General features: G+C 38.9%; 2 protein-coding genes across 2 annotated transcripts in view; both read left to right on the forward strand.

Annotated features, from left to right (window-relative positions):
- The window catches only part of LOC139720996 (uncharacterized), a 25,368-nt gene extending 20,570 nt beyond the window's left edge, over window positions 1–4,798 (forward strand). Inside the window, exons 4-8 of the mRNA XM_071632327.1 lie at window positions 1,474–1,700; window positions 2,081–2,143; window positions 3,497–3,733; window positions 4,218–4,487; window positions 4,668–4,798. Coding sequence (XP_071488428.1) covers window positions 1,474–1,700; window positions 2,081–2,143; window positions 3,497–3,733; window positions 4,218–4,487; window positions 4,668–4,798 — 928 coding nt within the window. The remainder of the gene's footprint in view (window positions 1–1,473; window positions 1,701–2,080; window positions 2,144–3,496; window positions 3,734–4,217; window positions 4,488–4,667) is intronic.
- A 3,150-nt stretch (window positions 4,799–7,948) lies between these two features.
- Window positions 7,949–113,427, forward strand: LOC139720997 (ABC transporter G family member 23-like). Its single transcript, XM_071632328.1, has 23 exons — window positions 7,949–8,053; window positions 8,446–8,942; window positions 14,378–14,541; window positions 42,925–43,108; window positions 44,848–45,007; window positions 48,107–48,261; window positions 50,716–50,823; window positions 51,157–51,250; window positions 51,864–51,938; window positions 53,705–53,764; window positions 54,398–54,596; window positions 61,075–61,171; window positions 63,209–63,374; window positions 64,801–64,904; window positions 70,508–70,578; window positions 79,543–79,592; window positions 80,862–80,927; window positions 83,017–83,084; window positions 105,255–105,343; window positions 107,903–108,006; window positions 109,399–109,558; window positions 109,817–109,921; window positions 113,321–113,427. The coding sequence occupies exons 1-23, from the start codon at window positions 7,949–7,951 to the stop codon at window positions 113,425–113,427; spliced, it is 2,988 nt and encodes a 995-aa protein (XP_071488429.1).
- The last annotated feature ends 30,752 nt before the right edge of the window (window positions 113,428–144,179 follow it).

The following is a 144,179-nucleotide window of genomic DNA, read 5'->3' on the forward strand; positions in this document are numbered from 1 at the left end:
AGTTTTCATAGAAGTCCTGCCCCCTTTTCTTATTGGTTGGCGTTTTCTGTCTGTCAAAACTTTCCTGAGTATCTCATTTTGCATTGGTCAAGCCTCTGCTTGACGTCATCACTTCCTGTCCACGGAAACAAAAATTCTTTGAAGTGGTCCTGTTTTGACCTAGCTAGAAACTTGTGTCTGACGTCGTAAATGACGTCCACATACCAGATAGTATGAGGCATACTACCAGGGATACCCTTTCCTCGTATTTTGACGTCATGTAGGGTTTACTCATCCCCAAAACATTTAAGTCCAAATCACTCTCTTTTACTTTGATTGTGCATCGCAACATCTCCTTATATGGTTATTTTGATGCAAGCTTTTGTCTTTAAAGCTGCACTTCTTTTGTAACCATTGCGATAACATCAATTTCTTACATGAGCTACCTAATAAACAGTAGTACAATGAGACAAATTATTACGTGACAAATACAAAATATGTCATATCCTGACACTTACAATGACCCTGAACAATGGACCTGGATACCACCTGTTCAGAGCTCTGCTCCAAGGCACATGAATGCTTTATTAATCATTCATGATGGATTGCCTGGGCACTGCTAGTCTGAATTCCTAGCAAAGGGTGAAATGCATGCACATGAAAAAAGTAAGCACATTTTTCACGTGCTTGCATACATCACATTTCAGAATGAATAAAGAGTAGCTGTGATAGTGGAATTTCTCATGAATAAATAATGAGCATTCAAATCTTGGGCATTGTCCAGGACCATTGTCTGGGTGTCAACTACACACTCCCATTACATACACACCAATTGACTTCTGTGCAAATTTAAAGTTCTGTACAGAGGGTTGAAAATAGAGCAAAATCTGAAACCTAACTGAAAAATGTATGTTTGATTTAATGAAAATGAATCATGCTGTCATTTTGAAATTGCCTCCAACAAAATTGTACACTATTCAGCTATTGCTCATAGCAATGTCAGTGATATTTGATATATTGTTTTTGAAACATTAAGGATCAAAAGTGGGAAATATTTTTTGTAACACATAGTACATAGCAATATTTTGTGAGACCCTGAAGAGGTAGCTATCATTCAGTAAAAGCGCGCCATCAGTGCGCACGACAGGGAATTCGCTTTAAACACAGGTGATCATCAAACCTTCGGTGCTCTTGTTTTGACGATGGTTAATTTCTAAACACTGATTAGATGTGTGGAAAAAAAAAGAAATTGATTTCAAACAGTTTAAATGATGGATATCATGCATTAAAGAATAAGAGTGATCACAGATATTATTCGTTTACCTGATATAGGGAAAATGCTATCTGACAATGGATAGTTTAGAAAAATGATTGTCTTCGATCATTGGAAAACCCTTTCAGGACCATACACTATTTCAAACTTGGGTAGTTCTCCCCGTTAAGCTTTTGTTCTCTTGATAAAGTCCATCCTCGCCTTCCTTTCCTTGTGAACAGTGCGGGTAGTGTGATTGTTTTATTCACCGTTCGGCTCATCTCTTTACCTGTGGTTCCAACCTCACTAACTGGGATTTCTCCGACCCCAGCGGGTTCTATAGAAGACCGTATCAAAGAAGCCGAGACGATGGTGGAGATGGCTGTGACGGATGTCATTGAAGACGCCGCAGGCTCCGGCTCCCTGGACGAACTCGGCGTTGATGCAAACTCGTTCACCGTCACAAATGGTAACTTGGCAAGATTATCATCTGAATTGACTGAACAGTGTCAAACGACGTGTAGAAAAACAGGTGCATTACCTGAATTCGTACGAGACATTGGTAGACGTTGATCACTATCATTAAATTTAGCACTGAAGCATTACGTGAAGATAAATGTAAAAGATGAGGATTCTCACACCTTAGCACGTGTAAATGTTGTATTTTCAGTCTCTCTTCGTATTGTTGTTTTCTCGTATATCACATCATTTACATGAAATACGTAAAGTTCCTTTTCTTTTTCAGTCTTAAACTGACATAATTATAGTGTTCGAAAGAAAATAATTATTTACTAATAGTTCCCCAAAGATTTTCGATGTTAATTGGATCTCTTCATTCTCTTACTGCAGTGGGTGTGGATGTTCGAGTAGTAACCGTTGCTCCCACAACGATACCGCCAACCAAGGGATCAGGTATGTAATCACGGGATTGTGTGTTTGCATTTTTCCCTTCTTTATTTATTTTTTTTTTTAGGTGGGGGGGGGAGGGGTATTTTATGTATTGGTTTCAGCTTGCCTTAGCCTTGCGATTATTCATCGTCTGGTGTCCTTCTAACTTTTTCCCGTGCGTGTAAAAAAGGTAAAATTTCAGCTTCTTATTGAAAACCAATGACGGATTTTCACAAACTTTTCTAGGTAATATCCCCTGTGTATTATAAGATCTAATTTTGGTCATAATGTGCACCCCCCCCCCCCCCCCAATTAAGGAATAGTTGATAAATCTTCTTCTCGATAACCAGCAGTGAAAGAGCTAAAGTATAGTGCTGAGTAAGTACATCAATCAGTGTAGTTTCATGGCGCGAATCCGGGGCATGCAGGAGGGAGACTAAATTTCAGATTTCCAGCTTCTTGAAAATCTCACGACAAATTTTCACCGACCTTGGCAACGTAGCTACTCTGAGGTAATAATATCTCAGTTTGTACACATGGGCACCATATCATCTTCTTGATACCGCATGGTCAAATTTGTCACCAAACTCGGTAGGTATTTATCGATTAGGGTGACAGAATTTTTAGTCATTTGTACAAATGAATGGGAACAACGCCCCCAGGGGGCCTTCGGGATCCCCAGAGTCTGCAAATCAGAAAATCTTTTTTTTAACGAAAAATCTTCTTTGAACCCAGAAATGTTCTAAATGAATACAGTAAGGCCTACGTTATAATGTGCTTCTAAGTTTGTTTATGCTATACCGAAAGGTTTCCCAATTTAAGCCCGGACCAAAGTGGGGCCAGTTTTCACATTTTGATCTTCTTTTGAAACAGATGTTTGTTTTGTTTTGGTTTTTTTGGTTTTTTTTTTTTTTGTTTTTTACAAAGTCGGCTGGTTGGCAAATTGGGAAGTTGAATGTGATGGGATATACAAATGGACATGATGCCCCAAGAGGCCACCAAAGTCCCTAATTGCTTCTTACATTATAGTCTGATATACAAAATGGACACCATGTCCCCTAGAAACCCCAAAGTCCCTGATTACATCTTTTGTAGTCTACAAGAATGCGTGGAAGGTAAACTTGCGATACTCCGATGAGCGATGGACTCACTTTTTCTCTTGGTCTCTTGTTTCATTTTGTTAGGCTTTTTTTTCCTTCTCTCTCTCTTGCAGGTGTGTAAAGTGTTTTCTAAATGATAAGTTGTTATAACAGTGCATGGGTATACATCTTGTTTTTACGTGAATGCACTGCATATCACACTACTATCTATTCCTGCACCTTTCGGTACTATACCCTCTTTCATTCACGCAGGTTTTTCCTCTTCATGTTTTTACAGACTTCACTCCTCCAAGTATCACGTGTCCAGAAGACATTGTGTTTTTCCTTGAAGACAGCGCTGATACCGCGGCCGTCTCGTGGCCACCCATAAACGCTACCGACGAGTCGGGCCAGGTCACCGTAACAACGGATCAGACTGCCGGTGAATGGGCTGCGGGACAGTACACCGTGGTTGTATCGGCTAGTGACAGCTCGGGAAACATTGCTCAGTGCTCATTCAACGTTACTGTTAGAGGTACTGCACACGACTTCGATGTATACTTTTAAGTTTTATCTTTTGCAGTACAATTCATAACGCCGTGTTTAGGTGTCAGTGTCAGGTCCAAGCTTTGTTTGGGAAATGCTTTCCAAAACTTACCCTGATCAGGGAGGCACCACACCGCCCTGCCCTGATGAGGTGGTTGGAGATAACGAATCAAATCTTGTAACTAGACAGGGAACCGCCATCATTGAATTCCTTTTCACGACAACTCTGGACAAGCTGCGTAATCAACTATAAAAACTTTGTAGGGCGTATTATGTTTCGTATTAAAGTAGCCTACTTTGAAAAGAAGATGTATGAAAGTGATACTCATAATCGAATCGAATTATCTTAAACGTCGCTCTACAACTTCTGCTTCTTTTTCTTTAAAGAACAAAGAATACTGCCGTTAAGATTCCATTATTATTGTCATCATCAAGTCAACGTTTTCATCATCATTGTCAATATTGTTGTGCAGAACCGTATTGCGAGAATGGATGGTGGCGAAAGGGAGATAGGTGCTACAAAGTGGTTTCATCGGGAGGAGTGAGCTACTCTAGATGTCAGGAGCTCTGCGCCATGGAAGAGGCGACGCCCTACGTGGCCTCGACACAAAGTGAATACACGGATGTCGGGCGCTTCCTCACTAGGCAGGGAGGACTGACTTACGTGTGGATGGGGTGTGATGACGAGGAAATAGAACGGACATTCGACTGCTTCGGGGGTACACAGATATTGGAGTCAAGCCGTAAGACAACAGCTTTCTTTCCTTTCATCTCCAGCTCTCGTTTGTTTGTTTGTTTGTTTTTGGTTGTTTGTTTTGGGGGTGGTCCAGCTAGTCCACATCAAAAGTGTTTTCAGGTAGACCGCTTATACAATCGTCGCTGTAAATAAGTTTGTTTGCTTTTTTTCCTAACTCTTCATATAGCTTGGTGGGCACCTGGCCAACCGAATCAATACGGAGCCGAGAATTGTGTGGTGTACGTTGTCAACGCGAAAAACCTTCATGATTGGTATTGTACGTTTGCAGGACCTCACGCCGTCTGCGAAAAAAGGTGAAGATAAGTTGTTCTGTTTCAATTGACTCGTTATTTTATGCCATGACAGCGTTTCCCTCTCATAATTATATGTCTAATGTGCTTTCATCTCAGTCTTCATATCTTATCTACAACAGACTTTACAGCCTTCTGTTTTTAAAATAAATTGGCAGTACAGAAATATATCCAACCAGATAACATCATTCGAATTAATGAATTAATGAATATAGCGAAGAAAAAAAAAAGAACCTGAGGCTTTATTATTATCATTAACACGAAGTTGCTTTTAGTCTATTTGTAAAACTTGACAGAAATGCATTTGTTAATTGCCATTCATTTACTCGCAGATCGCTTCGGATATTCACCGTGCGATAATTTTATAACCTATGTATTTAATCTTTCTGTTTTCTCTACAGTGTACAGTAAATATCATGGCTCCATGTGGCTGCGAAAGGAAATCGTAACGTTAAATCGGGTCAAAATGTGTAAACGATAAGGATAGAGACAATGGCCCTAATTCACAAAGGTGGTACAATTGAAACCATGGTTTAAAACTATGGACAATTTCTATGGAACGCCACGTGTCGCATGGCCTTTTTTGTTACGAAATCAGTCATTTCGTCGACGAAATGATCATTTCATATGGTTTAAACCATGGTTTCAATTGTTCCACCTTCGTAAATTCGGGCCAATAACTATGACAATGATTATCTTTCATGGCATTAAGAGCAAAGATGTCAAAAAAGATGGATCGAGGAGAGGTGGATGTCATCATTGGCATGGACAAGATTAACAGAAAGAGCAACCTTTTAATGAAGTGTATTATAATCATTCACCCGTGATCTGTTCTCTGCATAATCATAATGCTTTTCTCGCGTCCTGCTGGCTTTATATCGAGAGAGTCTTTGTTTTACATTTATGGTTTTAGTCACATTCAGTTTAGATGAGTTAAAGAGTCAGAACTGTTATAATGATTCAGTAGATCTGTGAAAGTAAAATAATTGACAGCCTTTCACACCATATAATTTAAGGGTTCAAAGAATAACATCTGAAACATAATTGGCGAGATATATGTGGTATAAAATCTTTCCACTCAAAAATGTAACCTTTTATTTGAATATAGTAAAATATTCGATTTTTAAATAGCCATAGCATGGTAACAATATATCATTAGATATTTTACTTTTAGGGTATTCCATATTGGAATAGGAAACAAGACTTGTGGTAATTTCTTATCATATTAAAAAAATATATGAATTAATTTGACTTTATTGAAGGCTGTTAGATGCTACTATACGTACTGATTATTATGATACTAATTAACAGTTTTTATGTAATTTCAACTTATTCCATCCAGTCATTGCTCGTTCACCGATTATGATAGAAAATCAATATTAAACACAGGTTCGTAGTTGCCACCTTTATTCAAACATTGGCGATAACCACCCCTCACAAGCACAGTTGAAGTTGGCATGTGGACTGGAATTTGCCATTCATTTTGTTGCAAGCTCCTGAAGTCCACAAAATATTACAATGATAATAGAGATTTAAGTGCATACCTTTTTAATTTGAAAATTAAACACGCATCAAAGTCATCAGGTGACATTACTGATGAATGGCATCTGTTATGAATTCATCACATAAGCAAGGAGTAATTTTTTGAGGATTGCCGATATTTGTTTATGCATTAAGACAAATTGAGACACACTTTTTTATTTCAATATTCCATTCACAATTTACATGTTTTTGTACATATTACGTTCACTCTTATGACAGTGCAAAATGCGCTGAATCGTTTGATATTTGGAAAATCATTATTTTACCTGAAAAAAAAAAATATATATATGACAAAGTTTTAGACAACGTTTTAAGACTGGAATAATCAATTTCATGATACCTTTATAGGCACTGCTTTCATATTGTATAATTTCGACGAACAGCTACTGATGAAGGTGTATTGTACATTGTGCAGTAAATGTTTTCAGTCATGAAACGTTATGTTCATACGTAATGATCAGGAAGCCAACAGTTGCAGTGTGAAAAGAATATGTCAACAAATCTAACTGATTAAGTCATGGAATACGACAGGATTAGAGTTATAAGCGTTTTTCATAACATCACCATTTTATACATTTATCAGGGTGTCCTCAAATTCAAAGACAAATCAACACTTTTTGTTCATGATTTTTTTGTCGATCTTCCACCCCTCTTTGATTAAAATCTTGTCAATGAATATAAAATTATCCAGGGATATAATGGAAGATGTCGCAATTTATATAACTAGAGTATCAATAAATGTATACAATACAATGCATACAACTTGATGTATGGGTTGGCCCCCTTTTTGAATATTGATTTTGTCGTCTGTCGAGGTGCTCCTGTTTGATGTCGACCTTCAGATTAGAGCTAAAACATAGTGTTTGGAAGAGCTCAAAATTTATCTTCTACTACTGGACAATTATTGGAGAAAATCAATATGTGTTCACATATATTTAGGGACATATGATGAAAATAATAAATGTGGACACAACAGATAGTAATATCAACTTAAAATTTAGATACAAAATTGCTTGGAAAGATGGCAGTTCTACGGGAGGAGTAGAAAATAATGTTTTGAGAAACTTACGTCAAAGGAGACACGCCCATACACACAACTTCATACATTACTGTCATAAGTTAATTCTGACGTTTTCCGCGTTTTAATTAAATTTTTATTAATTAAGTGGGCGTGTCTCCCAGACTACAGTTCAAAGCGCGTAGGTGTTGCTAGGTAACGTTACCTTCGTTGTCTTCTCTGCTCTGGGCATCACGCATTCTGTAGTAATGCCAGGGTGCGTGCATATGTGCTTCTTCTTATGACATCACAAAAGAAGTTTGCTAAAGCTGTCATCCCCCTCAGCCGAATTATGAGCCGAACTGTGATCGGGGGCCCGTTTCATAAAACTTGTTGTCAGTGACAACTGCCACATTTCTATGACAAATTTGCTCTCAGCCAATCAGATGCAAGGATTTCAGTAGCTTGTCACATCTATGACAACTTGTCACTGATGACAAGTTTTATGAAACGGGCCCCTGATCACTGACTACAGTGCTGTTTGCATGCAACAGTAAGCACGTGAGGGATACCGATGGGTCTCAAACTCGCGGAGAAATAAGGCTTGTCTACCTAAGCATGCGAAGACTGAATCCGGCTAACCACGCGGAGGAAACTACCAGATTGGATCAACGGGCTGGAAGGCGGATACAGAGATGCGTTGTGGAGCGCAACAAGGGCACAGTGAGACACGTAAGACACTGATGGCCATCCACTGCACATCCTGACTTAACTCCAGCCGTCTTGATTAAGTCTTGCCGCTAGAAATAGATGGGCCAGGACGAGAGAGTGAGGCTGACGACCCTGCGCAACTCTTCCTCACTTTAATACAATTCACGCGCAAGTCACAACTTCCCTCATTTCACTCACAGAATATAGTGTTACTAGAAGTTGTGGTCGTCTTCGCCAGCGAAGGACGAACATCATCATCATCATCATCACAGTGCTTCGGACTTCTTCGGACTCGGGGAAGTGGGTCACAGCAGGGGGGTTTACACGTACACCAATTAGCGGGATACAAATCTCGAGATTTGCAATCGAGATCGGTATCTCGAGTTTTTTGCACGTGTGGACAGAAAAAACCCGAAAATAAGCATCGCGATAAGCCTTACGTGTCTCACTGTGCCCTATTTCTCGTGCCAGAAGAAAAGGGTGAAAACCCAGAAAAGATCGTCTTAAAGATTGCTCAGAAAATCACCGAAGATGTGAGCGCTGGCGACATCGACATTGCTCATCGAATAGGAAAAGAGGATGATCAGCGGGGGCCACTGCCGATAATCGTGAGATTCACCAACCGACGCTCGCGAAACATGATCTACGACGGCCGAAGAAAGCTACAGCACTTCACCACGAAAGATCTCGGGCTCCACAGCAACTCTAAGGGCAACGGAAGGATCTATGTCAACGAAAAGCTTGTTGCGTCCACCAGGGAGGTGCTGAAGGAAATAAACAGAGCAAGGAGGCTGGCCGGATACAAATACCTGTGGACCCACAACGGGCGAATCTACGTGAAGAAAAACGACGGAGGCGCCATCAGTGTCATCAACAGGAAAGAGGACTTTTCAAAGCTACAGTAAATATACGTATTACCTTTGTTTGTTGTCTACCACTATGATCCTTCCTCTAGGCCTAAATGCTGGATAACAATATTTTTCCTTTTAATCTCTTAACAGATGATGACTTTGTTACTTTATTTCAAAAAGACCAAAATGTACCTGCTAGAAACACCAAGTTTGATAGGACTGCAACTAGAATCTTAGCCGACAATCTAGACGAACTTAACATTGAGTTTAACAGCCACGATGAAGCGTGTCAACTTGCTCGATCGCCATACTTTACAGAAGCTACCCTTAGAGAATATGTACGAACGCTAGAACGAGCTGAATTATTTTGTTTCCATTTGAATATAAGAAGTGCTAATCGAAACTTTGAAAAGCTTCGCTTATTTCTTGATAATATTGATTTGCCCATGTTGCCTATCATAGGCCTCTCTGAAACGTGGTCTGCTGAAACTCCAGCGTCAGGTCCAATTAATGTTCTTGCTGGTTATGATATTGTCATTAACAACAGATCAAATAGACCAGGTGGTGGAGTGGCTATATATGTTCCCCGAATATATGATTACGCTATAAAGGAAGAACTGAAATATATGAATGATGTAATAGAATCATTATTTATTGAAATTTCTGTCTGTAAGGGCAAAAACATTCTGCTTGGAGTTATATACAGACCTCCTCAATCTAATTATGATGATTTTATGAATATCATGAACGATATTTGTCGAAACGGTGCATTCCACAACAAGGATTGCATCATCATGGGTGATTTCAATATAAATTTTTTGTCAAGCAGTAATGCTGCCTGTGATAACTTCCTTGATAACATTTTACAAGCCTCATTTCTGCCTCTTATTTTACACCAACAAGAATTACTGGTCATTCTGCTACTCTTATTGATAACATTTTTGCGAACCTAAAACCTTTTCCAAAATCTGGCATAGTGGTGAGCGATATATCAGACCATTTTATGATATTTTGTCACTTTGATATTGGACCAAGGAGTCATAGTACAATTCGAAGGCATGTATTTCGTCGTAAATTCACCCCTGAAAATATCGCTCTCGTTCAAGAAAAACTTCAATCTGTGGATTGGTCAATTGTGTATGACGCAAATGAAAATATTGACCAAGCATATGATAACTTTCTTTATCTTTTGAATAATTGCCTAGATGCATGCATTCCCTTAAGGAAATGTCGTACACAGGAGTACGAATCCCCAAGCAACCATGGGTTTCCAAAACACTCTTACGCTCAATAAATCGCAAGAGTACTTTATATGTTAATTTTATCAAAAACCGTGACGAAACCTCTCGAATGAAATATATTTCATACAAAAATATTCTTACCAATACACTCAGATTAGCTAAAAAGAAATATTTTGCGGACTAATTTAGTCAATTCAAATGTGATATCAAGAACACTTGGAAAGTAATAAATACCGTTTTGAATAGAGGGAAGGCTGTAAATCCCATTTCTAAAGTTCAAGTTGATAATATTATCATTGAGGACAAGTCTGAAATTGCCGAGATTTTTAACTCATACTTTTCAAAAATAGGTTCAAACTTAGCACAAACTATTACTCCAAGTGATAAATCATTTTACGAATTTCTTTCCTCACCAAACGACCACTCAATTTTTTTCAAGCCAATTGACTGGCAAGAATTAATCAAAATTGTACTTCAGCTCAAAGCAAACAAAGCCCCTGGCTATGATGACATTGGCAATGTCCTTATCAAAGACATTATACATTGTATAGCAGATCCTTTATTGTTTTTATATAACCTTTCACTACAATCTGGTCAAGTACCATCTAAAATGAAACTCGCAAAGGTGACTCCAATATTCAAGAAAGGAGACAAATTATGTATCAGCAACTATCGCCCAATATCTTTGTTAACTTCGTTATCAAAAATCTTAGAGAAAATTGTTCATTCAAGGACAACTACCTTCCTTGAATCTCACAACATCATATCTGACTCCCAATTTGGCTTTAGAGAAAAACATAACACAACTCATGCCATTCCAAGTTTAATAAATACCATATCAGCTTCAATCGAAAAATCCTGTCATACTATCGGTTTGTTCTTAGATTTTTCTAAAGCATTCGATACTATAAATCACGACATTCTGTTATACAAACTTGCGCACTATGGTATTAGAGGTAAGGCTCTGGAATGGTTCGAAAGTTATCTTTCTGGAAGAAAGCAATTTGTTACCATTGATGGATATAATTCGTCTACGGTACCAATCACGTGTGGAGTTCCCCAAGGAAGCCTTCTTGGTCCACTGCTATTCTCTATTTATGTAAATGACATTCGATGTTCTTCGAGTGTTCTCTCTTTTATCATTTTTGCTGATGATTCAAACGTATTCTATACTCACAATGATCCTAATAAGTTAGTAGAAGTTTTAAATGTAGAACTTACACATGTAACAAATTGGATAAAAGCAAATAAATTATCTTTAAATAAACAAAAAACTAATTACATGTTATTCAGTAACTCTGTTAAACAACTTCCTGACCAAGTGATATTTGAAAATTCTGTCATTAAAGAAGTCAAGACTACAAAATTTCTCGGTATTACAATTGACAATAAGCTAACTTGGAATTGTCATATTGATAATATCTGTAAGATACTTTCAAGAAATATTGGCATCATTAATCACGTTAAACGGATTCTCCCCAAGTCAGTGCTTCTTATGTTATATTCAACTCTTATTCTTCCTTACCTTAATTATGGCGTAATGGCATGGGGAAATGCAATACAAACTAAAATGGACAGGGTGCTTCTCTTGCAGAAAAGAGCGATGCGTTTGATATGCAATACCGCTCACACACTGATGTTTTGTTTAAAGAAAACCGTATTCTTAAGATTACCGATTTATATCGTCCTCAGCTGGGTTGTTTTATGTACAATGTAGAAAATAACGCTACTCCTGCTGTATTTAAGGAAATGTTTCGAAAAAATAATGTTATTCATAATTACTCAACAAGATATGCGAATGATTATCATCTTCCTAAAAATAGAACTAGTTTTGCTAACAGAAATTTCATGTTTACTGGTCCTAAGCTTTGGAATTCCTTTGATCGTTCACTAAAACAAGCTCAGAGCTTGAATAGCTTTAAGTATAAGCTCAAAAATGTGTTTCTTGATAAGTATTAATAAACAGCTTTATGGTAATAAAACGTATGTATATTTAAATCAATGTTTTCTAGAAGTACTTTCATTAAGTATACTCGGAAGGTTATCTTCTGTTTCATTCATTATTCTAATGGTACACTGTATATAATGTACACTGTAAACACTTTATACATAAACTTGTGCTTTGTAACATATACATGACTTGTTTGTATATCCACAGTACGGTTCATGTGCCCTTGTAAATAGTGTATATATGGTGTTTTTGTTATTTCACTCAGCCTTATCTTTGATATAATTTTGTCTATAATCTGTAGGGGGACTACATTTAACAAGCAGTGCTTCTAAGTAGTCCCCTCCACATTTGTATATGGTGTTATTCTATCTCAGAATATCACTATATTTTGTATATACATGTAATATACTCTGTATAGTTTTGATATAATGTCCACTATGTGTTATACCCTGTATATTTTATCATATAATGTCCACCATGTGGAATATGAATAAAAATTTCATTTCATTTCGATGCTAATCCCAAGAACTCTTGCGCTAGTTCCTCAATTAACGGGATAAGTACGTTACTGTTGTAGCGTGACACAATATGTACTCTGTTCTATAGCGCCTTGAGTATCTTTTTTTAGGTAGAAATGTGAGCTTTATAAGAGTCTCACTATTCAAATTCGCCCCGCACCGGTACGTGTGAACGGTTGGGATTAGAATCTCGAGTTTTTATATCCCATCATACAATGCGCACATCACAACAGCGAGGCCTCTGCGAAGAGTTCCTTCACCTCTTCAGCCGGGTTCACACGTACAAAATAGCGGGATGACGATCGCGCTCCATATCTCTCGATTGTTTGCAACCGTTCACACGCTCCAAATTAGCGGGATAGCGATCGCGCTCGGAATCTCGAGTTTTTTGCAACCGTTCACACGTACAAAATTATCCCGCTAATTGCCGATCGAGATAACAGCCAAACCTGCAAACTGGGTCACACAGCGCCCTTCTCTATCACTGCCTGCGCGCACTTCCCTTTGTCCATTGTTTTTTGAGCGTCAGTGGTGTGGTTCGCGCGCAGTTGTTGTGGTGCGCCAAAGAGGTGAAAGAGGTGAAGTATGATGGGATATAAAAACTTGAGATTCTAATCTTGACCGTTCACACTTACCGGTGCGGGGCAAATTATCCCGTTAACTGAGGAACTAGCGCAAGATTTCTTGGGATTATCATCGCGATGCCTATCGCGCTAATTTTCGGGTTTTTCTGTCCACACGTGCAAAAAACTCGAGACACCGATCGCGATGCAAATCTCGAGATTTACATCCCGCTAATTGGTGTACGTGTGAACCCCCCTTTTGGCGCACCACAACAACAGCGCGCGAACCACACCACTGACGCGCATAAAAAACAATGGACAAAGGGAAGTGCGCGTGCAGTGATAGAGAAGGGCGCTGTGTGACCCAGTTTACCAGGCTTTGCTGTTATCTCGATCGGCAATTAGCGGGATAATTCTGTACGTGTGGACGCTTGCAAAAAGTCTCGAGATATGGAGCGCGATCGTCATCCCGCTATTTTGTACGTGTGAACCCGGCTAACGTAGGTCTCTATTTGACTAAACCACCGGGACCATGTGCCGTCAAAGCTCCACGTTCTCCACACTAGAATATTAAGATTTTCAAATAATTAGTAATTAAGAAAAGCACAAAACAACTAATAAAAAGTCTATTGTGTGTGATATCTGTCACCTCTTCTTCACTGCCATTTATTTTGTCGTTACCGATGAGTGGTATGCACCTTCATAGACTTAGTAAACAGTAAATGCACACACGCTGAACGAGACGTGACTGGTACCCGGATTTAGCCGTTTAGATTCCCCTCTATCTTGATTTTTTGTTACTTTTTTTATTGAAAATTTTCTTAGAATGCCACTGGAAGTGAGCACCATATCTTTGAATTTCAATTCTAAAAATGAAAAAGCTCCTTCATGTGGCAGCTCCCTCATGTGGCCACTCCCTCATGTGGCCATACCCTCTCCCGTTTTCCACAGTGGTACAGACAAAACGGACCAGCAGAAAAGGAGGTGACAGAATGGCAATTTAGCCGACACATTGTCCTTCATAATTTATTTTTCTTTAAAATGTTTAAACATTTGCATCAAATCATTGAATTTTTAAAGATAAATAAATAGATAAACAAGGAAACAATATAAGATCTCCCTTGTATGGGAGGGGATACCTCCTCACTATGAGTTGGAATAGGGGTTGTCCAAGGTGTTGATTTGTGACCACATCTCTAAATCCATACACAGGACGCAATCCACCTATGTGGACGATACGTTTGTCATCCTGGAAAAAGAGAGTACTCCCTTCAGCTACATCAGCTCCTGGGATCATGCACATTTCTTCACGCAAGAAACATGCAAGGATGAGAAACTATCATTCGTAAATGTGGAAGTCAACGTCGAAGCTGATGGTGCCCTCTCCACTTCAGTTCACAGAAAGCCAACCCTAAATTTCCAATCATATCACCCCTTGGTTCATAAATTTGTTGTCATCAGAACCCTCTTCCACAGGGCAGACACAATAGTCCACTGTTTTTCAGAGGTCACAAAGAAGAAGACTAATATCAAAAACGCATTGGCCGGATGTGAGTAGTCTGAGTAGGTATACGATTCTCGAAGGCTGATACCTCCGAGGCAACCTAGCAAAAGAAAAAATAGAAATGTCCCCATGGCAACTGGTATGCCTCCGCCATAATGCATGGTTCTCCCAGTAGGTCTATAGTACGTCTTGAATGTGAGTGACAACAGTTTCACATATAATTGGCAAGAAATTATGTTTATCACTAATGTGTTGAGTGCTCACTTTCCTTGAATTAGGTTTCATTGGATGAATGGCTATATTGTTTAAGAGAACAGGTTTTGGGGGGTTTAGGCCCCATAAGGATTTTTACTTGACCTTTGTCCCTTTTATAAGTTCATGCAAACCGTAATCTCCAAGGTATGGAGAAAAGGTGTAATTTTGGCATTAAATAGTAAAATTTTAGCATCTAAACCTGGCCTTTGACCCTTTACCTTTGATCCATCACCCTAAAATTCCCAAGAGAATCACTGTCAGGCAGTACATGCTTAAACATATAATACTAAGTGTCGTGATGATATCTTGAGCCACTTCCAAGATATGGAGGAACTAAGACAAATTTAGCATTTTCTTATGACCTTCGCGACCTTCTGGCTAAAACATTCCCAGAGAATCTCTATTGGCTAATACATAATTGTATACACTAAATTTCAAGAAAATACCTTTAGGCATTGCATAGATATGAGGGAAATCATGAAATTTTGAGGAGTTGACCTTAACCATTGATCCATGATCCCAAAATTCTCAAGGTAATCACTGTCAGGCAGTACATGCATAAAATATACTGAGTTCCATGGAGATACCTTGAACCATTTCCGAGACATGAAGAAAAAAGTAAAATTTTAGTTTTTTCACTTGACCTTTGACTTTTGAACTTTGGCCTCATGACCCGAAACTTTCACGAGAGAATCTTTATCAGATAATACATGTATACACTAAGTTTCAAGAAAATACCTGTAGGCATTGCTTAGATATGGGGTAAATAGTGAAATATTGAGCATTTGACCCGTGACCTTTGGCCTTAAGCATGTGCACCAAAAGTTGATAGGCACAACTTCGTCCACTCATACATATACATACCGAGTTTCATTGGGATATCTCAAACGATTGCTTCGTTACGCTGTCCACAAAATTGATTACGGACGGAATTAGAAAGGACGGACGGACAACCCGAAAATATTGCCTCCGGCGACACTTCATGGCGGAGGCATAAAAAAAAAACACGCATAAAACACACGGTGTATGGGGACAAAAAGTCACCATCACCATCCTGTATGTGTAGGCCCTACGATCTATCAAACAAGATCAAGAGATTATTCCAGAAACGGGGCATCACCAGTGCCTTCAAACCGTACAACACATTGGGACAGAAATTGGTACATGTCAAGGACCGAGTCCCAAAAGAAAAGCAGAGGAATCTGGTCTTCCGCATTCGATGTTCCCAGTAGGTGGGACTGCAACGATTTCTGTATGGGGGAGACTCAACAATCACTGCGAGCCCGCATGAACAAACATCGAAGGCCCAGCAGTTCTGACAGTATCCCGGATTAATCAGCGGTCTACACGCATATCAACTCAAGCAAACACGCTTTCAACACCAAAGAGGAGATCATTCTGGATAAAGAATCCAAATGGTTTGAAAGGAAGCTATCTGGGCCGGGTATCTGGGAACGAGTGGAGAGACCCGCACTCAACAAGAAAGGAGGTCTCTTCTTCAATTTGTCACATACGTGGGACCGGGCAATTCGCAGGACTCCAAAGCCGTGTTTCGCACGTGTCCAGCGAGCCCCAGCTCTGCACAATCTTGCACGACATAAGGGCTGTTTTATCATTCGCCCGAAGAAGTAAATTGATAATTAGCGAAACATCGCAACAAGTAAGTTTAATCCCAGTTTCTTGATTCAAATAATTATTGATGTTTTGCCAGTGTGGCCGCGGCTTATGTGCCATGTATTCGGTGTTACAAAAACATTTCCCACTTTTGATCCTTAACCCTTTCTGTGCCAATTAGTCAAGTGTGCACAAATTTGACACAGACCTATAATGAGCAGGTAATATGATGTGGCACGCATAGAGTTAATACTTTGAAATGTGTATATCAGACATTTACATTGAAATGAGCAATAGCTGAATGGTGTACAATTTTGTTGGAGGTAATTTAAAAATAAAAGCATGATTCAGTTTCATTCAATTCAAGATTGATTATTAAGTTAGGGTTCAGATTTTGCTCTATTTCCAACCCTCTGTATAAAACTTTAACTTTGCACAGGGGGTCAGTTGATGTTTATTGGAGTGTGTGGTTAACACCCATACAAAGATCCTAGACAATGGTCGGGGTTTGAATGCTTTATTTTATTTATAGGAATTCCACTATCACAGCTAGTCTTTATTTGGTTAACCTGATCGATGAAGTGTATGTAAGCACATGAAAACATGTGCTTACTTATTTCAGGTACATGCATTTCACCCTTTATTACCATGAATTCAGGCTACCAGCGCCCAGGGCAATAATGTAACCATTAATAAAGCATTGAATGTGCCTTGGACCAACAGACCAGAAACCTAGACCCCGTTTACAGTGAGCAAAAAGGCCGGGCTCGCCTTCATTTCAGTGTAAACGCGCAAAAGGCCAAATGCGGGGCCAAAATTGGCCGCGCATAGTGCTTGGCAACAATCTGGAGGTGGTCTCGGCCGCGGACGGGCCGCGGCCGAGCACGGCCTTTTCTCAGTGTATACGCAAACTGGGCCAAATGCGGTACCAAATTTAGTCTGGCTTCCAGACCCTCTGCCCGTACTATTTCGCTATTCAGGATATTAACCCTTTCAACGTCGAAAACTAGTATAGTTGAAGGTGGTTTTGTCCTGCAAAGGATTTTTCCTTCGGCAAAGGCCTTTGCCGAACGGCGACTTCGTCGCCACGGAATCCAGTTGGCAAAGGGTCTGGAAACCAGACTATACCAAACAGTGCGTTTGTTTACAAGCAGAGCGCCACTACGACAAAATATTGAAAGGTTTGAATTAAAAGCCCGGGCCGCGCAGCCCGGCATAGTCTAGCCGGCGACGTATTTTTAGCCTGAAACAGTCCTTGATCGCCAGTTAATGGAGGGCGCGACTTCGGAGAGCTGCCAGCCGGTGTGGTTGTCGACTAAAAATACGTCTATTAAGAAACCTCCGGCTAAAGGCGTGGAACCGGGCGTGGCAAGACAGTTGTCAGTCTTCAATATCTAAGTTTCATTGGCTGAGCACCAATGTCAATCAAAATACATTGCAGAGTCCAACGGAACTCTGTAGTCTACTCTCCTAGGTATGATACAGATTGTCTTTCAGTGAAAAAAGTGAGAAATGTTTTTTTGTAATACCTTGTATTTTATACCATGACTATATCTAAAAGAATTCTAAATTTTTTTCTTAAAATTACTCAGATACGTCTACACACACACAAAGAAAAAATCAAAGCAAAGGTTCTGCCAGTGACAAATCTTTCATTTCTGTAGGCCTGCTGGTAAAGTGCTTGTAGCTGTGTTCAGACGGAGGCAGTTTTGATCGGAGTAACTTCGAAGGAAGGGTCGGAGGAAGCTTGGTCGGAGTAACTTCGGAGGAAAGGTCGGAGTAGTGCCCGTCTGAACATGGTCGTGGTAACTTCCTCCGATTGGAGGAACTTACCACGACCTCTTCCTCCGAACGAGATACTCCTGAGTTTTCTCAGGAGTATCTCGCTACCACGACTAGCCGGTCGGAGTAAATTGCCCGTGCGGACAAGCCTTCGGAGTATCTATGAACTTACATGCCGTACGACCTAGGTAAAACTTCCTGGGTCACATCGCAATGTTGACATTTTGCGACTACACGTGTGGGTGTAGTGCAATTCTAACGTAGTCGATCGCGACGAAGAAGCTAGCGCTCATGCAGAAATTTCCATCAACAAGAATGGAGAAGACAAATGCCACTGGTAAAAAACAATCGCATGGTCGACGTGCGCGGCGCTACCACTTCCGGAAGTTACACCGACCCTCGCACATAAATTGGTCGGAGTTTCTTCCCACGACCGTCGTGTGGACACAAGAGTCGTGGTAAGATGTGCATTAATTTTAATTTTAATTGCCGTGCCATAAATTTTTACTCTGACTAGAAATACGTCTGAACATGGCTTCCGCCACTCAAAAATTGGCATTATTTGAAGCATGTGCCAAACTGGATCTGCCGTGCAGATAGGAAGACAATTGACTCTTGTCTCATTGCATAATCACCAGCCATTTTCTAAGGAAGATATGTCTTTATGATGATAATTACATTTCGCTATCCCTTCTTACAAAAGATAGGTTATATAGCCATGTTCAGACATATTTCTAGTCGGAGTAAAATTTTTTGGCGCGGCAATCAAAATTTGTTCTTATCTTACCACAACCCTGTGTCCACACGACGGTCGTGGGAAGAAACTCCGACCAATAATTAATTTACCACGGCCTTCGCGGGGATCACCGTGGAGGGTTCACACCTGTAAATAAAATGGAATGTCCCAGACCCCTTCACAAATTCGTGCTAAAGACACCAAAATAAATGAAGAAAAAAATTAATTAAAAAATATTAATGCAGTTTGGCAAAAAAATAAATAGCTGCAGATATTGAGCATGAATTCCTCTATTTTGGTTTGAAGATAAAAGCTGTTCTCTTGGAATTTGAAGGGACTATATTTCATTGGGTGCATGTGCGGAAAATAGGTGATTTTTTTTTAGTGAAAAGAACTCGTAGTCTAGCTTTGCGGACCCTTGGACAGAGTTTGAGCTGAAGAACCTGCCTTGGAAAGTTGATGGATGACAGGGTATAGCTCACTTATCCAGGTTAGTGAAGATGAAACACCTCATTTCTTCCAGCTATTTTACAGAACTTTTTGAAATTTGAATTTTAACACACGTCTCTATGGGGAATTATTTACCCGTGTGAGCCCTGGAGGGTCAGTGTAACTTCCGGAAGTGGTAGCGCCGCGCACGTCGACCGTACGATTGTTTTTTTTTTTAACCAGCGGCATTTGTCTTCGCCATACTTGTTGATGAGAATTTCTGAGCGCTATAATACTTGTATTCCATAGCTTCTTCGTCGCGATCGGCTAGGTTAGAATTGTACTGCACGTGTACTCGCAAAATGTCAACATTGCGATTTGACCCCGGAAGTTTTATCTAGTGTCGCAAGGTATGTAAGTTCATAGATACTCCGAGGGCTTGTCCACACGGGCAAGTTACTCCGACCGGCTAGTCGTGGTAGCGAGATAGTCCTGAGAAAACTCAGGAGTCAGGGTCGGAGGAAGAGGTCGTGGTAAGTTCCTCCGAGCGGAGGAAGTTACCACGACCTTGTTCAGACGGGCACTACTCCGACCTTCCCTCCGAAGTTACTCCAACCAAGCTTCCTCCGACCCTTCCTCCGAAGTTACTCCGACCAAAACCGCCCTCGTCTGAACACAGCTATATAATGGTAAACGGGGATACGCCAACAGAAATTGGACCCCCCAAAAAATTATGAAAATAAAAATGAAAATATCTCGACTGGGGATGCCCGGGCACTAATCTGATTATCTATCAATAAAGAATTACATATACGCTTGGAGATTATTCCATATCACTTTTATTTGTGGGAATGAAGTGGAAAAGTGATAAAACCGGCTTTCCAGGATGGAACAGTTTTAAGCACTTTCACATGATACAGCTCTGATTTACACTTTTGCAAGAATTTCTGGACGGGATTGACTTTTTTCATATGCTTTATCATTAAGTGAGATTTCATTTCATTTAACGAATAAACTAGCAAAAAAAAATCTTCAGATTGCTTAGCAAGACGACGGTATCGAACATCGATCATCAAAGGCACAATACACCTGTGGAATTCTTTTGTACATCAATAGAAAAGTGACGACTGTTTGAATAATTACAGCCAGTTGGAACTCCAACTCTTAAACCTCCTTGGAATAACGCAACGGACGTCATTCAACAGTCATTTTGCTCGCTGTTTTGCTATGAAAGCGAAGGTACAAGTAGGCAGCCAGAGGAGCTACCAGATTCAGAACTTCGAGATTTTTCACGTGGGAGGTTTGACTACTAGCTGGTAATGGGTACTACTGTAGTAGCAAGTCTTCGGCTAGTGGGTGCTGAGCTCACAGAACTCGAGCTCCACGACCTAATATTGCAGCTAATTCCGTACAGGCGCCCTCTTTTGGGGCAATTATTGGGCAAAAAGCCATACACGCTAGCAACAAAATATCAGTGCACATTATCAGTTTGGAGTATTTTTAAGATGTTCAAGCACTTTGACTGGCGTCAGGCGATATCAAATAAGTGCTATGTTTCAACATATACCACGAACTAATTACATGTAGTCGGTAAAGTGTTAAGATTTGTCGTTTGTTTTTACATAGTGTTTCTATAAAAAAAAAACCAAGGCTGTTAACAGATTAGTCGGTTAGTCTTGGGACAGTTTCGTCGACTGAAATTCAACACTTGGTCTTATTACCAAGGGGTAGTTTATGTGTGATCTGTTTTCAGTCAAATGTCACTTTATTTCACCTTTAGTCTTTATTCAATAAAACATAACATGCGTAACCATAGATATGTTTCTAAAACACTGAACATGCTACGTCATGTCACATCTGCTTGGCACAGATTTAGGGCAATGGAAGATACATATAGTTCATAAAACAGATATTTCCTAATGACCAGGAATTGCAACAAATATGTTTCAAGTTAAAAGGGATGGTACAGTATTGGTGGAGATGAGGATCGGGCCTATAACTTTTTTGCGAGATACCAAGAAACCACTTAGGAAATGAGAGCATACCATTGTAAGAGGAATTCAAAGTTTATTAGATGAAAATCGGTTTTGGAATGGCTAAGACATGCAAAAGCAAAGTAAATCAAAGCGATTCTTATTAAAGGTGGGTCCCGCATTTTATCAAAATTACTCTGTGTTGGATATTTCAGCCATTTCAAAACCAATTTTCATCAAAAAATAATCGAATCCCTCTTGGAATTACATGCCCTTCTTATTTCATAAGAGGTTTCTCATTACCTCACCAGAAAATGTTAGAAATCTGAAGTTAGGTCTCAACCAAAACTGTACGATCCCTTTAATTGAATCTTACAATCTGAATACACAATACATTGGTATCGTAATCATGTTCATTAAAACTAAATGTGAAAGGAACTGTAGACTAGTACCAACCAAATCACAAATTGTTCAGGCAGGAATGCGGCCTTGCTCAAGTCATTCAACGTTTCCTGAGTTATTTTTTTTTTCTCTCTCTCTTCCTCTCTCTGGCATTCACGTTATGCGGGGAATTGTGTGTAACCACATTTCATTTTCTCCATCTATCAAACCATGGAGCTACATTTTGTCCGGCCTTATGTCAAGCCATATTACTTTTAAAAAAAGATTTTCTGATATCACGAATTCCCTTTCGTGATATCAAAAATTCGAATTTCTGATATCACAAATTCAATTTTTGATATCACAAATACCCATTGGTTTATCACGTAAAACCAATTTTTGATATCACGAAATCGAATTAGTGATATCACAAATTCAATTCGTGATATCACGAATTCAATTAGAGATATCACGAATTCACATTCTTGATATCAAGAAATACATTTTGTGATATCACTAATTCCAATTTGTGATATCATTAATTTACATGGAATTTCAGCACATATCTTTCGCAAAGAAATAATCTGATTTCGAGCATTAGATTTGCGCTGAAATTCAACCGTAAATTCTAGCGTTAGTTGAGGGCAGAAATACACAGGGAATTCGAGCTTTAGTTCAGTGCAGAAAACCAACTTGAATTTGAGCGTTAGTTGAGCGCAGAAATACAAAGTGAATTCGAGCATTAGTTTTGCGCTGAAATTCAACTGTGAATTCGAGCGTTAGTTGAGCGCAGAAATACACAGGGAATTCGAGCATTAGTTTTGCGCTGAAATTCAGCTGTGAATTCGAGCGTTAGTTGAGCGCAGAAACACACAGGGAATTCGAGCATTAGTTTTGCGCTGAAATTCAGCTGTGAATTCGAGCGTTAGTTGAGCGCAGAAATACACAGCGAATTCGAGCATTAGTTTTGCGCTGAAATTCAACTGTGAATTCGAGCGTTAGTTGAGCGCAGAAATACACAAGGAATTCGAGCATTAGTTTTGCGCTGAAATTCAACTGTGAATTCGAGCGTTAGTTGAGCGCAGAAATACACTGTGAATTCGAGCATTAGTTTAGCGCAGATATTCCTATGGAATTTCAGGTGTTATCTTTACATAGTATATAACGATAGTTACAAAAAACCCTAAATGAAGAGTTTTGGCAACTCGTCTTCATTTAAAGTGATTAGGAATTGGTTTTAAAAGAATCGATGAAAATAAATCGTTTAGCAACATATCTAAAATGCCATTATTGATATGTTGTCAATTACTTCAAAGTCATTATTATATTCTTATTTTTCTCCATTTCTCGCCACTGATTTGGCAGAGACTGGTTGACTTACAACTTTTGTTTGCGTTTCTCTTTACTCTGTCATGTGAAAGATACTCTCTCCCGACCTCCCCCTGTTACTCCTCCGAGTTAATAAGAGAGATTTCTCATTGCGCAGATTAACAAAATTGAAGTCCTTCGTACCACTGCTTTTTTCTTACTACAAATTCTAACTGTTTGTTTGCCATGCATACTGCTGCATAAAATCCTCATAAGATCTGGATATCTTCACTCTTCTTGATCTGGTCTGAAGACTTTTGGGCTTGTGCATTCCAGTTTTGTTCTCCCCGGTTTTGGTTCTTGAATAAACTTGCCTATATAATTACACTTTAAATTATTTTGCAAAATCATAAACATATTGGGGCAGGCAAACTGTACACCCAACACTATTGGTCTTAATGGATACACCCCTTTGTTCTGGAGGACTGATTTTGAGGAGTGAGAAAATGTCTTCAGGAGAAACACGTTGCTTTATGTGACCACCAGCCGACACCAGTGGTGGACATTTGACAAGTTTACGACTCCCTCTAGCACCCTGCATGACTCACAGTCTCTCTATCTTATTCTCCGCTGCTGACATACACAGACCAGAGGGGTGATTACCCTCGGTCGGTCCTCCGCAATACAAACACATGGTATGCTTTTATAACACACATACACATACAACCACACATAATTATCATCGATTTGGTGGAAGAGTCTTACTGTATATAAAGGGGATTACCACATGAAAAATGGGGGGGGGGATGTATAATGATTAACAATAATGTAGTAATAGATGACAATTTGAGGACCAAAACGATGAATTAAATGTAGGCCCTAAGTGAACATAGTATCATTGAATTCATGATAACATGTTGCAAAACAATAATTGATTTGTATCAATAATTCAGCGAATATACCTTGATGATCATTTAGGGAATGATGGATGTGTAAATCTCTCATATATAGTTTGTATTTTGAACATTGTTCTTAAAAAAAGTTAGCAGTATAATATACCTTCCATCTGAATATCAGCTCAAAAGTAATGTTCCAATTCCCTGTGTATTCTGCGCTAAAAAAGAAAAAAAAAACCGCTCGAATTCACAGTTGAATTCCAGGGCAAAACTAACTATCGAATTCCCTTTGTATTTCTGCGCTAAACGAACGCTCGAATTCACAGCGATTTTCTGCACTGAACTGACGCTCGAACTCCCTGTGTATTTCAGCGCTCAACTAACGCTCGAATTAACAGGTGAATTTCAGCGCAAAACTAACGTTCGAATTCACTTTGTATTTCTGCGCTAAACTAATGCTCGAATTCACAGCGATTTTCTGCACTGAACTAACGCTCGAAATCCCTGTGTATTTCTGCGCTCAACTAACGCTCGAATTCACAGTTGAATTTCAGCGCAAAACTAACGCTCGAATTCACTTTGTATTTCTGCGCTCAACTAACGCTCGAATTCACAGGGATTTACTGCACTGAACTAACGCTCGAAATCCCTGTGTATTTCTGCGCTCAACTAACGCTCGAATTCACAGTTGAATTTCAACGCAAAACTAACGCTCGAATTCACTTTGTGTTTCTGCGCTCAACTAACGCTCGAATTCACAGTTGATTTTCAGCGCAAAACTAACGCTCGAATTCACTTTGTATTTCTGCGCTCAACTAACGCTCGAATTCACAGGGATTTACTGCACTGAACTAACGCTCGAATTCCCCGTGTATTTCTGCGCTAAACTAACGCTCGAATTCACAGTTGAATTTCAGCGCAAAACTAACGCTCGAATTCCCTGTGAATTACTGATATCACAAATTCGATTTTGTGATATCAATAATTCAATTCGTGATATCACAAAATAGAATTTGTGATATCAGAAATTCGCATTCGTGATATCACAAATAAGAATTGTTGATATCACAAATTCAAATTAGTGATATCACAAATTTATTTCGTGATATCACAAATTCGAATTTGTGATATCAAAAAATAATTTTGTGATATCACGAATCACCATTGGTTTTTCACGTGAAACCTATTTTTGATATCAAGAATTCGAATTTCTGATATCACAAATTCATTTAGTGATATCTCAAATTGAATTTTAGATATCACTAATTCGAATTTCTGATATCACAAATTGAATTTGTGATATCAAGAATGGATTTTGTGATATCACAAATTCGATTTCTTGATATCACAAATTAAGTTCATGTGCTACACTTACGGGAATTTGTGATATCACAAAATCCATTCTTGATATCACAATTTCAATTTGTGATATCAAGAATGGATTTTGTGATATCACAAATTCGATTTCTTGATATCACAAATTAAGTTCATGTGCTACACTTACGGGAATTTGTGATATCACAAATTTGATTCTTGATATCATAAATTGAATTCTTGATATCAAAAATTTGATTTTATGATATCACAAAATGGAATTTGTGATATCAGAAATTAACTTTAAATGTAAAAAAGGCTTGCCATACGGCCTCGGGTAATTCGTATATTCTATCACAATTACGATTGTTCTTATTTTACGTCAGATATTGAACCTGTGTCTTGTAGCCATCATCTGTCCCGTGCGGACCTGTCATGACCTACCACTCTAGAATGATCAATGCAATCAAAACGTCAATTCCGTTATCAATGTATTATTAATCAGATTAGTCAGTGATATGTGTCCTTTATGAATATCTTTTTACAATTCTGCTAACTTATCCGGATTGATGAGGGCTCTATCTCCTTTTTCTAATATACCCTGGAATCAATGGAATATAAGTAATTTGCCAGTTCCGCCATCCCCTAGCTGGATCGTGTACTATAAATACGGTAGATGAAATTTACTTCTATACTTGTGGACCTTTAAAACTTCAACCTCCTAAGCTGCCATTACACCATGTTCTCGGCGACCACGGCAGTCACGTTTCAGGCCACCGTGGACAAAACGGGATGGACGTGAGACAACGCAGTGAGACGGGATAGAGAAACGTGACAGGCCGTGATTGCAGTGGATACCGTGTTAGATTTTTGAACTGCCAAAAAAATTGCCACGCCAGTCCCGGCGCTAATCAGAAACCTTGTATGCTTTAATAAAACGGGGTGAACGCAACAAAACACGACGGCATGCTATAGGCCGTAACAAAACTACTACATTGTACTACTAAATATTTTCCGTCACGTCCCGCTACGGAAATATTGATAGTCTAGCCTGACCAGACGCCGTGAGAAAGCGTTTGATAGCTATATGTTCACCGGAGCGAGGACTAGAGTGAACAAGACTAAAATACGAAGAAGGAAAAACAGGAGCATGTCTCATCTACCCACGACGCACTACGTTTCGGGCAAATGGGGCTGCCGTACTTCCGGGAACATGGTGTAAATGCAGCATTATCACTGGATATTCAGTCGTGAAGTGCATTTTTCACATCATGTTCTAGTCGACTTTAGTAGACAGCAAACCAGCAAAACAATACATTTTCACATGGCAGTATAAATAGAACACTTCAGCGAAGTTTAAGGAAAACCGGACAATCGTTTCAAAAGTTGTGCATTTCTAAAGGTTCGATGCCGTCATTGCTGGACGAGAAGACTACTGCAGTTCATGACTTTATATTTATATGGACAATTTCTAGCATAATGAAAGAGCAATTGACATACCTCTTTCACGAAGCAAGGGGATAATACCACCCTTAGCATATGTCAGTAACGTACAAGTCGATTTGAAATGAACTTTTTTATGAAAAAAAAAAAAACCATAATAAATCATGTGCAATTCTCCCTGTATTTTCTGCATGTTTTAGTTCAAATGTAATCAAACGGATCTGATCTGGGGTGATCCGGGGAGAGATCCGTGTTGACGCCTTGAAAATCCTTGGACATCCGGGAGGCCAACACAGCAACTTTCGGAGATCAAGAACATCCGGCGTCATCCGGGGACTGCCGTGTTGGCCGAGCAATCCGGGATGGCCCGTGTGGCTGCCGTGTAGCTGCAGTGTTGATCTGTGTAGCTGCCGTGTTGGTCCGTGTAGACCCCGCGCTCTTATGACATGGACCATGTAGTTGCCGGGTGGGTCCGGTATGGTCCGTGTAAGCGCCGTGTAGATGCCGTGTAACTGCCGTGTTGATACCGTGTGCACAGTCATCAACGCTCGTCGACGCTCCATCCAGGGCGAAACTATCCCGGAACTCACAGGATCATCGTGTAGATCCTTGATGATTCGTGTTTATGTTAAGAAGTCCGAAAATCCCCAACTGTAGCAGTCTTCAAATCACGACTGAAAACACATCTTTTCATTTAACTGTTCATTATCATCAAACACATCAGAGCTTTTACAGCGCAAAAGAATATATGTCTATAGGTTTTGCGCATTATAAATTGATACATTATTATTATTAATATTATTATTATTATTATTATTATTATCGTGTGACTGGGGCATGAAGCAATAATATTGGGTATATTTTGCCTGTTTATAGTATCTCAAATGAAATGAAACTGCACCTGATAATAAAGCATATGAAATAAAAGTACAGAAAAAACTGTTTATAGCGGTCATTGAAGGGTGACTAAAAATAGTCGTTATAGACAGGTTAAGCCCCAGATCACCCAGGATTTGATCCGGGGTGATCCGGGGAGAGATCCGTGTAGACGCCTTGGGCATCGTTGGTGATCCCTGGAGGTCCGGGTAGATCCGTGGACGTCCGGGAGGCCAACACGGCAGTTTTAGGAGGATTAAAACATCCGGCGTCATCCGTGGACTGCCGTGTTGGCAGAGCAATCCGGGATGGTCCTCGTGGCTGCTGTGTGGTTGCCGTGAAGGTCCGTGTGGCTGCCTGGAATGATCGTGTAGGCACCGTGAGTATCCTTGGCAGTCCGTGACGTATTTTTGTTCACATCGAGGACCGACACGGACCTGCACGGCAGCCACACGGCAACTACACGGACCATCGCATTCAAACACGGTATTACAGGGACGAACACGGATCTATACGGTCCCTGAGTGACGAGAAGGAGAAGATTGATGAAAATCCAAATTAGTCCAGGCTAGGCTCCATAGAAAGTGCACCTAACCTTGTTTTTTTGATATATACAATGTTTTTTTTTTTTTGATGGTTTCTTGTCAATTCGAGGGTGCTGATTCCAAATCTGATTGATGCCACTCGCGTAACCTTGAGTATTTTCAGCAAAATGCAAAAATCCAAAATGGCCGCCAGGTATACTAATTTGACCACGATAATCCCAGTTATGTCAAATTTATGACCGATTATTCCATCAAATTTTTGTTAATTTTTGTTCCTTGAGTAATTTTATTTGCATATGCAAGAAAGCTTTTATTTCAAGTCGGTATATTTAGTATTTTAAGCTTATTTTCAATTCAAAATGACCGCCACTCCTATACTCATGTACTATATGAATGGCAAAAAAAAAAAATATGCATGGAAATAGAAGACGAATTTGCTCTATTTCCAGTCATATACCTACACTGTTATCAAGTTTTGCATGTGCAATGCAAATCTGAGGAGTGCCACTAGCAAAACAAACAGAAAATATATTGTTTGTAGGCTTATATGTTCTTCTTAATACAAAACTTCAAAATGGATGCCACTCATACACCCCTGTTCAATATGAACGGCAAAATGTACATGGAGATAAACAAATTTTCTTTTTTGTTCTGTCATGCAGCTAAACTTTTTATAAATTTGGGTGTTGATTATAAATCAGAAGGTTGTCACTGAGAAAAAAGTTGTTTAATTTGTTTAAACTTGCCACCTCAACCTTCATCCTGTTTCAATGGCAAATGATCACCCTCTGATCCTTGAGGAAGTGCTGAACATCATCAGATGTGGTTGCAATTAAGGCAATTGCAAGACTGATATGCATCTTTAGCCTGAGAATTCTGCAAATACGGGGCTGAGATGTCGCCTGCTGGCAAATATCCAGTTATAGAGATCTTTGAAGACAATGAAAATGGCAGTTTTAGTTTTAAGACAAAACTGATTGACCGCATGATGTCAAAGTGTATATCACCAAGACCTGGGAACTTTGAGAGAACTGAAAGAGGTACCTACATTGCTCCTTGATTGATGTTTAATGAATAGTTTGTACGATATTGCGTTTGGATGTAGAACGGGACAGTTTCATTGATGCCCTCACCAGTTTTTGTTGTTGTTTTAATTCAAGAAGAAAATCAAGTTTGCTCGATAATATCAAGGCGATACTCCTAGATTATATCATATCAAAGTGATGAAGGTTATGATCCCTTTTAAACTCCCCTCAGGACTCTCCCCCCCCCCCCCATCTCCTTGCTGGAAAAAAAAAACTACATTGTAAAGGGTTTTTAGTTTTGTAATTAATGTCCGATGTGTTTTTGTCCGCAACCATATATCTCTGCAGTACTGTATAAGCTTTTTTCTGCCTTATTAATAATGGTTTTAGGGGAATGCATGTCACAAACTTTGCTTTCTAGCTTCCCCTCCATTTTCAACTTTTGATAAATACCATGCATCTAGGCTTCTTAATACATTGTGTTAGTATTACATTTTATATTCAACCTGCATGTAGAATATGATGGTATATTTATTTTTTATATGATGTTTAGTACACTTAGGACCCTATGTTCTTTGTTGAAAACAAAAGTAAAACTCTTATAAAATTGTGTTAAACATCGTAAGGCTTAGGAATATTAAATGCTCAAAAATCCACTCCTAATTCTAGGTGAAAATCCTGATTTATGTGGCAAATTGGGACTTTTGCATCACAAAAGAATAACTTTTTGTTAAGAACATCCTTCAGATATATGATCAGCACTACATCTTGATAACAATGTAGCTGCATGACAGTATAAAAACAGCAAATTGGTTTTCTATTTCCATGTATATTTTCCCATTCATATTGTACAGCAGAATAAGAGCGGCGGCCATTTTGAATTTTTACATTTAGAAGAAAAAAAATTACCTGTATCCCATCTATATTGTAAGTGGCACCCAACATATTTGTATTGCACATGCAAAACTTTATAATAGCATAGGTATGGGACTGGGAATACAGTAGATTTGTTCTACATTTCCTGGCATACTTTTCGCCATTCATATTGTACATAAGCATAGGAATGACGGCCATTTTGAATTGAAAATGAGCTTTAAATACTAAATGTACCTATATGAAATGAAAATTCTCTTGCATATGCAGATGGAGTGACTCTAGGAACAGAAATGTACAAAGTTTGATGGAATAATTGGTCATAGAATGCACATCATTACGATTATCACGGCCAAATTAGCATATCTGGCGGCCATTTTGGATTTTTGCATTTTGCCGAAAATGCTCAAGGATACGCGAGTGGCATCAATCAGATTTGGAATCAGCACCCTCAAACTGACAAGGAACCATCAAAAACATTGTATATATAGGCCCTATATTAAAAAAAAAGTAACGTGCCTTCTGGCCTGGACTAAATCAGCTTGAATTTTATGGCAGATTTTCGTCTGCCGGTGAAGTACGTGTAGCTGCCTTGTTGATACCGTGTGTGCAGTCAACCTCGACACTCCATCCGAGGGAAAACTATCCCGGAACTCCCGGATCATCGCCGGCGTGATCCGGGGATTGCCGTGTTTATAAATGTGACCGGGACGGGACTAATGTGTACATATACAATTCATGTGTCATCGTTGCGTACATCAATAAGTAGGCTTACTTACATGTACCATAGGCCTAGTATGCGTGCACGTGTTTCATGCATTGAACAATACTGTTACTGATCGAGTTGTTGCACAGTAGCATGCATACAGCATCCATGCAAGTTCTTCATGATTACATTTATTGTGACTGAAACATCAGTACACACGAATAATCAGCCAGTAGTTTGGACGGTTCGAAAACTGTACGCTTTATAATTTTACTTAAAAATTACTGTGATTATGAACAAGGTGCTAGGTGGAACCACACTAGGAGGCAGAATTTGAAAGCTGAATGTCGAGTTATCAATGGTGAACAAGAAGAAATAGCTTCATATAACGAAAGTAGGGAGCTTTAGATTTGCGGCGCGGACGTTTGAGACGACGATTGGTTGGACGTTCTCCTCTCTCCCTGTGTCATGTTGAAAAGATTACGCAGAGACGCAACCTATAAAAACTAAAATGGCGCCGCCATGATCGGTGCATCAAGTAACTCTCTACATCGTGGGTTGAGCTGAGCTAATGTAAAATAGCCCAGAACGCGTAGTGAGAACTCAAACGACGCGGGCTATGAATAGATTGACATTGATACGCGAATTTGCGCCTGTGCAGAACATTTTTTTTTTCTTCTGAACGTCCCCGTCGTGAAAATCTAAAGCTCCCTAATAAATACAAATTGTTATTCGTTACCACCCCTCCAAAAGCTGCCAATATTAAGAATAAGTCAGTTACAAATAAAAGTATAGTGTTTAGAACCTCATGTCAAGAACCGAACAAGTGAAGTATATCATGTCCCCAATTATATCAATCATCTGTGTGTGTCAATCAGAATTCTACTTATGATACCGGTACGGGAACTCTGAGATCTCAGAGATTGGGTAGTACCTTTAAATTCTTACAGAAAGGAGATTGTAGTGATTATTTTCTATCTAAAGTCAGGATGTAATCACATAAAGGTGTCTAAAGAATATTAGTGCAAAGAATAGAATGGCTATATAAGACTAACAAGGGATGCGGCTGTTAGTATACTTTATAGGTGACAAAGTGGAGGTTATCTTACATTTTGTTACGCATTGAGCAAATCATTACAAACCTACCTTACACAACATTTACCAAACAAGCATCATTTGTTGGTGAGGTAATTCTCTCGAGCCTCTCAGGACACATCGTACACTTGAGAAGGAAATTAACCGATACAAATTGACTAGTATGAATAAAGGCTTACATCACAATACATAACGTAGATTCATCAGTGGTCCAAGATAATGTCTGAAACAGATTAACAACCCATTAGCCGCTCTCTAATTTTGACTTGGGAGCATGAATGCCACAAATCGTTCTTTGTATATTTTGTATTTTCTACATCAAAACGTTGCAGGCTCACTATGAAAATATCTATTTCCGTTTCAGCTTTGCGAATTTGAAACCTCTACTTGGTTGGCACCGGCGTAGCCAGGATTTGATCGGGGGGGGGGGGGGGGAGAGGGGACGATTAGTTTGCGAGGGAGCGAAGCGGCCGAGCAAGAGTGAGCGGAGCGAGCGAAGGTGGGTAAGGGTGATGGGAGGGGGGAGGGGTGTTCCCTTTCCCACAGTGAGAACTTGTTGCGTTTTGATGATGTAAATGGTAAAATTTGATGCATGTTTTTGCATGTTTTTATCGACTTGAAACAGTCCCTCTGGTTTAAGCAAGGTAGCTGTATTTTGATATAGATTATTATTGAACAAATTGCCTACAAAACGGCTATTATTCAAATACGTTTTTATCAATTCCTACAATGAATATCATGAACACTGTCTGTAAAGCAATCAAACAGAAAAAGCATGAAAATGAGGGTGTAGGAGAGGGTATTATTTCTCTCCCCACACACACACACACACACACACGAGGCCAGCTTGCATTTTTAGACCTGAAATTCAGCGATCTGGTGGAAACCTTTGGTGAAATACTTAGAATGTGTTTTTTTTTTAGCCAAACAGAAAAGAATGAAAAATAAGGGAAATAAACAGGTGTTTTTTTTCAGGGAAGTGTTAATAGCCAAGTAGCAGAATCTCAGCTCTTATTCTGCGCGTGCGTTATCACTGTGTAGTAGTATGTACAAGGTCTATCAACTTCGTCTACTGCCCGTTTGGTCTAATCCTCACTTGGTCTAATGTCCAGTTTGGCTAATGATCACGTCGTCTAATGACCAGATGGTCTAATTGTGTTTTTATTTATTTTGTCTAATAAACTGTGGGTACTGGGCAAATGGGCATTGTCCATCTGGAAGTAGACTAACTTGTAATGATGTCAAATAGCATTTGGACTAAATGGTCATTATACGAACTTGTTGTAGACGAAACGGGATTAGACCATTGTATAGGTTGAGACTAAATGGCTATTAGATGAAGTAGGAGTAGACCAAGACCCCATTTACAGTGCGGGGCTGGGCTGAACCGTGGCCGAGCCGCGGCCGGGCCCAGCCTCAATTGCGAGGCCGGGCCCCCAATTTTGTCCGTTTACACTGCCGGGCTCGGCCGCGCTTTTGATTCAAACCTTTCAATATTTTGTCGTAGTGGCGCTCTGCTTGTAAACAAACGCAATTTGGTATTGTCTGGTTTTCAGACCCTTTGCCAAATGAATTCCGTGGCGACGAAGTCGCCGTTCGAGCAAAGGCCTTTGCCGAAGGAAAAAATCCTTTGCAGGACAAAACCACCTTAAACTATACTAGTTTTCGACGTTGAGGGGGCTAATATCCTGAACAGCGAAACAGTACAGGCAGAGGGTTTGGAAGCCAGACTAAAATTGGCCCAGTTTACGTTTACACTGAGAAAAGGCCGGGCTCGGCCGCGGCTCGGCCGCGGCCGAGAACACCTCCAGAGCGTGGCCAAATGCGTTGGCCTCGCATTTGGCCTTTTGCGCGTTTACACTGAAATTAAGGTGGGCTCGGCCACGGCCGAGCCGCGACCGAGCCTCGCACTGTAAACGGGGTCTAAGTGATAGATCACCTCCCGCCCGCCGGAGCTTTAGCGTTTTCAGAATTGAAATAAAGCGATCTGAAGCACACTTTTGTGGAAAATTCGGAAATTGCTATTCCCCAAGGTGAACTAAGTCTATAGAGGCGACAGGGGAGCAAGCAATGGGAGGGTGACATGATACCCCTCCCATATTCGAGGGAGCTTCGTAATTTCTAGAACTGAAATTCCGCGAATGGTTAACACTTTTGTTAAATTATCTGGAAATTTGAAAGCAAGATATTATTCAGATGAGTGTCATTGGTTCAGGTGTGAGTTTCTTTAATTTGTCTTCCTCCATTAGGATCACAACTGCTGATCTGTAATTTAAAAAAACATGCCGGGAAAAAAAAAAGAAACCAGTGGGACTCGAACTCCGACATGTTTGTTAGGGGCAGCCCGGTAGCGTCGCTGCCCGGAAAGCAGTAGATGACAGGTTCGAGTAAAATTGGTTATTTTTTTCGACATGTTTGTTAATTTACAGATCAGCAGTTGTCTCCTATCTTTATCCATGTTATGTTTCCGAGGGTTTTTTTTATGCCTCTGCCACGAAGTGGTGCCGGAGGCATTATGTTTTTGGGTTGTCCGTCCGTCCGTCCTTCCGTCCGTCCGTCCGTAATGAATTTTGTGGACAGGGTAACTATCAAAACCTTTTGAGGAACCCTAATAAAACTTGGCATGTATGTGTATTAAGTTGTGCCTATCAACTTTTGGGTGCAAATGCTCAAGGTCAAAGGTCAAAAGGTCGAGGTCAAATACGTCAAATTTCACTATTTCCACCATATCTATGCAATGCGTGAAAATATTTTCTTGAAACTTAGTGTATACATGTATTACCCAATTAAGATTCTCTAGTGAAAGTTTGGGTCATGAGGTCAAAGGTCAAAGGTCAAAAGGTCAAGTAAAAATATCAAAACTTCACCTTTTTCTCTGTACCTTGGAAATTGTTCAAGATATCTTCGTGGAACATAGTATATATACATGTACTGACTGGCAGTGATTATCTAGAGAATTAAGGGTTCATGGGGTCAAAGGTCAGGGGTCAAAGGTCAAGGGCAACACTTCAAAATTTTACTATTTCCCTCATGTTTATGCAATGCCAGCAGGATTATTTTTTTACACTTAGTGTATGCATGTGTAACCTAATAGAGATTCTCTGGAAATATTATTTTTTCTGTTGTTTTTGCCTCAAAGGTCAAAAGGTCAAAGATCAAGTGAAAGTGCTGAACTAAGTTTTTCCTCCATATGTCGGAAGTGGCTCAAGTTATCTTGAAACGTACTACATATTTATGCATGTTCTGCCTGACGGTGATTATCTTATGAGTTTTAGGGTCAAAGGCCAGATGAAAATGGTAACAATTTACTATTCAATACAGAAATTGCACTTTTTCTCCATACCTTGAAAATTACTCAGTGCATAAACATATGAATAGGTCAAAGTCAAGTTAAAGTCCTTAAATCCCCAAATACATGCTCTCCTATTCATCCAATTAAACCTAGGTCAAGGAAGGTGAACATTCATCACATTTGTGACAAACTTGTCATTTCAATATTTTGCCAATTTTGTGAAAATGTAATCACATATTGTCCACATGTACTATCTACACCTATTAGGAGAATCATGCATTATGGCGGAGGCATACCAGTCGCCATAGCGACATTTCTATTTTGTCTGTGTGTTTTGTGACTTTTCGCAAGCTGCTTGGTGAGTTTAGTAACCTTGGTTTCTGTTAATTTTCTGACGTCCATTGGATATGATTTTTTTTTTTAGTTCTTGTGTACAACGCCTGTCGGTTGATTTATATATATATATATATATACCTATTATTGACTGTCTTAACAGAGTAAGTATGACTGGAAGAAGGTGGTAGAGGATGGGCTTCAGGCTAGTCCAGCAGGACTAGCCGGCGCGCGTCATGTATTTTCTGTTGACAAGAGCATGCACTCGTGATGCATAATCGTATCTCCAAAGTCACGGGAGGCAGAGGGAGCCCCAGCTTACGTGCTTATTGTTCGGCGGTATTGACATCATCCATGACTTAGGTAGGTAACCATTGCAACACTACCCTTCCTGTAAGACCAAAATAAATGGGTGTGGCTCCAATCTTGTAGAAATAGGCAATTCAGGTTCTTATGACATAAAACACAACTGCATTACTTTTTCCAAAAAAGAAACTTTATCTTTTTGTTGTCAGTTGGTACCTTATGCGCAGTAGAGTATGTTATTATAGAAGCTGCGCAATATAAATATCCGTTATTATTATCCATACAGAGGATTTTTAGAGCCCAAATACAAGTGTTATTTTGTCGACACACCTCATAACATCCAACCCACTTAAAAAGTTTGTTGAACTCGACCAATATTTTTTGCCGAGGCGACCAATATTTAAAATATTGGACGGCAAGAGGGGGATTCCCCAAAGTTTTTATAAACTGCACCGTGATTGGTTGAGATATATACGAGATGACCTGAAATAAGAAGTAAAAACGTCTGTAATTGGTCAATCACGAATTAACTAGAATATCGTTTCTTCTAAAATTCTGTGTTTATACAAACAAATTTCATATATTAATTAGTTGAAATTGTTTTTCACACAATTTTTCAAAATATCACTTTCATAACAGGAAGTTAAATTTAGGTTTGATGAAAACAAGTTGCATTTTTTTGTGCATGCAGGCGCAAGGCGACGATTGATCTGCAGCTCTGCATGCTCAGCGCTACTGCTAGATAGCCCGCGCGCGATATCATGTAGCCGGCCGCCGCCGCTGCGCTTGCATATTGCATGCGCGATATGCATATTACAGTTACTGTACATGTACGTATGTGTGTACAAGTACGTTATAAACAGCACAGTAGGACTAGTTGTGGTAGTAGTAGCCTAATTCGATCTTTCACGATCTACGGTATATAGATGTGACGTGAATTGTTTCTCAGATCTCGGATACAAATACATCTAATTCTGGTCTAAATTAGCTAGATCTCGGTCTAACAGTAACATGACGGCTACCTTGGATACATAGATCACTGTTTTATCAGAGACTGAAGTGGATTAACTTGCACTGAAGAGTGTACATGTACCATACCCCATGTCAGGATCACTACACAGTAGGAACAGCACTCGGAGTCGGAGACAGAAAGGGTAGGCCAAAGTGAAAACATTCTTTGCTAAAATCCTCTGTAGGATAATAATGATGATATTGAATGTCCTATTTTCGATTAATACAAGGAAATATTGGACTCGCTAAGCAAAATATTGGACTCGTCTTCGACTCGTCCAATATTTGTGCATAGCTCGTCCAATATTTCCTTGTATTAATCTCAAGGCCATCCAATATTATATAATTATTATCATTATCCATAGTAGCGAAGGAGACACTTCTTAAACCAAGATTCACAAAGACCGATGTCATGTGAAAATTACATGCTTATGCTCATGAGTAACTGGAGTTGATCAAAAAAATGTTCACAGTTCTCCTGTAAGATTGTGAAATGGGAATTGAGTTACTGTCTACATGAGACAGTAGAATTCGTGTTCCTTGAGAAAATATGTAATGAAAATTTTGGATTGAACCGTAATTTGGCTCTAAATCGAGTCCCAGTACACATCGCCTGCCATGTTAGCAGTGTGTAACCTATTTCTAGAACATCAAAATCATCATTAGTTATCTCTTACTCTTCAAGAATGTGTGTATTTTTGTAAATCTTTATGTTTACTTGGGGAAGCTCTGTTAGCGGTGTACGTGTATACACTTTTTTCAGAGGCCCGCGGTATAGCAACAATTATAGTTCCACTGAGAACATATCAAATTAATGAGAGCATGTTGTAAGCCTACAGGCAAAATACTCGATCTTGGCGAAAATTTATGTTGGTATATGCAAAGTATGTAATTCAACATAAAAGAACGCACAATACAATGACATGCAGACTCGTTCCTAATACGATTTGGGGATGTGAAGTGTATTGTTATTAGCTCCTGCTTCAAGACAAAGACTATCCTCTAATGGGGTCAACATGGATGTAGGAGAAGGGAGGAGCCACTTCTCACTGCAGCGGAGAACAGATTCCTATATATTAAGACAAGCAGCACAGCGTTAGAAAGACTTTGTCCTACTTGATTTTTAGCTTGTGGGATTAAGAGACCATTGTTTGTTGCGTTTCGCGTACCAAACGAGACTGTATTACCGACTAACCGAGGAATATGAGAGTTCTTGCACGTATACGGGCATGCTGCCATGAAATCTTCAAAACTGTTACATGTGTTCGAACATCATCGGAAGCGTCATCCAATAGTCTAACGTACATAGCATTTTCAAGCATATGGCTAGATATTCAGTGACAGTGGTGATACCCACTCGTAAAATAGTATTTAAAGGAGTTGGATTTGAAAAACATTTTTTAAAACTTTTTGCGAAGAGTTAGATATTAATTTACCTTATCATCATCCAAATTGCAATATGAACTTATGAAGAGAAATCAGAGGTCGTACTTTCCATTAGATTGTACAAATTACATGTTTATTCTATGCAGGTGAACAAACTTTTGGGTGATCAAGTTAAGGTGGACAAACTTTGTATGTTTATTTTTTTCAAAGTCAAAGAGGTAGGACACCATAGACCGCAAATAAATAATGAATAATGTATGACGCAGCGAGTGTGCTGTAAGCCGTGTGCTCTTGTTGGTACTAGCAAGCACCTACAGGGGTGAACAAACTCTTGAGAACAAGTGCGAAAGCCGTGCGTGAGCAAATATCATTTGCTAGAACTGCAGAAGGCATTCTTAATTCCTACGGCGGGAGGGAAAAGGTAACACACCCTGAAAGAAAAGCTCCTAGTTCCTGCTGGATTGGACTGGCGGCACGATTTTCTTGAATGACTTGACCGAAGAAGAGACACCTTCATTGCTAAGGAAAGAAAATTGCAACCAGTCCTTCTCCTTGAGCAAAGGTAAATATTGTTCATTTTCCTTCTTTCTTTTTTTTTTTTTTTTGCTTTTCACATCAATATTAAACTTTTGATTTGACACGTGACGATGTCTTATTGCTGATTTAGTTGAAAAGTTCTTTAATTGAAAAAAAAAATAACATAGAATTGACTAGATTTATTGATAAATTTGTTGTAGCTTGGAGAGTATTTGCTACTAATAACATATTATTGTTCATCAGTGATATATAGTAATTATAATATGTTAGATATGAGATCGTCCCGACGTAATCAAGCAGCACCAACTTTGAATGGTATACATATATATTGTACTTCTGATTAGTACAAGATCTGCACCTATATCTATTTCTAAATGAAACTAAGTATTTAAATAGAATGTTTCCTTCCTGAGAGACGGCACTGTAATCAAAGCTAGACGAAATACAGAACCAGTGTTCACTGGCTATCAAACCGAGACGGTGCATATCCAATGGGGATCTTTTTTATGCGGGTTCCCTCCCCCCCCCCCCCTCCCATTTCTTTTTTCTCCCGACAGAGACATAGTGACTTATTCCATGACTAGTGAGGACTGAAACACCGCTCTTTTAAGCAAGCAAATTACATTTATTAGGTTTTGAGCCATAGAGGCCTTTCGTGGTCAAGAACATTCAAAACATAATCGAGGGCAGCAGAGTTTTGTTGACCTCAAGGCCCAATCCATATGACTGAAGGGATAACTTGTCACGCGTACGTGTACGGGCCTGCTGCAACATACCACTTTTTAATCATTAAAAAAGTTCAGTTTGTGAAATGGCACTGAATTATAAAAACACTTATATAACCGTACTGTAAGCAACTGCTTTCAACTCTCGAAGCCATTTACCTTGCGAAGAAATATATTCTAAATTGAGATACATACTTTTTCAAATGAAGAATAAAAATAGTATCAAACCATCACGTACTTGTGATATACAGATTACATTCGTCAATAGAACTTTACTTGCATCAACATTGTGATGGACCTTGACACACAGCGATGACTGACAATTTGGCATCGATTCAACACACTGCTATATTCCATGTTTTATTTTATCATTGTAATTCGATAATCAATTTTGTTATACTTAGTTGTGAGTTTTGTTGTCGGAATTGTCTAGAATTTATAGAGATAAGTAAACAGTTCGAGGCAAACAGTATCTCAAAGATTTCAGCTTAAACAAATAGAGATCCATCGATCACACAATTGATATTTGTAATTAGGCTGGCCTGCTGCCCTGTAAGATATGATTATCTTTCTTGTCATAATCTTAAACAAACTTTCCTGAGATTTCATGATATGATTGGCATATCTGGAAATACAATTCTGAGTTGGTAAGTATCACAAACTTCCTTTTTCAAATTTGATACAATATTGTTCGTGGTATATAGAACCTAAAGTTCTTCTTTCTTCACCATTTAACCTCTAACCAAGTGGTAATTGACTTCCAACCTTCAGTAAAAAAAAGAAAAAAAAAAAGGATTTTGACAGATTTTAAAATTATGAGAGGAAAGGGGTGTTGTGAAGCAGAAGGAAGAATAATATTTAACACACCAACGTATGACAATTGAGGAAAGCGCTGGTATAAAACTATCAGTATAACGTGTAAAGTTTGATGGAGGTTAAATAAGCGAACTTTTCCTAGTATGGATTGACCCACATGGCATATTTGTCATGGGCAGGTCAATTCGTCATAATTCCAAAGTCCCCAGCACAGGTGTATTACACCAATGCTCGGATGACCACACCTTGTACTGCAAATTTGATTTAGTAACAAATGTGTGTCATTATGATTAGTGCAACTACGTGTAGGCCTACTTGTAGTTCGTTAATGAAAATTGGTTTAGTCTTACCGCACTTTATCTTAATCCTATTGCACGCTCTTATCCCATGAACTCGAACGAATTGTTGTTGTTTTTTCCTGCCGATTTTCCTATTTATATTTATAACTCGTAGGCATCAGTGCCATATTCTTGATTGCATATCCATTATGATAATACAATCTTATATTATCTATATTGATGGTATGAACGTTGTAATTTACTGCAAAGACCACCCTTTTTGATATTTGCATTAAGGATCAATCACATCTAAACATAATGGTATCATATGCGAAAAGAAGATAGTACGTCGTAATCAAACAGTGTCGATGAGATCTGGGTCATTATTGCGAGGGGTTTAAGACCGTAAAAATACACCGCAGATTCTACTATAAAGATGTAATATTAATCAAATTCCACGAGTTAAATATTAACAATCAAATTGGTGGTAAGCACAAATCTGAAACATACCGCAACACTGATTCGTAGCATAAAACCAAGATTTTGATATTATCCTTTGAATCAAAGGAACCTTTTACATCACGTAGTACTACACCATTTCACACAGAAATAAAGTGTGTTGTGTAACATTGTTAGCACCTGTAGGTGGACGCTACAAAGAACATGACTGTATTCACGTGGCACGTGTAGGCCTACAATTGCATCGTCGTCACTAGCCAACAAATAGACCGAGTCGTATGAAACACGAATTAGGGGCTTTTTACAGTCACCTCGTCCTCAATTTCTACATGCCCGGCTGTTAGCCCTACACACAACTTGCGATGTCATTATTTTCATCAGTGAAAGCCTGGCATCTCGTACCGTTGTATTTCGCTTGTTTTATTTGTTTATCTGTTGTTTGACCATTCACTGTTATTGTCTTGCAAATACCAAATAGATGAATAGATAAATGAATAAATAAATAATATCAATGATAACGACGATAATGATAATAATGATAATCATCATCCTTAAGTCAGACCAAAGTGTTTGTTGAACAACCATTAGGCCCGAGTATGAGGATACAGTGATAGTACTCTACGCAGAACTTATATGTAAATGGTCACTTACACGAGATTGCAAGAGGCAATAAAGCATCGAATGGGTGGCAAGGTCAATTAATTATTACACGCATGTTTGTCCGACCATGACAAAATGAAGGATAAAAACCTGCGATCATGTGACACGTGCAACGTGCAATGTACAGTGTGGTCATTGGGCTGATGAACAACAAGAAAATCAAACAGAAACTCGCCGCTACTCTAATGATCAAACGCAAGCATTTCTTTGTCAACTATGGGACGAAGAAGAGAGGTTTGCGGTAACACCATGTGTATGCACAGTCTCTGAAATGACTGTTGTTCAGTGAGTGAAGCCCTAAAAAGAGGGGAATGAAGGTTGACGAAACCCGGGGTCTTCTTTCGCCAAACAGCAGTCCTCAAGGACTATACACATGGTGTTACGGCAAACATGTCTTCTTCATTTACATCACAATGCTTACTTTCAAACAACACAACTCTGATGAGACTATCTACCTGCCTTTACATAGCATGTATGCTCTACGCAATTGTGTTCTTTAACACGATGACTTGTCTCAGTTGCAAACATTGGCGTTCCTTTTTAAGTGTGGAGGATCCGAGGTTTTTCTATTTTATGTGACTTTGGATTTCTTACATGTTTGTTATCTCTCACTTGTTTATTTATCCTTTCCTTTCGTTTTCCCCTTGCGCTAAGAAATATAGTAAGCGCGAAACAGATATCATGCATTTTTCTATATTTAGTATTACTAGTAATAATAATGTATTATACATTATAATAGCTATGATTATTATTATTATCATTATTATCATCATTATTTACACACAAAAAACTGCGAAAATTTGCGATTTATCGGCATGAAAAAAAGTGTCGAATTTGCAGACAATTGCAGTAACAGGAAGCATTCCATGTTTCTCCATGACAATCCTCAAATGTGATAACGCGCCGTGTACTCTTCAAGACCATTTTGTGGATCGAAGCCAGGATCTACCGTTCAGAAATTTAGGACCTTGTCCACTATCTCAGTGCTCCTAAAAAGTTAAAAAGTCGTTCGAGGCCAATTAGATAACCCAATAACATACCTTGGTATCCATTAACACACATAGTGAAGAAACTGCACTGTCGCAACTAAACGGAGTGCAGATCAATTCAAGATCAGCTTGTGTACATGCCCTTATCTGTGATAATGTTCCAGATGTCCAGCAGCTCCGTTGTAACTCATCATCTTGTTATATTCCCACAGACCGAAACAAGACAAAACACTACGTCAAAACAAGTCACCTCAATATGTCAATGGACATAGAAGCTCATGGAGACGTGGGCAGGCACGCCTTAGAATGCTACGAGCTTTCTAAGCACTACGGTCGGGGGAAATCTCGAGTACAAGTCCTGCAAAAGCTCGGAATGAAGGTACCCAAAGGAAAAATGTAAGTGTTGAACTAAATTGTGCAAATGGTATATTTTGATTCTCGACAAAGGGTCTTTCATAGGAAAGAGAGATAACAATTAACCATTCTTTGTGGCCTATTAAAGATCACCTTTAAACGCTTTCTAGAGTGCAATGGCAGTAGAACAAGTATCATAGACGGACGAACATAAAGGTGGAAATACATCAAAAGACCTGTGCAATGTGATGCATGTCAACTTGTGATGATTTGTAGTTTCCTAATCATATACAAGTATGATAAATGAATATTTAGATATGTGCCATGATATATTCATATAATATTGACTGGCCTTGAAGGAGATACCAGAAAATATTGCCCAAACTGAAAGAATATTGCTCGAGTCGAAGACGAGGGCAATAGGCTTTCTATTTTTAGTTGTCTCGTCTCTTTACTTCTATTTCTGTTTCCTCTCTCTCTCTCTCTCTCTCCATTTTCCCTTCTTTTCTCATTTCCCGCACACTTGTAGTTAAGTTATTCACCTATTTTTTCCCTGTGAGGTGCCCACGTAGTACGTGCACAGTCTTTTGAGTAGGTACCTCCACTTTTTTCGCAGAATGTATAAATATATATGTATGAAAAATGCCTCACTTTGTAATGATTACTGACAAATGTTATTCTTTGCTATCTATGTATCATTCCCTCAAACGCATGTCGAATTTATACTTTTTGTACATTCTGTTGAAAGAAGTGAAAATAAAACCTTTGAATTGAAAAGATATTCTTTCAGTGTATTATATTATATTAATAATAACAATATTATGATTAATATGATTATGATTATTATTATTATCATTATTATTATTATAGTTTGTATTATCATAATGATGTTGGTCTAAATCAGTGTGCAAATTGTTTTTTTTTTACTGCAGCTGATTAACAAATTGCCTTACATCGACGTAGATAAGTACTGAATTGATTAGTGTTTCATTAGAAGCTATGACAAAAGAGATCATGGGCATATATTATACTCGGCAGGAATTTCATAAATTCTAATTGATACTCGGGCAAGAATTTCATGAATTTGAATAATTACGCAGGACCCACTGCAACTACAATGATTAGAACCAGCACTGGTTGTCGGGCGGAAGCTCAGTGGTTTAGTGGATAAGACGCCTGTCCGCAGATCAGGAAGTCGTAGGTTCGAATCCTGTCCGAGTATTTATGCAATGATTTCTTTTGTCATGGGTACTTCTTAAACACTGATCAATTCAGTGCATATTTTCGTCGATGTAGGGCAATTTGATAATCAGTTGTGGTGTGCAAGTTAGTTTAGGTGATGCCATCAAGTTACAACTTTCTAATTCTGCGTAATTGTAACTAAAAAAGTGTGTTCACGAAGCATGTTTTGATAAAGAAGCGATAGTACCACACCCTCTATAAGTCACCACTGATAGCAAGACAAAATAAAAACAAGGTTTAGATTTATGTTTAGGTTCTTGTGAGTCCATGGCGTCACATTATGACGAGCAACCCATGTTCCCATTTATTGGTAGGCAAATCCAATTAATACGTAAGATTATAAACATGGTACCATGTAGACTGTGACAAAGGACTACATTGCACTAATTCGAGTACGGAATTTGGAAAGTATGAATGGGTCAAACCAAAATAATTGTTTTTATCTCTTGAAAATAAAGTATCAATTGAGCAAGTTTATATATACTTCACCCTGTTCAGAAAACGTGCAACATTGTCTGGACTGTACTTTTTTTCTCTAGCTACGGCCTGCTGGGTCCAAGCGGATGTGGAAAAACCACGTTGTTACGATGCGTCCTAGGCATGTTAAGTTACGACGAAGGTTTAATCCTAACTTTCGGACGACCACCGCTGACCCGGGGTCACGGAATACCCGGAAATCGTGTAGGATACATGCCTCAGGTAAGCTCTCATGAGCGAGTAAGTTGTCGACAAACTTGAGGGAGTACAGACCTTACCGGATGGTGCAGCCATGCATGGGCAGTATTGATTTCTTTTTCATCCTTCCCTCTGCCCAGAATTTATCACACAGTGCAAGGCAAGCATAATAATTATCAGAAACTTTAGTACTGGACGCCCGTTCGCTCGATGTGCTCATTAATGAAATTATCACACATGAAAAGAAAAAAAAATCTTTCAGATTACCCACACCTCTTTGGACATTCCCTTATGCTCTAGATATAAGCGTGAATTCAACTTCATCAAGTGTTCTTTGACATTGTTACTGCACATTTTGGTAATTTGCACTTTTTCGTAAATTACCAAAATGTGCAGTTACCAAAATGTGCCGTAACTATGTTACGGCACATTTTGGTAACTGCACATTTTTGTAAATTTACCAAAATGTGCAGGACATTGACGGCACTTTTTGGTAACTTTCTGCTCCTCCACAATCATCACAAAAACAAATTGTAAGTGCAGTTGGTTTTTGTCCCCACCGAATGAGTTCGGCAGCCTAAAGGCCGTGTCACACCTTTCCGGGCAAGCTACGCGGGCTTGTTGGGAGTAAGGTTTTCCCAGCACGCAGGAAAATCATCTCGTCCGTAGTTGCCCGGAGCTGGGCACGCAAGTCCAATTTACCCGCAGCCAAATTTTGAGCAGCACATCGCAGACAACTCCCACGCAGGTACCTCGCAGTCCCCGTATGCGGTCAGCGCGGCCAGGATAATGACATTCTGTTATTTCTGTTGGACTTGTGCCATTCCTTCATATGAATTTCTGAGTTGTCAGCCCCAACGCGCCTGGCACGCAGGTCACACAGAATACCCGCAAGAAGAACATAAGTAGCACGCATCCAGCAAGTAAGACACATATGCACAACTCGCGCAAATCCTTGTCCGCCCTCAGGAATTGTCCGGTATGCTGGAAAATCCTCACACGCAACAGGCCTGCGTAGCTTGCCCGGAAAGGTGAGACAAGGCCTTAACGTGGTTACGGGTAAAAAAGGGATTTGCGTGCGCACCTCCGGGTGCGCAACTACGGGTGAGATACGTGTTAGGTACTGTTACGTGCAGGTCATCTGCGGGAACCTCTGGGTAGTAAAAATTGTTCTTCGCAAGTCGCACTCAAGGCTTGCCCGGGCAAGCTACGCGGACTTGTTGCAAGTAGGGATTTTTTCAGCATGCAGGGAAATTTTCTCCGCGCGGACAAGAATGTTTACGAGTTTCGCACTTGTGTCTTATTTGCTAGACGCGTGCTACTTACCTTCTACTTGCGTGTATTCCTTTTTACCTGCGTGAGAACTTTGAAACCGATCCGTTTTCTGTTACGAGCGACTTACGGGTACTGCGAAGTACCTGCGTTGGAGTTGCCTGCAAGGTGCTGCCGGTAAGGGTCTCCTACTGGTGTTCTGCGTGTACCCCCGCAACTCACTCGGAACATATTTTGAACATGCTCAAGGCCTTGTCATACCGTATCTGGGGAAGTTTGACTTGCGAGGAAGCAAATTTGCTACCCGGAGCTCTCCGCAGTTGGTCCGCACGTGACAGTACCTAGCGCGTATCTCGCCTGTATTTGCCCGGAGGTGCGCACGCAAGTCCGATTTACCCGCAGCTAAGTTTACAGCATGACCAAAACTTTTTTCCGGGTGAGTCGTGGGAATTGCCCGCAGAGGTACACGCAGAACGCCAGTAGGAGACCCTTAGCGGCAGCACCTCGCAGGCAACTCCCACGCATGTATTTTGCAGTCCCCGTGTGCGGCCACAATGACATTCTGTGGTACTTCTGCCATTCCTTCAGAGGAATTCCTTCACTGAGTTGAGCCCCACGCACCTGGCACGCAGGTCACACAGCATACCCGCACGAAAGGAATCGCAATAGCTTACTCGAGCCTTAAGCTCGGTTGAGCTAAATAAATGTCTTGCCTGTCTTTACTGCTGCAGCAGGACCATATCATCTTAAATCCTTGACCGTATTATAAATCTCAAGCCCATCAATGGTTTTTTTAAGTTCAGTCACCAAAATGTGCAGATTGTCCAAAATGTGCAGGCAAATCCACTTTTAACTGCACATTTTGGTAACAGTTGATCCCGTCAGATATAGGTGCGCTATCGGCACATTTTGGTAAATTACCATTATGTGCAAGTTACCAAAATGTGCCGTAACAGACATTCCAATATTTTACATTTTAAAAACTGTTTTGAAATAATTTCAGCATTGACTGAATATTATCGAGTCATTTTACTATCTGAAGCCGCAATCAGTGAATTTTATTTAAGTTCATTAGTTATTAATGACTTAAGCTTGTATTTCTAGGAAGAACTTTGGAAATTTCTACCTTAAAGGGATGGTACAGTATTGGTGGAGATGAGAATTGGGCTTTTAACTTTTTGAGATACCAAGAAAACACTTATGATATAGTACAGAGCATACCATTTTAAGAGGAATTCAAAGTTTATTTGATGAGAATCGGGTTTGGAATGACTGAAACATCCAAAACAAAGTAAAACAAAGCGATCGCAATTAAGTATGGGTCCCACGCTTTATTAGAATCGCTCTTTTTTAGATATCTCAGCCATTCCAAAACCTCGTAGAATGACATGCTCTTTCATATTTCATAAAAGGTTCTCATTATCTCACCAAAAATGTTAGAAACCTGAAATTAGGTCTCAACCAAAACTGGACGATCCCTTCAAATAGATATATATTCACAGTACTTTCCAATGAAAACTTTCCAGCGAAAATGGCTTTTCTTTTGTCATAACTTGTAACATATCACACAAATTCACGTCGGATGCTAATCAGAGCCGTATACAATACTACTAAATTTTAAACTTATATCACAAGATATTCCTGTTACTGTAAATTAGTATATTATGTTTACCTTCGCAAGACCCGAGAGATATTGGCGGAGAGTACTTACGTGCAGGCTGCAAAGAGCTGTTAGTGCCGAGAACGGAATTCATGCCGCCCACCCCAAAAGGATGCGGGAGACATTTAAAACTGTGATAATAGACTTGTCGGAGTTCTTATTACATTTCTTTTTCTTTTTCTTTTACCCAGGAGGTGGCCCTGTACAACGAATTTACCATCAAGGAGATGTTGGTTTACTTTGCCACTATCCACAAGATGAGCCGGAAGGAGACCAATGTCCGGCTAGACTTTCTCGTCGATTTGCTCAACCTACCTGAAAAAAGCCGCATAGTTGCTCACTTGAGGTAAAAAATAAAATAAAAAAAAACAAAAAAAAAAACAAATTTGTTGCAATTACACCCATTCTATTGTGGCCGACAGCAAAATATCATTCCTTTGCAAGTATACAATTTTTTTTATGTATACAATGTTTTATACGTTTACTTTAATTTTATTGTGCAGCCAAGCCGGATATTATGATTCACTTCATTTTAATATATTTGGTGTACATTCCTTCATTGAGAAGTATGAAAATAAATTGAATTGAATTGAATTGAATTTATATCAAATTACCAGGCGACCCAAGGAGAGTCAGTACAATAATGACGCGGCTGATGTACAGATGATATTCGGAATTTCATCAAACAATATTAGATTTTGTCGATGGTCAACGTTCCTGAATTTCCTTATGCACTCTATTTCTCGATTTTCATTAGTATTACTTCGTGCGTTCTCTTTAGATTTAACAATTTATTTCTTTGTCTTGTGTGCAGTGATTTTTTTTTTGTAATACTAGGTTGAACTTAATATGTTCCCAAGCTCCCACGGCAGCACCATTTTTTGAAGCGTAGTTCATTAAGACCTTACTAGGTTTGTCATCCGCACTGAGACAGCTATGGCATAAGTATATTTGATAGCCTAAACGATCTGGCGAGCAATCACAGCTTGTCACGCTTGTCCATCTCATCCTCCACGTTGCCTCACGTCTGTTCCGCTTTTGTTTTGTTTGTTTGTTTGCTTTTGGTGGTGATCTGAAACATTATTGTCGTGACGCAAGGCAAATGTCATCGCCAAACCGAAGCCCAACAGGCTAGTTGGTGATCTGAAGAGCTACCGCTCGATATCGCTCTTATACGTCCCCTTCCAGTTGTTAGAGCATCTCATCCTTAACCCGCATAGAACCAACTGTCATCGTGACTACAGCTTCCAGAAGAGGAGGCAGGTTTCCGAAGAACTAACTGCACAGTCTATCAAAGTGTGCTGCTCACTGATGATATTGCAAATGCCTTCGAGGTTGGTCAACAGGCAGGCGAACTACTTGTAGACATGACGGCAACATGGCAGCATGGCGGCAGGGTCTCATTCTCAAATTCCTGCGAATGGTCCCTGACCGGCACCTGGTGTCGTTCAAATTCAGTACAGTATCATCTTAATCCGCGGCTTCATGCGCAAGGCAGATGATGAATAGATCAATCACTCTCAAAGGTGCAGAAACGGAGTTCTGCAAGGCACGGTTCTAGCAGTCACCCTCTTTGATATCTTCATCTACAACCTTCCCAAACGACGTCACCACAGTATGGCTTTGCTGATGACCTTGCTCTGCTGCATTCTGTAAGAACTGAGCTGTTGCAGAGTATGCGAAAGTTTGGAGGCTCAAACTCAACCTGGCCGAAGCCACTGATACGACTTTCTCTCTTGCAAGCAGGGACACTAACAGCCACAAAATTCGACACCAACATACCTTGGACTTAAACTAGACTGTCAGCTCACCTGCAAGCAGCAAATTGAGTCAACGTGTTTCGCGCTAAAATATCATCCGGAAACAGCCTCCTGCGCCGACTTGCGTGTTCATCTTTGGAAGCATGAACAAGCACTCTTGCAACGTGTGCACATCCCTTTGTCTGCATAACATTCTGCCTCTGTCTGGAGAAGGAAATGTTCAACCCAAGAAACAGGATGTGACCCTCAATGACACGTACCATGAGGACATTATAGGCTGCCTCCGTCTTACACCAGTGACGTACTTGCCTGTACTGTCAGGCATTGCTTCACTCTCTCTACGTAGATAAAGCTCCACTCATAAGCTACTGAAGAAGACCCCCAAGACCCCTCATTTTTTTTTCACACCAGAATCGAGGAAGAATTAAATAACCCTTGGATCCCAGCATCTTCCCTCCTTTTCAGCCGGCATGCAGCAGCCCTTGCTATCTGCAAACCCCAATATGATCAGACAGTGGAGGAGGGAATGGAAACAGGTGGACAGGGTAACCCAGTTTACCATCACATCACAGTCAAACCCACACCTGGAGCCCAGCTTCACATGAGAGACCGGGTAACAATCAACTGCCTGCAAATAGGAGTTAGCCGTTTCAATGTCAATATGCAGCGCTGGGGTCTATGCCCTTACGCATATTGAGTGTCCAGACATCGATCCACCTGCAGGAAAAGAGGCAAACCAGTCAGATGCAACCCGGTAACCCTGTCTTAAATACGGCAGCTCATCGCCATTGCATAAAGGATATCATAAGATAGAGGAAAACGCCGTGGCCGATAGGAATGTAATGTAAACATAGCATAACGTATGTCAATTTCCCTCGGCCAATTTATCCAGTCATCTTGACTGTAATGTGGAGCTCTGACAGATTTTTTTAAATTATTATTGTAACAACTTCTTCCATTTAATGTTAGCAATATTTCATTTCTTCCTCTTTGCTCAACGCCCAACCCTTGTTTATCTTGTCACACTGCCCGTCCGTCAGTGGAGGTCAAAAAAGACGAGTTTCTTTCGCTGCCGCTCTCATCCAGTCTCCAGAATTCCTGATCCTGGATGAACCGACGGTTGGTGTGGACCCACTGCTAAGAGAAAGGTAGGTCAATCTGCAATTAAAACTTTGATACAAATTTTGATTGTCCGGAAAGTTACTAACATCTATGGTATTGTCAATGATTTGATAGGGATACAACGAGTAGGTCAAAATTTCATCCAAAAGTAAGACAGTTTGGTCCCATAGTACTTCTTTAGTAATAAAGATATACATGTAACTCTAAACTCAGGTCACACAACCTACAAAATCATGCTTTGATTTTTTGTTTTTGTTTTTGTGAACTCCATCCCCGATTCACATAGAGAAATATCCGGGGAGTTGTATCTTGCCGTCGTTTATCAGGATATTGTTCTCGCTTTGTTTTTCATCCAATAGGATTTGGGACTACCTTTTGAAGTTTGCCTCTGAAGGGCGCACCACCATTATCATCACGACGCACTACATCGAAGAAGCTCGCAGCGCTGACATGGTAAACTGGTCTTCAGTTACAATCAATCACCAATAAGCAATTTCTAATATTTTATTGCACCAAAGGCAAGTCACTGTACAACTTTGTGTCTTCCCATATACTCTACCAACACTCATCGATCATCAGTTATTAAAATGATCTTTGCCTGGCAAGTTTCTCTCTTGATGAGGACGTCTTACACGTGCGATATATTACTTCATGGTCTGCACAGGGGTGTTGACCAAAAGTCAAGCAAGTGAGTTGTGTCATATTCTGTTCTGCTGTTATGACCATTATGATAAATAACGTTTTTTCTTTTGGGGGTTAATACACAAAAAATACTCGTATTACTTTCTACAGGTTTTTTTTTTTCTGCACAAAATAAGCAGGTCGTGCAATTCGTCATAGACAGATAAGAGTAACTTTTATTGATACTCCGGTTACAAGTTCTAATAAGTATTATTACTGTTTTTGCCCCTCTAAATGTGATCTTTTGCTAGCGTGTAATACCAGGTATCCTAACACATAGCACAGTTAGTGTTCTTCTTCAAACCATCCTAAATCCCCCTGAAGTACATTGGAAGCTGACAGCAGCGGGTATATGTAGTTAAGATTCTGTCTTTCTTCTATAAAGGTTGGTTTGATGCGTAATGGAAAGATCCTTTCAGAAGACAGCCCAAAGGTCTTATTGGAGAGACACAATCTACCGGTAAGAGCAACACGGGTTTCCTGAGCACGTTGAGCTTTATGTCATATTCACAATTATCTCATATCCTTTACCGATACAGTTTTTCACACTTGATTTCATGACAGAAAAAAAAAAACGTTCTCTTATTGTTCATTTTTCTCCTTTCTCTCATAATTTTGTTTGTAAGATTTCTCCCAGTTCCTCCTCCCCGTCCTTTTTGACCTCCGTTGTCAAGACTAAACCTATTCATAAATATTAGCTTCAAGATTTCTGCCATTTCTACTCTTCCATTAAAAGTGGACGCGGAACCAAGGAGGTTTGAGAAATAGAGTAACAACAGTCTCATTCCCTTTGATCCCATGTTCCATGCCGCCTCTCAGAAAGATTTGAAGTATGTTCTAAACTGGAGCTGCCTCACAGATAGAAAGACAATTGATTCATGTGGCATTGCATCATGACTCGCAACTCTCAAAGGAAGATATGTCTTTATGATGGCAATTGCTTTTCACCGTCCCTTCTTAGAAAACAAGCGTCACATTAATAGTACAGGCACGGGGATGTGCGAATAAAAATTGTACAAAAATTTATGAAATGAAAATCAAAATAACTCGTTTTTACATGACTCTACACTAATCTAACATATAAATGAATAAAGAACTATACTCGAAAATTATACCATATCAGTTTCATTTGTCGCAAGCGATCGGACAGATGGTGAAATCGGCTTTGTAGTGAGAGTACAGTTTCAAACATTTTCACGACATACAGCTCAGGTTTACTTTTTTGCACATAATCTAGGACGGGATTTACTTTTGTTTCATGTGCTTTATCATTAAGAGAACATTCATTCTATTTGACAAAGAAACAAGCAGAATATAGACGATATAATGATAGAGTCTAAAATGAATCTTCAGATTGCTGAAAAAGACGGCCGCATGGAACCCTGATCATCGAAGGCGCAAATGCACCTGTGGAATTCTTTTGTGCATCAATAGAAAAATGGCAGCTGTTTGAATAATTACAGCCAGTTGGAACTCCACCTCTTAAACCTCCTTGGCGGAACCAAGCTTTCCAAACGGCGTCTTCCCGTCGTCCGTCGGAAGTGCTAATGATTACATGCAAGACTCTCATGTGACAAATATTTCGCAAACCTCATTACTCGAAATATCATTAAACTTGGTGAGAAATACACCTTAAGTCTTTAAAACCCATAAAAAGCTGTGAGTAAATATAATGTTCATTAGTGAGTGTGCTCTCATCGTTGCTTACGCGTTTTGCCCTCGAAAAGAAGATGGTTTAGGGCTCACATCGAGATGTCACTTAGTAGGAGTTATGTGTTAGGCAACTGTAATCATCAATAAACATTATCAAGGATACTTAACATTAGAACTTAAAGGGCAAGATACAGGATTTACTTTGTTATTGCAGACATCATTATTTTACCCATTTTCGACATAGCGTGCTTCGATTTACATGATCACGAGATGATTTTCTTTCAAAATCAAATTGCTTTGTTCGTCCTCAGTTTGACACTGAATATTGTCTTCTTGACGGCAAAGAAGAAGTAACATTCGAGTGCCACCTTGGTTAACTGAATTATGATCGATCGCTAGGAGTATCCTCTCTTAGATGTTTTTGCAGTGCAAAGTCAATCGCTTTGACAAATCGATGGCTTCAGATATATTGCATAATGATGCTTTCATGCTTGAACTCTGAATGTGTTCAATTATTGTGTCATGCATTTTCATGTTTATTTGCAACAATGCATATATTTTTCTTGTGTGTAGACACTTGAGTCAGTATTTCTGAAGCTGTGTATGGCCGATGTGAGACCAGATGATGCACAGGTAGGTTTATACTATTTTTCCCCTTTTTTTGGTATGGAATCATTACAGTGAACTGTGAAAGCTATGCATATATTCCACTGAAAATCAACATCATATCATCATTATCAACAAAGAGGACACGCACCTACCACAGATTGGAGCAGGTACTCACAAAAGAATCATAAATGATATAATTTCAACCGATTTAAGCATAATTTCAGGTTTAGTGGTGACATGAAGTACAAATTGCATCTCTGTGGTAATCACTCAGAAAGCATCATCTAGCATATAATAATAACAACTTGATATACGCAGCTTGGGTTACCGTTCGTTCTGATGGTTTGCTAATCCGAAAATGAATTAAGGTTCGTTTTTCCAAAGGTTCGTTCGTGCGAAAACGAAATAAGGTTCTTAATTCAGAAGGTTAGTTTGTATGTGCCCTTTTTAAAATATTTTTGGATTGAACATCGAGTTACATGGAATGTGTGTGTTGCGGAATAATAAACGTACAAAATAACGAACGATATTTAATTTTCGAATTAACCAACCATCCAAACATCGGAATAACGAACATTAACCCCACTGTTTGATACCAATCACGATATTGTATGACTACTAAATATAAGAATATTTGTATGCATTTCTAACATGCAGGCGTGCACTTCAGACGATTCAGTGACAATTGCAAACGAGAGCGCTCCTACAGAGCGGACAAAGCTCATTTCTTCCACGACGAGGCAGGAAAGCACGAAATCGTACACGAACCCAACATTCGATGAGCAGCATTGTCAGCCGACCAAGAGACTTCGGGCAAGATCCAATCATGTGTCACATGTTCCTGACTACCATTACGGTGATTCTACCTTCATTTGTCTTGCTGGAGATTATACGGCAGTGAAGAAGACCAATTGATATAATCAGTTTTATAAATCTCTTCGTTTCATTGCACGCAGCATTGTCCCAATCAATATTTTATTTCATGTATACCACACTGGGTCTCATTTATTCACAAATTGCAAAACTGATTACATGTAACAAAATAAATTGAACGCAATTAATTACAGCTATATCTGGAAGTTAAAATGCCTTAATCAATTTTATCCATTCGGCTTGGCTGACAAATATTTGTGGTTCAAAGCTGTTGTTTTTTTAATCAAGAATTTCTGATTGCTAACATAATTCCAATAAGTCTAATGCTGTACGGCCGAGCCTGTGTTGAGAAAGTAACATCATTTTGTACATGATTGAAAAGTGACCCTACTACACTTAAGTTTGGGAAATCACATCCACATATAGCAATATGTGGATCAATCACAAAACTTACTTTAACCGAGTATCGTAAAATAACATTTTTGATACATTTCCAAAACAGTCATCATACCAATTAACATTCTTTGACATTTCACATGCTATCTTCCCAAAAATATATATAATTATTGATTTGTCCGAATTTCAGTTTTGCATTTCTTCACATTTTTTTTTGAGAGAGAATGATAATATTTTATCATTTTCAAAAGGGCTATATCTGTTTTCTGTTTCAATCTCTGCTCTAAATTTATCAAATGCCTGAATATCATTATGCTTATCTGTCCTGGTAAGACCATTTTGCATGGCAACTTTTTATTTTACAAAAAATCATCATCGGTTTCCATCGGTTTGGGATGATCATACATCTGAAGAAGCAATTTTGTGAGCGACATTTCATTCACTCCTGTGGACTTTCTCAAGCAAAGTGATCACACCGTTTCTCCTTAAAGCCCCCGCACACCTGAGCGAATGTAGGGGGACGAAGGGGGACGAGTGGGAAAAACGCACGAAATGCGCGCGAATTCGACGATTTCAAATAAATTTGCCTTCAAATCATCCAATTATAAACTAAAGTCAAATATGATTAACGAACGGTAAGCGAAGGATAGATATGACATGCGAAGGATAACGATTTTTCGGTTCATTTATTTGAGTAAATTGCGGCCGAAGTCGAGCGAAGGGTTGATATGACCCGATAAGACGAACGAACAATGAGCAATGGTTTGATATGGCGTGCCATTGGAAACGAAGACGAAAGAATAGATCAGGCGTTCTCGTACGTGTGTGTGCGCTCCTCAGGGAGTATAAAAGCGACCAGGTCCGTCCAGATTTCAGTGCGGCCAGAGAAATCATCCACGCAACATTTACATTTAAAGGACGACAAAGATAAACAGTAAAATCAGCCGGAAGATTCCAGTATTTTTGGCACTGTAAACATTAATGTTTTTCTCGCAAAAATTGTGCGAGTACGTGGAAGGTGATAGTAATCACGATGACGAGTTGGGTAGATATGAAGAGAGTTATTTCTTATGAACATATGTGCAAAAATGTCAGGAAGCTCATCAATTGAAAATTTATACATAAAAATACCAACATTATAATGAAACAAATCAATCAATTTCAGATTTTTGCTTCTACACAAAAGATCATTTGTGTGAAATAAATATCCAATATTATTATAAGAAGAAAAAGGGTATCAAGCAAAAACTGAGATGAATTGCCCCAATTGCTATCATTTTAGCAAAAAAAAAATATTGAAACAGTAACAATGGAGGTGAGGTGATAACAAGTCTGACGTACCCCTAAATTGACTCGACCTACCCCCTTTCCCCTATTGTATCATACCTACCACCAACATCGCACCAGATAAATTTGTAGTCACTGTCCACTATAGCCAACAGGATTATACTAAAAAGTCCTTGAAGTTGCAGCATAGCGAGCCGGACAGAGGAGGCTTTCTGATGGTCACATGCTTGCCATCAATAGCTGCCACACAGTGGGGAAAATTCCACCGCTTGTAGAATCCACCAGCAAGCTGTTTCCATCCATCAGGGGTTGAAGGGGCTGTCATGACTTCATCTGCATACTCGTCACATATGGCCTGACACACTTCCCTGGCCACTACAGATAGGGTGTTTTCAGGCACCCTCCACCCATACTGCATGTCGGAGTACTTGGTGCCAGACACAAGATGACGGAGAGTAGCTGCCAACTTGAGACCTTCTTCCAGCGGCTCCCTGTACTAGGTGTACTGCCTCCTGATTCTTCCTCTGACCCTCTCCAGGATTTCATCGTAGAGTTCAGGGGGCATGGAGAGAAATTTCTTGAAAGTCGAAGGGTCTTCTCTTCGGAGCTCAACCAACAGCTGGTCGTAGATTCCAAAAGCCCTTCTTCTGGCAGGGTTCAGCCACGTCCTTCTCCAGATACGAAGTCGTCTGAAACCTCGTCTCCATCTGAATCGGCCTCTGATGAACTGGTGTAGGTTCAGCTGCTGATGTATAATATCATTCTGAGCCATTGCCAGTAAATACTGGACTCTGAGGCGGGCTGCATCTTCCATTTTTCTGAAGAAACTTTGAAACTTTCAGGTGGAATGTTTAGATATGAGTAGCGTGGTGAGTGGCTGGTCACAGAGAGCAGCTCAGCATTCACCAATTTTTTCGTCAGGTCATTCGCTCGTATCCGTATCACTTCGCAATCCATAGTTTGTCATAGTATCTCTTAGACTTGCCTTCGTGTATGCATCGCCTTTCAAATTTAGTAAAAGTCAATCTTAGTTTCCCTTCGCATAGAAGATGGCAAGCGAAAATACGTTTGTCATAGTATCTTCTTTCTATGCGCAAGTCATATTTAGTCATCGTGTTGCTTCGTTTAGGGTTCATTCGAGATCTGTCCACCCTGGCAAAAGCGCGATGAGGGACTATGCGTGACAATAGCACACGAACGATAAACGAACGATTACTGCAGACTAAAATAAGAGATGCAAATGACAGACGATTTTTCAATTCGTCGGGAAATTTTAAATATGTTCACAAAATCCCGTGCGAATTTGAATAATCGCAACTTAGTTCAGAAGGTTTACGAACCCAAACACGAAGGGTAAATATGACTTGCTGTTAATTACCATTGAAAACGATTTTTCCAAAAATGCCTTTCGCCAGCCATCGCAAGTCATATTTCAGGCAATTCGCTCAGGTGTGAGGGGGCCTTTACTGAGTGCTTGCCTTCCGATTGCTGAATAGCAGATCGGTGATAAAGTGTACACTAAACTTTTGTTGAGCGTTGGGTTAATTCTCTTTATCCAGATGCACTCTTCCACCATTCCTGACCAAAAATTCCTTTAAAGACTAGCATTGTGACATCATGCCATCCAATGTGTTGTGTCCTATGTCAAGGACGTGTCCGGCTAAAGCGAATGTAATGAGTTGTTAAATCAAAGGGCTCTTTCGTGTTCCTACAGTCCATCATTTAGGGCTCTGCTTGTTTCCCGAGCATAATAGTTTGGACAATCTGAGAAGGCAACCTTATGTATAATATTATCCGGTCTTTAGTATGTTTGAACTCTTAATACCCTTGTCTTGGAATGTTCATTTCAGAAGAAGAGGCTACACTGTTGACGAAAGGGAAAAATCAACGCGGATGTTTGGTTCTTGATCGTCATTTTAGGGGTCTTTGTCTCATCAATGCTGGGTATCCACATGATGTTAGCACCTTGTCAGTGTGTTGAAATTTACTCTGAAGCGCATCACTGTCCGAATATAAAGAGGTATCAACTTCTCCCTCTTTGCTGAAATTCAACACTTGTCTCAACTATAATGCCGGTGAAACAGGCAGAACCCTCAATGATCGACTGAAGAATCACATTCAGCTTTAGCCGATCACGCCCGTAACACAGGAAACAACACTGGGTGACGTAATGCCACATTGCTAGCCTTTTGATGGAACATTTGGTTCAGCAAAGCGGTAGAGTCCATGCGGAAGAAGATGATTAATCACACGTTCAACATGAATTGATTTTACACTTTATCACCGATCTTCTGCTCAGCGATCGGAAGACAAGCACACAGCAATAAGAAACTGTGTGATCACTTGGATTGAAAAAAATCTACAGGGATGTGGATGAAAGCTCGCTTTCAAAATTGCTAAAGGTTGCCAAGAAGCCATAACCGTCATTGTAATTCGACATTTAGCTCAATTAGAAAAAAAAAACCCCAATATACTACTAATATGTCATTTAACTTTTTTTTTTCAAGTTCTGACATACTTAGAATCATTCTGTACAGTATCACCTACAAAAACAATGTTTTATTCTATCCGGTTCTCAAACAAAGCCCAACCTCTATGTCTTTTACTTAGTCTCAGTCATGTTTTCTTGCATATATTATTACTCTTGCTGAACTGTCAAGATAGTTGAGTGTATTTCGGTAAGATTTTGCCAGGGAGGTGTCAAAGAGGGAGATAAAAGTTATCACATTTGAAGTCAAGCTCGTGCCGTCGATAAATTATGCGCATATCTGAAGGTCTTATCCATATGACAATAGAGAGAAGCCGTTACCAAAACTTGAAATCTTACAGGAAAAAAAGGTCACCCACTGCAGCAGTTCGCTCTCTGTTTATTATTCTATCAGAATGCAACGGCGCGGCGGTAAAATATAAATCTACTGTTGAACAGTAATGGTGACTCTGATAACTTCCTTGATAACATATTATAAGCTTCGTTTCTGCCTCTTATTGCTAAATTCACGATAAGTACTATTCATTCCGCTACCTCTTTTGATAATATTTTTGCTAGCCTTCAGCCTTTCCCAAAATCAGGGATCGTGGTGAGCGATATATCATACCATGTCACTTTACAAATGGACCAAAGAACTAAAATACAATTCGAAAGCACGTATTGTGTCGCAAATCCACGCCGCCTGGAAATATCGCTCCACTTCAAGAAAAACTTTACTCATGAAACTTAATACACATTTATGCATATTCTGCTTCACAGTGATTCTCTTGGGAATTTTAGGGTCATAGGGTCAAAGGTCAAGGGTCAAAGGACAGGTTTAAAATGCTAAAAGTTTACTATTCAATACTGAAATTATACTTTTTCTCCCTGCTTTGGAAATAACTCAATTAAAAAACAGGGTCAAAGTCAAGTAAAAACCATCCAATCTCCAAGTACCTGCTCTCTTAAACAATATAGTCATCCATCCAATTAAACCTAGTTCAAGAAAAGTGAACATTCAACACATTTGTGGCAAATATGTCATTCTAATATTTTGACAATTATGTGAAACTCATCACACATTGTCAAGGGTACTATAGACCTATTGGGAGAACCATGCATTGTGGTGAAGGCATACCAGTCGCCATAGCGACATTTCTAGTCTAGAAGTGTTTTCAAAACGTATACTCGGATGATAATATCCTGTTTCATTCATAATTCTAATAGCATAATTTTATAAATGTACACGGTAAGCACTGCTTACATAAACCTGTACTATGTAACTTTACATGTCCATCCATACGCACGGCACATAAGTTGAGTCCTTGTACGTTATGTGGGGGCGCTGTGGCATAGTGGATAAGACTCAAGACTCCCGATCGGAAGACCCGAGTTCGAATCCCGCCCTGTGCTTAGTCCTTGGACAAGATGTTTTTACCCACCAAGTCCCTCTCAACCCAGGTGTATAAATAGGTACCTGGCAACGCTAGGGTAATGATAATGGCAGGGCCCTGTGTTAGAGCAGTGGCAACACTGAAGAGGCTACCCTGGGTAAATAAGACATTATTATTATTATCATTATATGATTATCATCATTATTATGATAACGTATGTATGTGGCGTTTCCGTTATAAAACTGCCCTTTCTTTGAAATTGTTAAGCTATATATTTGTTTATACCGTGGGGGTCTATATGTTAGAAGCACTGCTTCATAGTAGTCCCCTCCAAATTTTGAATCATATGCAAAAATGTCAAGATGTGTGGAATATGTGGAATATATGAATAAATATCATTTCATTGACACTCAACACGCAGCATGCGCAACATTGCATACAGAGAATGATTGACACGCCGCGCGTCGATCACGTGCATGGATTGAAACCACTGATGTGTATGTAGTTGAGATCAGTGATTAATGGTAAACTATATTTTACATGTATTTACGAACACGATTGCCTACCTAAATTTGAACAATCGTGGAAACCTACACCGAGGTTTTTGGTGTTTGTCTGTTAAAACGGTATCCCACCCTGACTCTCTCTTGCGGTTTTATTGCCCGAGACGAGGACTTTGTTCTCCGGACATTGTCGCGACAGGTCTGTTAAAACAGGGTTTTGAGAGCTAGAGCTGTGCTGAGTATGACTTTAAAGCGTATAGGAATGTTAACATCTTATTGTAATGCTCTAGAACCCTAACATGTGTGTGCATGGACTACGTAGAGTTGCCTCTCCATCTGTAGCACCTCCCGCATCTAGAGATGCAGACAAACACATAGAAATCCAATATCTATGTTTTCGTCCCTTTCTCTCAGATAAGCCTCGTCTGAAATGCACAGATCTCCTACCCAGCATCATGAGCATGTGGGCTCTTTTCATCAAAGACTGGATCAAACTTGTTCGCAACCCTGGGTATGAAAAAAATTTTTGTTTGATTCGTGTACCATTACCATAAATATATTTTGAGGAACTGTTGGATAAGAATAAAGAGTTGCTTTATGAGACTTTGATACATTGCCATAATTCACTTGCAAAAAAGGGTTACATGCACCTTTAATAAAGTACTGTCGAACCAGCCAGCTGATTTCACGCTATCAAATAGTAGAATATACTAAAAGGACAATGAAACCTAAATATGTATAATAAGTTAGGAAATGCAGCAACAATAATGAAACACAGTAAAGTTTGAGGAAAATCGGACGACCTATTGAAAAGTTATGAACTTTTAAAGTTTTGGTGCCGCCATAGCAGAATTAGAAGACTACTACAATTCTTAACGTGACGTATCGGTAAAAACGTAAAGAAGTATGAAGAGAGTCTCATAAAATGTCCATTTTCATGAAAAGTACACATTCCCTCTTTTTGTTACTAATATATGTTGAAGGTTATATCATTCCCCTTGCTTTCTGAACAGTTGTGCCAAGTGCTAGAAGGAAGAGGCATTGCTGATTGTATGACTTAATTGCATCATTTTTATGCCTCCGCCACGAAGTGGTGCCAGAGGCATTATGTTTTCGGGTTGTCCGTCTGTCCGTACGTACGTCCGTCCGCATTCGTTTACGCGATATCTTGAGTAATATTGACTGGAATTTTACCAAACTTGGTCCAAGTATAAGGTATGATGGGGCAATTACTTGATGAGATTTTGGGTGAAATCGGCCAAAGGTCAAAGGTCAAGGTCAAATCATGAAATTGTATTTGTTTACGTGATAACTCAAGACTGGATCGAGCAAATTTCACCAAACTTTGTCCGAGGATGATGTATGATAAGACAATTACTTGATTATTTTTTAGTGCAATCGGACAGAGATCAAAGGTCAAAGATCAAGGTCAAATCCTAAAATGTATCTGTTTATGTGATAACTCAAAATTGTATGAAGCATCTTTCACCAAATTTGGTCCAAGGATGATTTATGATGGGGCAATTAGTTGAGTAGATTTTAGTGACATTGGCAAGAGGTCAAAGGTCAAAAGGTCAAGGTCAAATGCTAAAAATGTTGCTATTTTCCCATATCTATGCAATGCCCGAAGGTATTTTCTTGAAACTTAGTGTAGACATGTACTACTACATAAGGATTCTCCAGAGAGAGTTTCATGTCATAAGGTCAAAGGCCAAAAGGTCAAAGATTAGGTGAATGTCACAATTTAACTTTTCTCACAAATGATTCAATGTATTTTCATGAAACTTGGTACATACGCATGTACTGACTGGCAGGGGTTATCTAGGGAACTTAGGGGTCATGGGTCGATAGTCGGGGGGTCAAAGGTCAAGGTCAACTCCTCAAAATTTTACTATTTCCCTTATATACTAGTATATGCAATGCTTGCATTATTAGTTTTAAAACTTAATATATACGTGTATTTCCTAATGGAGATTCTCTAGGAAATTTCCAGCCAGAAGGTCAAAAGTCAAAGGTTAAGGGTCAAAGGTTTAAATGCAAAAAAAAAAAACTATTTTGTACTGAAATTACACTTTCTTCATATCTTGAGAATTACTCAATGCACAAACTTATAAAAGGGTCGGTCAGAAGTCAAGTAAAAATCCTCAATTCCCCAAATATGTGTACCTGTACTCTTAGACAATTATAGCAAACCCAGTTCAAGGAAAGTGAACATTGAAGATACATGTATTTCTGACAAATCTGTCATTTCAGTATTTTGCAGGTTATGTGAAACTGTCATCACACATTGTGAAGACATTGTACTATACACATATTGGTAGAATCATGCATTATGGCGGAGGCATCAGTCGCCATAGCGACATTTCTAGTTTGCTATTGCTTTTGATTTGCCAATGTTAGCTATGCACTAGTGGATATGCTATATTGTATAATATTGATTGTGGCGAACAAATGTCACTAAGAAGACAAACATTGAATACAAGTAGTTAAGACACTATCAGTCTTCATGCGATCGGGCTATTCATACTTTATGTCTCCTTCCCCTCAGACTTGCAGCATTCTATTTTTTGGTTCCAATCTTGGAGATCAGTCTTTTCTTCCTTGCTATCGGCGCTCCTCCTAAAAACCTTGCGGTTGGAATCGTCAACCTGGAAGACCCACCTCAGTACAGCAAATGCTTCCTGGATCAACTCGACAATGAAACTATCATTCAGGTATTAGGTATCAGTCGAGTAGTTGTACGTCAGTTTGTTTTTACATGATTCTTCCTTGAACCTTGAATGGATAATCCCTGCAGCAGTTTGTAGAAAGCTAAACTGGGATGGATTGTGCGATGGCGACACTGGCTAACGGTGCTTAAAAGTGCTGTCACTATTGCCACAGTAAAATGTCAAATGCATGCAAGTAAAATCAAGTTGTCGGGCTTACAGCAGTTTGGACCCTACAGGAGGCTGCAGCCTTCTGATACTTGGTAGGGCAGCCCACTGGAAGGTATCAACGGTATAGGTGCAGTGACGGCACTGTATGGAAGGTGGTTCCAGACCCATACAGTGCATGGGTAGAAGGAATATTTTAGGGGTCAATTGTAGGTTCAGGACAGAAAAGCAAACTCGTCTTACGAGTGCTTTGAAATCGTTACCGTGGGGAATGTAATGCCGTGATAGCATACACCGTGTTGTGATCCTCATCCACCATTTAGCTAGTTAAAGGAAAACAAACGATTGTGCACAAATGGTTCAAGGATTCAGGATAGTGCCGTGAGCTCTTCGGCCCATCGCAAACTACTCAATGGTACTCACTCAATAGTTACTACCATTGAGTAGTGCGAATGCAAGGTCGGAGTTTGAGGGGGTTTTCCACCTTCCAGACTATAACCGCAGTGAAAGCTGTCTTGTTGCTACGACAGTTGAAGGCACCGACGAAGATACCGGTTGAGTCGAAAGCAGGGATAGTATCTACGAGGAGCCTGACTTTAGGGAGCTGGTATACGTTGATAATGGACACATCTCGAATTTAGTAGCCACCAATTCCACAACAGAGTCTGGAGGGGAGGTAGCCGAGTCCCTGTTGAAAGTGGCTGTTCTATGGATGTCACACTCCTTGTAAGCGATCAAGGTGTAACAGAGGATTTTTCAGTCGGGAGTTATTACCCATGTGGGTTTCTTGAAGAAGGATGATTGTACGTTTATGGGTGTGTAGTAAGTGTAAGCTCTTTGGTAATGCATTCCACATTCAGGTTCAGTACAGTAACGCCAACCCGTGTAACATCTTTCCATGCCTGTCCTGAGAAGGACACGTGTTCTAGGTTGGCGCCAGGCTGCATACTTTGGATGTGTGTTGGGTTTAGCTGCTGTACTGGGTTGGATGTTGTTGATAGCCGATTGAATAAACTTTAATATGGTATAAGACACAGCATTTGTTATAAAAATCTTCTATGAAAAATATACACTGGAAAAAGTGTTTAGTTTCTCTGTCTTTTCCTCTTTTTTGCTGAGTGTAAGTAGATAATAATGTGTGTATACTTAAAGTCGCCTTCGGAATAGTTAATTCACTATAACATTGCTCCATGTTAATAATAATCTTTGTACCTCTCAAGACAGACAATGGTTGAGTTTTAATACAATTTTCTTCAATTGTCAGAAACATGTTGACACTATGGAAGAAGCTTACAAGAACATTGGAGAAGGAGCGTATTGGGGAATCATTGAAATTCCAAGCAACTACAGTCATTACTTGCAGCAACGGTGAGTTGATGCTATGATTATTACGCTAATTGCAACTATTATAAATAAGCCAGTTAGCTTCAGAATTACTATGGCGGTGCTGTTTAGGCAGTTTGCCTACTTGCAGGATTATTTCCACCGTAAGCACTTATTAACAGATGACGAACAATCATGTAGGCCTTAACTACACGATTATGTAATTGGCGTCACTTCCATCCCCTCTTTAACTACACCAACACACTTCATAAGTAGTACAATGTCGTCGGTCTTATACCAAAAAGGCCTTAAAGAACTTCCCCTGTTATGCCAAATGGGCACTAATAGTGTACAAAGTCTATAGTGGTAAGGGCATATTGGCATAACAGTGGAAGAGGTTTAAGGCCCTTTTGGCATACGACCGACGAGTCATGTAGTTTTCTCGATATCTTTTGCTGTCTCTACAGCGTCTCCATATCATTAATTTGACAATATTTAGATCGCATTCTGGTAATTTATCCGATCGTCGACGGTTCACTTTGAGCTGGGTGTGATTTAGAGCAACACAGGGCTTGTTACAAGCGATAACAGGTAACTTTTGCAAGCACGATGATACCGCTAGTTGAGCGTACCGCGTTGCGAAATTTCCTTCTGTGCATACTCAAATCCAAAAAACTTCCCGTCTTGGGGAAAAAGAGAGGTTCTCAGCCAAAATAGCGTCCGGTCCCAATGTTGGACACGATTGAGCAGCCAGCCAATCAGCGATCATGTCGCTACGGCTGCGTCCACACAGAAAGACGCATAATGTCATACCGACGCATGTCGCAGAGAGAGAAATGCGTTGACTATCCACCAAATAACGTAATAGTCAACGCATATCACCATAATTTAATTTTTATTAATTTGTGCAAGTCACCATTCAAGATATTTCTACACTGTATTTCTACCTTGATATGATGTGACTACAGTGATTCTAGTGTTTACAATCCAAAAAGGATGCCAGTATGACAGCTCGTACTGCTCACCCACATCGACTGCCACATCCCTAAGACACCGTTGTTTTCCCATAACTCCCCCAAAATCTGTAACCTCATGGGATAGTTACTCCAGGGCTTGTTCATTATTATTTTTGTAGGAGTTTGTTATGAATCACAATTCAAAACAGGTTTCAAAACAGCGTTCAAGCAATTTGAAGTTGAATTTATAATGCTGGATTTTAGATCGAAAAGTGAACTCGGCTTCTGTTCAGTAATACTGTACTACGCAGTTTCACCCGGAAATGAAGGTCATCTTCGGGGTACGTTTAAAAGTCACACACCTGTAGATAAATCTCCCCATACCCACGTGGGAAAAGTAATCGTAGAAATACGATATTCAGAATACACGACCAATTCAGAGTGTATGCACGAGCATACACGAGCGGTTCAGATATGTATTGTAATGTAAGTTGTTGTTTTTTCTTTTTTATAAGCAATTTGTATGTGGTATTATTAATGCTATGTTTCTTACTGTGAAGACTATCTCAATTCGGCTGGTCTTGGCTGCCATGGTAGTTGTCTTTTAATCCATTAATAGATGAATGAATGAATAAATTAACTAATTAATTAAAAGAAAGAAATGCATATTGTGTAATGGGTATGCAATACAAAATATCCGCTACGCGAAATGGCACGCAACACAAATTATTAATGTCAAATTGGTTTCACCTTATCTACTGTGCATAGACCTACCACAAGCCAGCATAATTCATGCGCAGAGGATGTTTTGTGGCGTACAACTTCAACAATGTATACGTAGTTTGTAAGTTTCCTCATGATGCTCGTCCTTCCTCTTTCCTCTCCTTCCACTATGTCACTTGCCTTGCCAATCGCTCAGCTGTACGTATATTATGCCATGCCATGTTACAATTGCTGTTTGAAAGCATATACCAATATATTTGTGAATGAATTTTGAAGAAGAAAATGATGTGAATCTAGTTGATTGTAAATATTATTTGCCCAAAAAATTTAATACCCGTATAGATACTTTACACTGTCAAACTGAATCAGATTTAAGCTTTCTACATTTCAATGCTCGCAGTCTACCCAAAAATTATGACAGTGTACATACTTTGCTATCGTCCCTTAACTTCGATTTCTCATTTATTGGTATAAGCGAAACCTGGTTGACTGAAAAATCACCACCAATATATGATATTGATGGTTACTCCATGATCCGCTCTGATAGAACAGACCGTCGAGGAGGCGTCGCACTGTTTGTTGCAAATGCGTTCTTTATTATCTGAAAACTGGGATGACATCCTTGCTTATGATAACGTTGATGAAGCATATAATGTATTTTGGACTAAATTTTATTTTCATTTTGATAGATATATTCCACTGCAAAATAAAAAGAATACAGGTAAAAAATCGAGACACCAATGGATTACACGAGGAATCTTACAATCAATAACAAAGAGAAATGAATTGTATAAGTTACAATTATATGAAGACTCTGATGAAAATATACGTAATTACAAACAGTATAGAAATAAACTGACCATGATAATACGAACGTCACGTAAATTATATTCTATGAATCAATTTAAGAATGCACAAGGGAAACTGTCTTCCACATGGAAAATTGTAAAGCAAATATTGGGGAAGAGTAATCAGACAAATAATTCACAAATATTTCATATCAATGATGTTCGAGTAAATTCTTCACAAAGTGCAGCTGATGCCTTCAATACTTTTTTTTGCTGAAGTTGGTTCTAACCAGGTCAAAAATATTGATAGCCACGGAACAAACTTTGATAGTTATCTTTATAATCCATGTAATTATTCAATATTTTTTAAACCTACTGATAAAAAAGAAATTATAGATATAACACTGTCTTTGAAATCATCACATTCTGCTGGTCATGACGAAATTAGCACTGTTTTGTTGAAGCACGTCATTGATTCGATTATTACGCCCCTCTTTCATATCTTCAATCTCTGCTTATTATCTGGAATATTCCCCACCCCGCTCAAGATCGCAAAAGTTATTCCTGTGTACAAAAAAGATGATACTTCATGTATTAGTAATTACCGACCCATCTCTTTGTTACCTAGTATTTCTAAAATATTGGAAAGAATTATATACAATAGATTAGAAAATTTCCTGACCAAACACAATATTCTGCATCCTGATCAATATGGATTCAGGAAATCACATTCAACTGACTTGGCGCTAGCTCAATTATATGATAGAGTATCAAATGCTTTAGCTGACCAAAAGCATGTTTTAGGTGTTTTCATGGACTTGAGCAAAGCATTTGATACTCTTGACCGTTTTATTTTATTGTCAAAGTTACATTACTACGGTATAAGGGGAACTGCTCTCAAGCTGTTCGCAAGTTATTTATACGATAGAAAGCAATATACATGTTTTGATTCCTGTAATTCTGAAACAGTGTTGATTGAACGTGGCGTACCGCAGGGGTCAATATTAGGGCCATTGTTATTTTCATTGTATATTAATGATTTACCTAATGCTTCGAATATATTACAATATATAATTTTTGCTGATGATACAAATGTATTTTTTCTCTAACTCAGATTTTCGGTGTCTTATTAGATCATTAAATGTTGAATTATCCAAATTGTCTCGGTGGTTTAAAAGTAATGCTCTATCTTTGAATTTACATAAAACGAATTATATTCATTTCAAACATCCGAGGAAAAATATTGATAGTGATTTTGAATGTCATTTGAAAATAGATGGTTAAGTTAAGCCTAGTGATGTACATGAACATCATACAAGGCTAATAGACAGTGGAAATCTATGTGTGCCAAGATTTCGCTCTGATTGTCACAAGTGCAGCCCAATCGTATCCTCTGTACTTGAATGGAACAGGCTAGATCATTCAATTAGATCAGCTTCTTCCATATATTCATTTAAGAGATTGTTTAAGCAAAGTTGCTATTTGTAAGTAACACACGAAATTCATTCTGGGCTTTATCATTCCTGTATAATAGCGTTTTTAATTGTTATTTCGGCATTCTGGTGAACTCTTGCTGTGGCATGTACTTTTTATGTTACTTTGCAATGTACAGTATGCTGGTATGTATCTACACTGTATTATGTCATCTTCTGTATATACGTTTTGCTATTTAATGTACATATGTTCATCAATATTATTCAGGGCTCCATGGAAGACCACTATTTATTGGTGAATGGACTACCCTGACAAAAGATTAGAAATAAATAAATAAATAAATAAATAAATGGTATTTTTCTTGAGAAGAAATCATCTACTAAGTTCCTTGGGATTATAATTAATGAAAATCTGAGCTGGAAAGACCATGTGAAATATATTACATCTCCCATTGCTCGAAATGTTGGAATATTATGCAAACTGAAACATTATTTGCCTCTAGATATCTTAATCATGCTTTATAACACACTGGTTTTACCGTACATTTCTTATTGTAACATCATATGGGCAAATTCGATGTATACCAATGATACCATATTAAAATTGCAAAAGAAAGCTATTCGTATATGTGCAAATGCTGGTTATTATGATCACACAGATCCTCTTTTTTTCTCTCTTAAGACTTTAAAGGTAAAAGATATTCATATATTGCAAAACGCGCTCTTCATGTTCCGTTTTAATACTAATTCATTACCGCGTTCATTTGAAAATATGTTCCATTTAAATGCAGAAGTTCATTCGTATCCAACAAGGCAAGCAACAGACGTGCACTTATGTAACCACAAAACACTCTTAGCCCATAAATCCGTAAGACACACTGGCCCAGATATTTGGAATAAATTACCTCCTGAATTACGTAGCATCAAGTCCATATATTCCTTCAAAAAAGCAGTTAAGAACATGTTGATCACACAGTACCACCACGATCAGTGATGTTCTTTGCAGAAACCCTACCCTATTTATTCTTTATCCCTGGCTTTTATAGTTTGTTCTTGAGACTCTGCACATACGGGATGCACCTGCCTGTGCCCATTCCGCACTCCTCCCATGGTCTTTGTCTCTGATATCTGTCATTGTTGTTATGTCGGGCAAGTTACCCTCTTCTATACGCCCTGGTAGGACGCTGAACTGTGTATACTTCGTAGTTGTTTTTATTGCTCTTGTATTCTTAATTCAATGTAACTTTTATTTGACAATAGCAACACTGTATCATGTCTATGTGTGCGTGAAATGTGAATACATCACTGCAATCTATAATCATATGTACACCTGTACGTATTTACTGTGAGTTTGATCTGGCAAGCCTGGTATCGGAAGGTTTCTATCACCCTCTTTTTCCTGCTCGTTCTGTCTCTCCTATTATCCCCCTAACCCGCGAGCATCATGTTGGACCCCCTTCTTTTATTGCATTAACGTATTGTATTATCGGTTGCCAAAGGGTCAAGCTTATAGCTTATTATTGGCGACCGTTCTGTATGGTAATTCGTAACACATGTATTGTAATGTTGTCTGAAATGCATTTGTAATCAAAATTGTTGAAACTAGCTATAATGAGTTTCATATTTGTATATCATTATCTTTGATTATGTTGAAAAAAAAAAATGTAAATGTTGCCATACGGAGAATGAATAAATCAAATCAAATCAAATCAAACACCGCACTGCATTTGATTGTTTTATCTTAACAGGTTGTTTTTTGGCTTGGTGGATAATACAACACTAGAGGGCAGCACCATCAAAGTTGGCCTTGACGCGACAAGTAAGTGGGCGAGATATTACATGTAATAGTATACCGTATATATGACCACATATACAAGGTCAAAAAGTAATCTAAAATTGAAATCAGGAATATGTTTCCAGATTTAGTTTATACCGGGTGTCAAAAAAAACTAGAAATGTCGCTATGGCGACTGGTATGCCTCCGCCATAATGCATGATTCTCCTAATGGGTCTATAGTACATGTGGACAATGTGTGATTACATTTTCACAAAATTGGCAAAATATCAAAATGACATGTTTGTGACAAATGTATTGAATGCTTACCTTCCTTGACCTACACGTGTATGTTTAATTGGATGAATTGGAGGAGAGCATGTATTTGGGGATTTAAGAACTTTAACTTGACTTTGACCCTTTCATAAGTTTATGCACCGAGTAATTTTCAAGGTATGGAGAAAAAGTGCAATTTCTGTATTGAACAGTAAATTGTTATCATTTTCATCTGGCCTTTGATTTATAAGAGAATCACTGTCAGGCAGAACATACATAAATATGTACTAAGTTTCAAGATAACTTGAGCCACTTCCGAGATATGGAGAAAGAAGTAAGTTCAGCACTTTCACTTTGACCTTTTGACCTTTGACCTTCTTGGCAAAAAAAAAATTCCCAGATAATTTCTATTGGGTTATACATGCATACATCAAGTTAAACAAAATAATCCTGCTGGCATTGCATAAATATAAGGAAAATAGTAAAATTTTGAAGTATTGCCTTGACCTTTGACCCCTGACATTTGACCCAATGAACCCTGAATTCCCTAGATAACCACTGCCAGTCAGTACATGCATATATACTATGTTTCATGAAGATACCTTGAACAATTTCCAAGATACAGAGAAAAAAGTAAAATTTTAACACTTTACTTGACCTTTTGACCTTTGACCTTTTGACCTCATGACCCCAAGCTTTCACCAGAGAATCTTAATTGGGTAATACATGTATACACTAAGTTTCAAGAAAATATCTTTAGGCATTGCATAGATATGGGGGAAATAGTGAAATTTTAATCATTTGACCTTGACCTTTTGACCTTTGACCTTGAGCATGTGCACCCAAAAGTTGATAGGCACAACTTCACCCCCTAATACACATACATGCCAAGTTTCATTAGGATACCTCAAAAGGTTTTGGTAGTTACCCTGTCCACAAAATTCATTACGGACGGACGGAAGGACGGACGGACGGACGGACGGAAGGACGGACGGACGGACGGACGGACGGACGGACGGACGGACAACCCGAAAACATAATGCCTCCGGCACCACTTCGTGGCGGAGGCATAAAAAGAGCGGAACGGGGGATTTTCAGTACCTTGCGTTCTAAAAGTGATATACTTTTTGACATCATTAGAAAGAGCATTTCCCGCAGAAGACAATGATACCACAATCATTGCATTTGGTTCAGTACTTTGTATTCTACGCTAATTTCTGTAAATGCAGTCATTTTCAATTTTCACTGGATTTTTGCGACGTATGAGATAATGATTTGGGTGCGACATGCGTTCCATACCGTAAATTGTGTGTAAGCTCATTGATCCATGTCAACAAATGATACTCAGTACAGCTTTTACATTGGGCGCGCGCGCACACACACAGACACTCACACACACACACACACTGTTTTTCCTGCCCCGCGCCCAATGTGAAGGCTGTATCTTTTAATTTAATGATTGTGGTAGCATTGTCTTTTGCGGAAGATGCTCTAATGATGTCAAAAGATATACATTGTATCGCTTTTAGAACGCAAGGTACCGAAAATCCACCGTTCCGCTTTTTTTTTTTTTTTTTTTTTTTTTTTTGGGGGGGGGGGGGACACCCGGTATATACATTTATATTAATTTTAGAGAACTAAACCTCCATCTGCATATTAAAATTTAACGCATATCTTTGTAACAAAGGTTGTTTCTGGCAGGCAGACAGCTTGCATGAAGCTCATCAAGGAGGGGAATGTCTTTGCAAACCCTGTATAAAAGTTGTTGTTTTCAAGATTCAAGATTCAAATTTATTTCATTTCCATCAAATAAACAGAAACTATATTCAATGCATAAGCAGAACATACAGTATTTGTAATTTAAAAGAAAAAAACAAATGTGAATTAACAAAATACATGTGAAAATGAGTAACAAATGAAGAAATATGTATTTTTTAAATGTATACGTATGCATATGGTACGTATCCATATGCATATAGTACAAGTTAATTAAGGATGGAAGTGGAAATGGAGGGTCCCACTAAAAAGCAAAGCTTGTACAATATAGGACGGTAAGAAAATACATAAGACAGCGAATGATGAATTAACGCAGCTACAAACCGATATAAAACAAAATCAAACGAACCACTGTCAACTGACATGAAATAAAATTGGGAAGGGGGAAAAAAGGAAAAAAAAAAAACACTACAGCACGTGCTATCATGGACGCAAGCAGACTGGATTCCATGATGTAAGAGTAATGATAAAATACAACCTGGGTTGAATTTATGGCAAAGACTTATGTACACAATTATACCGATAAGAATGCAGAAGAGCGGACATAAAAGAAGGAGAGAATAGACACAATGGTATATACGGTACAATAACAGGAGGAGGACTTGTGTTTAACGGATTCTTTTTCTCTAATAAGAAAAAAAATAATTCATGCATAATTGTTTAATGTTTAAAGAAATAATAACTTAAATGAGATGATAAAACGAACCTAATTATGTTGTATGTTATAAGATTTCTATAGAAACAGTATTAATTTGTTCTTGAAAGAGTTCAAAGTTTGAACTGTTTTTGTATTGTTATGAAGTGAGTTTCAATATTTTGGCCCATCGTAGATGGCCTTGTTGGATAATTGTGAATGGATTGATTTCTTCGAAACATTGTTTCAAATATATTAGGAAGATTCTTTTATGATTATACATAAATTGTCCTAGATTAAACAAAGACAAATCTTTAATTTTCAATAATTTGTATTCAAAAAATTACGGAACAGTATGAGACGAAAATGCAGTATGACATGATACGGAGTGATTTTTTTTTTGTAACAGAAGTAATATATCTAAGAGTGTTTGATGTGTATTTCCCCACGCGAGAATACCAATATCTAAATATGGCGATATCAGGGATGAATATAATGTGAGCAGGGACGATAAAGGAAAACAAAAATTTAAGCTTATTACTCATACCAATGTTGCGTGAAATAGTTTTCCATATACTATCAATACGACATTTTCATGAAAGCTTATTATCGACTATTCCAAGAAATTTAACATGGGAAACATTTTCCAATGAAGTACCATTAAAAAAAAATACATATATATACTTATAAACGGGTAGTGCCTCAGTAGAGTTGCTAAAAGCATATATTTTGTTTGTGAAGATTGAGAGATGAACATACAGTATTTGTAATTTAAAAGAAAAAAACAAATGTAAATTAACAAAATACATGTGAAAATGAGTAACAAATGAAGAAATATGTATTTTTTAAATGTATACGTATGCATATGGTACGTATCCATATGCATATAGTACAAGTTAATTAAGGATGGAAGTGGAAATGGAGGGTCCCACTAAAAAGCAAAGCTTGTACAATATAGGACGGTAAGAAAATACATAAGACAGCGAATGATGAATTAACGCAGCTACAAACCGATATAAAACAAAATCAAACGAACCACTGTCAACTGACATGAAATAAAATTGGGAAGGGGGAAAAATGGAAAAAAAAAAACACTACAGCACGTGCTATCATGGACGCAAGCAGACTGGATTCCATGATGTAAGAGTAATGATAAAATACAACCTGGATTGAATTTATGGCAAAGACTTATGTACACAATTATACCGATAAGAATGCAGAAGAGCGGACATAAAAGAAGGAGAGAATAGTTTAATGTTTAAAGAAATAATAACTTAAATGAGATGATAAAACGAACCTAATTATGTTGTATGTTATAAGATTTCTATAGAAACAGTATTAATTTGTTCTTGAAAGAGTTCAAAGTTTGAACTGTTTTTGTATTGTTATGAAGTGAGTTTCAATATTTTGGCCCATCGTAGATGGCCTTGTTGGATAATTGTGAATGGATTGATTTCTTCGAAACATTGTTTCAAATATATTAGGAAGATTCTTTTATTATGATTATACATAAATTGTCCTAGATTAAACAAAGACAAATCTTTAATTTTCAATAATTTGTATTCAAAAAATTACGGAACAGTATGAGACGAAAATGCAGTATGACATGATACGGAGTGATTTTTTTTTTGTAACAGAAGTAATATATCTAAGAGTGTTTGATGTGTATTTCCCCACGCGAGAATACCAATATTTAAATATGGCGATATCAGGGATGAATATAATGTAAGCAGGGACGATAAAGGAAAACAAAAATTTAAGCTTATTACTCATACCAATGTTGCGTGAAATAGTTTTCCATATACTATCAATACGATATTTTCATGAAAGCTTATTATCGACTATTTCAAGAAATTTAACATGGGAAACATTTTCCAATGAAGTACCATTAAAAAAAAATACATATATATATATATATATACATATATATATTTATAAACGGGTAGTGCCTCAGTAGAGTTGCTAAAAGCATATATTTTGTTTGTGAAGATTGAGAGATGATTTATTTGCTTCTATCTACTAGGCGACATTTTTTAATTCTGAGTTTATTGTATTTTCAAGGGTAATAGGATCATTGTGCGAAAAAAAAAATAAATTTGAGTCATCCGCAAAGAGAATAAAAGAGAGAACCTCTGATGATCTACAAAAATCATTTATATAAACAATAAACTTCCCTGTGGAACCCCACATTTGATGTTTAATATTTGTGAATTTCAATCATTTAGAGGTATTGCTTCCTGTTCATGAGGTAGCTCCTGAACCAATCCAAGGCCTTCCCACGCACTCCGTAATAATGCAATTTATTAAGTAAAATATCATGATTAATGGTGTCGAAGGCCTTGGAGAAGCCCAGTAACAAATATATATGATAAGAAGATTTGTCGATAGCATATGCCACTTTTTCTATAAAACTCAATACATGTGTAGTGCTATGTTTTCCCTAATTCATAACTGGAAATTTGAAAATATATAGTACTGGATTTATAAGCAACTATTTTAAGAATTTTGGACAATGTACCCAACGAAGAAATTGGTCGGTAATTATTCATATCTAATTTGTCACCTTTTTAAAACAAAGTGATAACTTTTGCTGTTTTCATACTTACGGGGACGATGCCATTAAAAAGGGATAAATTGAATATATGACCTAAAGGATCTAAAATTGACAATATTGCACCCTTTAAAAGAAGGTTACTGATGTTATCATGTCCAGCGCTTTTTTGGAACTAAAATCAGAAACAATATTAATTATCTCCTGATTGTCTGTTGCACTAAGAAACATTGTACTAGAATTTGTGAACTTAAAAATTCGGGAAAATATGATGATTTAAGATATTGCAAATTTCATGAGAATTTTCATAAATTTCATTATCAGATCTAATTTTAGTAATATATGATTTAACATTTGATATATTCATCGCTTGCTTTGATACTTCCATGCATTTTGCATATCATGCCTGTAAAATTGTAAATGATTAGTATGATTTTCCTTTTCCATACGTATGCATTTCGTCAGAGTATTTCAGTTTTGATTGCTCAGTATGTTTCATTTTGAATTGATAATATAAATCATTCTTTATGTTTATTGAACCCAAGAGCGATTTGGAAATCAACGGGAGCGTAGGTGTTTTTTTTTTTGTAGTTACCTGATTTTTTTCTACGTTTTGGAAGATGGGTGTCCACATGTTGAATAAAAATCTTTATAAAATATTTAAAGGACAAGTTAACATCAATTGTCTGAAAAATACAGGACCAGTCTGTAGTGTCTCAACTAGCACCTTAGCCTGACTATATTTTCTTGTGTAATTCTTCGTTTTGATAAACGGCTGTACTTATTATTACACCCCCTACTCTATTTTGCCTGTTGTTACTGTATCATTTAAAGAGAAACTAGTCGAAATGGGGAAATGATTTGTAATGTCTGACAGTAATATGACGGAATCGGGAGAAGGAAGAATATTACAAAAAATATATATAATCAATAAGAGAAGCGGATTCATTAACTATAGTTTAGATATTAGGGGTAAGATAGAAGGAGATAAAAATAGTTCCAAAAAATCTAATGACATATTATTATATTTTGATAAATCTATGTTGAAATCACTCATTATGAAACAATTATTTGTTGAACAAGATTGAACAGGTTTTATTAAAAATCATGTCTGGCAGCCAAAGGCTGAATTGCATATGTTTTACAATCATAGTTATAAAAACAGATTATTTCGGTGCTCTGTACAAACAATGATATAAAGACATAATATAAAAAAAACAAATATTACAGTGGTCACATGTGGTAAATCACAAGAAATGATCAATCTATAAGGGTACCAGCCCGATCAATTCTGAAATTGCTTTTACAAAAACGAAAAAAAAAAAGAGAGATAAAAAATATCCTGCCAACATGGCAACACTACTCAACACTAAATAATGAAATCAGTGAGGGTACCAGCCCATCAATACTCAGATTGCTTTATCAAAAAGAAAAGAAAACGAAAAAAGAAGAAATGAGGAAAAGAAGAAATAATTCACTGTTAACATGTCATTACACAGCCAGACATTGAAAAAATGCCGTTACTATTTCATCTACATAATTGATTTTGATTTAAACAAAAAATAATAATAAGAAGAAGTAGGTTTTTAACCAAATCCGAAAGATAATCTAAGAATGATTTGATATTCGCGCTTGGAGGCCTATATACTACACCTATAACACTTTTGCTGCCAGGAACTGTATTTCAGTAAAAAGAGATTCAGTGGAATCAGTCATGAGATCATTGCGAACTACAGAATCATAAGTTTGTGAAACGTAAATGGTAACACCCCCACCTACCCTATTTTGCCTGTTGTTAACCACAACATCATATCCGTTGAGAACAAATGGAAGACTTGAATCATGGAAAAACCAGGTTTCGGTTAGACCTACTGCCGAAATATTTTGCATAATGGCACTATTTTAAAATAACCTCAATTCTGCAAAATGTTTATTAATGCTCCTAACATCAAAATGTATAAGAGAAAAAGTAGTATTATCCTACTTCTGACAACATTATTTAACTAGTTTTGAGTAAGATATTCAGAAGATGGACTTTACTTTGGTTTTCTATGTCAAAATCATAATCTAATTCTTGCGGCGATGAATTAAAACTGTCTGAAACATAATTATCGAAGAAAGGTTGGTGATATTGTACGGAGCATTTCCTTTAAGTTTTCTGAAAATATCCTTGTTATTGATGCCTAAGTAGTGGAAAAAGTATGCAAGTATCTCAATCTTGAAATATAGAGATAATCTAAAATCGTCAGCACATTAATGCATAACTGTGTTCTCCGGGTTTGGCACTAATGTTAAATCTTTCGGACGAAAAAGCTTTTACTGCATGCTTTACTGATTTGAGATTACATTCTTTTAATTTTTTTCTGTGTGTCTTGCTGTGCATAAACCAGTTCACAGTTAAGCATGAGTCTGCAATGACCATTGGAACCACAAATTTTTTTCAAAATATGGCATAATCTACAGCGTTACATAAAAAAGTTTACACTTTCGAGAGAGAAACATGAACGAAATGTTTTCGTACATGTTTTCAGAGTGATTTTTTCCCAAATCATTCGGTATCATGTTTTTGAGTGATTTTTATATTCACGGTTTGATGACGAGGAGGCGCTATTTGCGAGAGTGCAAAATTCGACTTGCGCAGATACATAAAGTGAGAAAATTAATTGAATGCATCAAATAAGATGCATTGCATAATATGCCTTTTGTGCATAAGCAAAGACGGACACACACACGCACGCACACACACACACACATACACAGTCACAGTGCATTAATGTGTTGAGTAAGCGAGACCTTTAGGAGAAAGAATTCACTATGATGTTAATGCACCGAACTTTTATCATGACATCATAACTGAATTTAATCCAATTTCATATTAGATGTGAAATTTGCGACTTTACAGTGATTTTCATGACGTAATGATGATTTGGTTTAAAGGTAACCAGAAACACTACATAGTCATGCACCTCAAAACAAGACAGTGAGAGAGGAATACTCATCAGTGGTTTCCTCCTTTGTTCCCAAAGAATAATAGCTTTGCAGTTTTTGTCCTCTTGAACTTGTGCTCGGGACAAGCCTGACTTAGCAGGAATCAAATAAGCACTGAATAAGGAAAATAATTCACAAAGCATGGCAGATTCCAATAAGCATTCTGTTTTATGTTTAAGCTTGCGCTTCAAAGTCTTGTCTGATTTGGCAGGTATCTCATAAGTGATGAATATGATATGTACTGTACGTCCTCAGCTTATCCCGTAACAGCGACCTTTCTTTGGGACAGAAAGTGCACGGAGCATGGGTAGACAAAGATGAGATTCTGGTCTCCTCATGTCTATGTTAGTGGCTCCTGGAAATTCTCGTCATAATTAACTGCAACTAATATCATGTGGATATACTCTGGATTCCACGTAAGCGAATGAGGATAGTATGGCTCGCGACCACTTCCTTTGCAAGGATAGAATGTAACTTTGAATGTAATTTTGATCATGATACTGGCACCAGGAATATGCACGGGCAGATAACCAAAAATTAAACAAACAAACAAACAAACAAACAAAAAACAAGATAGAAGGGAAGAGGAAGGAACTGGCAATTCAAACCTGAGGAAGAGGAAAGGGGAAAGAAGAACATGGACAAACTTAAAAAGTGGTAGTTGATACTAGTACCAGTTTTATAAGCAGTACATCCTTCATATCTTTGGAATCATGCTGAGCTCTGGAGTATTACGGAGGGTATGATTATTTAACTTACCGTTTGCATTCTACTCCAAACTCAGATCAACAGATCGCGTTATCACTACAGCAAGCAATTTTGGAAGCTTACGAGGTGAGTCTAACATCGATATACGATATGAATGCATTTCTATTCAAATTTCAAACTTCAAATAAGCATGCGTCAGCCAGTGTGTTTCGTCGTTTTCACAAGCAGCTTTGTCATTTTTTTATTTAGAATGTTTCTTAAATTTGAATATTACATTAGATTGATTACTACCGTATTTTTTTTCATTCGTTTTGACATGTGCTTCCATGGCCAATCACCTGATTGGTCAGATGTTCTCTCAGATAAAAGTTGTCTCATGTCAATGGAACACATCAAACAGCTCACAGTTGTAACCTCAGCTCAGGAGCTACTGCAATTCCAATCGTACATAATATATACACTGAGGAGAACATTGTCAATGTGGATACGAATAATGTATGGAGTAATAATAATCTAATATATTTTACAATGCCACATGTTATATACCTGTCAGATCAAATATGATAATATGTGATTGTAGCTGTCACTTAAAGGGGAAATCCGGTCAAAATATAAGTTAGGCTGATAAGAAAGAGTAAAATATCACAAGTTCATAGGTATTAATGTGATCGAAATCTGACGAAAAATAAGGAAGTTACGACATTTTGAAGTATCGCTATTTTTGTGGGAAACAGTTCTTGAACAGTCAATATGAATATGCAAATGACAAAGTGAGCATGTCATTCCCTCACAACTTGCCATATAGTTCGTACATAAAATTTTGAAATTTCCAGTTTTTCCATCAAACGCAATTATGCCCCAGGCTCAAATCCACATACATGTATATCTGACTGATTTGCTATTCTAAAGTTATTCAACCAGGAATAATGTCTTGGTTCAGACTTCAAGGATAAAAACATTGAAATTTCGTCATTTTTTGGACACAATCAATGGAAAATTGTGAGGGTATGACATGGTCAGCTCACTCATTTGCATATTCATACCCACTGTACAAGAACTGTTTAGGGGAAATTATCAAAACTTCAAAATTTCATAACTTCCTTATTTTTATGTGATTTCAATCAAATTTTTACCGTTGAACTCGTAAAATTTTACTCTCTTTTATCAGACTAACTTATATTTGGACTGGATTTCCTCTATAATGTTATCTTGTAAGTGAGTAATAAGATCTGCAATGCACAATGCATGCAAATATGTCACGTTATGAAGACAACTGTCTTAAAGATATATAAGTCACATTCAAAACAGGAGCATTCAAGAAAGAGTAGCTTATTTCACTTTTTGTTACAAATGCAAGTATTCTTCACATTCAACTACTTGTCTACCTCTTTGCAGAAATTTGTTTCTTCTCTCCTTATTGACAACGGGATCAACCCAGCGGTTGCAGAAGTACCAGTAGATGTAAGTGTTTATATCTCTATACCCTTGACATGATTGATGGAGTACACAAATAGGGACAAGTCGACTTAGTGTACGATATTGTTTAAGCAACGTGGTACAAGGCGAGCTAGCCTTGCATATACCTTCTTGGTTTATGACTCATTTTCAACGTGTTGCGCTGCTGTGTGGAAATCATTCATTTGGATAAAATAAACCTGCAGCAGGTCACATATTTCAGTTTCCATCAACATGACAAAGGTACAAAATGCTCCACTGTCGATTAGACTGTAGCCAGATCATGATGGAATTCTTAGCCCATTTGTTCTCTCTCTATCCAAATTATTATTATTTTTAGTCCCCGAAAGACATGTAATATGAATACCCGCTTTTTAAGCATTTCATTGACCTTTAGCTATAAGAGTAAGAAGACGCAAGAAAAAAAAGGCCTACAAGCGTGTTTGTGCCTTTGATAGTTACAGTATTTATTATGCCTCAGGTTTGTCGATTCAAAAATAAGATAAGGTTTGTTATTTAAAGGGTTCTGCTCTCAGTGAATGAAATAAAGTTTGTTAAAAATAAAGAATAGGATTCGTTATTCCCAAGGTTCGTTTTTGTGACATTTGCATTTTGTCTGTAGACGAAACGAGAGTGACCGTATTGGAAATTAGACCAAATGAAAATTGGACTAAATGGTTATTACACGAAATGCTAATTGGACGAAATGGCTGGTGGACTAACCGGATATTAGACAAAATGGAAGTAGACTAACTGCCTATTGGACTTGGTGAAATACAGACCAAGCGAGCAGTGGACCACGCAATAATTAGCCGAAATGTCCATAGACCAAATGATAAATATTGACTAAATGGAATATAGAAGAGCTGACAGTAGACCAAATGATGTTAGCAGAAGCAAGACTTAGACCATCTGGCCATTAGACGAAATGATATTTAGCCAAACTAGGCATTAGACCAAGTGAGGATTAGACCAAATAGGCATTAGACGAAATTGAGTTTCGCTGTAGTGGTGTTAGACGAACTGGGAAGTAAACCATCCGATAGAAGACCAAGTAGCAATAGTCCCCGGGCGCGATATTTTTTTTTTCCCAGTATGGGAAAGGCATTTATTTGTCTTGGCGACTTGGATAGAGAATAACTATCAAGTCTTTGACTTTTTTTACTCTCTCTAGCCTTAAGCCTGACGGAATAAACCGTTACAAACATAATATACTTTAGAAATTAAGAGCAAAAATGAAAACAAGATGTTGAGCAAGACCCCGAATGGGAGTCGAACCACGGGCCTTCTGATTATCAGTCCAAGCTCTAACACATCGTGCCAAAGCGAGGCCATGGTGATATCCGTGGTCATTATAGTTAAGAAGTATGCGAACACAATTTGTCTTAGGTAGACTGCCGTACACTTTACACACACTAGTGACTTTCCCATACTCGAAATAAAAATATAGCACCCCGGGAAGTAAAACCGGGGTACCGTTTTAACAAACACAACACCGAAAGTGACCATTCCAACAGGAGGGATCTAACAATCTCGACGTATGGTCCTGCTTCTTTTGTTGCTGATTATATTAACTTAGTTTGACATCTGAATTATAAGCACAGATTGCCAGCTAAGCTCCGTTTCCTCTTTTATTTTAATACGTTAAAAATTTATGGGTTTGTGTTGGGGAGGAGATTGGGGGCTCTAAACCACTTCTCCCTGGTCTTACAGAGTGTTCTGCAAGACGTGTAAGTAGGACGAAAGAGCATTCTATCTGTGGTGCAATACGAAATAACAAACGGAGAAACAACACGACTTTAATGTACTACCTATTTACCTATATGTATAATGTATGTAATTTACAAAGTACTTTGCATTTATGATAAACCTTTAATTTACGGTCAGTTGCGGTATTGCGTGATCACAGAGAATATATTTTGAATACCCCTCAGTAGTGATGTCTGAAAGGCTAAGATCATTGCTTTTTTTACTGGATTTCCTAAGACTTGATAGCATTTAAAAGTTAACCATTTTATGAACGTTGTTGTTTGTCACTCTAGCTAGGCCTACATTTTTTTTCTCTGATTGCCAAAATGACTAAATTTGCCAACAGTTCACTGCAGTCTATGGCGATATTGAAAGAACCTTCACAGACTTTATGGCTGCTGGTGTCATCATAAGGTAAGATATACTGAAATTGGCACAATCTTTGTTAACATTTATTAACGGCGTCAAATAAAAAAAAATATATATTGTCATGACATTTACGCTGTACACCATAAAAGTACATAAAATACAAAAAGCGACGAATTCTCACAGAATTAGGAAAATTATTTAAAAAAGAACACCACACACACATATGGCCCGTCTAGCCTTATACAGCGCTAGCAGGGTTAACAAAGTAGTAGGGTACTATGGAGTATTACAGTACAGAGAGTAGTATAGAGGGTCTTCACATTATCTTGAAAGCTTTCAACGAGAAGTTATCATTCACAAGGACGATCGGCCCTACCTGATTTTGAGTTCTACCTGTTTTTTATTTTTTTGCGTTCGAATTTTTGCGTTTGTTGCATTGTATTATTTTCTTTTGGAAGAGAAAAAACACAAACAAACAAATGTGTGTGTATGTGGGGGGGGGGGGGGTGTTGTTCCCGATCTCTGCATAAGGCCAGGGCAGAAGAAATTTGCTAGAGCATACACTGTCTCGTATGTCGCCTCTAGAAACAGAACTCACAAACGATGATGCAGTTGATTGGTATTCATCTTATGCCTCGACAACATCCTGCAAAATTTGCACTCCCCTCTGTTCTATGAGGAGTTGGTCACTTCTGCTATCATGATATGATCAATCATGGTACGGATGTCGTGACACAAGCTAGGCCTATTTCAGGGATTTTTATGGGTGGGTCGAATTGAAAATAATGGACCTTTCTACTAAAAAGAAAATACCACTCCCGACCCCACCACCTCCTTAAGCAGGGTACGATCTTGGAGGGAACACTTTTAAATCAGTTAATTTTGTCATCTGTAACAATTTGGCTTCACGTATGTAGCTTATCAGCCAAGACAAAAAAAAGTATCGGATCTCTTCGAACTTGATAGTACATGTTACGTACCAAGTTAACCGCAATCCTTCTTGGATATGTGTATTCCTTAAAAAGGAAATCCACTCCTTAATGTCATCATTTTCTTAAAAACGTGAAAACAATTCCTGCAGCACAGTGCAAAAATGATAAAAAATTGGATGAGAAATGAGAGAGTTATGATATTCTGAAATTTTAAAGTTTTTCGGAAAACACTTCTTGACCAATCGTTATGAATATTCAAATCAGTTGATGACATGGGCGTAAATCCCGGGGAATGGGGGATATATCCCCCCCCCCCTGAAATGGAGAAGGGGAATGGCCTGTACAATCATCCCCCCCCCCCGAAATTTGAGGGATAAAATGGAGGAAGCAGAAATGTGATTGTATCAATTTTGGCATATTGCATGACGTTCGTACGCCCGTCTCCAGACAGGTAACAGAGCTGAACAGTATTCTATCTTGAAGGATAATGTATACATACTTTTCTCAAGCGCTCGCTCGCTTCGCTCTCTCGCGAAGAAAGTAATATCGACATAAGGTATGGCCCAGACGTTGACAACGTCAAATAGTATATAGGCCTACATGTAAACATGTAAATCAAAAATTTCACTAAAAGTGTCGCCAGATCGCTTAATTTCAGGTCTGAAAATGCAAACTCTTCCTCGTTGCCCCTCCCACATTCTCCCCCACTCGGTCGCTCCGTTTCCTCGCACAGATATTCCAACTCCAAGTCCCTTCCCCATCCACCATCATTAACCCTATAAAGCCCAAGCTATTTCGACCCTTCCCAGGCCCAAGGGGGGGGGGGGGCACGCCTAACTTTGTTATTGTTTGATGTTTCATCGTCATATTTGGCACATGGGTAGAGCAACTCATACTCTACATGCATAGGAAATAAGCTGAAAACATGTTTTTTTCTGTATAATTTCTTTATCCCCAGTATGTCTTATCATAGACCAATATTTTTCATATTTGCCACAAATGATGTGCAAGTCAAAGCTCATTATTTGTTATTGTTGAAATTTCTCATGGTCACCACATGGGGCGCTATTCATAACAAACTAACGAAATACATCATGAGACCTCTGCTATATTGATTGGGATATATAGGTACATGCATAGTTATCATATTTCATATTCCTGTAACATTGGAAATTTAAGTTTGCAGATTGATAATGTGATACAAAAATGATATTAGAGGTATAACTTGGGTGAAGGAATCAAAAAGACACAAAATAGAACGGCAATCTTTGGAAACTACTGGTATTTTCGAGTATTTCTCTTATTTATTAATTTCCCAAGGGAAAAAATATAGCGATGCAAACGGCAGTTTTTGGACTGTAAAATGTCAAAATTTTCAAGCTCGGTCGCTCCGCTCGCTCGCATTTAACATTTTCCTGATGTTGCTGAGAGTAATTGCCAGCAGTTGCGCCCGGTGTGCCCCCCCCCCCCTTAATTTCCAAAGCGAAAAAATAATAGCTACACAAACGGCAATTTTTTTTTAATGTAAAAGGTCAAAATTTTCAAGCTCGCTCGCATATCATAGTTATGTCATTCACCAGATGTTGCTGTCAGTAATTGCAAGCATTTGCGCCCGGTGCGCCCCCCTTGATTTTCAAAGCGAAAAAAAAATACAGCTACAAACGGCAATTTGGGACTGTAAAATTTCAAAATTTTTGAGTTCGCTCGCATTTAATCGATATGCCATTCTCCTGATGTTGCTACCAGTGATTGCCAGCAGTTGCGTCCGGTGCGCACCCCCCTTAGTGTCCAAAGCGAAAAAATACATTTAGACAAACGGCAGTTTTTGGACTGTAAAATGTGAAATTTTCATGCTTGCTCGCTGCGCTCGCTCGCATTTAATAGTTATACCATTCTCCTGATGTTGCTGCCAGTAATTGCCAGCAGTTGCGCCCGGTGCGTGCGTGCGTGCCCCCTCCTTCATTTCCAAAGCGAAAAAATATAGCTACAAACGGCAGTGTTGGGATTGTTTCACACCGTCATTCCATAATCCATAATAGTCCAGGCTAGGCTCCATAGAAAGTGCACCCACCTTGTTTTTTGATATATACAATGTTTTTTGATGGTTTCTTGTCAATTCGAGGGTGCTGATTCCAAATCCGATTGATGCCACTCGCGTAACCTTGAGCATTTTCGGCAAAATGCAAAAATCCAAAATGGCCGCCAGATATGCTGATTTGGCCATGATAATCCCAGTTATGTCAACTTTATGACCAATTATTCCATCAAAGTTTTTAAAATTTTTGTTCCTTGAGTAATTCTGCTTGCACTTGCAAGAAATTTGTCATTTGAAGAGGTACATTTAGTATTTTAAGTTTATTTTCAATTCAAAATGGCTGCCACTCCTATACTCATGTACTACATAAATGGCAAAAAATATGCATAGAAATAGAAGACGAATTTTCAGTCACATACCTACGCTTTTATCAAGTTTTGCATGTGCAATGCAAATCTCATGAGTGCCACTAGCAAAACAAGCAAACAAACAGACAATTTATAGTTTCTAGGCGTAATATATTCTTCTTAATAATTATAAAACTTTAAAATGGATGTCATTCATATACCCCTGCACAATATGAACGGCAAAGTGTACATGGAAATAAACAAATTTTCTTTTTTTTTCTTTCACTCAGGTACACTGTCTATCAATTTGTTTGCTGATTATAAATCAGAAAGTTGTTACTAACAAAAGCTGTTTTATTTTTTGATGCAAACATCCGAATTTGCTACCTCAATCTGAATTTTCCCTAGGAATTTGGAAAAATCCACTAAAGCTTGAATTGACGCCAACATCAAGATCGTTTGTCAGGAATTATTAGATATGAACATTTGATACTTACTTGCCTTGAGATGTTCAACATCATAATATTCACTCTGATTTACTGAATTAAAAGGATGAATCCTAGATGATGACACAAATAAAATGTCCAATTACCTGTCCTGTTCTACATTATCTAAAAGCAATATTATACAAACTTTTCAGTCCCCTCATCGGAGAAAGAACATGAGGTAGGGGAAAGTGGAAAAAATTGAAAACCATACGTCCTGTCGTCAATTCTCTGAAATGAAAACAATGCCCAAAGTTTTTAATGTTAACCCAGATGAATTATGTTTGGTAGATGAATTTTACAAACCATTTTTTCTGCGTGAATGTGTTTGCGTATACATGATGTCAAGGGAGACTCTGAGATCTGTACAGTGCTGCCTCATTCTGAAAGCAGTGTTGTAACAACTTCACACTGCTTGTCTTTAATCTTCAGCACTTGCAGATTCAGGACTGTATAGGTAACCAGACCAGCTGTGTTAGGACTCTGAATGATAGCCACATTAATGGTGGCTATAAACTTACTCCACTAGAGCTCTTTTTAACGTATACATGGTAACATAACATTCACTTTACGTATAGGAAGTTTGCAGATGATCTGGCCTTTACGTCTCATAGAAAGTCCTTGGATGACATGAGTCGAGTACTGACCCATCTCCAGACAATAGAGGAGTACTTCACCTTCTGGAGAGACTTTGCCCCAACCATGATCAGATTATCATCAGACCCATGCCTTCACTCTTAGTAACCATCTTGCCAACGCTATGTTCAAGGAAGCCCTCTGTGGCAAGCCTTCCAAGCATAGGCTAAGGAAGTCTACCCTCCTTCACTGGCACTCAATCACTCTCCCTCACGCTGGAAGGAAAGGATGGCAAGTGCCACCAGCGCCGTCAACGCATACCCTGACCTTCCAAACACGATAGCATGGGGGGCATTTCATGAAGAGTTTTGTCTGACAAATTTGTCTGACAAATTTGTTGTCAGCCAATCAGATGCAACGATTTTAGCAGCTTATAACAGTTTGTCAAAAAGAAAAGATCTGACACAACGCTTCATGAAATGCCCCCTTGAACAATCTGCCATCAATGCGTCTGAAATCCCACAAGCCTAGATTTCCCTCCCGTGTCTTGAAAGCTTTGACCCCAAAACAGGTTGGTGCAGATGCAGCTGGTCTGAGGTCATCTCTGATACCACCCAAGTTACCTACAACACTGTCTCTGGCCTGGCAACAAAGCCATAGGGCTTCATTGGGTTGTGATCAAGCAAGTCTTCATGTCTTCATTCTGTTTCTATGGCAAATAATCGCCCTCTGACCCCTGAGGAAGTGCTGAACATCACCAGATGTGGTTGCAATAAGCAATTGCAGGACTAATATGCATCTTTAGCCTGAGAATTCTGCAAATTTGGGGCTGGTGTCGCCTGCTGCCAAACATCCAATTAACGGGTTCTTTATAGACAATAAAAATGACAGTTTTAGTTTTAAGACAAGACTGAATGAGATCATGATGTCAAAGTGTATAATTATTATCTACACCTGGGAACTGTGAGAGAACTGAAAGAGGTATCTCACATTGCTCCTTGGTTGATGTTTAATGAATAGTTTATATGGTATTGCGTTTGCACAGTTTCGTTTATGCCTTCACCAGTTTTTGTTGTTTTAATTAAAGAAGAAAATCAAATTTGCTCAATAATATCAAGGCGGTACCTCTAAATTATATCATATCAAAGTGATGGAGGTTATGATCCATTTCAAACTCGCCTCAGGACTCCTCCCCCCCCAAAAAAAAAAAAAAAACAAAAAAACTCCACTCCTTGCTGGAAAAAAAAAATCTGCAATGTAAAGGGTTTTTAGTTGTGTCATTAATGTCCGATGTGTTTTTGTCTGCAACCATGTATCTCTGCACTTACTGGTGTATGTATAGGATTTTTCTGTACTTTGTTAGTGTGGTTTTAGGGGAATGCATATTAGAAGCTTTGCTTTCTAGCTTCCCCTACATTTTCAACATTATTTGATAAATACCATGCATCTAGGCTTCTTAATATGTTGTGTTAGTATTTCATCTATTTATTCAACCTGCATGTAGAACATGATGGTATATTGATTTCTTGCGAGACGTTTAGTGAACTTACATTCGTTGTTGAGACAAAATGAAATATATAAAAGATTGTGACAAGACATCGTAAGAATTATGAATATTAAATGCTCAAATATACAGGTAGGCCCTCTATATTATAAGTAACACCAACGTATCTGTATTACACATGCAACGTGAAAATGAGCTTCAAATACTAAATACACCTATATGAAGTGAAAATTCTCTTGCAAATGCAGATGGAGTAACTCTAGGAACAGAAATGTAAAAAGTTTGGTGGAATAATTGGTCATATGATGCACATTATTGTGTTTATCACGGCTGAATTAGCATATCTGGCGGCCATTTTGGATTTTTGCATTTTTCCGAAAATGCTCAAGGTTACGCGAGTGGCATCAATCGGATTTGGAATCAGCACCCTCGAATTGACAAGAAACCATCAAAAAACATTGTATATATCAAAAAACAAGGTTGGGTGCCTTCTAGCCTGGACTATAAGGAAAACTTACAATGTTGCTCTGGATGACCCAACGACTGCACTGTGGAATGTATCACATTCCATTATGTATTGCAGTCCCCATTAAGTTTGCAGACTGACAGCACACACACATACGCGCACACACACATACACACGCACGCACGCACAAGCATTGATACACACCCTCAAAATTACTTTCCCACGAGGTGCCCCCCTCCAATGTCTTGACCCACGGTACGCCAGTGGCTGCACCCGTCCGGTTATGGGCTTGTAATCGTGGTGATGGTGACTATCGCCGATCATCCCCCCCCCCCCCCCCCCCCCAACTCCTCAGCAGGGATTTACGCCGTTGGTTGATGATGTCGTGTTCTCACAATTTCTTATTTATTTCAACTACACAAATGACAAAAATCTAATATTTCAGCTGTATGAATATAAAACTTGCCTTAACCCTAGCTTACGGGGGGAGGGGGGCATAATGCCCCCCCCCCCCCGACACTTCGCGCGACATCTCCGCAACGCGAGAACGCATCCACATGGCGATTCATGACAGTTTACCTTGAATTTGCGACGTCCGGGTATACGCAGTTTCGAAGTTACGCAACATTATATAAGTGCATGTCAGACTGAAAATTGCTCAAAAACTTGATTTTGTGTACAAAACCAATGCAAATCAGGTTTCTATCTGAAATTCGTAATTGTATCATTATTTTTACTTTTAGTGATTAAAAACAATTAATTTTATGTTTCTTATGATTGAAATAGTGTTGCCAATGATTCCCATTGAAAAAACAATAAAAAACAAAAAGGAAAAAATAAGAATAGAAGGAAAACATAAGAAATTATAAAAACGATAAAATACATAAAAAATTATAATTGATACCAATTCTTTTTGACCTAAATTAAATCAGATTTCACCAAAGAGTCCTCAAGCAAAATATTTTGAAGTTTGGGGGCTTTATTTAATGACTTCCAGCAAAATTCTAATTTTATGCATAAATTAACACAATTAATTCATATAAAATGAAATAAAGTGATTTATTGAAATTTAACAAAACAGCCCTATAGATTGCATCATGAGTGACGTGTGTGCCAATTTTTGTAACGAACGCGCGAATCGCGGCTGAGATCATAAGGGGAGCCATCATGCCCCCTGTAGAGCCCACTAATGTCAAAATCGCCCACTAATGTCAAAACAACCACTAATGTCATGACACGTCGACGACAAATGTCAAACAACCACTAATGTCATAACGCGTCGACAACAAATGTCAAAACAACCACTAATGTCATAACGCGTCGACGACAAATGTCAAAACAACCACTAATGTCATAACAAGTCAACGACAAATCTCAAAACTTCCATTTTTACTGCAAATGTCAAAATCGAATTAACCACTAATGTCATAACACGTCGACGACAAATGTCAAAATTTCCAAATTTTCTGTAAAATGTCATGACGCGTCACAAGGGCGGATCGAGGAATTCCATAAAGGGGAGGCGCCTTCACAAAATCAAAGGCTGCCGCGACCCTCGCCCCCTCCCATTTTCTTATTTTCATTTATATTGTGTTCACAAAACTAAAGGGGGATGTGCCCCCTCTAAATCCGCGATTGTGTCAACCACAGATATCAATATTGGATTAACCACAAATGTCATAACGCGACACAGGGGCGGATCCATTTTTGTTTCTGTTAGTGAGGGTGCACGAGAGGGGGAAGCGCCCCCTCTCGATCCATCATTGCGTCAACCACGTCATATGGAAAAACTCATTGCTTGCATTACAGGGGCGGATCCAGGAATTTTGTAAAGGGGAGGCGTCTTTACAAAGTCAAAGGTTGACGCGATCTTCCCCCTTCCCCATTTTCTTGTGTTGACGAAATAAAGACAGGGGCACTAAAGGGGGAAGCGCCCCCTCTCAATCCACGATTGCGTCAATCACAAGTCAAAATAGGGGATTAACCACAAATGCAATAACACGTCGACCACATGTGGTCGACGTGTGACATAACGCGTCACAGGGGGATCCAGGAAAACCGTAAAGGGGGGGGGGGGCGCCTTTACGAAATCAAAGGCTAGCGCGACACTCCCCCACCCCATTTCTTATTTTTGTTTTTGTTGTTTTAACCTAATAATTACAGTGAGGGTGCACCAGAGGGGGATGCGCCCCCTGTCAACACATCATTGCGTCAACCACAAATATCAAAACTCATTGCTTGCATTACGGGGGCGGATCCAGAAATTTTGTAAAGGGGAGGCGGCTTTACAAAATTAAAGGCTACCGCACCCCCCATATTTTTCTTTTTACCTATGTCGTTTTAACAAAAAAAAGAAAGAAAAGAAAAGAAAGGGGGCACCAGAGGAGGATGCGCCCCTCTTGATCCATCATTGCGTCAAGCACAAATGACCAAACTCATTGCTTACATTACAGGGACGGATCCAGGAATTTCGTAAAGGGGATGCGTCTTTGCAAAGTAAAAGTCTTGCGCGACCCTCCCCCTCCCCTATTTTCTTTTTTTTTTTGTTGTGTTAACGAAATAAAGATATTGGGCACTAATGGGGGATGCGCCCCCTCTCAATCCGCGATTGTGTCAACCGCAAATGTCAAAATCGGGGATTAACCACAAATGTCATAACGCGTCGACCACAGATGTCAAAATTTTCAAACTAACTGCAAATGTCATAACGCGTCACAGGGGTGGATCCAGGAATTCCGTAAAGGAGAGGGGCGCCTTAAAAAAAAATCAAAGGCTGGCGTGACCCCCCCCCCCCCATTTTCTTATTTTTATTTCTGTTGTTTTAACATACTATAGTGAGGGGGAACCAGAGGGGGAAGCGCCCCCTCTCGATCCATGATTGCGTCAACAACAAATATCAAAACTCATTGCTTGCATTACGGGGGCGGATCCAGGAATTCCGTAAAGGGGAGGGGCGTCTTTACAAAATGAAAGGCTGGCGCGACCCTACCCCCATTTTCTTCTTTTTATTTCTGTTGTGTTGACAAAATAAAGAGAGGGGCACTGAAGGGGGATGCGCCCCCTCTAAATCAACGATTGCGTCAACCAAAAGTCAAAATCGGAAATTAACCACAAATGTCATAACACGTCGACCACAAATGTCATATCGCGCCACAGGGGCGGATCCAGGAATTCCGTAAAGGGCGAGGGGGCGCCTTAACAAAATAAAAGGCTGGCGTGACACTCTGCCCCCCCCCCCCATTCCTTATTTTCGTTTCTGTTGTTTTAACCGAATAATTATAGTGAGGGTGCACCAGAGAGGGATGCGGCCCCTCTCGATCCATCATTGCGTCAACCACATATGGAAAAACTCATTGCTTGCATTACAGGGGCGGATCCAGGAATTCCACAAAGGAGGGGGGTGCCTTTACAAAATGAAAGGCTGCCGCGACCCTCCCCACTTTTCTTCTTTTTATTTCTGTTTTGTTGACAAAATAAAGACGGGGGCACTAAGGGGGGGGTGCGCCTCCTCTAAATCCGCGATTGCGTCAACCGCAAATGTCAATATTGGATTAACCACAAATGTCATAACACTTCGAACACAAAATAATGTCATAACGCGTCACAGGGGCGGATCCAGTAATTCCATAAAGAGGGGGGGGGGGCTTTACAAAGTCAACGTCTGGCGCGACCCCCCTTTTCTAATTTTTGTTTCTTTTGTTTTAACCTTATATAGTGAGAGTGCACCAGAGGGGGAAGCGCCCCCTCTCGATCCATCATTGCGTCAACCACAAATGGAAAAACTCATTGCTTGCATTACAGGGGCGTATCCAGGAATTCCGTGAAGGGGAGGCGCCTTTACAAAATCAAAGGCTCACGCGACACCACCCCATTTTCTTCTTTTCGAGCACCATGGGGGATGCGCCCCCTCTCGATCCATGATTGCGTCAACCACAAATGACCAAACCCATTGATTACATTACAGGGGCGTATCCATGAATTCCGTGAAGGGGAGGCGCCTTTACAAAATCAAAGGCTCACGCCACACCACCCCATTTTCTTCTTTTCACTTTTTTCTTGTTTTAACAAAATATATAGAGGGGGCACCATGGGGGATGCGCCCCCCCCCCCCATCCATAATTGCGTCAACCACAAATGACCAAACTCATTGCTTCGAGTACAGGGGCGGGTCCAGGAATTCCGTAAAGGGGAGGGAGTGCAACTTTGCATAATTAAAGCCTGACGCATCACCCCATCTTTTTATCATATATTTTGTTCTGAAGAAAAAAAATTGAGGGGGCATCAGAGGGGGATGCGCCCGTCTCGATCCGCGATTGCGTCAACCACAAAATGTCAAAACTCATTGCTTGCATGAGAGGGGCGGATCCAGGAATTCTGTAAAGGGGAGGAACCTTTACAAATTGAAAACCTGCTGCACCCCCTATTTTTTCATTTGCTTGCTCATTGCTTGTACTACAGGAGCGGGTCCAGGAATTCCGTAAAGCGTAAAGGGGAGACGTCTTCTCAAAGTGAAAGGTTGGCGCAATCCCCCTCCCCCTCATTAATATCTTTTTATTTCTTTTGTTAAAACGACAGTTAAAGCGGCAGTCTTTAATTTTGTAAAGGAGCCTCCACTTTACGGAATTCCAGGTTCCGCCCCCTGTAATGCAAACAATGGGTTTTGCCATTAACTTGTGGTTGACGCAGTCGCGGATCTAGAGGGGGACACGGTACCCCCTCCCCGTCTCTATTTTTGTTAACACAAAAGAAATTAAATGAAAAAAAGGCGAGGCAGTTTGCGCAACTTTTTGATTTTATAAACGCTTCGGACGGACGGAAGGACGGACGGACGGACGGACAACCCGAAAACATAATGCCTCCGGCACCACTTCGTGCCGGAGGCATAAAAACTCATTGCATGCATTACAGGGGCGGATCCAGAAATCTTGTAAAGGGGAGGCGCCTTTACAAAGTGAAAGGCTGGCGCGACCTTCCCCCTCCCCATTTTCTTCTTTTCATTTCTGTTGTATTGACCAAATAAAGGGATGGGCACTAAAGGGGGATGCGCCCCCTCTCAATCCACGATTGCGTCAACAACAAGTCAAAATCGGGGATTAACTAAAAATGTCATAACACGTAACAACAAAAATAGATAAAATTGGGGGGGGTGGAAGCCTTTAATTTTGTGAAGGTGCCTACCTTTTACGGAATTCCTGAATCCACCCCTATTATGCAAGCAATGAGTTTTGACATTTTGTGGTTGACGCAATCGCGGATCGAGAAGGGGGAGCATCCCCCGCTGGTGCTCCCTCTCTTTCTTCTTCTTTAGTTAAAACAATAGAAAAAATTGGAAAAAAATGGAGGGTGAGGGTGCGGCAGTTTTGTAAAGACGTCTCCCCTTTACGAAACTCCTTGATCCGCCCCTGTAACGCGTTATGCCGCACCCCTATTTTTTTAAATTTCATTTCTGTTGTTTTAACAACAACAAAACAAAAAAATAGAGAGGGGGTACCAGAGGGGGATGCGCCCCCCCCCCCTCTCGATCCGCGATCGCGTCAACCACAAATATCAAAACTCATTGCTTGCATTACGGGGGCGGGTCCAAGAATCCCTTAAAGCGCAAAGGGGAGACGTCTTTTCAAAATGAAAGGCTTGCGCAATCCCCGTCCCCCTTATTTTTCTTTTTATTTCTTTTGTTTAAACGTTAAAAAAAGATAAAAGAATGGGGGGTGCGGCAATCTTTTGTATTTAAAAGGGGCCTCCCCTTTACGGAATTCCTGGTTCCGCCCCATGCAATGCAAACAATGAGATTTGCCAAACACTTGTGGTTGACGCAGTCGTGGGTCGAGAGGGGGGGGGGCGGTATACCCTTTCCCCGTCTCTATTTTTGTTAACACGAGAGGAATCAAATTAAAAAAAACAAGGAGAGGTGGCTTGCGCAGGCATTTGATTTTTTTAAAGGCGTCTCCCCTTTATGGAATTCCTGGACCCGCCCCTATAGTGCAATCGCGGATCAAGAGGGGCGCATTCCTCTCTGCTGCCTTCTTTCATTTTTTTTTTAAAACAACAGAAATAAAAAGGAAAAATAGGGGTGCGGCAGTTCTAATTTTGTAAAGGTGGCTCCCCTTTACGATACTCCTGGATCCGCCCCTGTGACGCGTTATGACATTTGCAGTACGTTTTGAAATTTCGACATTTTTGTGGTCGACGTCTTATGACATTTGTGGTTAATCCAATTTTGACATATGCGGTTGGCGCAAACGCGGATCGAGAGGGGGCGTATCCCCCTCTGGTGCCCCCTCGCTATGTTTTGTTACGCAACAGAAATAAATATAAGAAAATGGGGCGAGGTCTCGCCAGCCTTTGATTTCGTAAAGGTGACTCCCCTTTACGGAATTCCTGGATCCGCCCCTGTAATGCAAGCAATGAGTTTTGATTTTTGTGGTTGACGCAAACATGGAACGAGAGGGGGCGCTTCCCCCTCTGGTGCCCCCTCACTATATTTTGTTAAAACAAGAGAAATAGAAATAAGATAATGGGGGGGGGGGGTCGTGCAAGCCTTTGATTTTTTAAAGGCGGCCATCCCCTTTACGGAATTCCTGGATCCACCCCTGTGACGCGTTATGACATTTGCAATTAGTTTGAAAATGTTGACATATTATGTGGTCGACGTGTTATGACATTTATGGTTAATCTCCGATTTTGACATTTGCGGTTGACGCAATCGCGGATTGAGAGGGGGCGCATCCCCCTTCAGTGCCTCCTCTCTTTATTTCATCAAGACAACAGAAATAAAAAGAGGAAAATGGGGGAGGGAGGAGGGTCTCACCAGCCTTTGACTTTGTAGAGACGCCTCCCCTTTACGAAATTCCTGGATCCGCCCCTGTAATGAGAGCAATGAGTTAGGTCATTTGTGGTTGACGCAATGATGGATCGAGAGGGGCCGCATCCCCCTCTGGTGCACTCTCGCTATAATTATTAGGTTAAAACAACAGGAACAAAAATAAGAAATGGAGGGGGGGGGTGTCTCGCCAGCCTTTGATCTTGTAAAGGCGCCCCCCCCCCCCCGTACGGAATTCCTGGATCCACCCCTGTGACGTGTTATGACATTTGTGGTCGACGTGTTATGACATTTTTAGTTAATCCCCGATTTTGACTTGTTGTTGACGCAATCGTGGATTGAGAGGGGGCGCATCCCCCTTTAGTGCCCATCCCTTTATTTGGTCAATACAACAGAAATGAAAAGAAGAAAATGGGGAGGGGGAAGGTCGCGCCAGCCTTTCACTTTGTAAAGGCGCCTCCCCTTTACAAGATTTCTGGATCCGCCCCTGTAATGCATGCAATGAGTTTTTATGCCTCCGGCACGAAGTGGTGCCGGAGGCATTATGTTTTCGGGTTGTCCGTCCGTCCGTCCGTCCTTCCGTCCGTCCGTCCGTCCGTCCGTCCTTCCGTCCGTCCGTCCTTCCGTCCGTCCTTAATGAATTTTGTGGACAGGGTAACTACCATAACCTTTTGAGGTATCCTAATGAAACTTGGCATGTATGTGTATTAGGGGGTGAAGTTGTGCCTATCAACTTTTGGGTGCACATGCTCAAGGTCAAATGTCAAAAGGTCAAGGTCAAATGCTTAAAATTTTACTATTTCCCCCATATCTATGCAATGCCTGAAGATATTTTCTTGAAACTTAGTGTATATATGTACTACCCAACTAAGATTCTCTGGTGAAAGTTTAGGGTCATGAGGTCAAAAGGTCAAAGGTCAAAAGGTCAAGTAAAATGTTAAAATTTTACTTTTTTCTCTGTATCTTGGAAATTGTTCAAGGTATCTTCATGGAACATAGTGTATATGCATCTACTGACTGGCAGTGGTTATCTAGGGAATTTAGGGTTCATGGGGTCAAAGGTCAGGGGTCAAAGGTCAAGGGCAATACTTCAAAATCTTACTATTTTCCTGTGTATTTATAAATGCAATGCCAGCAGGATATATATATTTTTTTTAACTTGATGTATGCATGTCTAACCCAATAGAGATTCTCTGGGATTTTTTTTTTTTTTGCCAAGAAGGTCAAAGGTCAAAAGGTCAAAGATCAAGTGAAAGTGCTGAACTTACTTTTTTCTCCATATCTCGGAAGTGGTTCAAGTTATCTTGAAACTTAGTACATGCTGAATTTATGTATGTTCTGCCTGACAGTGCTTCTCTTATAAATCAAAGGCCAGATGAAAATGATAACAATTTACTGTTCAATACAGAAATTGCGCTTTTTCTCCATACCTTGAAAATTACTCAGTGCATAAACTTATGAAATGGTCAAAGTCAAGTTAAAGTTCTTAAATCCCCAAATACATGCTCTCCTATTCGCGCTTCCCCCTCTCGTGCACCCTCACTATATTAGGTTAAACCAACAGAAACAAAAATAAGAAAAGAGGAGTCGCGCCATGCAGCCTTTGATTTTGTACAGGCACCCCCCCCCCCCCCCTTTACGGAATTCCTGGATCCGCCCCTGTGACGCGTTATGACATTTGTGGTTAATCCAATATTGATATTTGTGGTTGACGCAATCGCGGATTTAGAGGGGGCGCACCCCCTTTAGTGCCCCCTCTCTTTATTTTTTCAACACAACAAAAATAAAAATAAGAAAATGGGGGTGGGGCGAAGGTCGCGCCAGCCTTTTATTTTGTAAAGCCGCCTCCCCTTTACGGAATTCCTGGATCCGCCCCCGTAATGCAAGCAATGAATTTGGATATTTGTGGTTGACGCAATCATGGATCGAGAGGGGGCGCTTCCCCCTCTGGTTCCCCCTCACTATAGTATGTTAAAACAACAGAAATAAAGATAAGAAAATGGGGGGGGGGGGAGAGGTCATGCCAGCCTTTAATTTTTTTAAGGCGCCCCTCCCCTTTACGGAATTCCTGGATCCACCCCATTATGACATTTGCAGTTAGTTTGAAAATTTTGACATCTGTGGTCGACGCGTTATGACATTAAGTGGTTAATCCCCGATTTTGACATTTTCGGTTGACGCAATCGCGGACTGAGAGGGGGCGCATCCCCCAGTAGTGCACAATCTCTTTATTTCGTCAACACAATGTTATTGACATTAGTGTTTGTTTTGACATTTGTCGTCGACGCGTTATGACATTAGTGGTTGTTTTGACATTTGTCGTCGACGCGTTATGACATTAGTGGTTGTTTTGACATTTGTCGTCGACGTGTTATGACATTAGTGGTTGTTTTGACATTAGTGGGCGATTTTGACATTAGTGGGCTCTACACCCCCCCCCCCTGAACTTTAAGCTCACAAAAATAGCCCAGGTAAGTTAGGGTTAAGCTACCCAAAATATAAAAAGAAGATTAACTCTGATATATTTTGTTATGGGAGTATGCTTTTAACTGTATTAGGTGAAAACATTAATTTCATGTTATTACATACATGAAAATTTGTGAGGGTATAACATCATCAACTCGCTCATTTTAATATTCCTAAAGACTGGTCAAGAGATGATCTGTTTACTTTATATGTGAAATTTAAAAATGTCATACTATCTTCTTTATTTCTAATCCGATTTTTGTCATTTTTGGAACCCTCTGTAGACATTATTTTTTTCTCGCTTTCTTTTGGAGTTTCTTTATCTTGGGTGGATTTTCTCTTTCAGGTTGATCGCTTCGTGGTAATGAATGAAGAGGAGTGCAAGACATCTCGGTCGAGTTTATTGCTGTGCACGCAGAGATATTTTCATGGGGTGCAGTTTATGTTCAATATTTGGGGGAGCACACAAGCGAGGGGAGGGTGTGGTAGGTAGGAGGGGGAACTTTTCCATTTTTAGAATGGCAATTCAATGATCTCGTACAAACTCTTGACGGAAAATGTTGAAACTGTCAATCAAGAAACTGAAAAAATGTTCAGGGTGTGAGAGGGTAAATCCTTTTATATCTATTCTGCCACCTGTGGTGCCGGAGGCATTATGTTTTCGGGTTGTCCGTCCGTCCGTCCGTCCTTCCGTCCGTCCGTCCGTCCGTCCGTCCTTCCGTCCGTCCGTCCTTCCGTCCGTCCTTAATGAATTTTGTGGACAGGGTAACTACCATAACCTTTTGAGGTATCCTAATGAAACTTGGCATGTATGTGTATTAGGGGGTGAAGTTGTGCCTATCAACTTTTGGGTGCACATGCTCAAGGTCAAATGTCAAAAGGTCAAGGTCAAATGCTTAAAATTTTACTATTTCCCCCATATCTATGCAATGCCTGAAGATATTTTCTTGAAACTTAGTGTATATATGTACTACCCAACTAAGATTCTCTGGTGAAAGTTTAGGGTCATGAGGTCAAAAGGTCAAAGGTCAAAAGGTCAAGTAAAATGTTAAAATTTTACTTTTTTCTCTGTATCTTGGAAATTGTTCAAGGTATCTTCATGGAACATAGTGTATATGCATCTACTGACTGGCAGTGGTTATCTAGGGAATTTAGGGTTCATGGGGTCAAAGGTCAGGGGTCAAAGGTCAAGGGCAATACTTCAAAATCTTACTATTTTCCTGTGTATTTATAAATGCAATGCCAGCAGGATATATATATTTTTTTTAACTTGATGTATGCATGTCTAACCCAATAGAGATTCTCTGGGATTTTTTTTTTTTTTGCCAAGAAGGTCAAAGGTCAAAAGGTCAAAGATCAAGTGAAAGTGCTGAACTTACTTTTTTCTCCATATCTCGGAAGTGGTTCAAGTTATCTTGAAACTTAGTACATGCTGAATTTATGTATGTTCTGCCTGACAGTGCTTCTCTTATAAATCAAAGGCCAGATGAAAATGATAACAATTTACTGTTCAATACAGAAATTGCGCTTTTTCTCCATACCTTGAAAATTACTCAGTGCATAAACTTATGAAATGGTCAAAGTCAAGTTAAAGTTCTTAAATCCCCAAATACATGCTCTCCTATTCGCGCTTCCCCCTCTCGTGCACCCTCACTATATTAGGTTAAACCAACAGAAACAAAAATAAGAAAAGAGGAGTCGCGCCATGCAGCCTTTGATTTTGTACAGGCACCCCCCCCCCCCTTTACGGAATTCCTGGATCCGCCCCTGTGACGCGTTATGACATTTGTGGTTAATCCAATATTGATATTTGTGGTTGACGCAATCGCGGATTTAGAGGGGGCGCACCCCCTTTAGTGCCCCCTCTCTTTATTTTTTCAACACAACAAAAATAAAAATAAGAAAATGGGGGTGGGGCGAAGGTCGCGCCAGCCTTTTATTTTGTAAAGCCGCCTCCCCTTTACGGAATTCCTGGATCCGCCCCCGTAATGCAAGCAATGAATTTGGATATTTGTGGTTGACGCAATCATGGATCGAGAGGGGGCGCTTCCCCCTCTGGTTCCCCCTCACTATAGTATGTTAAAACAACAGAAATAAAGATAAGAAAATGGGGGGGGGAGAGGTCATGCCAGCCTTTAATTTTTTTAAGGCGCCCCTCCCCTTTACGGAATTCCTGGATCCACCCCATTATGACATTTGCAGTTAGTTTGAAAATTTTGACATCTGTGGTCGACGCGTTATGACATTAAGTGGTTAATCCCCGATTTTGACATTTTCGGTTGACGCAATCGCGGACTGAGAGGGGGCGCATCCCCCAGTAGTGCACAATCTCTTTATTTCGTCAACACAATGTTATTGACATTAGTGTTTGTTTTGACATTTGTCGTCGACGCGTTATGACATTAGTGGTTGTTTTGACATTTGTCGTCGACGCGTTATGACATTAGTGGTTGTTTTGACATTTGTCGTCGACGTGTTATGACATTAGTGGTTGTTTTGACATTAGTGGGCGATTTTGACATTAGTGGGCTCTACACCCCCCCCCCCCTGAACTTTAAGCTCACAAAAATAGCCCAGGTAAGTTAGGGTTAAGCTACCCAAAATATAAAAAGAAGATTAACTCTGATATATTTTGTTATGGGAGTATGCTTTTAACTGTATTAGGTGAAAACATTAATTTCATGTTATTACATACATGAAAATTTGTGAGGGTATAACATCATCAACTCGCTCATTTTAATATTCCTAAAGACTGGTCAAGAGATGATCTGTTTACTTTATATGTGAAATTTAAAAATGTCATACTATCTTCTTTATTTCTAATCCGATTTTTGTCATTTTTGGAACCCTCTGTAGACATTATTTTTTTCTCGCTTTCTTTTGGAGTTTCTTTATCTTGGGTGGATTTTCTCTTTCAGGTTGATCGCTTCGTGGTAATGAATGAAGAGGAGTGCAAGACATCTCGGTCGAGTTTATTGCTGTGCACGCAGAGATATTTTCATGGGGTGCAGTTTATGTTCAATATTTGGGGGAGCACACAAGCGAGGGGAGGGTGTGGTAGGTAGGAGGGGGAACTTTTCCATTTTTAGAATGGCAATTCAATGATCTCGTACAAACTCTTGACGGAAAATGTTGAAACTGTCAATCAAGAAACTGAAAAAATGTTCAGGGTGTGAGAGGGTAAATCCTTTTATATCTATTCTGCCACCTTTTATTCCGAATGTTAGCTTTCGCTATGTACTAGGTCTACAGTGCGTATCAAAAAAAAGTAATCCACCTTCGGAGGGCTACTATTTCATGATTGTTAGCTATAGACAGAGCAGTGTTAGATGTTAACAAATGTCATACGTGACTAAGCACATGAACTTTAACCCTATAAAGCCCAAGGGGGCACATTGTGCCCTTACCAGATTTTCATTCACCACTCCTTCGGCCTTAATCCAATTTTAACCAAATTTGATGACTTTTCCTAAAATCTTATTCCAAACATTTTGATATATAATTTAGCTATATTTACTATTACCGGTTGCCATGGCAACCATAAACTGACAACCATGTCAGCCAGATTTTGCGTATTTTTCTGTTCCAATTTCAATTAACAATATCATAATGTATGAAATGGGCGTTTCTTGGCTGAAATTTGCTGAAGAAGCAAAATGTGAAGTAATTGTGGCCCTGAAATTGTTTCCTGTTATTTCCTTTGTTTTTCTGTGACAACGGCATAAAACAATAGATATAATAGAGATACTTGAAATTAACAGTATTTTCCAAAGATTGCCGGTCTATTTTGCGTCATTTTGATTCCTTCACCCAAGTTATACCTCTAATATCATTCGTTTATCACACTATCAATCTGCAAACTTAAAATTCCAATATTATGTGAAAATGAAATATGATAACTATGCATGTACCTATCCCAAACAATGCGTCACAGGTCTCAAAATGTATTTCTTTATTTTGTTATGAATAGCGCCCCATGTGGTGACCATGAGAAATTTCAACAATAACAAATAATGAGCTTTGACTTGCACATCATTTGTGGCAAATATGAAAAATAGTGGTCTATGAGAAGACATACATACTAGGGATAAAGAAATTATACAGAAAAATCATGTTTTTAGCATATTTCCTATGTATTTCTTTATATTTTGGTAAATAGCGCCCTTTATGGGTGACCTTGAAAAAAATCAAGTATAGAGTCATGTAGAGTATGAGTTGCTCTACCCATGTGCCAAATATGACGATGAAACATCAAACAATAACAAAGTTATCTAGGGGGCACAATGTGCCCCCCCCCCCCTTAGGCTTATGGGAAGGGTCAAAATAGTTTGGGCTCTATACGGTTATAGATAACGAAAAATTGCATTTTTTCCACGTTTGAGTGTCATATGAAGGAACAATGAATGTCTCACTGAATGGATAGGATCTGTCAATGAAAGTGGCTCAATAAATAGGCCGGCTTGCATGACTGCAGGCTTGTGTGTAGGGTTTGTGTTGAGGGTTTCTTTTGTGGTCCATAACCTTTCACATGGCCACCTGTCCAATAACTTGTCACTCCCAACAAAGGCCAACCCACAAAGTCCTTTTTCTGTGTTCTTATTCAGCACATAGCTTAAATGTGAAGAGAGAAAAGCGGATAATGGGTAAGCCTTTGTAGGTGTGACCAAGTTATCGACAGCGTGGCCATGTTGAAGGTTATGGACAGTAAAAAGCTAGAAGAAACCCTAAAAACACAAACCTACTGTCGTGCAGGTTGGGCTGTTAATTTGACCATTTTTATTGACAGATCTCGTCCGTTCAGTGTTCTTTCAACGATGCACTTTGAAAAAGTGCATTTTGTCCTTGTCATCGGATTGGAGTCCATGTGCTCAGTCATGCATGTCATTTGTCAATGTAATTATGTATAAATGGACAGAGGAAGAGATCCCCTTTCCCCACGACCAACCTTGCATTCTACTACTGACAATTATGAAATAGTAGCCCTCCTAATATAGATTATCTTTTTTTTTGATATGCACTATATGGAGCTGGATAATGCTCACCAGTCATGACAAAGTAAATGGAAGTGAATTGAGTGGTGACAGATATCACGAGAAAGGATAACAACTATTGTAATTACCACAAAAAAGTGATATGTAATTATTACGTGATTTTCTTATATACAGATTAACTTATACGAAAATCTCTAACATCCGAGTATAAAGAAAAAGGGTCAAAAAATTTCTCCTAGCCTCCTAACGGTCGTGGTCGAGTTTTGGGTCATACTGGCTCTCAAGATATCTCGTTCTGCCTTTCATTCGGAGCATGGACCTAGTATACATGGACATTCATCATGACATTAATTTATGTATGCCTCTGTTTATGTCAAAAGTGTCACAAAAACATTTCAGTCATTCTTCCCTGCTTTGATCTTATGATCTACGCCGACGACAAGCCAGAGCAAAACACAACGCAGCTTTGAAAAGTATAAACCAAACTATAAACCAATGCAGTTATCAAAAGATAACTGTCTTAAATCAAGGAAAATGCATGTGCAGTTGTGGTATGTATCATCGCTCAGATATGTTCATTAGCGAAATGAGATACTTTTAAAGAGAAAGCCAACTTTTTAGCTAATTGATTATGATTTGTAATTTCATTTTCCGTCTTTACCGCACATTTTCTAGAGTAAGAAAGAGACAGTAAGGGAAGCGGATATGTTTGTCTTACTATAAGGCAAGGTCGTATGTGTCAGCGATAGTGAGCGAGTCTGTGATTTCCAAGCAAATGACACGAAATTATCAAAATTAGTCATGTTGTGACGTTGGATACTAACTCATCATTGGGGTTTTTTCAAAGACGTTTCCGATTGAAAAGGCGCATCAGCCAAATAAGACCGGAATGAGGGCAAGAATTATTTTGTCAGTGGCGATACATGCAATGCAATCATAATTTTCGAGACACCTATACTCATTGAGGTGCGCTTAGTCAGGTGGCGGCGGATCTCGCACTTCAAAGTAGTTTGATTTGTTTAAAGTTCATTCGTTATTAGGTCCATGTTCGGAGTCACGACTCTAACGAAGCGGGGGGGGGGGGGGGATCGACCTCTCAATGTTATTTGTATATGTGGATTTAGATTTTGTAAAAATTTGATATAAAAAAAAGAACGCTGCTCGCTTGCAATTTAAGCTTCTGGAAAAAGTTTTCACTTTTATGTATCATATTTTATTGTTCAACCAGACCCTGCTCGGTGGGGAGGGAGATCGTTCGAACGCCCAACCATACGGGCCTGGAACGTATACTTAGTATATGCTAATAGTTTTATTCGGAGGTGAATACTACCGTACAGTTTACAAAGAGTTTCATGAATTGTTACTTGTTCCATATTTGAAGCTTGAGATTTTAAAACTTCGAAAATGAATAAAGTGCCACAACCAACTGAAAAAAAAAAAAACATGTCATTTGAGAAAATGCACATGAACAAATCACGACGTGGGCTTAGTACAGTGTGCCAAAAACATGTAAATTATGATAACTTGTGATTATGATATTATGGAGTGAATCACATTTCAGGCTTTCTGTTGTTCTTCGATTATGTAATGCAGTGTTATTTTCTTCTTGGCGGTGGGTTTGACTTCCGTGACCTTTGTGGTGGAGCGTAAGGAAGGTTTAATGGACCGTACTTGGGTGGCAGGTCAGTAAGCGCATGGTATCTCTGACTAAACGGATGTAGCTAACGGGTAACCGTTGAGTGAAATGTGTTTGGTGTCTGCGATTATTAGGTGAAACGCTATATGGGCGCATCACCTAATGTGTTCGTACGAAAAATCTTACGTTCTTTTTCATTAGGTGACACGCTAACAGAGTATGGTGTCATTAATTCAAAAGTAATCACGCCCTTTCATTTCTCAATTTTAACTCTCATTTTTGCGACAAAGGGAGAGATTCCAACACAAACAAAATTAAACAGACCTCTAAAGTGTTATAAGGGTAATCTTGTTCTTAAAATAGGCCTTTTGATTAAATATGAACTTTGACCCCACTTTGCATAACCAAGATGCCTATGTGTCAACTTACTCTTAGTATAATTATGATAAGATCAGATGGTTAAACTCTTCGAGCCTACAAAACTTTACAGCACTGCAACCTCCAATACAAAACAAACAGAAATTGCGTGTAGATTTTCGGCAGTACAACTGTTTCTTTCTTATTTCAAGTTGAGCTAAACTCCGATATTGTTCATGATGAAATGAGTTTGTAAAGCATTGCACACCCACACGCACACACATAGAATTTCCCTAGAATTTTCATAGAGTTTCGTAAAATTTTATAGGCTCTTAGAATTTAACCAACTGATCATTTTACGCAACAACAGAAAGTTTATGCATATCCATCCTCATGTAAACTGGGGTCCAGGTTCATACTCAAAAGGACTATTTAAGGACAAGATGACCCTTATAACACTTTAGAGTCATGTATGATTTTTTCCTTGGTCGTGGAAAAGAGGGTCACAAATTGAGGAATAGAAAGGGTGTGATGACTTCTAAATTAATAATAGCATACTTGTTAAATGTACTTTTTGATTTCTAACTGTCCTCTCTTAGAAGGTACCAATCATGAATAAAGAGCACCAAAATTAGCCAATATCGTCTTGAAAGAGTAAAGAGAATATACATTCCAGAAGTTAACATTCATTTCAGTAGTGTGATATTGATAATGTCGACGTCGTAATGAATATATAACAGCAGTGTTGTTGATAAAGAGATACAATATTTATAATTCTGTAATCCCTGAATAGTCCAATTTGTTATTCACGTCATATTTACAAAGTTTTCTAATGGTTGTACTGTGGCCTTGACCGAATTTTACCCTTGATAATGATTCAAAGAATACATGGCCCGATCGTCAGACTCTCGGACAGCATGTGTCTGCAAAACCGGATACTTTAACACCGGCAACGGAACATTCGTGGGATATCAACTCACACTTGGAGGAATCCAATACGCAAACCAACTTTTATCTTAAACATTTTGAGCATTTTGAGCATGATGATCTGTCCGATTAGCATATAGCGTAAGGTGATAAGACGTGACTTGAACTTTATGTCTACCGAAAATGATAAGGAAGTGACATTTAGTTATGAAGATATAATTAATTATTTTACATTATTTCAAAAACACAAAATGGCGCCTAAATGACGTCAGAGATATAAGTTATCATCATAAAAAGCTTATTATCATTAGATATTGATATGAAGATAAGATGATGGAAAATTTTCATGTTATTTAGTTAAGTCATTGTTTAAGGGGATGGCTAGTAACTGATCAGTGGGAATCAGTGGGAATGCTGGGGGATGATTGTTCCAATCCTTGTGGGATTCATTTAAGAGTACATTATATATCTATTGCTGTGTGAAAATTATTTGCTTCAGAATGGTCTTATATTCAAGTATTTCCAGGTATTTGCAGTTCAGTATTTCCAGGTTAGCATGCCTGTACAGTGACGGAGCGATCTGAAGCAAATAATTTTCACACAATAGATATATAATGTACTCTAAAATGAATCCCACAAGGATTGGAACAATCATCCCCCAGCATTCCCACTGATTCCCCTGATCAGTTACTAGCCATCCCCTTTAAGATATAGGGTCCGCAAAATGTGGCAGAAATAAAGAAGAAAAAAAAGAAAGGAAGACTCTGTACAGATACAATAGCGTGTCACCTAATAAAAATGAAAGGAAGATTTTGATAACACAAACAATAGGTGATTTTCGCTAATGATATGTTGAACAGACTGGATCTTCTACCCCCCCCCCCCCCACCCCTCTCTCTCTCTCTCTCTCTCTCTCACCTTATATCTGTCACTCACGACCTAATGTGACTGTTGACAAAATTTCCCTTGCGAAGCTATAGTTTATATGATAACAATTGATACTCTCGTTTTAACTGTTACAGAAGATGGAGGGTATTAAGTGATGAAGGAATGTAAAATTTAAACACCTCAGAATGTTTCCCTTGCACATGAAAATAATTATAAATGAACCGTGTTTCCATGTTTTTGATTATAGATACATGAATTTATGCCTTGCCAATATGTTTCATATGTACATATACATATCTGTGGATGAACAGATTCCATTTTCTGCTATGTAACCATGGCTATGTCAATAATGCATTAGGTTGCTGTGTTGAAGATAGATTGAAAATTTCAGAACCATACTGCTAACAAACTTTTTTTTTCTATCAAATTACAGGTGTTGGCACTGGCGAGGTGACCATCGCTCATGTATCCATGCAATTTCTGGTCATCGCAGTCCAAATCACAGTCGTGCTCTTATTCACCATGTTTATCTTCAAGGTAGTTCTATCCAGTATCATTCTAGTTCTATTTAATTCGGTGATTAGTCTTCGTCTTAAAATACAGTGTACATTGTGCGCGTGTGCAAAGCAAGAGAAATAGATTTTTTTAAATGTAGTTCTGCAGGAATGTCGGTGTAAAAGACACCGTAAAGTACAACAAATATTTGCAGAGATCATTTTCATATAATATTTGAAATATGCGAGAGAAATTAATAACTTTAAAGGCTAATCACATTTTGAATGGAAGGATATCAACCCACAAGGACCTTTTGTTGGTAATATGGAATACAAATTCTTTATTTAAAAAAAATCAGTGTAATTTCATACATACTCTGTTATAATATTTGATATGAAAAATGGTATCGATGGCTGACTATAAGAATATTTAACTTTCGAAAATAGTACATACCATGGTAATTAAGCTCAATGCTCAATGTAAAAGGGATGGTATACTTTTAGTTGAGGTGGGGATTCAGATTTTTCACTTTTTGTGAGATAAGTAGAAACCACCTATATGAAATATTGAAGAGCATAAATGAGCAACAGTTTTTTAGAAGATACATTTTAATGACAAATGGTAACAAATTGGCTACAGATACTCTTTCATCTTCATTCTATGCAAATATGCACGTGTATAGCAATACTGCTGGTCTTGAAGGCTGTACATGCTGAACTTTGTCTAATTGGCAGTACATACATTTTTCTATCGTATGGGGGATGTATAGTCATTTGACATGATTGAAACAAAAAAAAATATCTAACGCTTAAAAGAGAATCAATTTATTAATCTATGCGTGTTGTGTAAAAATGGTTAATTTGATATAAAATCATACTTATATGCCAACTTGCAAAGACAATGGAGTAAGATAAAAATAAAAGCACTTTCATAGTATTTAAGAAGTCGTCTGGTACGTAATAGCTGTTATTTCTCGAAAATATCCCCTCGTTACTTTCGGGTTGTGCCTCGTTGCGTTACGACAGTATGGTGTACTGGCAGGCTTGTGAGTACCACGATAATTTCGATATAACACAAGGGAATTTCATACCATCATTTTTCCCCGATTCTGTAAATCGTGCTGAAATGCATCAATGAATCAATCAATTGTTGCTGCGCGGACGGAAAATTTCTAGGATAAATGAAATACAAAGTCGGCAGGAATAATATATATTTTTTTTAATCTGTCAATATTTTCACACATCTTTTGATGCACCGGGTGCGACTACTGGAGTCCCACATACTGTAATGCATGTCATCTTTCAAAGATGTTTGTGTTATATACTTGGTTTATTCCTTTGGATTTCTCCAGAATGTTGTATTCTAAATAAATGATTTGCTGACGATCTGTAAACGTCATGTTAGCCAATGTTTTTTCCTCTACTGTCGTTCCAGATTCCCAACGAAGGTAATGTTTTCTTGATCGTGCTGATGTGTATTCTACAAGGATTATGTGGTATGTCATTCGGCCTACTCATATCGTCTATCTGTGACACGGAGGCGGGAGCTGTGCAGGCTGCCTTGGGTTCTTTTTACCCCATCATGCTTCTTAGCGGTAAATAATTTGTGATTCACATCGCTTCCCAACCGTAGTAGCTGAAACTGTAGTGATTACTTGCCTGGTGTTATTGACTTCTTGTAGCTAGCACGAAGGATATTATGTGAGTAAGACTCTGGAAACCTGTTACAGGTTCACGGGTAGGAGATAACTTATAGAGGGCAAGTAAGTAGGGCATACTTGCATGCATAGTAGGCGGGAATAGTGTTGGTGTTTATGTCTTAATTATGTAAACACTGTTTACATTTCTTGTAGGAATAATCTGGCCTGTTCAAGCCATTCCTTATCCACTCTACTGGATATCTATTGCACTACCACAAACATACGCTGCGGAGGGACTTCGTGCTATAATGAGCAAAGGTAAGTCATTTTAAATCTACCCTCGTCAGTTTTGCATATGATCAGCATACTTCAAATAGCATTGTCTTTTAATGCCGCACTCTGTCTCGCGAAACAAAGAAAGAGAAAGCCCACTGACGTGTTCTACACCCCAGTACCACCCAAGTGGACCTACCCAACCACTGTTACCTGCTAGCGGTAATGCTTGCTCTCTCCTTTTGCGACCGTCACTTAACGTCCCGTGTTCTGCATAGCTCTATCTGTGCTCTTCTCTACCCTAACAGGTAGACAAAGCTTTTTAAAAATCATTATTGTTATTATTATTCTATATATGAGATGGCTGGATAGCGTATATTCAACTGCACTAGCTGGTCCAGTTGGATGTCAGACCATGTGAGACCATTTCACTTCGCTATGTACCCTAGCTGTTCTTTTCTGATTGAATGGAGCGGGATCTTTTACGTACATGAGTTGTGACTCTCTCACACAAGGGACCCCCATTTTATGTACTATCTGAGGGACTGAGTGTTTTGCCTCTTACTAGATGGGACGGTAAAGGTACAAAATTAAATCAATTCATCTGGACTTACTGTTTTAATTTCGAGAACGGTTTCACTTCCGATCCTGGACGCTCCATCAGCTCGTCTGATTTGGTGGTGGGAAGGCGTCGTTGCCAATCGGCGCAGACGCACTACCGACATTATTGTTCGAAGTCAGTCGCCGAAGAATTCTCCGGATGACAGAGCTGTACACCCGGGAGAGGTTTTCGGAGTTGACGTAGACGGCTTCCCGGACCCCCCTCTCAAACCACCGAGGCTCCTTGTCTAAGATGCGCACATCTTTGTCATTGAAGTTGTGTTTGAAGGTCTTCAGGTGGGAGACGACAGCCGAATCGTTGCCCAGTCTACCTGGTCTTCGATGTTGATATAAGCGCTTATGTAGCGGCTGCTTGGTTTCGCCAATATAGTTCTCTTGGCAACCCTCTCCTTGACACTGTATGGCGTAGACCACGTTGCTTCTGTTTTCCTTCGGTACCTTATCTTTTGGATGGACCAGTTTCTGTTTGAGTGTGTGAGCCGGTTTGAAGTAGACAGGAATCCGGTAGCCTGAAAGAATCCGTTAGATTTTTTCAGAAAGTCCGCTGACGTAGGGCACCGAGACACCTATCCTCCGGCGCTGCTCAGTTGGGCGTGTTTCAGAATCACGATGTTGATGTTTACGTGGGCGGATCGCTTTCTTGTGGTGGCCCTGAATAGAAGTACGCTCGACGACAAGTCATGTGCGCCGTGAATTTTGCGACCAGGTCGCGAAATTCGCGATTTGGGACGCCAAGTTCGTGAATCGGGACGCGAATTTCATGACCCGGGACACGAACTTGGCGACCGGGGACAGTATTTGGCGACCGGGGACGCAAGATTCGCGTCCTGTGGTCGCAAACTTCGCGATTTTGGCCTACTGATCTAAAGAGTCCGAGCGGTACTATAAGGGACGTTGTGCACGTGAACTAACCCTGCGTTAAGCGTTTCTTTGCCGGCAGACTTGATACATTTCATTAACCACTTTGGAAAGGTGCCCTTGGAGGCAGCCTGGTGAGTTGCAATGTGGTTGCAATGCGGTGGTCAGAGTTCCCCAAAGAGTGCTGGTAAAATGGACGTACAGCTTCAACGCCAGCACGGAGCACCAAACAATGCTCTCTTTACGCGTGAGGAGGAAAAATGGCCGGAAAACTTCGAGGGGGCCCGAAGATTTTCTTTTTGAATGCCAGAAAGGCGGCCTTGGCCATTTTCCCAGCGCTAATGATTGGATCTACTGACAAAGCACGTTGACCGAAGGGGGCAGCTTTGAGAAATACAGTCTTGGCGACCGGGGACGCGTATTTGGCTACCGGGTACGCAAAATTCGCGTCCTGTGGTCGCAAACTTCGTGATTTTGGGTCGCGAAGTTCGCGTAAAGAGAAAAATGTTTGGTGCTCCGTGCTGGCGTTGAAGCGGTACGTCCATTTTACCAGCACTCTTTGGGGAACTCTGACCACCGCATTGCAACCGCATTGCAACTCACCAGGCTGCCTCCAAGGGCACTTTTCCAAAGTGGTTAATGAAATGTATCAAGTCTGCTGGCAAAGAAACGCTTAACGCAGGGTTAGTTCACGTGCACAACGTCCCTTATAGTACCGCTTGGACTCTTTAGATCAGTAGGCCAAATCAAGCAGGCATTTTAATTTGATGTTATTTGAATGATGTACGCATTAAGTCTCTTTCGGTTCCGCGTCCCTATGTGTATTGTGTCCCGCAACCTCCCGCCCGGCCCGTCAATCTCTGGCTGGAGTTCGGCTTATAAGTTTCAGGCCACCACACTCTTTCAACAACCTGTGGGGATCTGTGCTATTCTGTCATTTAAAGACACCGGTAAGAATTTATCACTTACAGATAAGATGATAATCATACCCTCAGTCTGCCGCATGATAAAATCTTACCTGTGAGGATCCGCCCTCTTCTTTCCTTTGCTTCTGAATATGGTAGACACCTGGAAAAGGGAGCATGATCACTGGCAGGCGATGGGATGGGATGCGGATGGGATCTTGGGTGGTGTCGGGATTTCTTTGCTTTCTGTTTCTGTGTGTGTGTTTGTGTTTTGCGAGACGGAGGGCGGCGTTAAAGGATAATGCAATTTTACGAAACAGTCAAGAATTTAACACTTACGTATAACGTAATCTTTACTGATTCTCCTAATCAGGGTCGTTAGTTTGTCAATTTTCACACTTTGCCACTAAGAGCTGATGTTGTAGAAACATAAACAATGTAGCGCGGTCCCTGACACGGAATGAATGCTAATCTGAAAATTACATCTTTTTTTTTTCATTACACACATTTTAGTGAAGAACCTACAAGCCTAATCTAAACAGTTACAACAGCAGTTAGTAGAAACGTATATCAAATACTGAGGACATAGAAAAATATGCTATAAAATATCGATTGATTAATGTTACACAAGAGCAATATACGAGAATCGATGGCCAAAACACCGCAGTTTTATTATATCTTTATTACGTTCCAATATTCTAAAATGAATACAAGCTTCGTGGTAACCTCTATATTCCGCTCATTTGCAAGAACGAGAAAGTTTGATAGGATATATCTAATCAATAATTTCTAAAACATCCGACAAATTCGTTTTTCCAGTGGAACTTTCCTCATACCTACGCAAATTCTTACTAGCTATTCTCATTAGTTTACCTGACAAAAGAAAAAAAAAGTGATGTACATACCGGACACTTAAATCAAATCAGACTGCAGAATTGATATAGGAGCCAACATGTAGGACCTTCTTCAAGTGTTTCCGCAATGACAGAGATTCCAATATTGAATGAAACTCGTCTAGTGTTGTGAGAGACGTGAAGCTTATCATACATTTTATCCGCAGGTTGGGGCGTAGATCATTTCGTGGTATGGATTGGATACGTCATCACAACTGCATGGTGGGTCATCCCTCTTATCTTGTCTGCAATTATTCTGAAGGTCAGAAGATAAGCAACGCTGCTTAAAGCCGAGTTGGTGCAAATGTCTGATCCTGACATAGCTATTTGTGACTTTGAACTAGCTCAGCAAGAGTCAGGCCAAGAGATGCTTCAAAAGGGCGTAAAATATTGGTTTCATTCGCATTCAGCAGTGTGAACGTCTTGCGTATATTCTTCATAGATAGTAGGAATATGAACCGGAAGAAGAACTTCAAACACCACTTCCTAGACACTGCTAGCGTGAGAACACGGGAGACTTCCACTTCAGTTCGGTAATATGTATGCTTGCCTATGGCCATCAACATATTGGATTGATGGAAAATTCATTACATTAAGAAAACATTGAACCAAGTTGCCAGGAATGAAAGAAACACACCATGGAAATGTAGGTATGTCATTACGTTTCCCGTAGAAATTCCGAAGTTATAAAACGAAGAAAATGCGCGTAAAGCCACTCTAGCCAATATAACATTTCCAGTTTTCTAACTTTTAATTTCTTTTAAAAAAATTTCCATGTTGTAAATTATGGCAAATTATATACCAATCTAAACAGATTTATGTCTTGTAAAATATCTAAATGTGTATTTTCCCGACATTAGGGAGCTTTAGATTTTAGATGCGCGGACGTTCAAAGGGAAAAAAAACATGATCTGAGCTTGCGCAGTAGCGCGGGTCATTATACTGCGCACGCTCAGATCATGTTTTTTTCCCTTTGAATGTCCGTGCGTCTAAAATTTAAAGCTCCCTATTATGACATTTGTGAAGATCCATCACATATCGGTATGCTATGGGACGGGACGAGGAATCCCGTACAATCTCACAAAAGCCCTCTTATTTTCTTAAAGGCAAATAAATCTAATACACTTAAACATTTTGGAAATCTGAGTTTGATCGATCATTTCTCATTTTTCCTTAGAAATAATTTATTTGTGCTTAGTACCACACAAAAATTGTTTCATTCTCTTTGAAATGATACCATACTTGTTATGATTATCGTTTACATGGAGGTGCAGTGCTTACAAATATGAGGTAAAGTCAGAATTTAAAAGCTGCAAAATGGCCCAATTTTTGACGTCCCTAATGCAGTTTCCTCGTGATGAGTGAGTTCCCCATTGTTTCATTGGTGTTTATTTACTGTAACATCAGCATTTTTATGGAGTGAAACATGTATGCGTTCAGCCAAACAGATAAACTTACACACATACACACACACACACACACACACACACACACAAACGATCATGACTCAAACCATTTTATCTCACAGAACCTCGCCATATTAACCACAACAAAGACATACAGAAGTGAAATGGCATGGTCTTGATTTGATTGGAGTTTCATCTTGATTTTGTCTTTTTTTTTGTCTTCATTTTGTCTCTACTTTAAGTTTACTTTGTCTTTATATTCTCAATGAACATGATCAGGGCTCAGCATCTGGTGGACGACCCAAGTGCTTGCACCACCACCTGATTTTAGCTTCGTGATTCGCTGCTGAGGAATCGCGTTCCACTCGTCAACCAGTATTTGACGGAGTCCTGCCAATGTCGTTACATTTGTGACCCTCTTCCCCACAGTTCGGGAAAGTTGATCCCAAAGATGTTCTATGGGATTGAGGTCGGGGCTGCATGCAGGCCAGTTCATTCTAGTGATGCCCTCTCTCTCTCTCGAGAAAGTTGCGCACAGGTCTCGCTCTATGTGGTCTTGCGTTGTCATCTTCCGTAGATACGGGACAGCAGTCGGCTGGAGGATTTCGTCTCTATATTGCTGAGCGGTGAGGTTGCCGTCAATGACCACGATCTCTGTCCTTCCTGCGATGGATATTCTTCCCCACACCATCACGCTCCCACCTCCAAATGGTGTGACGAATTCGATGCAGCAGCGATCGTCAAAACGTTCACCCCGTCTACGCCACACCCTAGCTCGCCCATCAACTTTCCGCAGGCAGAAGCGTGACTCGTCGCTGAACATCACCATCTGCCATTCACGTCTGTTCCAGGGGAGATGATCGCGGCACCAACGAAGGCGCGCCTGCTTCTGTTGAACAGTCATGGTTGGTTTCTTGGCAGGCTTTCTTGCTCGGAGCTGGGCATCGTGGATGCGGTTTCTTACAGTTTGATCGGATAACCTTGTATTTTATCTTCTCAGAAAACATCGGTTGATACGCTGTGACGTTCGCCTGCGATCTAGAAGAGCAAGTGCCCTGATGTAACGGTCTTGCTGCTCCGTCGCGATCTTCGGACGTCCAATCCTTGGTCTGTCCTTGACATCTCCTGTTGCTCTGAATTTTTGTTTCCATTTAGTGACGGTGCCAGGGCTCACACCTAGTTTCTCTGCCACATCTTTTTGAAGCATCCCGGCTTCAATTTGCCCTGTGGCGCGGGCTTTTTGAACATTGCTTACACGTGGCATGATGTACAACCATAGAACTTGATGAGCTATCAAAATTGCCTGGCATGGCACCACTGAAAACTTGAATGCAGATGTTTATGAAATTTACCTTCATGGCTGACCAGTTGAGAATAAAAAAGATGAATGAGATGTACACAAAAAGAACATGTTCTCTATTTACTCTTCACGACCATTCTCATTCATAAGGACCGTTCTTGTTTATTTTGCAACTTTTAATGCAGACCTTATCAGACACTTTTGAATACAGCCCATTACCTGATAGCGTGATCATAATGAGAAGGATATCATTTCAAAGAAAATTTGATAATCTTACCATTGATATCAAGCATGTATTGTATAGTGCTTTCAAACTGGAGAAATTTACAACGGAAGTCAGATTTCCAAACGTTTTTGAGGAGTTTATATCTGCATATATATTTATGAGATATATAAAAATATAAACACTGTAAAAACTTTGCATTTAGTTTGTGGGATTGCTTTTCTAGAATCAATCAGTCTTAAGAAGCAAGTGATAATAATTGACTAATTTTCTTTGCAGAAGCCAAGCACCAAGTCAATGTATACTCCCCACAATGAAATGTATATATTGTGCGTAATGAATTATTTTACTTCTAACAGGGTTTACTGTTGCTTGTTGCTTATTCGTATTTCATCATATTTTGTTTCATTCATGCAGCAGCGACATATTCAGTACCTTTCTAGTTTTCTTTCGCAGTGGCCGTGACTACTGTTTAGACAACTCCATTTCTCTTCAAATTGTTATGAGCCACTAAACATACGATTGTGCCTTATTTTCCCTTACATCGTTTATGTCAGTTTAGGTAGATGTGTGGAATGAAATTTGAAGGGTCGCTGCAGATACTCACATTGTGCAAATTAAGATCAGCACTAGATGTTCCACAATCTTGGACGAGATTGATCGTGACTCCAGTAGCAGTATTAAGTTGGGATGGGGCGTGCGTTGCTTCCATCAAACCAAAGTCGGAATTAGTGGTGACATGATTTTTTTTTTTCACAATTAAAGGCACTAATGATCTACTCAAGGATTAAGTTGACCTATGATCACCCGATATTGGGGAAAAGAGAATGTATGAATATGTCCAAAATACGTTTGTAATTTTTTACTGTTTTTCTTTAGATTACTTGGATATGGCAATCAACAATTTTCAAAACCAAGATCATGTCGATTTCATCTTATCATGTCAATCACTGCTACACTAGCAATTTGATTATCTTAATACATAGAATGTATCTCAATCTGATCTGAGCACAACTTGCGCCTTTTCACACAATAATAGCATGATTTTCATTACCCATATGTGTACCCAAGAGCGAGGATTTTCTTTGAAGATCTCCTCCAATCAGACCTGCAACTACTAATGGGAGGGGTTCGAGGGTTCGAACGCACCCCCCCCCCCCCCTCCCCGCTTAATACGGTAGACGGAGGGGGCGGATATCGTATTTCAAACCCCTTTACATTCAAAATTAACGAATTCAGTTTGTTGGCATGTGTGTGTTTGTGTTTCAAATTTAAGTAAATAACCAACTTATCCTTAAAATTTTGGTCGAATATTTTCCGAATATTTCACCCACAGTGTACATCAGATCGTTTTATTCAAATTCTAAGAATGCCACACTAGAACTCCCGCGCGTTGGAGAGAGGATCCACCCTTCTTTGCTTTGATATTACGCTTTCCAATCACTTGTTCTGCAAATGAAAATATCAAGCAACAGTAATGAGATGTTCCCTCTTTTTTTTTCACTTTCTGAAACAAAACAAAGGGCATCGTAATATTTTGCTGTAATATTTTTTTTTTACATATTCCACCCAAAGTGTGCACCAGATAATTGAATTTCAATTCTAAAAATGCAAAAGCTCCCTCGTGTGAGGTGGCAGATATCCGTCTCCCCAACCCCCCCCCCCCCACCCGTTTGGTCCACTGTTTCCATTTCTTGAATAGCCCTATCAAAATCCAAGGTACGGGCCGCACAAATATTTAAAAAACACGAAATGAATCACCTCTACATGAGTAGTATATTTCAATCAGACATCACAATCACATCACCTTGTTCTCACAATTTCCAAACGTGTCATGTGCAATGTATTATTTATTCCATTGTCATGTAACCGCAATACGGTTGATTCCATCAAAATGGGCTACATGTTTTGATGTTTTTGTTGATTGTACTATGTTAACGCAAATTAACAATTCTTGCGTCGAAACATGTAAGTTTACAAGCAAAAGTACTTCCTAAGAAACTCTGATAGTTACCACTTTCACGCTACGCTGCTTTCGGATTTTTTTTTAAAGCTGTAGTGTAAAATAGTCATCTGTAAAAGCATGTGAAGTTTGATTTTTATTTATTTTGTGTAAATGAGCCTGCACATGCGTACATACTTGCAACATATGTCAATATGTAACTAGTTTCTTGGTTTTTGTTTCCCTTTTAGGAATTTGAGTCGTCAGACTAATTAATTACCCTGCAAGAAGAAACTTTCATTCTCGTCTGTAAAATGGAGAAGTGAAAGAATTACTACATTAATCTAATACTTTCAAGTTGCTCCTCCTGGTCTGGCCACACAAAAGTACGCAGGAATTCACCGAATTAAATTTCTTTTCGTTTAAGCCATATATTGGGAGATTTTCAAACGTTATCAATGACTTATATATGCAGTGTATCCAATCAAATGACCCGACTGAAGTAGCTGACAGAAAACAAGTCTGTATCCACGTCACTGTTGATGATAGGAGCTGGGAAAATACAAATATAAATCTGAAGAAAAAACATTGTTAGGTCTTGTATGAAAGTAGCCATAACATGTATTTTATGTGTGTGTGGTGTTTGTTTGTTTGTTTTTTTCAGTACGAATACATAGATGCTGTAGTACTGTACATTATTTACTATATCGCAATTGCTATGATTGTTTTAATTCCAAAACACGTTTGTCTGCATATTGAATTGAATTAAAACAGAGAGAAAAATCAACTCTTTCCTGTTACGTAAATATTACGTAGTGTTCTTGCCGTATATAAGTGTTATTTATTAACATTTATGTTATTACTATCATTATTATTGTTATTATCATTATTTCCTGACAGCATATCATTGGCTGTGCTATGCTATCTTGGAATATGGAGTAAGATTACTGTGTTTCACTAATATCAATATCCAAACACAGGGGTTGGGAAACGTGTGTATGTGTGTAGTGAGGTTTTTTTATTTACTGTGTGGGCTACGGTTTTGATCAAAGATCGGTTGGAGACAATGTGAGTGGAAATTTGTTGTCTGTTGATTACCTCCGCCACGCAGAGTATGGATTTGTCGGCGTTGATTTATTCATCTATTTGTTTGTCGCAAAATAACTTGAGAAAAAAAAAGAACAGGTTTGTCAACAAATTTAAACAAATAACAGATGATCTAATTTGGGTAGTGATCCGGATCAGCGTCTTTAAATTTCTTTCAATATTTGGAGGTTTCTTTATCATTGGGAAACAGTGCCAACATACATTGTGCTTATTTGGGTGCGTATACCCGGATGGAGCGCGCTCTCAAGGCGGAGATATCTTAGGTAGAGACTTTAGCGTAATATTCATTCCTGGAATTGTGACGTCAGATAAGTTTCTTGGTATACCCGTTCGATGTATTGCAAGCAAATTCCAAATGGTGGAAGGTGAATTTCGAGCCCTTCTGAGAATGATGTGTTAGCTTTAAGTCCTTTAGTTTTTACAAAACTCCATGGTATGTCAGTAACTCACGTATTTGCAAACTCGAATCGCTGCTTACATCATCTTCTAGTAAATCCAGGGTTACAAAAGCAGTTTGATGATTGAAGCTAGTATACGGACAACTCATTTTCAGAAAGGCAGTGCAACTGATATGTCACAACGAGACTTTATGGAAAACATGAATCTCTTAAATACATTGTCTAATTAATGTATTTATTTCTAATCTTTTGTAAGGGTAGCCCATTCACCGATAAGCTGTAGTCTTCTATGGGGCCCTGAATGATATTGATGAACATAATTATCTACATTGAATACAAAACTATATACAAAGGAAACATAGATATCTATGTTTTCTTCTGTATATTGTAAAGTAACCTATAACATATTATCAATATGCCATAACATGACTCCATCAGGATGCCAAAATATCAGTTAGATCACTATTATGTGCAGGATCATTTCCAAATGTTTTAGATAAGATGCAATTTTCCGACGTTCCCCTCAAAAGATTCAGAATACTTGACAATGATTCTGCAAAAATCTAATACTCTAATAAAGGTGAAAGGGATCTAATAGCTTTACATTAAATTTTACATACTTTCCTTGGAAATACGTTAGATTCTGTGATTTAAAGGTCTTGCCGTATGTTAATGATTATAGGAAAATACGGAAGCTCGAGTATAGCGTATGATATCATTTATTGTCCTTTGCAATGAAAGCACCCAATTCGAGTCTTTGGTATCATCTTTTGATGTACGTGGGCAAAGATCAGGATATCATTTCTGCTGGAAAGACGCTAATTCTGACAAATTCACGAACCTTAAGCTTACAAACCAACCAAAAGTCAGTCATAACATGTGAGAACAGCTTGACACATCTACTCTATAATCTCAAGTTGAAATGTCTGTGTTGAAGATTCGTCAAATTTGAGCGTTATTTTTATGATCCGCCACGAAGTATCGTCGGAAGCATTATGTTTTCGCGTTGCCTGTCCGTCCTTCTATCCGTAATCAATTTTGTGGACAGCATAACCCCCCCCCCCCCAAAAAAAAAAAAAAAAAAAAAAAACAGTTTGGGGTATCTAATGAAATAATAATAACGATAATAATAATAATAATAATAATAATAATAATAATAATAATGATAATAATAATAATAATAATATTCGTATTCATATACATGTGTGGGGGTCATCCCCCGAGACTAACACCCACGAGTCATACGGCCCACGAGACCGACATTAAAAATAGGTCCATGAGTCATGTATCCCACGCGTTGTACAGCCCACGAGTCATATAGCCCATGAGTTTGACACTATAGGCAAACAGAGTCCATGACTTCAACACTACACAAAAAGGCTCAAGTGACCGACAAAGTATGCTCACGAGACAGAAACTACGCTACACAAACAAAGCCCACGAGACTGACACTAGTGCCCGTTTAAAGTGAGAGAAAAGCCGGGGCTCGGCCCGGGCCAAGCCCGGCCTTCCTTTCACTGTAAACGCACAAAAGGCTAAATGCGGTACACAAAAAGAGCCGCGCATTTGCCGAAGCTCTGAAGGTAGTCTCGGCTCGTTTGTTTACAAGCTGAGCGTCACTGCGATAAAATATCAAAAGGTGTGAATTAAAAGCCCGGGCCGAACCCTCCACTGTAAACAGACAGAATTGCGGGCCGAGTGCCGCAACTGAGACCGAGCTCAGCCTGGGCTCACCCCGGGCTCGGCCCAGCCTTGCACTGTAAACGGGGTCTAGGCAAAGAAGGCCCATGAGACCGACAGGATGAACAGCACCATCTATATGTCAAGTAAGTTGTATATCCGTACAGGGTGTTGTATTAATGTCATAAAAAGGAGAAAGGGGAAAATAACAAGAACAATGTGTGGCTTAAAGTTTACGTCTTTCATACTGACATCTTGCTAATTTTATTAGGTCTTCCCAAGTTCTAGCTAGACGATACATGGGTAGAATGTCAGCTTTTTCGACTTTTATTCATCGCTCCACAAGTTAAGTTTTAGATATCCTCCTACCCGGCTTCTATAAGATATGAAATTCACTTGATTAACATTTTTATATCTCAGTGAGGCATCCTCGGTTTGTTGCTTGTGTTCGATAGGATTATTCTCCTCAAAACGGTAAAATTTTTGAAGGGATAAATAACTGTCTTCATGGACGCATCTTTTCCTAAATCATAACAAATACCTTGACGTAATTTTCTGCGAATTCACAATAAATCCAACACCTTTGCTGATGACTACGCCCCTCTAGATCATGTAAAGCAGGTGTGCACTGCGAGATTGACCATTTTGTGAAATATTTTCTTTTAATATGCATTTCACAGCTGGAGATTTTAGTACTTGGCTGACCTTAATAATAATGCACATTATTTCACTTTTTTCTAAGTGAGTAGGTTCTGTAGGAAGGGGCAGAACGGCTTCGGGAGAAAAATTTCTCTGAAGAAAAAAAAAGAATAAAGATGGACGGAGAAGGATTTTGTTTTCATAAAGAACTCTTATAAACTAGCACACCAAAAGTTATCTTCTATTACGCATCACATTATATCTTCCGTCATATTATCTTGAATTCCAAGATCCCACTGGACTGTATTAACCATGACCGCACACAGATTATTTTTTTTTTTGAGGGGGGGGGGGCAGGAATATCTAAAAAGGTCGATAAGTTAACACGGAAACGACGATGCTTTTACATTTTTTGGAATTGAAGTGGAAAGATCTGGCGCACACTTTTTGCGAATTTATTTGCACAAACACTCACACATGCACACACAAACAGAGGTCTTAAAATTCCAAGGGAGGGCAACTGACGCAGTAACAACCTGGCAACTCCCCTTTCCCATCACTCATTTTTATGCCACTATCTTGTCACCCTACAATTACGCACTTGTCATTGGTTTATAAATGGTGCTGTTCATCCTGTTGGCCTCCTTTGTTTAATGTCGATCGTGTGAGCCTCTTTTCCGTATAGTGTCGGTCTTATGGGCTTTGTTTGCGTAGTGTTTGTCTCGTAAGTCTTCTTTGCGTAAAGCGAACTCTTGGGCTTTGTTCACTTAGTAGTGTCGTGGGCTGTATAACTCGCGGGCTGTCGGACTCGTGGGTGTTGGTCTTGTGACGTGCACTCCCACGAGAGGACGACTTTTTTTCTATCAACTCTTGAGTGCACATGCTCAAGGTCAAGGCCAAATCCTCAAAATTTCATTATTTCCCCGTATCTATGCAATGCCTTACGGTATTTTTCTATAAAACTTAGTGTATAAATGTATTAACCAACAAAGTTTCTCTTGAGTAAATTTTGGGCCATCCCTTTTCTCTCAATATCTCGGAAATGGTTCAAGGTATTTTCATGGAACTTAGATGTAGTACAAATTTGTGCATGGATTGTCTAATAGTGATTCTAGGGTCATGGGTCAAGGGTCAAAAAAGGTCAAAATACAAAAATGTTACTAATTAATGCTTAAATTACACTTTTCTCCATAATTTGGAGATTACACAATGCGTAAACTTTCAAGTAAAAATCTTCAAATCCCCAAATATCAGCTCTCACCCAATTAAACCTAGTTCAAGAAAAGTAAACACATTTGTGACTAACATGTCATTTTAATTTATTTTAATCACTCTCAAGACGTACCTATTGGGAGAACAATGCATAATGTCGGATGCATACCAGTTACATAGCGACATTTCTGTTGTATTATGAGCGCGCACTACATTTATCACAAGTGTATTCATATTCCATGTATTCTATTATTGAGTTATAAAGTCAGAGCAGCAGTCATTACATGACGCTAGTTTGTGATAGTGGATTAAAGTTGATCATTTTATCGTTAAACAACTGTGTCCTCTGTTCATCATTGAATCTGGTCCACTATTACAACATGGTGGCAGCGGTGGGATAACGGATTTATGCCAAATCAGCACGGAACTAAAGTTTTCTTAGGGAAATTCATCATGAGTAACTTGTGCTGAAACCGCCCGAGAGGACACTGTGCACAACACGTCTACGTCTACTGCAGATACGTGCATGGACTAGCTTAACGACTCGTCTTGTAACACTGTGCGTGAATAAACCGATTATTTTATCATCCATGCTGCTCATCAACAAATAACGATACGAATGCATATCATCGGATTGATGAACGCTTTGCAGAGCATTCTATTTTCGTTTCTACATCGTTAGATATAGCTGTGTAACTCGTACAAAATGTCACAACATTTTCGTCGCACGAATCACTGACATTCTCCACATTGGACAATTGCAATTCTGTGGTAAACAAGCATAAAAGACGCTTAACTAATAAGACACGAAAGTGCGCGCTAATCCTGTATAAAACAAATGGACAGCGCGCGGTCCTCGAGCGTATTACGCACGACACCTGAGACGCGCTGTCTTTGAAAAATCAACAACAAAAAAAAATCAAAATCAACAATCATGGAAAACAACTTATTGAATTGTGCAAATGTTTTAGAATGGTAATTCTCAACGGAAGGTCGAAGTCTGATAGACATGGGCATTATACGTGTGCGAATTCGAGCACAATTGATTATTGTGTGGCTTCATTTGATTTGTTGCGTACGTTTGAAGACTTTGCTGTTGACATATTGATCCACTGTTGTCTGACAAACATAGTCCTATTATGCTAACATTATCGTGGTATACAAATTCGGCTTCTAGGACGATATTTACAGAAACAAAAGATTGTCAAACAAAACCAGTGACTAAAGTTAAATGGTCAGAAAGTTTATCGAAGGAATTTAAGAAAACACTAATTTAGATGGCGTTGATAAACTGTACATAAAAATGACCAGCATGTCTACTTGTGAAATTTCGCAAGAACAATTAGACGATTTAGTGTCATCTATCCAGCAACTATATCTAGACGCAGCAGAAAGTTGTAGTATGGTTAAAACTTATTGTAATAAGGAGAAGAAAGTATACAAAAATAATCATTCTAAACCATGGTTTGATAGTAGGTGTAAAAAGTTACGCTCAATTTGAATTATTTTCGCCTGAAACGTTTGCTTAAATCTGAGAAAACTTTAAACAGGAAACAGATCTCAGAGGAGTTGATAAAGCAAAAACGTATTTATAAGAAGGAGTTAAGAAAAGCAAAAACTCTATACAATAGTATCCTACATTCAAAATTGCGTAATGCTAAAGTAACTCAACCGAGGGAATACTGGAATATGCTCACCTCGTTAAATGATAAAAGAAATGAAATTGGTGTAGACCTTAACGTACTTGAAGAGCATTTTAGAAATCTTAGTCAGACTAAGGTCACCGAAGAATCTCCTTTGTACACTCCTATCCCAGTTAGTCCAATAAATGAAGATTTGAACAAACCTATTCATATTGACGAATTGGTCACGCAAGTTAAACGTTTGAAGAATGGTAAAGCTTGTGGAGTTGATCAAATTCTGAACGAATTTCTGAAAAACTCTTCTGGCCGTTTGCTATCTTGCATTGTCGTACTATTCAATATTGTTTTAGACAGTGGTGTCGTTCCTTCTGATTGGACAATTGGACTGATTAGACCTTTGTATAAAAAGAAAGGAGACGCAAAAGACCCCAATAACTATCGAGGCATCACTTTGCTCAGTTGTTTAGGGAAGCTCTTTACAAGCATATTGAATAAAAGGTTAACGTCTTATCTCGAGGACAATAATTTACTTGGAGAAGAATAAGCTGGCTTTAGAAATGGCCATTCAACTCTCGACCATATTTTTGTTTGACATTCCATAATTGATTTGTATTTAGCCGAAGGTGAAAGAGTATACTGTGCGTTTATTGACTATAAAAAAGCATTTGATTTAGAAGATAGATCAGCTTTATGGATGAAACTTTTTAATGCAAATATTAATGGAAATTTTAAAGTTATACATAACATGTAGGCCAGGCAAAATCATGTGTAATAAAAGATAACGAAGAGTCCTCCCTATTTCAATGTAATATCGGGGTTAGACAAGGAGAAAACCTTTCACCCATGCTGTTTGCCCTCTTTCTCGATGATTTCAGTAACTTTCTAAAATGCAAATGTCATGGCTTGGATTTAATGCCAAAAAAGCTCAACACACATGCCAGACAAAATGAAATCCAAGTGTACATTAAACTTTTCACGTTACTCTATGCAGACGACACCTTGATTCTAGCTAAATCACCGGGTGACTTGCAGAATGCGTTAAATGCACTATCTGAATATTATTACAACTGGTCATTACATGTTAATTCAGACAAGACAAAAATTGTTATCTTCTCTAGAGGTAAAGTTAGGAAACTACCTTCCTTTCATTTCAACAATAGCGAATTATCTGTAGTAGATGATTACGTATATTTAGGCACAACATTCAATTATAACAATACATTTTAAAAAGCGCAGATGAAACAGTTGAATCAAGCCAAAAGAGCTATGTATAGTTTGTTATTAAAATCACAATCATTGGATCTACCTATTAATATACTGTTAGAATTATTTGACCAACTTATCATTCCAGTTCTTCTCTATGGCAGCGAAATCTGGGGGTTTGAAGTTGTACGTGATCTCGAAATATTTCATGTCAAGTTTTGTAAACAGATTTTGAAATTACATACGTCAACGGCAAATTGTATGGTGTTAGGCGAACTAGGTAGATATAGTCTTGACAAATATATTATCAATAGAATGATCAACTTTTGGAATAATTTAGAACACTCTGGAGAAAACAAACTTTCGGGAATGATATATAGAGTTTTAAAAGTTTTGTATAATGAAAATGTATATCAGTCTTTGTGGCTGAAAAAAATAAAAACTACCATTGATATGTTGGGAATGTCAGATTTGTGGTTTAAATGCGAAACGACAAATAGTACTTGGATAAAATGTTCAATTGATCAACGTTTGAAAGATTGTTTGTCTCAAAACTGGTACTCTGCTACGTATAATAATCCTCAATGCCTTAACTACAGAATCTTTTAAAAGTCTCTTCAATTAGAAAAATGTATTACTGATCTTCCTAAAAAATATCGGATACGTTTTTGTAGATTCCGCTGCCAAAATCATCGTCTTCCTATAGTTACAGGGAGATATGAGAATGTTAAGAGAAGTAATAGAGTATGCAATCTTTGTCAATCACAACTAATTGGAGATGAATTCCATTATTTGTTTGTTTGTCCGGCTCTTTCCACGGAGAGAAAATTGTATCTAGACAGTAACTTCACAAAAAGGCCAAATACTTTCAAAATGGAAAAATTATTTAATACAACCATCTTAGGCACACTTTTAAATCTGGCTAAATATTGCAATACCATAATGCTTCGTTTTTAATCTTCTTTAGTCATGTAATTAATTAAAATAGTTTGACTAATCATCAAGCAATCGTTTTTTGTAATACTTTGTCGTGTATATAATGTACAAAATTTTACAATTATTCTTATTTTTTTTTATTTCTGTTGCGGCTGGTGCCCTGTTACGCATCATTGTTTTACTGTTAAAGTTCACCTTTAGATGTATTAATATGCCAAACAATTTCACATTATTTCTTATCTAAGGTTATACAAATTGATTTTCGATATACATAATTTTTCCTCTATGTGTGAATATGTGTTATACTTCAGTGTAAATGTGTAACTGTGTAAATAAGTTTCAAAATGGATTAAGTGTAAATATGTGTAATAGTGTAAAAGTGTTTTAAAAAATCTGCATCAAAGTGTAAATATGTTTCATGTTAATGATTATGTTGAAATTGCGTTCTCCAATACCCTAATGGGGTGACATGAGAATAAAATTACTGTCATTACTGTCATTACTGTCATTACTGTCATTGAAGTTGATGGACAGCGTGCGGTCCTCAAACGTATTGCGCACATCACCTGAGACGCGCTTTCTTTGAAGTTGTTGTTGCTGTTTGTCAAGTGTCGTTGATTGCTTGTAGATCATACTGTTGCCAAATTTTTACCTCCACAAAATAATCATTACTTTTAAATCTCGTTCTTCAAAATAATACTCCGACTACAATTTTTAAATCTTTGTAAGATAATAAAAATACCACTACCTTTGGAAATGAATGATGTTTCTAGGTGTACTGAGTTTGTACTTAGCCAAAGAGATTTTCCCCAGTGACTGCTAGAGTGCGGGGTCTTCATACGCCCTGTACCATTAGCCGGGTTCACACGTACACCAATTAGCGAGATACAAATCTCGAGATTTGCATCGCGATCGTCATCCCGAGTTTTTTGCAAGTGTGGACAGAAAAAACCCGAAAATTAGCGGGATAAGCATCGCGATGCTAATCCCAAGAAATCTTGCGCTGGTTCGTCAATTAGCGGGATATTTGGCCCCGCGCTGGTACGTGTGAACGGTCGGGATTAGAATATCGAGTTTTTACATCCCATCATGCAATGCGCACATCACAACAGCGAGGCCTCTGCGAAGAGGTCCTTCACCTCTTTGGAGCACAACAACAGCGCGCGAACCACACCACTGACGCGTAAAAGACAATGGACAAAGGTAAGTGCGCGCAGGCAGTGATAGAGAAAGGCGCTGTGTGACCCAGTTTGCAGGCTTTGCTGTTATCTCTGTCGGCAATTAGCGGGATAATTCGGTACGTGTGGACGCTCGCTAAGTTAGCGGGATACCGATCGCGATCGCAATCCCGCTAATTTGGTACGTGTGGACGCTCGCAAAAAAAAAAAAAAAAAAAAAAAACTCGGGATATGGATCGCGATCGTCATCCCGCTATTTTGTACGTGTGAACCCGGCTATTGTTTTGTGAGCGCAAGGGGAGCATTGGATGACAACGAGGCGGTAGGCTCACCCCTCGTGCTAACACGCTAGCAAACGAGCAACCGAGGAGCAGCCCAAATCAAGTGCGTACTCGCGTAAAAGTTCAGAAGTTCGCGTAATACGCGCTGTAGAAATGTATACTTAGTACGCAAAGTCCGCCATTACTAAGTGGGTACAATGGCGGCCCACATGAAATCACTGACTCCATTGTAGAGTCCGCCCTCTAGTGGTGGGGAGGAGAAAAATCTCTTGTACTAGCTCTCTTTTGTATTGTCATGTAGGGTAGCCATTTTGTGTCCATTTTTATCGCGCGCCTTCGTATCTTGTTATCTCTACTATCTTTGCAAGCATTATCTACGCGCACTGTATCCAAGTACATGTACACGCAATACCCGAGCGTTTCAACCAAGGACTTCCATTGTTGACGTAACAATAGACCAAGTTCGCATTACCTGAGCGCACCGTATCCATTGACATCCATTTGTGACATAACAATAGAATACGCAGATAGACGCGTATTATCCTGGACTGGCCAGAATTGTGTTTATCTTATTGGCATAGCAACGTGTATTGTAACATCTGCTTCTACCGGGACCATCACTCAGCGGAAGGATATTTCTGACAGAGTATACACAGTTTCTCGACATCTCATTTCATCTACCCTGCAAGCTATGTAACGTATCGAGGATGGACAATCAAGACACGGCACGATACAGACTGAGAATGAATCCATGCAACCAGATAAAAGAAATGAGAATCAGTACAATTCATGAAACTATCTCAGACATTTGAACACTTGTTTGAGGGCAATTACATACATTTGTTACCGGTATCAAATGTGTACATTAATGTTTTGGCATATTCATATGCATCTGTGTATTATCGTCTACCATCTCTAGACATGTTTTGATGTATTTTGGAGAGTGTACACTATTGATGCATGTATATCAATATTGATTTTGTGTCATATATTTCTGTGTTTGCAAACTATTCTTGGTTTGTTTGCTTTGTAAACTATTTCTGTAGAGAACCATTCAGCCGTAAGTTTGCACAGTCTGACATTGATATCAAGCATTGTATTATTTGTAAATCCTAATCAATCTAAATAAAAAACGCATCATTGAAAAGTATCCAGAAATGAATTGGAATAGTGCTGATGTTCCGGAACAATTCAAGTTATTTAAACAACGCATGGAGCTATGCTTCCAAAACAACGATGTCCGAGACCCAAAGAAGCAAGCAATCAAAATAAAAATTGCAGGAGGAAATGAAGGTTTGTGTAGAATTGACGCATCCGGTCTATCCAATGAGGATCAAGAAAAACCTGCAATGTTGTGGTCTACCCTTGAAGGTCAGCTGAAAGTCAAGCTGAATTTTCGCATCCACAGACTGGAACTGATGCGATATCGTCAACACGCAAATGAAACTATCGACGAATTTGTAAGTAGTAGTCATTGCGTCTACACTATCGAGGCGTTCCAGAAAGATCTTCTAGACCAACCCAAAGGCTACACGATAGCAAACCTTGATGAAGGCAGGAAATACGAAGCCATAGCCGTAGGCAAACAGTGTCTTCGTTCGATCGACTCCTCTGCAAGCAACGTAGATGCTCTATCACATAACCAAGATAGACGCAAGAAGTGTGGAAACTGTGATTTGAATCATTCACCAAGTGTCCAGCCTACAGAGACATTTGCAAAGCCTGTGGTTCCAAAGGACACTGGGCTAAATGCTGCAGAAAGACAAAACACAGAAAAGTGCTTCGAGGACCAAGTCCAAGGAGAGGACGCCATGGTGGTAACCGCAGTTTTTCACCACGAGGACAGAAGACACCCACCAGGCAGTCAACCAAACAAAAGGTAGCCGAGTTCTCCAAAGAGCCAGAAGGAGAAACCCAGGAAGATTTTGAGAAATTTAACACTATCGTACTGGGAAATGACATAGAAGCATCTATCGATTCTGTGCATCAGAAAGAAGCATTCGTGAAGATTGGAATTATCTGTCCCAGCAAACGTGGACAACACATCTTACATGCAAAGGTCGACACCGGAGCGAGTGGAAATACACTCCCTCTACGGACAATCAAGGCCATGTATGGAAGCAGGTGGCAAGCAGTTGTACACCCGACTTCAGCACGTCTTACCGCATACATTGTTTGGGCACCCTTCAGATCATGTGCGAGTACAAAGACTCCGAGTGGAGAGATCAACTTTTCTACGTGATCGATGTCTCAAGACCAGTGATAATTGGACTACCTATGTGCAGTGAGTTACACGTGGTAACAATCCATGAGATGCACCCTCAGAGTCGTAGTGCAACTAACTCTCCGTTGAAATCTGTCAAGGACCTGCAAGTGCTCTATCCGCAACAGTTTGCTCGTATCACTTTGATCACTTTCGTGGAGAAGCAACACTACATGTCAAAGAAGGAGCTGTCCCCACCATTGATGCACCAAATAAGTGCAGCGTCCACATCAAAGACAAACTCAAGTCTGAGCTTGACTCAATGGAGAAGCAAGGCATCATCAGACAAATCGACCATCACACCGACTGGTGTGGTTCGATTACTACAGTTCTCAAGAAAGATGGATCCTTGAGAGTATGCCTAGATCCCAGGAGATTAAACCAGAATCTCAAACGATGTCCCCACAAGATTCCGACTCTTGAAGAGGTCAACCCAGCTTTCTCCGGAGCAAAGTATTTCTCTAAGCTCGATGCGAAATCCGGATATTGGTCTGTTCACCTATCCAAAGAATCCCAGGAGCTCACGACTTTTCGTACTCCATTTGGCAGATACTGCTACACACGCCTACCTTTCGGACTTTCTGCCAGCCAAGACTTGTTTCAGCAACACATGGACCGTATCGTTGGTCAAGTAGATGAATGCATCTGTATCGCTGATGATATTGCAGTTGTTGGACGTACCGAAGCAGAGCATGACAGAAACCTCCACAGACTGATGGAAGTTGCCCAAAGAGAAGGACTTGTCTTCAACAGTAAGAAGTGTATCATCAAAACTGACAGCATCAACTTCTTCGGCTCTGTATATACCAGAGATGGCATCCGCCCTGATCCACAGAAGATTGAAGACATTCATGCCGTGCCAACACCTCAAGACAAAGAAGATCTATAGAAGTGCCTTGGTCTTCTTAACTATCTCGCTCCACACATCGCCAACTTCTCTGAAAAGGTATCACCATTACGTGAACTACTGAAGCAAGATGTGCCATTCACATGGCAAGATGATCATCAACATGCCTTCAACGAACTCAAGAAAGCGATCTCTGCAGAATCTTGTTTGCAGTACTATGATCCAAGGAAGACGACGATCCTAGAAGTCGACGCATCATCAAAAGGCCTAGGAGCTTGTTTGATGCAAGAAGGCAAACCTGTCGCATTTGCTTCAAAGTCTCTCTCATCGTCACAAGCTAACTACTCCAACATAGAGAGAGAAACGCTAGCCCTTGTGTTTGGAATACAACGTTTCCACACATACCTGCTCGGAAACCAGTTCACTGTCCAAACTGATCACAAACCCTTAGAGATGATCACCAGAAAGCCGCTGAGATGACGTGTGCGCCACCACGTTTGCAGAGATTTCTCATCAAAATTCAAGGCTATGACTATGATGTCATAAATACAAGCCTAAGTACAAGACTAAGTACAAGCCATGCAAATCGATGATCATATCAGATGCTTTGAGCAGATTGCCAAATCCAAGCAAGAATCAAGATGTTCCCCTTGATATCAATGTGGAAGAGATCTTTGAGGAAATAATATTAATAATGATAATAATAATGATAATAGTGGCTACTTGTATAGCGCGCAGGTCCACTTTTCAGTGCTCATGACGCTTCAAAAATGAAAAGATATCATATATTTACATGCATTCAAACATTTCAACAAAGAAGAAAATGGTTAACAAAAACGAATATATACCAAATAAAGAATACAACATATACCAATGAAAAAAACAATATTGATCCATCATTAACGACATACAGCAATTACAGTCCTCAGTATGAAAGGAACAGATAATTTTTAAGTTTGGATTTTAATGACTCTGTCAATGACAGTTCCCTTAACTGAAGAGGTAACTGATTCCACAATTTTGGTCCCATAACGGAAAAAGCACGATCACCATGTCCATGTTTTACTCTGGGTGTTTGGAGTAAGAATGCATCTGATGATGAACGTAGCCTTCGCGTCGGATTGTATTTTTGAACAGAATTACTAATGTATTTGGGGGAAAAAATGAACTGAATGATGTACTAGTAACAGAATCTTGAAAATAATCCTTTTTTCTACTGGTAACCAATGTAAGGAACGGAGAACTGTTGAAATGGAATCAAACTCATTAGTAAAAGTTAACAATCGGGCAGCAGAATTTTGCAACCGTTGAAGTTTTGTGACATATTTTTTTTTAAAGATTACACAACAATGAATTCGAAAAATCCAACCGAGAAGAAATCAAAGCATGAATAAGTATCTCAGCTGCAGATTTAGACAAATATTTCCTTATGAAACTTAGATTACGCGACTGATATCGAACATTCCGCTGAATATGACTTACATGACTTCGAAATAACATTTCCTGATCAAATGTGACACCTAAATTACGGGCTGTTTTCGACGGAGTAATGTAAGTGCCACCGATGTTGACATGACATGATTGATAATCAACTTTGCTTAACATATGCTTTGAGCCCAATAACAGAAACTCAGATTTATCATCATTTAAAGTTTAAGGCCATTGGATGTAAGCCAGATTTTCAGGTTTTGCAAACATGCTTCGAGTTTTGCAATGGCGGATGACAATGAAGACACAGTGGGCATAAAAGACAAATAAAGTTGTATATCATCCGCATAACAATGATAACTAATACAATGCTTGCGAAATACTTCACTTATTAGTTGCATATACAGAGAAAAAAAAGCAGCGGGCCCTCAACAGAAGCTTGAGGTACACCAAACTTTGTCATAGTTTTACAAGAGGTATAATCACCCATTCTGACTTAATGAGATCGATCACATAAGTAGGATATAAACCAATCAAAAACAGTTCCTTTGATGCCAAAATATTTCAATCTTTGAATCAGAATAGTATGATCAACTGTGTCAAAAGCTGAGCTCATATCAAGCATGATAAAAGCAGTGATGTTACCACTATCTAATTCTCTGAACACAATATCTGATAAGTTGACTAACAATGTTTCTACACTATGACCAGGCTTGTACGCAGATTGAAATGAATCAAACAATTCATTATCTTGCAGATATATTGTGAGAAAACTATCTTCTCAAGCAATTTACTTAAATAAGGTAAATTTGAAATTGGGCGGTAATTTTTCAGACACTCCTGATCTAAGCCTGCTTTTTTCAAAGTTGGTTGAATAACTGCTTTTTTACACACCTGTGGAACTACACCTAATCTCAGGCTAGCATTTATGATTCTTGTGATCACGGGTGCTAAAACTCTGCCACACTTCTTAACCAAATCTGTTGGGATTGGATCAAGTTCACATGATTTGTTAGGTGAGTTCTTAATAAGCTTTTCTATCTCGTTAACAGTGACAGACTGAAACTCACTCAATTCTGACTTGACTTCACATACAATGTCTTTTGGCTGTTCACAACGAGTTGGGAAACTCTGTTGGATTGCCACAATTTTATCTATAAAATATTGATTAAAACAATTTGCTAACTCAACTTGATCACCATGAGTGAGGTGTTCTGGTAAAGGAGATCGCTGTTTTCGGTAAAGTAAGGCATTAGCAACTTTGTACAACTTTTTTGTATCTTTCCCACAATCTGTAATCTTTTTGGAATGATATTGTAACATAGCATCTTTAATCAAGGCATTTACACATCGCCTTTGTGCATGATACATCTGCTTTTGAATCTCCAGTTTTGTGGACCTTGACTTTCTTTCTGTCTACGAAGCAGCTTTGCTTGAGCTATTTCTGGGGTGTACCATTCCGTGTTGGGGTGTATTGTGACCGTGATTCGTTTCTCAGGTGCCAGCTTATCAAGGTTAGCAGTGAGTAAGGTGTTCTACAAATTCACTTCATCATCAACATTATTAACTTGAGATACAGCTGATATAAGAGACTTAAAGGACAATTCACCTTTATAAACATAAGGATTGAGAGAATGTAGCAATATTAGTAGAACACATCATTGAAAGTTTGAGGAAAATCAGACAATCCGTTCAAAAGTTATGAATTTTTAAAATTTTTGTGCAGCAACTGCTGGATGAGAAGACTACTGCAGTGTATGAATAACTTGCGTACAACAATATAAGGAAAATATAAAGAGAATTTCACAAAATTCCGTCTTTTGAAAAAAGTACACATTCCCCTGACTCGTTACCGACAAATGTTATGGGCAATATTATTCCCCCTGCCTTTAGAAAGAGGCAAGTCAAGAGCTCTTTTATTATGCGAAAAAAAGTGAAAATATGTTGAATTTTCTTTTACATTTTCTTTATACTGTTGTACGCATATGACTCACAAGCTGTAGTAGTCTCCTCATCCAGCGGTTCCAACACAAAAATTTTAAAAATTCATAACTTTTGCATCGATTGTCCAATTTTCCTCAAACTTTCACTGATGTGTTCTACTAATATTGTTGCATTCTCTCAATCCTTATGTTTATGAAGGTGAACTTGTCCTTTAACATGAGTATCAGCAACAAACTCTTGTGGGTTTACAGATTTCAAATTCCCTGTAACAACAATTGTTTTTTTTTTATACAACGTTTAGGAAAGTTCAATTCACACATTATTGCTGAATGATCTGATATACCTTCCACGACACCGGTATTACAAAGTTGTACAGTGTTACCTTTATGAGTTATAAGCATATCTAATACATGGCCTCGATTATGAGTTGGCTCATTAATGTGTTGAATCATACTAAAGGCTGACAATAATTCAGAGAACAACTTCGAATTCGAAGTTGATGAGTCCATAGGTATATTGAAATCACCTGCAATCAACAAGTCAGACGAGCAGAGAAGCTGTCTATCGAGAACATCAGAAAACTCATTCAAGAAAATCTGAAACTGTAGGCCTACTGAACTAGGTGGACGATATACATTGATGAAATGCTACGATTTCTGCATATCATTCAGAGTCATCTGAATCATTTCAAATGATGTAACATTTGGGGAATCTACAGTTCTGACATCTAATTGACTTTTAAAAACACAGCTATTCCTCCTCCTCGTTTGCCAACTCTGGGAATGTGCTTAAATGTGAAGCCATGTGGTGTCAATTGACCAATCGGAGCAGCATCGTTAGGCGTAAGCCATGTTTCACAAATAGCAAGAATGTCTAATTCATGATCAAGAGTATAATCTACAAATTCAGCGGTTTTTTCCTTTTGCGATCTTGCATTTAACATAGCAAATTTAAAATTCATGCATGAAAAATCAGATTTCACAAATTTTCTTTCGTGTAACAACTTCACAGTTTGATCCCTATTTTGCCCTACAACTCTTTTACCTCTGTGAGTCTTTTTCACTCTGTTAATCTGTAGTGCAGTTATTCGTTGCCATGTCACTTCATTAATCCTAAGGCACTTACAAATAGGTTTAGTTGAGTAAACATTGTAAGGGTTCAGCTGTAAAAGGTCCGACATACTATATACACGTCTTGTATTGTTATCAACAGCATGATCTTTGGTAGCTGACACACTAAATGATGGACCTGGGTTGATTTCAACATCCCCACTGGTGAGCAGTGACATGCGAAAAGTAAAGCTTGCATTCTTATAATACAAAATGCATGCTTTTGATTAGCCTTTTACTCTGATACCGGTACTAGACACGTTCTTATCATTCTTCACAGTTGGTACAATTGGTAGTATAAACCTACTAAAAGTGCATGTGGCTGTAGTACAACAATACATACATGGCAAAAGAGTCAGTATTAGACTCACAACAAACATATACCTCCTTACCTTGCGAGCTCTGTGGCAAATCGTCACGAATGATTGGCCAGACACAATCAAGGAAGTACCTAGAGAGGTCAGAACATTTTGGCCATACCGCGATGAAATTGGAGTATCTAATGGTGTACAAAGGCAATCAAGTCAAAGGCAATCAAGTCATCAAGGCAATCAAGTCATCATCCCCACATAACTTAGACAAGACATCCTGAATCAACTTCATCAGGGTCATCAGGGTATTGAACGTACCCGCAGACTAGCAAGGGAAACCGTGTATTGGCCGAACATCGATAAAGACTTGAGCAAATCTCAAAGAATTGCTACGCCTGCCAAGAAAATCAGGTCAAGCAACAAAGAGAACCCTTGCAACCTCACGACATACCAACTTCGAAGCTTGGAACTGATTTGTTTACTTTCAACAAGGAAGAATACTTTTTGGTGACCGACTACCATTCAAAGTATCCCATCGTTCGTAAGTTGAAGGATACATCTAGGGCAGCAGTTGCAAACATACTGAATGGTATCTTCAGTCTCTTCGGACCACCAGCAACTCTGATATCAGACAATGGTCCACAATTCGTTGGAAGACCATTCCAAGAGATGTGTGAGAAATGGTCAATTGATCACATTACATCGTCTCCGCGATATCCAAGATCAAACGGACTCGCTGAACGCATGGTACAAATTGTCAAATGAATCATGACCAAGTGTACCAGAACTGGACAAGACATCCAGACAGCACTACTACATTTTCGTGCCACACCAATCGACTCCAACCTACCATCACCTGCTGAATTACTCTTTGGAAGACCAATCAGGACAACACTTCCAAGTCACCACCTGACCAGACAATCGTTTACGCCTGATTTGTTGTTTCAGAGACATGAAACACAATCAAGACTTGCATGGATATAGAGATTTACCACCTCTGCACGTTGGACAGAAAGTGAGAGTTCTGAATCCCAAAGACAACACATGGCTTCCTGCCGAAGTGAGCAAAGTACGTCAGGAACCAAGATCCTACGAAGAGCAATTTCTAACGGTAGCATCTTGAGGAGAAACAGATCTCACTTGAGAGAGATGCCAACTGGAACGAACGACGGCAGGAGTGAGGAAAGGAGACAACATCCAGACAGAAGAAAATGACAATCTGATAGGAAATCAGACACTACCCTGTACATAACGCGATATGGACGTGAAGTCAGACCCCCATCGCGGTACCAAGAGTAATGCAATGCTAGAAGATAAACTAGCAGCATTGTCAGTGTAAATAATGGCCCGAATTCACGAAGGTGGTTTAAACTTAGACCGTGGTACAAATTTAGACCATGGTCTAAAATAAGCGTTAAATAGGCGTACCAATACATGCGCGCATCAATGCACGTGTTTTTACTGGATGCCTGTTAGCGCACGCAATCTGTCAATCATATCAGAAGAAATATTCATAAACCATGATTTAAATTTAGACTACTTTCGTGAATTTGGGCCAATATGTTCATTCATTATGTTTAGTGTTGATTTATTTACAGCACATTTGTGTAACCAAGTGATACACATCATTTTATTTCACAAGACAATATTTGAAATTTAAGTCAGGAACCATAATGACTATAATATATGCTACATTTATCAAAATGTTTGTTGCATGCTATATAATCATATATATACATGTATAACTATTAATCACATTTATGCATTGAAACTATGATGTAGCTGTTCACCAATTTCATACACAAGAGTTAATATCAACTGGATGTTAAAAACCAACAAACGTACAAGCATATATAAATCATTTCCTGTGTTGATGATAATCCGAGTACAAACTCAAATGCTAAATCATTATGTTTCTATTATACATACATATATATTCCGTATGAATATAATTGTTCCTGTCTCATATCATCAAAGATATCACGAAGATATACGTGAAATTATTTGTAAATATGCTGGTGTTAAACTGCATGCATTTTGTGACAATAACTTATTCGTTTTATCTTTCGATACGAGATATGTCGAGATTTGTTCAATATATATACTATACATGACAAATGTAAAAACTTAGCATTGCACTGATGAAAGGAGTTTTTGAGATATTGCATTTATGACACCAGCTGTTTCAAGTAGAATAGATTTCATTTGCCTGCGTGATTATAATTCATTGTATCTATTCAGATCTCAAACAAGTTTCTTACATTTCTGTGTCAGAGATTCACGTTTATAATACTTGGAAGATCAGTGCGAATGTTTCTATATGTACAAGTGCAGCTTAAAATATTCGTTATTGTATCTTTTCAGAAGGAGGGGGATGTTGTATTATAAGCGCGTACTACATTTATCACAAGTGTATTCATATTCCATGTATTCTATTATTGAGTTATACGGTCAGAGCAGCAGTCATGACATGACGCTAGTTGGTGATAGTGGATTAAAGTTGTTCATTTTATCTTTAAACAACTGTGTCCTCTGTTCATCATTGAATCCGGTCCACTCTTACAACAATTTCTTGTTGTCATAATATGTCGTGATAGAATGAATTAACTCACAAATTGTGACATAGTTTAGCACTTTAGGATCAATAGATCAACAGATCAATAACTCATTCATTGTCGATTGGGATGTCTAAGAATTGATTTACTGTGCAAGGGTGTTGAATAAATTCATTCCATTTGCTGATTTCGTTTTGCTGAATTTGGCAATCAAGGCATCCACTTTCAGCAAAGTTCTTTAGTATTTGTATGACAAATCGCATTATGTGTTTCATTTCAACTTCTCTGCAAATTAGTACCGACCAAAAAAAAAATTAATAGTGATACCTTCAGTATGTTAAAGTTTATGTGTAACAGTGCAATACACAATCAAATTTCCATTTAGAAAATTTGCGGAATTGAAAGTTTCGTTATTTCCTACAACTTAATTTCAAATTTATTGTAACGTTGCCAAATTCTATTACTGGTGGAAAAAGAAGCAGGGAACATTCATTTTCTGGAAATATGTCTTAAAATACTTGTTGGCAGATGCCTTTATATATCACAAAATCTGCAAAAGAAAGTTAGAGGCATATTTTCGGAGATCAGATTTAGCGATTATGGTTGAAAAAAGAAAGATTTTGTCACCCTTGCACGGTGAAAGGATATTTGAATGTTACTTAACAATGAAGCATCCTTCCTTGGAAACAAAAAGGTTGACGAAATCATTTATATGGCTCATCAACGCGAACAAAATTAATAAGATTTTGACCAATTCACAGATATTAAGCTTACTTTCTCAACAATACTTAATTAATGTCGTTAAAGGTAGTACAATAACCAGAGTACTTCATTCTGTCTTCACAGTAGTAAGTGCTAATGAATTTTAATTTGGTGCTTCCTGGCTTTGTGAGAGCAATTTCAGTGAATTTGTCAAAATTGGAATCATTCACTTAGAGCAAAAGGAAAGATGTTGTCAACTTTGCACAAACAGTTAACGATTTCTTACGGAAGAATTTGGTTCTTATGTAGGCCCTACGATATATGATATAGGAAGGTATTCGACACCAAGTCAATTTTTATAAACGAATTAACTTTAAATTCTGGCAAATTCATCAACTTCAGCAAAGATATTCCACATTTCTCAAATGGAGTAATTTCATATGCTTAGTTTTATTAAAATTGAGGATATGATTAAGGATTTATATTCGAAGATATATTTGGAAAATGAGCGTTATATAGATTTTGGTGAAATCGTCGAAAGTGAAGTAATTTTACTCATGTTCAGCAAAAGAATTGTGTTTGTTGTCCATACATAAAGCCTTTCTCTTTTAGTAGTGATTTATAAGCGTGGCATGTTGTTATTCTTTGTTTCCTGTGTATAACACCAACGTATGTAATGTGTATAATTGGTTATACACATTACTTTGTGTAGTCCGTCGAAGAAAAAAAAAAATGAAAAGAAATTTTGAATGAATTTTGATTTGTAGACTGGCTACCGGAAACGGAGTTGTATTAGTGAAGGGAAAGTGAACTATGAAGATATTTTAAGGTCGACGGCATAAAGTTAGATGAATTTAATAAAGTGTAGCAAAAAAAAAAGCTGCTGAAAACTGCTTATCCAACAGTGGCCTATGGAGTTAAATGGAGTCCAAAGGGGCCTGGGCTTTCGATCCTAGCAGAATCTTCGTCAGAGGCAAAATAACAAACAGGCAGGGAAAGCAATCAGAACTAAGGACTTCACACAACAAGAACAGTCAGGGATAGGCTAGGGACACAGAACAAAGAAAACAAAAAGAGAGGGTAGGGGGTTATGGGCAAGGAGCCCAACAGGTAAAGGGAGGGGGATTAGAGCAGGAGGGTGGACAGTCAAAAGGCAGAGGAGGGTCAGTGATGATCCTGAGGACCATGGGGGCAACCATTGAAGGAAAAGGATGAATAGGGAGGCAACATCAAACAAGATAAGGAACATCAGAGGGATAAAGAAAGGAAAAGAGTGAAATAGGAACAGCAAGGGAAGGGAGGGGGCTGAGCAAACAGCGATCCCTGATAAGGTGTAACAAGAGGAGGCAACAAAATGAAAGCGACAGTCGACCAACAAATGCAAGTAATCAAACATATCAAAACATATATACAATAATGATAATAATAATGATAACAATAATGATAATGATATTGATAAAAGAAATTGAAATAATAATTAAAGCACATATCATGAAAAGGGGGATACAAAATCCAAGGGAGAGAAAAATGTACATGTTGATAAGCAAGCATAAATGGGCATAGTAAGCACAAAAATGTATAAACACAAACAAAAACAAGTGTGTGAATGTGTAGGTGGAAAAGGGCTGTATAAAAGAGACTCTGACAAGAGGAGGGAATCCATCGGGAATAAAGGGTCTGCAATAGGAAAAAGCGCAAAGAAAGAACCAAATAAAACTGAAATTAAGAAAAAAATTGTAATAGTAATAATAGATGATAAATGTAATATACAATGTATATAAAATAACCCATAGCCCTTTCGAAAGCCCTGTTAGCTCCCTGTACGATTAATGTACCGCTTGTTTTCGTCGGCTGCGTTTATCAACTTTCCCCTGTTTAAAGAACTTTCGATAGCCCTTTCCAAAGCCCTGACTGCCTGGTGTGAACTGGTTTTAACTGAATTCAACTGGTTTGAACTGGTTTGAACTGGTTTGAACTGTTCTCAACTGGTTTGAACTCGTCTCAACTGTTTTAACTCGGTTCATCCGGTTTGAACTGGTTTGAACTGGTTTAAACTGGTCTCAACTAGTTTGAAGTAGTTTGAACTTGTCTCCACTAGTTTTAACTCGGTTCATCGGGTTTCAACTGGTTTGAACTGGTCTCAACTAGTTTGAAGTAGTTTGAACTTGTCTCCACTAGTTTTAACTGGTTTCAACAGATTTTAACTGGTCTCAACTGGTTTTGACTGGTCTCAACTGGTTTTAGTTGGTTTCATCTCGATTCAACAGTTCATTGACCTCTGCCTGTGACCTTTGACCTTGTGGTGACCATCAACTCCCCAAGGTACATCTACCATCCAAGTTTGGTCACAAATACATTTACGGATCAAAAGTTATGGTCCATAATCGAAACGCGCCCTAAAAACTTAAGATTCGGCCCTAAACCTCCTCCTCCTCCAAATTTTATTGTCCAAGAATGGAAATTCATTTTGCCCAATTGATCGTGGGCCCGGGAGCCACTGAGCAGCGCCAGATCGACGTTGCTCTAACCTTTTCAACTAAAGTTCATTGACCTCTGCCTGTGACCTTTGACCTTGAGGTGCCCTTCATGTTTGGTAAAATGTGTAACTTTGTATAACCACTCTTCCCTCCAAGTTTCTATTGAAATTGAAATTCTCAGTAAAGAGTTATTCAAGTTTTTGTAGCGTTACGGACAGACGGCGGACGGACGGATGGACAGACGCCGCAGGCGATCCCTTAGTCTCCCCACACCTCCGGTGGACTCGACAAAAATGAGGATAGCAACACGTATTTTAGTGCTCTTGACAAGGCTTAAGAAGCGTGGTACTAGTCCTCAAAATGAAACCCTAATAATTGGCCTCAAATAGGATATTTCTCTCTTTTTATCAACTGTTTATCAACTTCACTATGTTTTTTTGGTCAAAACCTTGACATGCAAGTGATTTTTGTTACTTTATTTATATTTTCTGATTTTTTTTTTCTTTTCAGGTAAGGGAAATTCTTGTTCGGGCAAGTGATTAACAATAATTTGAAAATCTGCTTGCCCCAATACCAGTTGAAGTTCCCGGTTAATAATAGTTGAAGTCTCAATGTGTACCATTGAGAACTGGTCTCAACTGGTTTTAACTGGTTTCATCTGGTTTCAACTGGTTTTATCTGGTTTCAACTGGTCTCAACTAGTTTTAACTGGTTTCATCTGGTTTCAACTGTTCTCTATTGGTCTCGTCTGGTTTTAATTGGGTTCAACTGGTTTTATCTGGTTTCAACTTGTTTGAACTGGTCTCAACTGGTCTCAACTGGTTTTACTAGTTTAAACTGGTTTTAACTGGCTTAATCTGGTTTCAACTGGTTGGACCTGGTCTCAACTGGTTTTAACAGGTTTCATCTGGTTTCAACTGGTGTCAACTGGTTTTAACTGGTCTCAACTGGTTTCAACTGGTTTCATCTGGACTCAACTGGTTTTAATTGGGTTCAACTGGTGTCAACTGGTTTCAACTGGTCTCAACTGTTCTCGACTGGTCTTAACTGTTTTTTTTTTCTGGTTTCAAATGGTTTTAACTGGTCTCAACTGGTTGTACTAGTTTCAACTGGTTTTAACTGGTTTCATCTGGTTTCAACTAATTTGAAATGGTCTCAACTGGTTTCAACTGGTTTAATCTGGACTCAACTGGTTTTAATTGGGTTCAACTGGTGTCAACTGGTTTTAACTGGTCTCAACTGGCCTCAATTGTTCTCGACTGGTCTTAACTGTTTTTTTTTTCTGGTTTCAAATGGTTTTAACTGGTCTCAACTGGTTGTACTAGTATCAACTGGTTTTAACTGGTTTCATCTGGTTTCAACTAATTTGAAATGCTCTCAACTGGTTTTAACTGGTTTCATCTGGTCTCAACTACTCTTAACTGGTTTCATCTGGTTTCAACTGGTCTCAACTTGTTTTAACTGGTTTGAACTGGTCTCAACTGGTTTTAACTGGGTTCATCCGGTTTCAACGGGTTTGAACTGGTCTCAACTGGTTTTTTAACTCGGTTCAACTGATTTCAACTGGTTTGAACTGGTCTCAACTAGTTTGAACTGGTTTCATCTGATTTCAACTGGTTTGAACTGGTCTCAATTTTTTTTAACTGGTTTCAACTGGTTTGAACTGGTTTCATCTGGTTTCAACTGGTTTGAACTGCTCTCAACTGGTTTCAACTGGTCTCAACTGTTTTGAATTGGTCTCAACTGGTTTTAACTGGTTTCAACTGGTCTCAACTGGTTTGGACTGGTTTCAGCTGGTCTCAACTGGTTTGAACTGGTTTCAACTGGTCTCAACTGGTTTTAAGTGGTTTGAACTGGTCTCAACTGCTTTGAACTGGGTTCAAGTGGTGTCAACTAGTTCCAACTTATGTCGAGTAGTTACATCTGGTTTCAACTGGTTTGAACTGGTCTCAACTGGGTTTAACTGGTCTCAACTGGTTTGAACTGGTCTCAACTGGTTTTAACTGGGTTCGAGTGGTGTCAACTAGTTCCAACTGATCTCAAGTGGTTTATCTGTTTTCAACTTGTTTGAATTCGTCTCAACTGGTTTCAATTGGTCTCAACTGGTGTCAACTGATCTCAAGTATTCAAAAAGTTAAACCCACAAAAAAATGAAACAAAACGTTTACAAAATTGAGCGGTCAATAAAAGATGATGGAAGGGAAGAAAGAAGAGAAACTTGCATTATAAAGGAAAGCAAGAG

This window comes from Diadema antillarum, unplaced genomic scaffold (genome assembly GCF_040938485.1).
Source record: "Diadema antillarum isolate AM-2024a unplaced genomic scaffold, OU_Dant_1.0 scf00000136, whole genome shotgun sequence".
In the NCBI taxonomy this organism is placed as follows: domain Eukaryota; kingdom Metazoa; phylum Echinodermata; class Echinoidea; order Diadematoida; family Diadematidae; genus Diadema; species Diadema antillarum.

Bases quoted from the DNA above. Each gene is read 5' to 3' on its own strand.
- LOC139720997 (XM_071632328.1), top strand. From the start codon at position 7,949: ATGCGAAGACTGAATCCGGCTAACCACGCGGAGGAAACTACCAGATTG. The intron at 61,172-63,208 runs GTATGAAAAAAA...CCTTCCCCTCAG, and splicing joins AAACTTGTTCGCAACCCTGG to ACTTGCAGCATTCTATTTTT. The intron at 64,905-70,507 runs GTGAGTTGATGC...TTATCTTAACAG, and splicing joins AGTCATTACTTGCAGCAACG to GTTGTTTTTTGGCTTGGTGG.